Consider the following 144,179-nt stretch of genomic DNA (forward strand, 5'->3'; position numbering starts at 1 on the left):
GCTTTGATGAAGCTTGGCCTAAGAAATGGAAGTTAATATCAGAGCCATGATTGGAACCCAGATATCTTGACTGTCCATTCAGGGTTCTGTTTTCATTACTTGCATTACTTCTACTGAATCAGGCTTCAAGTTAGCATATGTGTCAAAGTTTAAATTTAACCATATAAGTAGCAGCAGAATTTTACAGTGGCCATGGAGAGGAGAGGCTTGTAGCTTTCATCAGTTCCAGAGGGATCTAGGATTGATTAAAAAGTGCAAAACTATGTATACATGGTCTCTACTGAGGAAATTGGCATTTTACTTAATTCTTGTGAGTGTTAGGGAAGAATTGGTCAGGATATCAATTTGGAGAATTATATTAGGTAGGATTTTTCTAATCCTTGGGTATAGGTCACTGTCTTGCTTGCCAGTTGGAATTAGGCATTTCTGGACCCTAATGAGTTACAGTGGTAATGAATTTGGAACTCCTTGTGTAACAATAACCACCATTTCCCATCGCACCAAAGCTTTCAGTTAGTGTAGAAAAATGGTTCACTTCTTAGAAACTGCAAATACTTTTTTTTTTAAATGAGGGTAGTTTAAACATTTTTTTGATTATTTTTTTAAGTAAACTCTACACCCAACATCAGGCTTGCCCTCCCAACCTTGAGATCATGTCTCATGCTCTACTGACTGAGCCAGCCAGGCACCCCGGAAACTGCAAATACTTTTAGGACATCTATTTTTGCTCTTCATAATGGAATAACAGTCTATATCATTTTATGAAAATACTTGACAAGTTTTGTTGTTGTTATCAGCCTGGCAGAAATTGGGGTAAATAGGGTCTTTTGAGCAATTTTCATTTTTCACAAAGCTGAATGAAAATTGCATACTTATCTATGACTTAAAGCCAAACAGTTGAACTCAAATACGTGTCTATAATTAAACTGATGAGACTCTCAATTAACTGTATGACACAAACCCAAATATATATTCACTTTTTATTTGTACAGATTGAGAACACATGAGCTGTACAAGCTCGATAGGTGCAGTACCTTGAAACAATGGGGATCTTGTAGGAAAAGAGATAATGAAAGATCTTTAGTTGAGGAAAATTGGGGAAGTACTTTTTAAACATTTTTATTTTTTTAATGTAAACTCTACTCCCAATGTGGGGCTTGACCTTATCACCTCGAGATCAAGTACCCCCGGAGGTGGAGTCCCATGCTCTACTGACTGAGCCAGCCGGGGCACCCCCAGGGAAGTACTTTTTAAACCATTACCCCAGACTCTTTCCTAAGCAATTGTGATGAGGAAAGCAAGACCAAAGACTGTCTTTGTATTTGAAGGCCAAATTATTCTGGCCAGGATGGCCATTGTGGGGTTAAAAGTGGTAATATTTTGAGGTGTCCTAGATTTCGATTGAATTTAGCGAATGTTTACAATATTTTATTATCTAATAGAAAAGAAAAAAACTTTTTCACTGTTAATTTTCTTAAAAAAACTGAAAGCTTTAGAAAATGAAATTGTTTACAGGTTAAAAAAAAACAACTTCATTTGGTTACAAAGTAAAACAAAACAAAAGCCATCACTTAAGTCCTTTTAGCAGATGCTGGTTCAGATTTGTACTGGGCATAATACATAGCCTGTTTTGCAAAGTATTTGATAAATGTTAAATATTTTCTTTAACTGTTTTCTCCAGTGAGTATTTTCCCAGTCTTGTTATTCTCTTTGCTTCATGCTGCCACATACACGAAAAAGGTCCTTGATGTAAGTAGAGCTATGCTGTTGTTTTGACTCCTGAATTGCAGATTGTTGGCATGAATTTGAGTTCTAAGACATTTTGGTATTTGTCACAAAAGTTTTCTTTAATCCCTGCAAACTTGTAAATTATTAGTGATTTGAAAGTTTTAAGTTTGAATTTTTTTACTTAAGTTTCACAAAATACATTTTATCAGCTGTATTGCAAAATATCCCCCGGTTCCCAGAGAATTTCTGAAGTTTGAAATAGATCTCTTTGTTTTTTAAAAAAATCATTTAGGTTTGGTAAGTTGTCAGAGATCTCTTGTTCTGTCACCGTTTAATTTTAACATACCAGGTAAGTAGAGTGTACTGGATTTCTTTTACATTAGTGTTCAGAACTGCTACTTTCCAAAAATATTTTCTCATTCCTAGGTTGGAACATAAAGCCTCACTTAAGTGTGCCAGGAGGATTGGCTGCATATGCACTGATATGTGAATTAAAGTATCCAAATGTTTGCCTTGCATTGGCCTGTTTCTTTATCCTTACAGTTCTTTGGTCACAGCAGTAATTGGACTCTGTAATTGATTTAGTGAAGGATTCACAAATACCTTAACTGTATTACTAGGTAGTCTGATTTTGTTACGGTTAGATAGAAATAACCACCGTTTTTTTTGGGTGAAATAATCTAGTCTTTTTTTTTTTTTTTTTTTTTTACAAAAAAATAAAGCATGAAAATGACTTACTAAAGCTGTCTTTTTATTTTTCAAATACACAAAATACAACAAAGCAGGAAAATACACTAAATTTTATATTATTTTAAAAACGTTTACATTACCATTTCCAAAGTAATTATCTTTTGTTATATTACCTGTTGGATATGCTGTTTATCTAAAGAAAGAAAATAATTGAGTAATCAAAAATGCTTCATTATTTCTAATACTTGTTTTCTTATGTTTTAGGCAAAGGGTTCAAATAGTTTACCTCTGCTGAGATCTGTCTTGGATAAATTAAGCACTAATCAACAGAATATTCTGAAATTCATTGCTTGTAATGAAATCTTCTTGATGCCTGCTACAGTTTTTATGCTTTTTAGGTAAGAATAAGAATACGTTTGTTTTGAGAGGCAGATAACTAAGTGAATATAATAAATGTATTAACTCATTTTATCTTGCTTAAATCCGTTAAAGTAGATACTGATGTGCAGAGCTGGATTGATCTTAGCAACCATTTTTCATTTTATCATAGAGAACCTGAGATGTTATGGTAAACCTAGGAACTTGTCTTATTTATCATTCCTTGTGATTTACCATTTAACATTTTGAAAATTAATTTTAGAACTGCTGCCTTTGAAGGAATCTTGGGAAGCCTAGTTTAGTGTATCTGCCATTATTTAGATGATTTTTCTTTTATAAAAATTTCAGAAAAATTATGGTCTGATATTAATAGCTGCCTACTATCACCTCCATGTTTTGTTTGTATCTTTTTTTTTTTTTTTTAAGATTTTGTTTGTTTATTTGAGAAGAGACACAGATAGCAATACAGAGCATTAGAAGGGAGGAGAGCATGAGCTGGGAGGAGAGGGAGAAGCAGGCTCCTCGCTGAGCAGGTAGCCTGACTCGGGGCTTGATCCCAGGACCCTAGGATCATGACCTGAGCTGAAGGTAGACGCTTAACCAACTGAGCCACCCAGGCGTCCCTTGTTTGTATCTTCATTATAGAAGTAATGCATGAGTAAAGAAAGCTATCCTGTTAAAAATTAGAGCATCAGGTTAGTATTGACCCTCCCCATTAAGATTCTTGCATTTACGTTTTAAAACTACATTTCTGGGGAGATGGGTGGGAGAATGGGTGAAACAGACGATGGGAATTAAGGAGTGCACTTGTGATGAGCACTGGGTGATTAAAATGAAAACTTACCAAAAAAAAGAAGGAAAGGGGAATAGCATAAGTTTTGGTTACCAAGTCAAAAGTTTTTCTCTGTCTCTGTTAATGTGTTTATTTTCTTTGTTGGGGTGGGGGAGGAAATTACTAGGTTCAAAGCTAAATTGGAAAAAATAAATAAATAATTCAGATTAGGAGGAAAAAATAAAACTACATTTCTGCTTGGATTATTGCTTTTTTTAGTTTTTCCAATAAGAGGATATTGCAGATAAAAGCTTAATATCATTTGACTCTGAATCTTTGCAATTCTGTCCTCTCCTACATGTATGTGCATGTAGTACTTTAAAAATATTTATACAGATACATAGAAAATACATATTATGGGTGTGGGGGTTTTTTTGTTTGTTTTTAGTTTTTTATTTTGCATCAGAAGTACCATAATGCATCAGTTATCTGCATCTTGCTTTTTTCCACTCCTACAATATGTTTTCATGACCTATTTATATTGATAGAATTGTGGTTTGTTCCATTTAATGGCCATGTAGTGTTTGGTCATATTCATATGCTGCATTTTACTACCTGTTCCCCTGTTGGTGGAGAAACATTTGTTTCCAAAGTTTTGCTTTTCCAAATATTGATGGAGCAAACATCTTTTTACCTTTTTTTTTTTTTTTAATTTATTTATTTTAAGTAATCTTTCCTCCCAGAGTGGAGTTCAGACTCAGGACCCTGAGATCAAGAGTCGCATGCTCCCCTGACTGAGCCAGCCAGGCGCTCCTCTTCTCACCTTTCTGCTTATACTCTTGTGCCTGTGTTTACTCTAAACCAGAACTAATTTTGCTGAGTCTAAGCTAAGTGGGTTTTATATTTAATAGACCATGTCAGATTGTCCTCTAAGATGTCTGTATTAGCTGTTTTCCATAATCTCATTAACTTGTTAAAACTTATTTTTGTTTGTGAAATATTTCATTTTAATGTGCATTGCCTTAATTTGTGAGATTTTTGCATGTCTGACTCTTTAGCAGTCTATAAGCTAGTAACAGTTTCATAGATTTCCTCATAAATGCATTCGTTCCATTCTTTTAAGTAATGTTTTTCTCTGGAAATTCTAGGATCACTGCATGTTGCTCAGGTTGTAGGATCATAAGTTAGATGATACAATCTAAATAAAGTCCGGAGTGGCACAGTGGAAAGACTTCTCATTGGGTGTTAGGGACGTGGATTCTAGTTGATGTGATCATTAGCCTTTTGAGCATTGGTTTTTCACGTTTAAGAAACTTAAACCTTAAACTGATTTTAATTTTCAAGATTATTGTAAAAGAGATGAGAATTTACCAGAAATGTTTAAATAGAGAAATCACTTTGTTATTCTAAAACACTAAAATAAGATTATAAGATTTTATTCAGTCCCTAGTAGGAAAGGCTGATACTTTAATATGTCACTCACATATACGCAAGCTATATAAATTAAAAATAACTTAAAATCGTTATTCCTTAGATGCTCCCTCCATGATAGAGGCACAGTCTAATATTAGAAGGCTTCATTAAATTATATTTTTCTGAGTAATGCTCCAAGCTTTGTATTTAAAAATGAAGGTAAAGTCTGTGAGTTTATCTTATATATACATGAACATGAGTATAAAAAAAAATAAAAGGATGAGATATTTGTAGCTTTATTCATTAGTAGAGAGCTTGTTACATAATAGTAATGCATAAGATGAACTGGTTGAAGCTATAAAAAGAATGAGGTAAATTTATGTGTTGTGATGGGGATAAATTTCAAGATATAATAAAAAATTTGTTAAGAACTGTGTAGGGTGAACCCTTTTATATTTTGGGGTGTTTTTGTGTATTTAAGGGCATAAAGATATTTTTTTCTGCTTCAGTTTCTTCATCTTTGAAATGGGAGTGATACTGCCACTTTCCTCTTAGAATTGTTTAAGTGGATTCAGTGAATTGTAAAATGAGCACTGTATCAGTGTTAGTCATTATATACACTCGTGCATGTGAATTTTTGGAGGGATATATTAGAGACTGAGCTTCAATTCTGAGGAAGGAGCTAACTTGGATGATGGAAAATTTGTTTTTCATCGAATATTCCTTATAGTATGTGTATTTTTCAGTTTGAAGAGTTAAAGATTTGTCACAGGAGTTATTGGTGAAAGTGGTTGTAACATTTAGTTTAGTGATTAGTTTGTAATCACAAATTTTTATTATGAAAGTAAAATCACAATTTAGAAGGAACGGTAAAAATTAACTTTAAAAACCACGTTAGCCATCTTTAATGCTCTTTAAAAAGTTTTAAAATACAATTATAAAATATGCATAGTTTTATACTCTGCATTCTTCAAAGTTGCTGTATGGTTTTCATAATCAAGATTTGGGGTAGTTGCATATTAACTCTATCAAGTAAAGATAATATACTTAGCCTTGCTACCTAACTGTCCAAATAGTGATGCATTTATTTATTTATTATTATTTTTTAAGATTTTATCTGTTTATTTGACAGAGAGAGAGAGAGAACACCAGCAGGGGGAGTGGGAGAGTAAGAAGCAGGCTTCCGGCAGAGCAGGGAGCCTGATGTGGGGCTCAGTCCCAGGATCCTGGGATCACGCCCTGAGCTGAAGGCAGATGCTTAATGACTGAGCCACCCAGGCGCCCCCAAATAGTGATGCATTTAATTTGTAGTTATTGGTAGTGAATGTCTTAATCCAGATAATCTTTCGTAGGAACGAATTCTTGACTTAGAATTTCATAAATATGTGTCTCTTGGGTATTATAATTGTGCTTTTTAACCAAGCAAAATAGTAGAGTAAGCTATGTAAGTTTACTAGGGAGCCTTTGTGATTTTACTAGGTTTTTTTTTGTTGTTGTTGTTGTTTTATATAAAATAAACCGCTTTTCATTTACTATGTTACAAAGTTTCAAAATTTGATGATCAGTTATTAGTGGTAATTATGGAAGCATTTATACATTTTCTTTTTTTCTTTTGAAGATTTTATTTATTTGAGAGACAGAGAGAGCATGAATGGGGGTGGAGGGCAGAGGGAGAGGGACAAGCAGACTCCCTGACCATTCGCAGGACCCTGAGATCATGACCTGAGCTGAAGTTAGAAGCTTAACCAACTGAGCCACCCAGGCACCCGTATACATTTTCTGGTTCATTTTATAGCTTTTACACTTTTTAAAAGTAATACATACATGAATATATGTTTATAAAAATTTAAGCAATAACATTTTACTCCTTAACAATCATATATATTCTTTTATTTCATTTTTTTTAAGTAAGCTCTGTGTCCAACTTGGGGCTTGAATTTACAACTCCAAGATCAAGAATCACATGCTCTACCAACTGAGCTTGCCAGGGGCCACTCTTTTATTGCCTTTTTAAAAGGATAACTTTGATTTGGGGGTGCCTGGGTGGCTCAGTTGGTTAAGTGTCCAACTCTTGATTTCTGCTCAGTTTATGATCTCAGAGTCATGAGATCAAAGCCCTGTGTTGGGGGTCCACAGGCAACGGGGGTCTGCTTTTCTCTCTCTCTGCTCTTTCCCCTACTCGCACTCTCTCTCTCTAAAGTAAATAAATAAATCTTAAAGAAAAAAGAATAGCTTTGATTTAGTCATGATAGGTATTACCATGACCATTTCTTATTTTATTTATTTTTAGAGAGAGTGCACACATGTGCGCCAAGGGGGTGGGGAGGGGCAGAGGGAGAGGGAGATAGAGAATCTTAAGCGGGCTCAGTGCCCAGCACTGAACTGGACACAGGGCTCAATCTCATGATCCTGATCTCATGAACTGAGCCGAAATCAAGGATCAGACGCTTAACCGACTGAGCACCCAGGCGCCGCTACCATGACCATTTAATGAATGAAGACACACACATTTTCCAATTAAATTGCTCTAAGTTTTGAGAGTATACATATGAATTGATAATGTATATTTCTTATCCTTGTATTTGTTTATTTCAGTGGTCAAGGAAGTTTGCTCCAGCCTTTTATATACTATAGATTTCTTACTCTTCGATACTCCTCTCGAAGAAATCCATATTGTCGGTAAGCTGGTGATTAGTTTAAATGTTTTATTTGTTAAGAGTATTGTGAAATATAGTATTTATAACTTGTAAGAGTTGTTTAGCTTTTATGTTAAAATTGCGAAGCAAGTGATATTTTTGTAAATCTAAATTCCAGGCCTTAGGAGGGTTGGTGAGGAGGTGGTTGTATTTCTTTTTAGAAATGGAGACCAGATTTACCTTGGTCTCCAGTAAAATAGTACTCAAATAAAATAGTATTCAAGTTTAAGGAATTTAAAGATGTCTAAGACATTAGTCCCAAACTCAAGGCACTTTCCTAATTGAAGAAACAAAACCGTATGTCACGTAATAAGGAAACAGTAGTTCAGAATACAGTGTTCACAAACCAACATATGATGCATTTTTATGTTTGCTTTATCATATCAGTACTGTAGTCCACAGGAAGGAGAGATCATTGAGCCAGAAAATAAAAAGAGCCCATGAAAGTTTCACAAAGCAGAGATTTTAATTTGTCCGAGAAAGATTAAGCCTTTGAATAGACAGAATAGGTAAAAGTATTTTAGGTAGGAAGATAGTAGGAACACAAGTTCAGAGGCAAGAAGGAACAAGCCATGTTTAAGTGGCATTGAATAGACCTGTTTGACTATACCAGGGTTGCAGCTAAGATTAAAAAGGTATATTGGAGCCAAATCATAAAATTTCTTGAATTTCAGGATAAGAAGTTTGGAATTTATCTTAAATGTGTGAGAATGGTGGTTTGGACATGATCATATTTTGATAGCCTTGTGCAGAATAGTTTGGAGTGGAAAAATGAGGAAGCAGAAATATTTTAATGAGTTACTGTAATGTTCAGGAATGGAGGCTTCCGTGATACAGTAAGTTATGCATACGGATCTTGGAAGTTAGAGTAAAACTGAAATGGATAGCTGTTTTTATTTATTTATTTATTTATTTATTTATTTATTTATTTTTAAAGATTTTATTTATGTATTCAACAGAGATAGAGACAGCCAGCGAGAGAGGGAACACAAGCAGGGGGAGTGGGAGAGGAAGAAGCAGGCTCATAGCGGAAGAGCCTGATGTGGGGCTCGATCCCGTAACGCCGGGATCATGCCCTGAGCCGAAGGCAATTGCTTAACCACTGTGCCACCCAGGCGCCCCGGATATCTGTTTTTAATAGCTTCTTGGTTATGTTATTGAGAATACTAATGTTAACATAGTTTTTGTTTACAAATTTAAAATAAATTCATTGTATAGTAGAATTCAGGCAGAAATCCAGTGAGTAAAGTTTTAGCATGATCTTTATTTTCACGAGCTAAGTAAAAAGAGCTGAAATTGAATGTTGGTCCATCATTTGCCAGGTGTGTAACTTTAGGCAAGTTATTTAAATTTTAATTTGTTCATTGGTAGAGGAGAAAATCTCCTCCTGGGGATGAAATGAAGTAATGTTTTAAAAGTGCTTAGATTCTGTTATGTTTTTAATACATACTTTCTTTTCCTTTTTCTGTGATTCTGAATGTCCTTGGAGGGGCTTTTATGCTCTGTTAGACAATGTCTTTCTCACAGTACTTCCTAAAACAGAGCTGACTTCAGATGTAGGTGCTTAATGAGTCCCTAGTCAGAAATAAACCTTTAGTTTTACTTGATTCCGTGAGTTTTTACCCTTTTTTTTTTTCTGGTTCATGTATTCATTTCAGACAGTATCTTCTGGGTCCCTGCCTTAATATCCATTTTTTTTTCACCAGCAGATTTGTTTTTCTCTGCTTCTTTATATCCTTTTTATCTCTACTCCCATTTTTTCCACATGCCCTTAAATCAGATTAGCACACAGAGAAATTTAGAAGTGTCCAGTGGGATAAAAAAGGAAAGGACAGCAGTGGACCCGGGTAATATAAATATATGCTAATAAGCATTTTCAAAGATCTGTGAGCACACAAAACAAATCAAAACAGTGGAAAGATAATGGGAAATATTTGAGCTTATAAATATTGATAAACAGCCTTTAAAACTACATTTTTTATGCTACACTTTTTTGTTAGGGATTTTGCCAGTTTGTAACATTTTCACTTATCATGATATCCATTCTCAAGTTAGTGGTATCAATCCTTTGTAGATGTCTAGTGTAGATTGGTCAGAGCTGTGCTGTCTAACATGGCAACCACCAGCCACATTTGACCTTTTTTTTTCTTTTAAAGTAGGCTCCGTGCTCAGTGTGGAGTCTAACGTGGGGCTTGAACTCACAACTATGAGATCGAGAGTCAGATGCTTAAGTGATTGAGCCACCGACGTGCTTGCCCCACATTTGATCATTATAATAAAAAGTTAATTAAAATTCATAAACTTTAAAACTCAGTTCCTGAGTCACATTAACCACTTTCACGCACTCAGAAGCCATGTGTGGCTGATGGTCACCCTATTAGCGCAGAGAAACATTTTCATCATCAGTGACCATTTGTTGTAAGCGCTGCTCCAAAGCAACTCAGCGACTTGGTCTAGGTTATGCCAGGGATAGAGCCAGGAATGAAAGAACCAGCCCTGTGACTTTAGGCAAGCCATCGACCTCTTTGGGCCTTATCTGTAACCTGAGGGGTTTGACTAGAGTATTTTCGAGGTGCTGTCTAGTTTTATTCATTGGAGTCATTTATTCAGAAGATAGTGATTGTGTGTTGGTGATAACAAGTTTATGTAGGATTGAAGTATTTGCTTTCTAGAGACTTAGAGCTGAGTGAGTTAGAAAGCTGTGTAAGTCTGTGATGGTGACAGTTCCGTGAAAGCACAGAAAACTGAGGGAGGCAGCTGAGAATTCACTGAGGAGGTGGTAATAGAAGCCAAGTCTTTTGAAGTCGAGTTCTGGCACATGGGTGCCTGAAAGTGCATGTTGCTGGAGTTAAGGAAAGTATATAGGGAAGTAATGAAGATCTGTGCCTGGAAGGTAAGACAGGGACTAGATCGTGAAAGGGTTTGGAATTTATTTCAAGACAGGAAGAGCATTTGAAGTTCATAATACGGAGGGGTTGAGAACATGATGAGATCTGATTTAGAAATATTCCAGAAGATGCATTACAGGCTCAGCAAGAGGAAGAAAGGACCACTTTGGAGACTGAGAGTAGTCCAGAGCCTGAACTAATTCGTGTAAAATAAAAAGGGGATAAATTTGAAAGATTTAGCAGGTCGGAGTTTAGGGTTTGGGGAAGACTAAGGTGAAGAAGCCCAAGACAGGATACCGAAAAGTAGAACAGGAATTGTCTTTATGCAGGAGGAGTCAGCACATAAAGTGAAAACTCAGAAGTGAATAATCAAAATTATTTTGGGTGATCTTTCCAAATCTCTTGTAAATTACAGTTCAACCAGCATACATGATTTTGTGTCTGCTAGCCTATACAGTGTATATGTGATGTGTACAGGATGTAATAAAGAGTCCTTCGGAGGCAGCAAGCACAGTTAAAGTCGACAACCTGTTTTCGGCACAGATGTACAACATAACTGGAATATAGGAGTCATGGCAGAGAGCGGGAGAGGAGGAGGTGAAGCAGAAAATTCGATCAAGACCAGATTCTGGAGGGCATTAACGTTAAGGAGATGGACTTTAGTCTGGAGGTAGACAAGAGCTGGTTTGATCAGTGGGATGATCCCAGTGGGAAGTGGCATTTATTGAGCACCTTCTATGCTGTCTCACTTAAATTACCGTATGACTGATTCCATGAAGTACATAGTCCTATTTTATAGATGAGGAAAGCTCTGAGAGGCATTATGTTTAAGGCAATAGTTTAAGGAATATAGTAGGTGGGATTGCCCATAGTATATAATTTTCACTTCCTTGCTGTCTTTTTTAGAGCTAGTTGAATTTACCAAAGTTAAATGTGAAAATGAGGTGACTCTACTCTAAAGAAGATATAAATCACCCCTTATCTCAGCCCTTGGAGATAACCATTTATTTTAGATGCTTTTGTTAAATGAACCCCTCCCCCCCCAAAAAAACCCCACACAAATGTTGATTTTGAGAATTTTATTTTGTGCATTTCCTACAGTGCATTCTAGTATTTTTACTTCAAAATCTTTAGTGACTGGGAAATTCCTTCATCAGCATTTGTTTTGTATTCTTTTTCCTTTTGTGTCTGAATGAAACTGTTTTATCTTGCAGGACCTTGTTTAATGAACTGAGAATCGTTGTTGAACATGTAATAATGAAACCTGCTTGCCCACTGTTTGTGAGAAGACTTTGTCTCCAGAGTATTGCTTTTATAAGCAGACTGGCACCAACAGTTGCGTAGTGTAACATCCAGCTAAGTTATATATAGTAGAAATAAGCATTTTTAGCAGTTGGTACTTCTGCTATGGGTTGTTAATTCCAGGTGTAAAACTGACCTCAATCCAATTTACATAAATGCATCTCAATGGAAAGATTATCGTTTTCCTGGCATGTTAAATCAAGCCTTTGAAAAAGGTCCCAAGAAAATTTTACTGTGCTGTCTTGTTAATGGTTAAGGAAGTTTCTATCTCGTGACAAATGTATCAAATTTTTTTAAATGCTGCTGTGCCTTTATCATGAAGTACATTTATTTCTCTTGTAAAAGTAGCTCTAAAATTTCTTTCAACCTAATTGGTACCCTAATTTTATATCTGGCATGATTTCATTATGGTAATATTAACATACATGAATTCATTATATTTTGAGACAGTATTCTTTTGCCATTCAGTAATTTTGGTTGATGATTTTAAAAGAAACATTTACCACTGTATTTAATTTCAAATTGTTATTAAATTGATCTTCTCCTTTGTTAGGATTTATTTTGGATATACCATTATAAGAGGAATTCTGCATGCTTCTTGCATCTTATGCTATGATCTTCCAAAATTTTATTCCCGTAACTACTTAATGTGGCTTTGAATATTTTTTAAAAAGGCTGAACTGTAAGCGTGTTAGCCAATTGGGTAAATATCTGGGGTCACAGCTGTTTTACATCAGAAAGCCTTAGTAGTTATACAGTTTTCCTTTCAGAGACCCATTAAGTAACCTTTCTCAAATAGGAAACCTTTTTACAAATGTGGACACATAGATGATTAGTATTATTATAGTTGATAGAATTGCTTAGATTCTTGACTGCCAGTTTCCTCGGTTTCTTAGGCTTGAATTTTCATAGACAGTTGGCAGCAGTTCAGATGTCTTTTGAAAGGAATGTAACTGAAGATTGAGCATATGCCATGCTTGGTGTCTGTTCTGAAGTAATAATGAAGATGATCCTGTAGATTACATACTTACCCATCAAATCTGATTTAAAAGGTTAAATGGAAATGTTTATAGGTAAGATAATTGATTGGGAATGGGACTGGAAGAGGAATTGTGGGGGAATAGTGTGCATTTTAATTTCGTAATGTATAAGTAAATTTGGGAGTCTTGGGTGTATTATGCAGCTGTGATTTGAGTTGTATAATATATTAAATCCTGTTTGTTGAGCTGCCATCAGCTTCTTTATAATATTCATTCTGATCTTTATTATTGTTGCATGATTGGAAATGTTTAAAACACTGCAAACATTTTAGTACACATTAATGTAATGGTTTTTGTAACCAGTTTTCTTCTGTCTGCATGTAATTGGATTTCTCAGATAGTAACTTGTCAGTAACATCAGTTTTCTTTTTGTTCAACTTTCCCATCTCTGGAAATGTGATATCTACTTGATAGCTCAATTGTAGCCAACTGTTTTTGTATTTTTGCAATATTTATCTACTAAGTTAGAAACGCAGCCTCATGCAATACAGTTGATTGGGCTGGGTGGGTGTGTGGCTAGCCTCATTATCAGCATATATGTAATCTGATGGTGTTAAGAACTCATTTTCTAGAGCAATAAAGTGACTATAATGTTAAGTAAATAGTATATTATTGATTCCTAATGATGTCTTTAAAAATTAAGTCTTGAATTATATCAAGAAATTTTGGCAGCTGAAGTCATATTTATTTTTAAGTTACTAGTTTTTTTGTTTTCTACAAGTTTTTTAAATCTTGAGATAATTTTAGATTTATAGAAGAGTTGCAAAAATAGCACAGAGTTCTTGTATACCTTTTACTCAGTTTCCCCTTATATTAATATGTTATATAACTATACAGCATTTATCAAAACTAAGAAATTAACCTTGGAACAATACTATTAAAGTATAGAACTTTCTCAAATTCCACCATTTTTTCTGTTAGTTAATTTTCTTCTTGTAAGCTGTTTTTATTGATTGTCTTCTAATGAAGTGTGAGTTTTTCCTCTTTAGTTTGGAAATTCCTGTTGGTCAAATAGATTTCCCTAAAGGAAATAATTTCACGTTGGTTCTGACAAAAATAATTTTAATATTAAAACTTAACAATGTGAATACCCTATGCTTTAAAAGTTGAGGCTTTTTATCACATAGCAGGATTATATTTCTGATATGCTGATGTTGGACTGTTCTTTAATGGAAGGCTTGATTTTTAAATAAAATGCTCCTCAACTCATGAAAAAGTAAATTTTGCAATTTGAGCATTACTAGATGTTTAGTTTGCATGAGATGGTAGCTAGGAATTCCACAATATGTATATGTACAACTGGCTGATTTGGCATTTGGAATTATAGTTTTAATACGTACATCTATCAAATTAAAATTAAGGAAATACAGTAGCAGTATATGGAATGAATGAAGTAGGAGAAACTATAGTATATAGCTGAACTTAATTTTACTTCCAGGTTTAAAAAAGTTAACACTCAGAATATCTAATTCTTGAGAAGCGGTGTAATGCTATTGTTCTTCTAGTACTTTTAGATATTAAACCCTCTTGGACAGGTGGAAGCCTAATATAAAACCCACTTTTATTATAACAAGAATTCTGTATTCTTTTTGTATACTTGATTCCTCATGAATTTAAACTCTATTTTAATATCAGTCCAAAGAAATTTCTTTTTTTTTTTTTTTTTTTTAAGATTTTATTTATTTATTCGACAGAGAGAGAGACAGCCAGCGAGAGAGGGAACACAAGCAGGGGGAGTGGGAGAGGAAGAAGCAGGCTCATAGCGGAAGAGCCTGACGTGGGGCTCGATCCCAGAACTCCGGGATCACACCCTGAGCCGAAGGCAGACGCTTAACCGCTGTGCCACCCAGGCGCCCCTCAGTCCAAAGAAATTTCTTAAATAATAATTTGTATTTAAATTTTCTTGGAGTAGAATTAACCAAGGTCGATGCTCTTGGAAGTAAGCGAGTAATTAAATTTAGGTACTTAGGAACCTCCCTAACAGGAAAAATCAAGGCATGCTGATATTGAACCAGAAGTTATGAAAGACTTAGGAGGTCTGTTTTATAACTATGAATTGTAAAGCTGTCAGGATACTTTTTCTAAAAGTCAAGATCAAAAATTCTGATTAGGTTTGTAAGTTTAGGACGTGAATATTATTCAACATGGAAAGGAAAATGAGTGTATATGTAGTAAGATAAGTGGAACCGAGAGACTTTGTTTTTTTTTTAAAGTTTGAGATCAGAGTGAATGAAATTAATTTTGAGGGATTGTGGTTAAAGACTCTTATCTAATCCTAAGGGGTTTATTTTGATTAATGTAGTTATTCTGAAACTCTTCCCCCACTCATGCCCGCCCAAATTCCCCTAGGAGCTGCTAGCCTCAAAGCTAACACCCAAATTTTAGACCAATTTTGATTCTTACTCTACTGTAATGAAAACCTCAAGGGAGAAAGTAACCACAGACAGTTACGGATGTGATCAGTAGGTGGCACTCTTTCCTCAGGTCACAGGCCCTGTTGCAAGGTTAAATGCCACCAAAAGTGTGGAGTCAGCTATAAAACTAAGGATCTGATTTCATCCTTTTTAATATGTAATTACTCAAAATTCAACAAAAATTTAGTAAGCGTTTACAATGTGTACATAGTAATGTATTGAAACTACGTTACTCTGTATTCAATTATAGTGAAATCGTAGTAAAATATTGAAATGTTGAAAAGCTGGAAGAGTACCCTGTTAATGTTTACTTTCTAGTCAAATGGTAAAACAGGCCACAATTAGGAGTGGCATTATTCAGACCATGGGCTCTGTGTTGTTGTTTTTTTCTTTATAAATAGTGCCTAAATCACCTAAATATACATCCTTTGTAAAATTGTTCTTCTTAATTTTCAGATGTGTAGAAAAATGGTACTTAAAATTTTTTCATGGTCATTTTGTAGGTGCACAAGGTATAGCCAGTTCAACCTCTTAAAATTGAGACTTTTCATGGTAATATAAAAGCATATTGAGAGTTTTGGTTATTATATCAAGAATGATACCTGGACTTGTAAATTCAGTTTGAGTTGCAGAGACAACTGATTTCTCTTTTACACCTCATTGGGATTTCTCTAGGATTAGGGGAATTCTGCAGAGGCTGTATGATAATGTCGTTCAGTAGGTAGTGTGCCAAAGGTATGTGTTTGTAAATCCAGGAGTCTTTTCCAGAGTTTGTTTTAATGAGCAGACCTCTTCTAATATTCAGAGTGGAAAGGTGTTACTGCATCCGTATTAAGGATAAGAAAGGAACTGCTAAAAGTTTGGAAGGATTCCTGGTAGTAATTATTCTAGGACATGTGTATCTTCTAAGGTGGTATTCAAGTGGGTTCTTAGAAGGAACCTGTTTTTTTCTGTGAGAGGGATAAACTGTAGAGTGCTCCAGTGCAGTACAAATAGGAAATCTGCATTGAATTTGAGGTGATGTGATAGGAGATAAAGTACAGTATTTTTAAAAATCTAAAGCAGATTCTTTTTCTTAGAAAAGTGATAAAAAATTGGTAGATGCCTTTGCTGAAATCTAAAAATTAATTCCTATTAAAGGAGAAGGAAAGTCTCAAGAGTCGTTTCACCTTTTCCTTCATAACATTCTTAAAGCTAACTTTTTCATATATTCACTCCTTTTAAGCTAATTTTTTTTTCTTGGTTCATGACAGTTGAATTCCAGATTTTCTTTTGTACCTTTAAAGCAGAACAATTGCTTTTGACATGAATTTTTGCTTACATATATATTTGTAAGTTGAGGCCAAATGGGCAAAGTCTTGGACAGGTAACATTTGTGATGTGTCTATATTGGAACAAATGTAAAAGGGTCACAAAGATTAGAAAGAGTCCTAAAAAACTGCTTGATTTATAAATGCATTAGTTCTGGTGCTCCATATAATGGGATATATTGAACTAAAAAATTTGTATATATAGTATGTCAGCATTTCTTAGTAACTTCTCTTGAATCCATTTTTAATATCTAATATTGTACAGGTTGGGGAGTTATACTCTTCAGGCCAATACTATCCAGACTGTATAAATTTATAAAATAAATTGAAAAATTCATCATTCTCCTGTATTCAAGACCAACACACATAAATGCTAATGTAGGGCTCAGAGGGGAAATATATTTCTCCTGAATATTTGAGAAAATGTGAAGTCCTTTCAAGAAAATCTAATAAACATAATAATCATAGCCTGCTGACACTAAGGAAAAAGGACCTCATTCGCTCTTTCTTTTATGCAGCGATTTACTGGTCCCTCCTGATTTCCAAATTGGATCACTGTAGTAAATTATCTATGCTGGTACCTGTGAAAGTAAGCCCTGGGATCCATATTTGTTTGTGTTCTGCTTAAATCAGCAAGAATGATAAATTTGATGGTGTGAAATTGAAAGTGTCAAGGGCTTTCTTTGGTGATTGAACGAAATGATGTCTCCACTTTAATTTCTTGTGACCCTTTTTCACTCTATGTGCTTTGTATATCTAATATTTATTTCAATACAAATTAAATTCTTGTTCCTTCATCTGTATTGTTATATATCTGAGATTTTATTGATGTAAAAATTGAATTGTGTAATAAAAATCTCTCTGGATTTAAGCAGATTTGAAAATGTTATGTTGCAAAAAAACATTTACAGTTAGAATTCAGCTTTCCATTGTGCTTCATTGCCTTCTTGTTAGAGTAAGGTGAATTTGAACACTTCTATTGTCCTCAGCCCATCACAAATAATAGAAATGGTGTAATTTTGTGGTCTAAGTTGAAACTGGAAAAAAAAAAGAAAAATTATAGTGGATCTCTCAGCTGTTTGAGTGCTTACTTCTGTACTTTTTTGTTTAGTGAGATTTATAGCCTAGTGGGTAAGTTATTTATAACCCTCAGATTATTTACAATATAGCCAGAGTACTAAATCAACACAGGGTAACATAGAGGAATATATTTTCCTTCTAGGTTTTAGAATTGGCAGATATTTTCTGTGGCAATTTTAACGACTTATACTAAACAAAATGCTGTACAAGTCAGTAGTTTATAGTATTTTTTTGGTTGAATTCTTCAACTTTGGACCTCTGCAACCAAAATGACCAAGCGTTCCAAGAGTAACAGACCATTTCATTTAAATAACCCAAAACTCTCAAGACAAAGAATTGAAACTTGGCAGTGATCCAGAATAAAATGGATGTATTTTTTTTGTCATTAACTCCTAAAAGATACAGTTGTATGTGCAGGTTTCTCTGATCCGAAATAATGATCCTTGATGCAGTGAACGATCAGATTCATGTTTTACAGTTCATTTTAGTAATATCCAAAGCATATAGTTCATCTTATGAAGTGTTTAGAAAATACCCTTTTTATTCTTTTATCTAAAAAGCTAAATTTCTTTTTGGGGCTTATAGGCTTATTGTGCTTATTTTGAATTAATATTTTATATATGAACTTCATATTTCTCTTTCCCAGGGACAGTCCTCAATTAAAAAAAAAAGCAGAAGAACATTTCTTTAAAAATACTGGAAGAGGGGCACCTGGCTGGCTCAGTTGGTAGAGCATCCGACTCTTGATCTCAGGGTTGTAAGTTCAAGTCCCACATTGGCTGTAGAGATTACTTAAAAAAAAAAAAAAAAGTCTTAAAAAAAATTGGAACAGCTTTTAGGAAACTATTTTATATGGGCATATTGCTGGGAATAAAATATGTTTTTGAAGTGAGTAAACATTTACCCTAATTAGAACCTACCAGAGGGTTGGCTTGTTTTTGACTTTTAATATTATAAAGTCAAAGGATCCGTAAGGCTTATTACTATTTGTTTTTTTTGTGTTCATTATAGTTGCTCTAACATGGTTTTGTGGCAGCTATAGTTTTTTGTTTGTTTGTTTGTTTTTTAAAGATTTTATTTATTTGACAGAGAGACAGCCAGGGAGAGAGGGAACACAGGCAGGGGGAGTGGGAGAGGAAGAAGCAGGCTCCCAGCGGAGGAGCCTGATGTGGGGCTTGATCCCAGGACCCTGGGATCAGGCCCTGAGCTGAAGGCAGACACTTAATGACTGAGCCACCCAGGCACCGCTGTGGCAGCTATAGTTAAGATATTTATGTAGCACTAATAGCTTTCATTAACATCAGTATTTTTAACCATTTGACATTAAAATGCCCGAATAACTTTGAAGCAGATTTGTAAAATCATTCTTATTCTATTGTCTGTATACTGGGAGTTATCAGATTCTCAAACTTTAAACATTAGAATCTTACTTTAATTACAAACACACTGTCCCCTACTGGCAAATTTTCTGAAAAATTCTAATGGCTCAGTTTGCATGTAATAAAAATCATGGTGGGGGAAAACATAGCTTGACTCCTGATTTTTATTTCCAGTTGGTTTTTATATTAAATGCTAATTAAGGTCATGAAGGGATTCTTATGATTTCAACCTTTAATGTTATGAAGAGTTTTTTAGACCATTATCATTGGTTAATAATCACTATTTCAAGATGCCTAAGTGAGCTAATGAATTTTTTCATTATGAGACAAGTAGACTTTTTGTCTTTGTTTTAAGACTGAAAAACCAGGGGTGCCTGGATAGCGCAGTCGTTAAGCGTCTGTCTTCGGCTCAGGGTGTGATCCTGGCGTTCCAGGATCAAGTCCCACATCGGGCTCTTCCGCTGGGAGCCTCCTTCTTCCTCTCCCACTCCCGGTGCTGTGTTCCCTCTCGCTGGCTGTCTGTCTGTCAAATAAATAAATAAAATCTTAAAAAAAAAAAAGACTGAAAAACCAGAATTCCAGACAAGCCCATGGGAATTCCTGACTGATAATTTGTGAAGGAAATTGGAGTACAACCCTCATTCAGACCATGCTCACTGAATGCACATTTTTATTGTCTAAGTGATGCTCTTAGGAAACAGCAGCCCACGGCTGTTCTTTGTGATACCATCATAATTTGGGTATTCATATAATTGTTTTTCAAAGTTTGTAGAATAAATCATTCAATACTTAGGAGATGCTTTCATGCATTTGCTGTTTGCCCCTCCTCAGAAGATCATCTTAGACACCTCACATGTCTTCAGAGTTTTGAGCAAGGATAAGAGGAGATAACCTCTCTAGTAAATGAACATTTTTTTTTTTTTTGGTTATTAATACTGATTCTCCTGTACATGGATCTCCTAATTATCATGCCAAGAAAAAAGTATTACATAACCATTTAAACCAAATATTCAACATTTTTTCCTTTGAAATAATATGTTATCACTCTCAAGACATCAGTAGAACTTAACCACTGGTTAAATATTTTAGTGTCATTTTGTGTAATCTTATTGATAAGGGCGATTTAGCCCGTCCCCTGTATTTTCACATTTTGTTATCACCATATATGGAATATACAAAAAGCCCTTTGAAAATACAAAGCAATGGGGCGCCTGGGTGGCACAGCGGTTGGGCGTCTGCCTTCGGCTCAGGGCGTGATCCCGGCGTTCTGGGATCAAGCCCCACATCAGGCTCCTCTGCTATGAGCCTGCTTCTTCCTCTCCCGCTCCCCCTGCTTGTGTTCCCTCTCTCGCTGGCTGTCTCTATCTCTGTCAAATAAATAAAATCTTAAAAAAAAAAAAAGAGAAAGAAAATACAAAGCAAGTTTAGGTTGCAATTAGCCACTAGTAAATCTGGTTGTAAATCATGGTGCTAAGGCATATAGAATCTTTGAGGTTTTTTTTCCCCTGACTGTTGATCAGGGCTCTTAAAAAGAAACACATATCCAGGATCCCAAGTTTTCAGCTATTTACTGTTACCCAAAGAAAATAAACTGAAAGGATAATGTCACACATGCCAACATCCATAGGAGTTCTAATAATAGATGAAGTTGTCGGTGAAGGACTGCTTTGAGCAATGGGAAGACTGAAGCGAGCAGGAGGGTACATGGGCATTGACATTCAAATTAAAACATTTTGACACTCCCAGTCTCTCACTGTGGACCCCATTCAGCAACAGGCTACCAGCTTGTGGTCTTCCTGGGCCAGTATACACTTTAATGGTGAATAGCTCTGGCCCAGACTGTCTTTGGTTTACTGCTGTGGGAAACAGGGCTGGATTACATTAACCTCAAGAACTCATTCCTTTTGCTGAGATCCGTCCCCATCTCTTTGCCCTGTGCTCCATCCTTGTTACCCTGTCCCTGACCCACATTCCTTTTGGTAGAGAAAATACTGAAGTTCAAACCCTGCACGGCTCCAATCTTATTCATTACTCCTTTGCCAACAATTTTCAATATTGGCCAGAGATAGAAGAGAAGGGAAAGGAGAATGGGCATCTCTCAAGTCGGGGGAGAACCTCAGGCCCCTGTGGCCTAAGGCTTAGTACTTTCCCACTTCTCTGAAGTAACTGAAAGACAAACCCAGGAGAAAGAACTCGCTGAGGCCTAGAGCTGAGCTAGAGTGAAAAGCCCCCAGCACTCGGAAGATCTATTGAAGACCTATTGATGAAGCATCATTCCACAAATGCTCCCATTGTTTCCTTTTTTCTGAACTTAACCCTGCCTCTATTTCCATTTTCTCTACCTCCGGACATCTCATGAACCTTTCTTTTGGCAGTGCCCGTAACACTTGCCCCATTGTTCTGTTGCATTTACCCTGCAAAACCTCAATCTCTAAAGTAATACCTCCCTGCACCTTCTCTCTCACAGTATTCTCTGTCTTACACTTGTTAGTGTTACTCACATCTTGTATACCTTTCTTATTCCTTGTCTGCTGTTACTATTAAATCTCAGAAAGGTATGTCAAAGTCTGTTACTGTGATAACAGATTTGTCAGTTTCTCTTGTAATCTCAATTGCCTTGTGTATTATTTTAAGGCTATATTATTAGATGTAGGCACTTTAAGAAGTTTATTTTTTAGTTGAACACTTTCTATAATGACCCTCTAACTCTTGAAAATAATTTTTGCTTTAAATTTTATTGTTGATTTTAATATAGGTATACACAAGTTTCATTTGCCTAGTTTCTTGCCTGACATGTCTTCCTATTCTTTATGCTTCAGGTGTGTCTTGTTTTTTTTTAGAGAGGGAGAGGGGAAGAAGGAGAAAGACTCTTAAGCAGGCTCCATGCCCAGCGCGGAGCCCGACGTGGGGGGCTCCCATCTCACAGTCCTGAGGTCATGACCTGAGCTCAAATTAAGAGTCAGATGCTTAACCGATTGAGCCACCCAGACACCCCTAGGTGTGTCTTTTATGAAGAGCTGCTCTGGATTATTCTATGATCAGCTTGGTCAAGCTGAGAACTACATTTTCCCAGAATTCCCATTCCTGGGTTAGAGTGGGCCCAAAGACGAATTTGTGTGAGAATTGACAGGCCGAAGTGTTAAAACTTGCGTTATCATGTTTTAAGTCAACACCTTTCTGTGCAAAAAAAGAAACTGGACCTATTAAGAGAATCCCTGCCCTGGCCTTAAAATACAAAGCCTTACGTTGGCAGTTGGATTTTTCCAGGGATATAAAGGCTTATGGAAGGGACAAAGCAAAATTGCTATTACTTGGCAAACATCACATCAGCTTCTGGAATTGTGAGAGCTCTCTCCCGAAGTACATCTTCAAAATCAGTAAATGATTAAAAGTCCTCTCTAAAACATGCTCTTTCTGAACTATCCCAAATGAGTGCATAAGAAGGATGCAAAAATAGTCTAAGAAATGCTCGAAACTAAATTTATCTGTAATATGCAGAGAATGAGGCCCAGAATTACAATCCTTTCGTCTTTAGGGAATTTGCCAGAAATTGGGAGCGACTTCATTCTTTTATCCCAAGTGAGACACCTAGAAGTAGTGGAGATAAGACCATTATCACTGGAGGGCAGTGGAGCATGGCCCAGCTCTAGGGCTCTGAAATCTGACAGGCTTGGTTTCAGTCAGTTCTTAGCCCTGTGATCGGTTTCTCCTATCAAATGGGGTTACTAGGACCCCAGGCTCTGTGAGATGATAAAATGAGCTAAAGCACAGAGTGTCAGCACGGTGCTTCACATGTAAGGGCATACAACATTTTGGCTGTCATCATCGTCCTCATCATCTGTAATTTAGAACAATTCTGTGGAGTGCTTTATTGAATAACTTGAGTAGTTAACATAATTTCCCACTTATCTATATTCCAAACAGAAAATAACTGTAATTATTTTCCAGGTAGTGTTTAGTAATAATTGATGTTTGTATCAATGACCACCTCCCATTTTCTCCCTTACCCAGGTTCTGTAAAATGTTGAATTGTCAGAAGTTTGAATTTTGGAAATTACATGATATTGTGATATAATGGTAAGAGCACAGAATCTGGTTAGAACCCAGAATACAGTAGTAACTACTTCATACAGATCTATGACCTTGGGTAATGCATTTAATCACTCTTGACATCTTTTCTCTTTTGAAAAATAGGGAGTAATATAGGATCAAAATCATTTATGTATGATAGGATAGAGTTTTCTTCCCTGCCACTCCCTTCCATTTTCTGGAATGTTGTATTCTAAAGGCTACATTATTAGAAGGCTGTTTTAAAAGTAATGTTACCTAAAATAGTGAAGGAGAAAAAGTATCAGTGCAATGAGGAAAGACCTAATTGCATTAAATATTTTATCTGGGGGAGTGGGGGTTAGACTCCATAAAGTCTTCCCCCTTTTGCCTCATGCATATTCAAGTTCTAAAATCTGCCCACAACAAAAGTAGAACTAGTTGGAGCAGAGAAAGACTGGCAACACCCTTTGGAGGCAAGACCCAAGAAGAGCTGGAGTTGAGATTCTGAGGAAAGTGTAAGTATATCAAAACAACTAAGAGACTCTGTGTGTGTGTGTGTGTGTGTGTGTGTGTGTGTGTGTGTGGAGAAGCAACAGAAATATAATGCAAAGCACAAATGCAAGCCACATATGTAATTTTAAATTTTCTAGGAGCACATAAAAAAACAGTAAAAAGAAACACGTGAAATAAATTTTTGTAATGTTTAACCTACTGTATCCAAAATATTCAGCAGTTATTATAATTTATATATTTTATATTCTTTTTTTAATATTGTTTTTGAAATCCAGTATATACTTTATTCTTATAGCACATCTCAATTCACACTAGCCATATATCAATCACATGCTTATTCTGCACATATAACTAGTGGTTAATTTATTGGACAACATAGGTACTGAAGGTATGAAGGCAGGTAAGAGAGTCTCTGGTGAACTTGGCCTTAGCAATGTTGCTCCCCCAGGGGCTAGGAGTAAGACTCCATGGCTGCGAATGGCGCTTAGGGGCTAGCCGGATGGAGTAAAACAATGACTCTAATCTCCACTGGCTTGTGGGCTTTGTGTGGTTTGGATTACGTGGCCTGAAAAATGAAGTTGGGATTGAACGGTTCTTTGGGGTTTTGTGTATATGTTAAATTGGCCAAATTAAGACTGTTAGAGATTAAACCACCTTTCTTTTCCGTAATGATGGTGTATTAGTCTACTTGGGCTACTACAGCAAGATACCATAGACTGAGTGACTTAAACAACAAAATTTATTTTCTCAGAGTTCTGGAGGCTGGGAAGTCCAAGGTCAAGATGCCAGCAAGGTAGATTTCATTCTGAGGCCTTTTCTCTTGGCCTATAAATAGCTACCATCTCACTGTATGTTCAGATGTGTGTATGTGGAGAAGGAGAAAGATCTCTTTCTCTTCCTCTTACAAGCCCGCCTGGCCTATTGGCTTAGGGCTTGCCCCTATAATTTAACCTTAATTACCTCCTAAAGGCTCTGTCTTCTAATACAGGCACACTGGGGGTTAGGACTGCAATATAAGAATTTAGGGGTTGAGGGGGGAACCCAATCTCTCCACAATATATGGGCTTAGTGTTTAAGATACATATGTAGAAAGTATCTTATAACTAAGAAATAAAAGTGAAACCTGAGAGATGGTAGAATGACACTTTAGAGTGTAGCTGTGATAATAGCACTTTAATCTGTGAGTAAAGGATCTGTGGCCATGTTCAAGGCTGGCTCTGCCAGGAGGTGACCTGAGGCAAGTCACTTATGTTTTTAGGGCTCAGTTTCCATATCTGTAAAACAGGTAATACTTATCTCTTGAAATGTTTGTGAGCTTAATAATGGATTTAAAGTGCTTTGTGAACTTTAGTGCTATTTAAGTTTTTGGTGATGTTATCAAATTATCACATCCTGCACATAATAAGCAATGAAGTTGTTTTTTTTTTTAAGATATTATTTTTAAGTAATCTCTACACCCAAAGCAGGCCTTGAACTTACAACCCTGAGATCAATAGTTGCATGCTCTACTGACTGAGCCAGCCAGGCACCCCCACTGAAAATACTGTCTAGATGACTTCAGCAGAGTAAGGATGATTGATATCCATCATTCTATGTATCAGGTAGTGTTAATGCTAAAGCTCTCTAGTAATGTAAGAGGGTTTATACTAATGTTGAGAATACATATATTTCTGCCTTTTGATTCTTAGAAAACACATTAAATCATAAATGCTAATCCTGTATGTCCGAAGCATGAAGTCATCAGAATGTTCCCAAACCAACCGTCAATAAATGGTGTCAGTTGTACCTTCAAAATATATTCAGAATCAGTCTACTTCTCTTCACTCGCCCCAATCACCACCATGGACCAAACTGTCTTCATCTCTCACCTCGTTTGTTACAGTAGTTTTTCACTTTTCTCTTCCTTCTGCTTTTGTCCAGTGCCTTTCCCTATGTCTTTTTTCAATGCAGCAATCATAGTGATCCTGTTAAATCATACATGTCTCCTCTGCTCAAAGCCCTTCAGTGTTTCCACTCTCAAAGCCCCTGCAGTAACCCACCGGTACCTACTGGCTCACTCTCCTCTCGGTCCTCATCGCCTACTACATTTCCCCTTGTTCACTGTGTTCCAGTCACACTGGTTTCCTTGCTGTTCCTTGAATGTGCCGAGTACACGTCTGCTCATGCACACAAGTACTCCTTGTTTCCCTTCTACTTAGAATGTTGCCCTAGATATCCATTTAACTCATTCCTTTACATCCTTCAGGTCTTCATTCAAATGTCATCTTGGTCAGACCTGTCCTTTTTCTTTTTTTAAATTAATTTGTTTTTTTAAAAATTATTTATTTGGGGGAGGGAGAGGGAGAAGCACACTCCCCACTGAGTGTGGAGGCCTATGTGGGGCTTGATCTCACAACCCCGAGATCATGACCCAAGCCAAAAATCAAGAGTTGGACGCTCAACCAACTAAGCCACCCAGGTGCCCCCCCTTTTTTTTAAACTTAAATTCAAAATTAACATATAGTGTATTAGTTTCAGAGGTAGACTTAAGTGATTTTATCAGTCTATATAATACCCACTGCTCATCACATTACATGCTCTCCTTAATGTCCATCACTCAGTTACCCCATCACCCCACCCCACTCCCCTCCAGCAACCCTGTTTGTTTCTTATGATGAAGAACCTCTTATGGTCTGTCTCCCTCTCTGATATTGTTTTATTTTTCCCTCCCTTCCCCTATGATCCTCTGTTTGTTTCTTAAATTCCACATAAGAATGAGATCAGATAATTGTTTTTCTCTGACTGACTTATTTCACTTAGCATAATACCCTGTAGTCCCATCCACGTCGTTGCAAATGGGAAGATTTTGGTTTCTTTTGATGGCTGGGTAGTATTCTATTGTATATACATACTACATCTTCATTATCCATCTGTGGATGGACATCTGGTCTCTTTCCAGTTAGGCTGCTGTGGACATAGCTGCTGTAAACTGCTGCTATAAAGGTGCGTGTGCCCCTTCGGATCACTGCATCTGTACCTTTGGGGTAAATACCTAGTAGTGCAATTTTTGGGTCATAGGGTAGCTCTATATTCAATTTTTTGAGGAACCTCCATAGTGTTTTCCAGAGTGGTTGCACCAGCTTGCATTCCCATCAACAGTGTAAGACGGTTCCCCCTTCTCTGCATCCTTGCCAACATCTGTCGTTTCCTGACTTGTTAATTTTAGCCATTTTTGGTCAGACCTTTCCTGACCACCCTATTTAAATGTGCCACACTCCATCCCTGGCATTTTCTTTTCCTTAGCTGCTTTATTTTTCTCTACAATGCTTACAGTCTTATAGTGCTTATCATATGGCATGTAGCATTATCATATATTTACTTTATCATCTGTCTCCCCTGCCAGAGTGTAAGCTTTATTAGGACAAGAATCTGTTCCTGTTTTTTCATTGCTAAAAGCCAGTTCCTAGAACATATATTGGATTCAGTAAATATACACTGAATGTTTGAAACAACCCCCCCCCCCAATATGGGTGTAGAGATTACTAAAAAAAAAAAAAAAAAAAAAAAAGAACAAAGAAAATTGCAAAAGAATTTCATTAAAAAAAATTCCATGTCAGGAGACCTGGATTTAGATAGAAATGTTATGTTTAATCTGGAATTAATTTGTTGTTTTTTATTTTAGAAATAATTCATAAGGGGCGCCTGGGTGGCACAGCGGTTAAGCGTCTGCCTTCGGCTCAGGGCGTGATCCCGGCATTATGGGATTGAGCCCCACATCAGGCTCCTCCGCTATGAGCCTGCTTCTTCCTCTCCCACTCCCCCTGCTTGTGTTCCCTCTCTCGCTGGCTGTCTCTCTCTCTGTCAAATAAATAAATAAAATCTTCAAAAAAAAAATTAAAAAAAAAAAGAAATAATTCATAAAACTCCAACATGGTTAGTCTAACTGTTCTATACAATCAAATGCATATGCTTGAAAGGAACAACCCAGCAAAGAGATATGCTCTTAGCAAGAAAGATCAGGACCACCGTAGCCAGCCCCTTGGCAGCCCAGCGACCTGTGGGCAGAGCAGGCCAGTAGGTGTGGAGGAAGCCAGGGGTGGGCTCAACCAGTAGCTTTGGGGTACCAGAATTTGTTTCTAATAGCAACTGTTAAACAGTCAGTTTTCAGATTTATTTTTCTTCATTCCTGATTTTGTTTCTAAGCTTTGTCAGTTGCATGTTTTCTCATTTCACATCCTGATAAATAATAGCCAAAACCCATTGCCTAGAATATGATTTCCATCATGAACTTGTACTTCTTGGCCAGAGGGTGGAATGAGTAAACAGTCTGATGCTTTACTTATGGAAAAGGAATGAGTGTGAGCCCATTATCAGAAAAAGCAGCAGGGGTGTAAAATATTGGGCTGCCTCAGAGCTTTTCCTCTGCTACCCTAAAAACTATCCAGCAGCTAGGTCAGTGAGCAGCCTGCTGCGGAGCCCGTTCAAAGACATTAGAATCCAGGACTAGGCTCGATTCCATTTAACCACTTTTTCCCATAAACATTTTTTTTTTCATTCTTTTTTCCAAGTGTGGGACAGGAATGACTCTGCCACATTATTAGAGATTTAAGTTTAGAATTCATTGTCATTACTGCACAATTTAGTTGCTGAAATAACATGTAGCAGAGGCTTCCCTGCAAGTTAATGAATAATTATTTTTTGTACTCTGGCCTCTGATTGCAATTCGTTTGTCCCAGCCATATGTGGTTAGTAATTATTTTTTTGACACTTTCTAAAATGTTTTTAGCTTTTTAAAAAATATTTTCCTGCTTATTTTTTATTTCCTCATTTTAGTTCCTTTCTGTTTATTAAATTCTTCCATTTGCCCCAATTCTTTGAAAAGTCTCCTGGCTCTTTATGGTCTCTTTCTGTTTAGGTATGAAGAAGAATGTGAAATGCTTTAATTGATTTATTCCTTATTGTAAATAAGCCAAAGCCACAGACAAGCTTGTTTACCATTTTACAGACACAGTTTAGGCTTCAGCCTACAAGGGCATATTTTCAGCTTGTTACAAAACATGCTTTGGCTTCCCTTCTCCAAAGTCTGCTCCTTCCTAACCAGGAAACAGGGTGGGGACAGTTTTTACACTCCTGCCGCCCCCCCCACCCCCGCTGTGCTCTCTTTAAAATAAATAAATAAATAAATCTTAAAAACAACAACAAAACACTAATCTCATATTTAATTTAAAAACACTCATGCCCCTCTAGGGTAGAGTATACAAGACCTGTGGTTCCAACACACTTTACACACACCTCTTTCTCTTCCATGTGCTTGCTCTTTGGATGGTGCGGTCAGGAGCTCAACAAGGGAAGCAGGTGATCTCTCAAATGCATGAGTGTGGTAAAGTTGTTGTCCCCTTTCTGGAAGTCATTGTGGCTTAATCTAGCTACTTGTCAGTGAGGACACATGGGGTTCCCCGACAGGCCTCACTGAGGAGAAATTCAATCCCAAGCAGCTCCCTATGCTTTGATAGTTCTTTGCAAGACTTGCTGTGTCCATCAGCTGACTACTGGCTAGCAGTGGTGAAGTACATTGACCTGATACACACATACCTGTTGCCCCATGTTAATCTTGAATAGGATATGAAAAGGATATCCAAATGGCTAATAGAGATTTGAAAAGGTATCCAGTTTCATTTATCATCACGGAAATGCAAATTAAAACTATAACGCCATGCCGCTCCATACCTACCATGAGGTTAAAAAAAAAGATAGTAGCAAATGTTGGTGCAGTCATGAGGAAACAACTTTCACATACTGCTATTGGGAGTGTGTATTGGTACAACTACTTTGGAAAACTGCTAGTAACTACGAAAGCTGGAAGTTTGCATACCGTATGACCCACTAATTTCAGTCATAGGAATATATCCATCGGAAACACATGCACATGTCCATGATAATTTGTATTAGCCCCAAACTGAAACTACCCAAATCCTAATCAGCAGTAAAATGGGTAAATTGTGGGATATTCATACAATGGGATCTTATATAGCAGCGAGAATGGACACAACAATATGAATCCCACAAATATAATACTGAGGTTAAAGAAACTAGACTCTTTCATATGTACTATGAAAGAATACACAGTGTATAATTCATGCATATAAAGTCCCCAAACAAGGAAGATCAATCTATGTTGTTAGAAGCAGGATCTGTGTTACCTTGAGGGTTGGGAGAGTAGTGACTGGAAGGGGAGATTCTGGGAAGCTGGTAATGCTGTGTACAGGTAACAGTTTTGTTCCTTAAAATCTTTAGAGGTGCGCCCTCAAGATTTGTGCTTTCTTCTGTGTATTAAACTTCAATAAAAAGTTAAATTTTTAAAAACCCACGAGAATTTCTTTTGGTGCCCCCACCTGTGGCTTTGTGGAAGAAATTTACTCTCTTCACAAATGCTGCCCTCCCCAAAAGCACCGAATCTACTTCCTCTGAGTCTCCAGCTTATTTTTCTCAAGGATAAAGGTTATCAAACACTTCAGTCTCCTTTGTCCCCAGGAGTATTTAGTAACTTGATTTTCCCAAATGTAATACCTGTAATTCCCTGATGACTAACCTCTGAGGAAAGGAGCCAGGGGCACATGGTTATATATATAAAATTCATATATATAAATATAAATTTACATATAATACTTCCTTCCCAACTTATGAAGTGAATTGCAGAAGGGGTTATTATTGGAGAAGCTAAGATGGATAAGAGAGCTAGGACCCAGGAATATGGTCATCATTGGAAAGTCATACTTTTTATTCCTGGATGTAAGTGGCAAAGAGTGAACCTATTGAATGCAAGTGGAGTTAATATATAGTTATTTCACATAATTGTGCTTAAGAAACAGTTACTTCACAGAATAATGTGGGGAGAAAACCCATCAGAACAACCACTCTCTGCCTCTCCCCCGTGCACCCGATGCTCACACACCTATAGATTTGGAGTCAGAGGACCTGTGTTTGATTCCATGTTCTAGCCCACCTTGCTGAGTGGTGTTGGGAAAATCACTCAACAGCTCAAAAATGGAGAGGAGGATTAGCAGCCTGGGCAGACACCATATCAACTTCACATTTCACTTTCTTATGCAGATGTTTGTCTCTACATACAAACTGTGTGCAGACCCACACCACTTCTGACCATGCCTGTGCAGTGGGCACTGACACTCTTGGCCGTGGCCAGGTAGTCTCCCTTTTATCTGCACGTAAGCTCTTTTCTTTTTGAAGTGTTTAGGTGGGCAAGCTCCCTCTGCCCCCAGTCCTGAACGCAAAAAACAACATGATGCCCACGAATATACGCATTCAAAATGAGATTTGTGTTCTTAGCATACCTCATGATAGAACCACTCACTTTATTTTGCAATGGATTATCTAAGTCAATTTTCCAAATAAATGGCCAAGTTTGTCTCATGATCAGAATCACTATTTTCCCAAAGCAATAGACAAGGTGAAACCAAGGAAGAGCCGGCTCAATTACAGAAGCAAGTTCCTGAAAGATGTAGGAACATCTTCAGAGTGCATAGAAAACCCTGCGGGTGTTGTGGTGTATGCTAATAATCAAATGACACTTCACTCCTTTCCTACTTCTATTTCCATCTCTCTGACTTAACAGTTATCTTATATTTAGTCATCTATTTATATCACAAATCCTCTGAAACTTTATTTTTTGAAACTCAGTATCATGTTGATCATACGTAAAAAAAACCTAGGGACATACTCTCTTGACCTACATTTCAGGAAACAAAAGACATGTTGTCATTCAAATCTTTTGAAAGACTTCGTATTTTCCTCCAAAGGATAAAACCCACTGACTTAAAAAGTAACCTGTGGTGGTTAAAAGCAAGATCTCTGCCTTATTTTCCTCATCTATAACTTGCGTAAGTGTTATGAATGAGATAATGCACACGGAGAGTGTGGTAATTAGTAAATGATCAATATTATTACTAATAATATTATTTTTAAGTAAACTGTGCCCCAAACGTGGGGCTCAAACTCACAACCCCAAGATCGAGCGTCACATGCTCTACTGACTGAACCAGCCAGGCACCCCTAATAATGTTACTATGTGAAATTATGTGTTTAAATTTTCTGTCTCCTCTGATAGAAAATAAGCTCCGTGATACTGGAATCTTACCCATTTAGTACATACAGGCAGCTGCCGAATGTGTCTGAAGTGGAGCAGTAAGGCAAAGTCTCTTGGTAAGGATGGGATTTCTCAAAGAATTTAGGGTCACAGGAAATTATCCCAAGGAACTCTAAAACTGACGTTGCCTCAATTTTCAGCACTTGGGGAAATTTTGAGGACTGTCCAGCAGGACAAGTATATAATGACAATATAGGTGTAAACACCAGCACAGCTGCAGAAGTATTTTTTTTTTTTAAGATTATATTTATTTATTTATGTGACAGAGAGACAGCCGGTGAGAGAGGGAACACAAGCAGGGGGAGTGGGAGAGGAAGAAGCAGGCGCCCAGCGGAGGAGCCAGATGTGGGACTCGATCCCGGAACACCAGGATCACGCCCTGAGCCGAAGGCAGGCGCTTAACGACTGCGCTACCCAGGCGCCCCTGCAGAAGTATTTTAATTCAAGTCCATGGAGACCTTATTATTTGATAGAGCAACGCGAGGCTTAAACAAGATAACCCAGCATGATTTACTTTATTCTTCAAATTTATTTGGCAAGTCAAGGCTTCTGGAGGTTTATCAAAATTAATACAGTATCCAAGTTAAGAAACCAGGGAGTATTTCAAGAAGCCAAAGCAGGCAAGCATTATAGTGAAGGTCAATGGATATTTACATAAAATTAGAGCTAAGCCTTTATGTATTTTATATTATAGAGTTGGATTTCTGTGAAAATCTATTTACAAGGAAGAGATAGGAACTTTCCAGTAATAGATATTTGGGTAATCTTGAGGTTATGGATATTTATGGCACAATATTTTTAAATGTCCACTTAATTTTTTTCTTAAGAGAAGGAAGGGAATCAAGTAAGTGGTGAAATTATTATTATTTTTAAAGATTTGTATTTATTTGAGCAGAGGGGGAGAGAGTGCTGCACCACAGGGGTAAGGGGGAGGGGGGTAAGGCTTCCCGTGGGGCTCCATCCCACCATCCAGAGATCATGACCTGAGCTGAAATCGAGAGTGGGACACTTAGGTGCACCTGCGTGGCTCAGTAGGTTGGGCGTCTGCCTTCAGCTCAGGTCATGATCCCAGTGTCCTGGGATGGAGCCCCATCCAGCTCCCTGCTCAGCAGGGAGCCTGCTTCTTCCTCTCCCTCTGCCACTCCCCTAGTTTGTGCTCTGTCGCGCCGTCTCTGTGTCAAATAAATAAAAAAATCTTAAAAAAAAAAAAAAAGCGGGACGCTTAACCAACTAAGCCACTGAGATGCCCTTACCAATTAACGTTTGTCATAGTAGTTAACTTTGTTTACCATTCTTGTGATAACTTCATCACTATGATTTCACTAATCTGGTTATCTCAATTAGCATAAAAGACTGTTTATTCTCTCAAAATTAGGAACATGCTAATTTATTTCCCTTTGAAATAGCTATTGTGTAGTAACATAGTTAAGCTACTCAGATTGATTTCAAAACAAACCACCATGCATTCCACTCTATTTGTTGTGCCAGCTATTGTTTTACCCCCTTGGAAAAAGCAATGTACAAAACCTAAGATTCCAGCATCCTGATGCTTATTTTCTATTCTGAGAGAAAGTTAAAAAAAAATACAGATAATTTCAAATAGCGATAAGCATTTTGAAGAAAATATACAATGCAACCCGGCAGAGAATAACCAGACCTACTACATAGAGCCAGGGTTAAGGAAAGCCTGTCCCGAGTTTGCGCTGAGACCTGAACGAGCTGTCAGGGGTAAACACCACGGTGAATATTGTTCTGGTTTCTTTCTGTCTAGAACCAGACTGACTCCTTTTCCTATGTCTGCACATCTCCGTTTACTCAGGCAAATCTTGAACATATGAAAGTCTTACTTTACTACATTACACACGAGAATCAGGTTCAGAGGTTAGCAAGGCATGTACTGATGCCAAAGTGAGTACTTGCTACACAAAGGTGTGTTACAAAGAGAACGACGTACTGTTGCAAGGTTCGGAGACCGTTGAGTTCGGTATGTTAGCCGCCGCTTAGGCTCATCCAAGAAGGCTCCTCAAAGAGGTTAAGAAAGCCAGCATCCTTCCTTTCCACCTTTCTTCCCATTTCCAACACCTTCGCCCAGGTTTCGAGCTCAGAAAATAGAAAGGAGCAGGCAAATGCCGGAAAAGGCCCTGTCACTTCTCCCAAAGCCTTCCTAGCTGTTCAGATGAAAAGAATTTACGCGATGATTTCTAACTACAGCGAAAAGATACAGATGCGGGCGAAAAAAGGGGCTGACACCAATTGCCGACTGCAGCCACGCCCTGCCCGCGCAGCCAGTCACGGTCTGCGGAGACAAGGCCCCCCCCCCATTTGCGCTCCTCGGCTACGTCACTTCCGCCTCCTGCGCTACCGGCGCAGATAAATGACGTTGCCATTTCCGGGTCAACGAGGCCGCCTGGGGCGGTGCAGATGTGAGCGTTAGCGGGTGTCCAGTCTATGGAGTCAGTTGTTACCCGCGACGTAGCGGAGGCAGGAGGTGGTGTCCGAGTGGGGGCCTTTGCCCCGCCAGGATGTTACCGGGCTTGGCCGCCGCCGCTGCGGCACACAGATGTAGCTGGTCCTCCTTGTACCGGCTCCGTCTGCGCTGCAGGGCGGCGGCCCACAGCTCCAGCGAGCGCCAGGGTGAGTGTCCCGCCTCGGCCGCAGACTCCGCGGCAGCCGGCCTGGAGGAGCAGGCCGGGCTCGGCGCCTCGCCTCGGGCAGTTCGCCCGCTTGCCCTTCCCCAACCCAGAACCTTCCTTTCGGGTCTCTGTCTTTGCAGTTCAGCCCGCCCAGCTGGCGGGGACTTCTGACAGCTTTCCCAGACCTTGGTTTTGCCTAAGGCCCTAGCACGATTCCTACGGAAACTTGGCGGGTCGTTCCCGGGCCGGGTCGCAGACAGGAAGCCAGTCACCTTGTACCAGATAAGATGATACGTGCGCATCGCGGTGTCCCCCAGTGACAACCCCTGTCCCCTAGGCAATGAGAAATTGCGGAATCCTGTAAGTGCCAGGATTTTTGGATTTCACCGACTCCCCTTCATTGAGCGCCTTTGGCTTAGTAGATTTTCTTGCCCTGCCTCCTTTTCCCATATTCCCAACTTTCCCCTCTAAATTTCCTAAAAGGAGGGAGGGACGGATGGGGGTGCTACTCATCATTTACGAATCATTCTGAAGTATGAGGGGGTGACGGTGCCACAGTCATTGAATGAGCCCAGTTTTGGATCGTAATGCAAAAGAATGAACTCTTCAGTTGCGTTGAACAATCTTTTTGGTGAAAATGTGTTTACTGGAGCTGTAACCCAGAAAAAGGAGGTTGAAGAGAATTTTTATCCCTCTCCTTCAACATTCTTTTTTGACTCAAATTTAAGTTGTTCCACAGTTTCCAAAATAGCATTGAACTTGTGAGTTTTAGGCTTACCTACGTTTTTGCCATAGATTGGCATGCTGTAGCTTGACCCCTCGAGAACAGAGGGAAAAACACAGAACTAAATCCACTCCTAGTCTAATTCTTTAGATTCTTGAAGTTACAGAGTATTTACAGAAACATTTCCCAAAAATTCATGTTTGAAAAAATTTGTAGCATGTTTGTGGCCTGGCAATAGAAGTTAGAACTTGTAGTCGAGTCATTCAAGTTTACAAGTAACATAGTGATGCCAGGGCTGTGCAGAATTAGATAAATTAGAATATATTAATATCTTTTATTTGCAATAAATGTAAAAAGTGGCTCTTAAAATTTCAGAAGGGTTAATTTTAAAGTCATGTTCTGAGGCTTTTTGGTGGGGATAGAAAAGTTGAGTTTTTCTTTATTGGCAATATAGCTCGTTCTCTTATGAACAGAATGAATCTTCTGATTATACCGTACTCCAGAATCCCCAAGTAAACTTTCTAGCATAGTTGATTCTATTGACCAAGCAATTTTGACCTTTTACACTTAAATTAGGTATATTGGCTAAACTGCCTTCTAAGTTGTTAGAAAGGACTTGAAATAGTGTAATTTATAATTTCTATTCTCTGTAGCTGTCATCATGCCGAAAATTATGTACGCTTTGTCTCATCCGCCTGTGAACCACAGATAATAAGTACCTATTTCTTCAGTCAGAATGACTTTGCAGAGTTCTTTGGAATGGTTATCACCAGAAAATTAAAATGTGTTTTCACACTTAACATATAGTAGGTTTTAAAAATAACCTTCTTTGTGAAAATTTAGTTCCAATAATAACTGAAACAATTTTTAAAAGGGCAGCCATTATGGTAAAATTTAAAAAACATTTAGAAAAAGGTTACTATTTAAGTCAGATGCATGTAAGAAGGAAAGGATATTTGAAGAACTGTTGGGAAAAAAATCTAAGCACAGATGTTTTGGTTTGTCAAGAAATAAAGTTTATGCTTCTAAAATTCCTGTATGGCAGAGGGGGTAAACTTACAAAGAGTAAGGAGAGAAGGAAACCTTAAGGGAAACAGTTGCTTTATCTGCATACTTAAAAATGAGAAATGCCTATACCCTGAAGCTCAGTTTAAAGGTGAAAAGGAAAATAGTATTGTAGAGCCTCACTATCCAAAAGAAAGATAATGTGAGCCATGTATGTAATCTTGGGTTGTCTGATAGCCATATGTGAAACAGTAAAAACAGATAGTTAATTTTAATAATATTTTATCCAGTATATTAAAAATATTTCAATATGTAATCAAGATAAAAATTGAGATATTTTACATCTTCTTTTTGTACTAAATCTTCGAAGTCCAGTGTGTATTTTACATTTAGCACATTTTAGTTCAGAATAGCCACATTTCAAGTGCTCAGTGAACAGTGACTACTGTATCGGACAGGGCAGTTATAAAATTAGTATCCCTAATTTATTAAGAATTCTTACAAACCAATGTATCTTCCGGGGGGGGGGGGAAGGGTGAAGGAAATGAATGAGTTCATAAAGGAGTTCAAGTGGCCAATAAAAATGTGAAAACGTACCATACTTACCAATAAGCATAGAAATGTAAGTTTAAGGATTTGCTATTCATCGCCTGTCTCATATTGGCTAAGTTTTTCATAATGATACCTCATAGTGAGGGTGCAGGAAAGCAGGAACTCTCTTTTTCTATTGATTGGGACATATAGTTGAACAGTGTTTTGGAGGTCATTTATTCTTTTATGAAAAGAACTTTAGGGGCGCTTGGGTGGCTCAGTCGGTTGGGCATCTGCCTTCAGTTCAGGTCATGATTCCAGGGTCCTGAGATGGAGGAGCCCTGCGTCCAGCTCCTTGCTCAGCGGGGAGTCAGCTTCTCCCTCCCCCTGTGCCTGCTGTTCCCCCTACTTGAGCGTGCTCTCTCTCTGTCAAATGAGTGAATAAAATCGTAAAAAAAAAAAAAAAAGAACTTTATGCTAAGTGAAATAAGTCAAGCAGAGAAAGACGATTATCATATGGTTTCACTTATTTGTGGAAAATAAAGAATAGCAGGGAGATCATTAGAAGAAGGAAGGGAAAAATAAAGGGGGGAAAACAAAGGGGGAGGCGAACCATGAGAGACTATGGACTCCAGGAAACAAACAGGGTTTCAGAGGGATGGGGTGGGGGGTTGGGCTAACCTGGTGATGGGTATTAAGGAGGGCACGTATTGCATGGAGCACTGGGTATTACATGCAAACAGTGACTCATGGAACATTACATCAAAAGCTAATGATGTACTGTGTGGTGACTAACATATCATAATTTAAAACAAAAATAACTTCAAAGGTTTATACTTTCTGACTCAGTGATTCTATTTTTTTTTTTAAAGGTTTAACCCGGGGATTGGGGAGGGGTGGGAGCAGAGACAAGCGGACTCTGCACAGAGCCTGACGTGGGGCTTGATCCCAGAACCCTGAGATCATGACCTGAGGCAAAGGCAGACACTTAATAATGACTGAGTCACCCAGGTGCTGCCACTGCCCCCTCCCCCCCGGGATTCTGTTTAAAGTTATATAAAGAAATAATCAGACAGGTATTACAGTGTGTATACAAGTTCATTATTCATAGTGACAAATTGATAAGATTTATAGAGTTGGAAACTGAAATATGGTGCCTTTATTATGGGCTGGTGATATATGCAACATTAAAAAAATCAGTTTAGAAGAATAGTGACTTGGAAAAATGCTATTATACTATTAGGTAAAACTAGAAAAAAGTACAGTTAATAATATATACTGTGATATTAACAGTGAATTTCTCTAGAAAATTTTTTTTATTAACTTTGTGTTTTTCAATCTATAATGAACATAATCCTCTTAAATGATAAAAATGTGACTTAATTTCTGTAGTAAATATTTCCTTTTTAAGTTTCTCTGATTTTGCATAGAGCACTTATTTTATTTTTCATGTAATTATACCTTGCTTCATTTGGCAAAAATTTGAGGTGGGAGGGTGCTCCTTTAAGAACAGCGTACCAAATTAACAGTAACCTGTTTTTGTTTAAATCTGAGGTTAATGGAAGTGTAGTTTTAAATAAGAAGATAAAGTTCTGTGTTTTATTTTTGTCTTAATCTGACAAGAATTTTGTTTTGTTGTGCCTGCCACCCCAGCCCCCCCCCCCCCACTTTGAATAACTAGCAATAAAAGACCGTTTTGGCAGGCTGACACCATGATCCTATGTAGTTCAAGTTAATGATAAGATTTTTAACTGTAAAATGATGCTAACTATACCATGTGCCTCATAACTTTCAGTGAGTGAGGTTCAGTTCAGCAAAGAGGTCCAAGGCATTGTTATTCCTGATGCTGTGGTGCTGAACAAGACAAGCATAGTATCCACCTTTATTTGGCAGACACCAGGAGTGAGAAAACATGTCTAAATGCTGTAAAACAGGTAAATTGGGTGATGGGCTAGAAAGTAGCTAGCAGAGGCCATTTCATTAGATACACAGAGAGAGCGGTGACTGAGTCAAGTCTTGAAAAATGAAAATGAGCAAGCCCGGTGAACAGCAATCCAGGTAGAGCAAACAGGAACCCTAAAGACCAGACTAATAGTATTCAGGAGCAGAAAAACAAACTGCTGTGGCGTAGGTAAGGGGGTAGGGTGTGAAATGAAGTTTGAGAGGCATTGGAGCCTTTTAGGCCATACGTTTAAAAGGCAATATTTAAAAAATCCCAGTCTGACTATGTGGAAAATGGATTGGAAAGGAGAGTGTGAATTGAAGAGATCATTTGGGAGTTATGTAGGCAGAGAAGGCTGTGGCTAGGCCATGGTAGTTAGCAGTGAAGATGGAGAGATGTAGATGGTTTTTAGGTATGTTTTGGCATATAAATTATACAGTGTGATAATACAGGTAAAGTATTTTGGACAATGGCACTTCGTATACCCTCAATATATTAGATATTGTTGTTTTTACTTTTTTAAAGCATATATTAACAAGAATTAAGTGCAGTAGAGATGTATACCAAGAGGAAGTGCAGGAAGCTGCCAGTATCTCATATGCTTTGCTTAAAAAACCCCAAAAACCAAAACCAGAACTTCCCTGTTGCTGCATAGAAATCACATCAGTGGTAGTCCTCTAGGCCGAGCTGCTTGAGCTAGGTCACACTTTTGCTTGGTAGATGATTAGGCACAGAAGGGTTTCTGCATTTTTGGCTAGCCGAAAGCATTAAAGTAAACTAGATAGTGTTAATAGTAGTAGTAATAATAATAGAAGTCATTTGGCAATGACTACATTCTTAGTTTTTAAAAATGTAGGCATTTTTGAAAATACAGAAAAGTGTAAGTTATGGAGTAAAAATTATGCATAATCTAGATATTTCACCAGTCACATTTTTTTAAAGTAGGCTCTGCACCCAGCGTGGGACTCGAACTCACAAACAAACCTGAGATCAGGGGTCACATGCTCTACTGACTGAGACAGCCAGGTACCCAGGCTAGTCACATTTTTCATAGTTGAAATCCCACTGTTATTTTTTCTCATGCTTTTTTTTTAGCAACATTATGAATATTTTCCCGCATTCTTAAAAGATTTAAATGTATATACAATGAAAATATAGGGACCTCTCATAACTTATTTTTCTGTTAGGAAACGTGTAAGTTGTTTCCAGTTTTTGCCATGATAAATATTACCATGAAGAACAGTTTTTGCATTTTATACTATTGTGTATTTAATGGGCCCAGCGAGCTTTTGCTGTGCTTCTCTGCTTATTATTGTGTATTTTATGTTCACACTAACCTCTTACATAACTAAGTGTACCAGTGATTTAGTTTTTGATATGTCAGTGCTGTAGGAATTTGGGGGAGAAACTACTGAAATAGTCTCTTATCTTTAGAAGACTTAGGCTACCAGTTTGACTCTAGTCCTTAAATTAGCCAGTAAGAAAACAGTACAAACTGCAAGAAATCTGTTTGTTTGTTTTTGGTTATGGTTATTGCAGAAGCAACATATGCAGTAGACAGAATTGTCAGTTTGCATGAGACAAAAAGTTCTTGTGTTGTTTGTTGTCTGAAAAAGAAGGCCACATTTCCTCTGAAAGCCAGAGTAGGTGGTAGGTGACAAACTAGATAGGAGAGAGAGGGCAGGTGCTTATCAGCAGTGATTGTTAGGAGCTACAGAGGCAGTAACAGTAAAATAAAAGCAAGAGAAGATCGTTGTAACTAGACGGACAGGGTAAGAGTCTCTCCGCAGTCTTGGTGAAGAAATAGCTTGTATATATACAGCAATGAGAAGTCCTTGTCCAAGCCCATAGAATAGTGAGCACCAAACTCTCAAAGATTAATCTTCTGTATGCAGCTTGTTTTAGATGTCACCTTGAGGAAAGGGTATATTAGTGGTGGGTAATATATTTTTTTTTTACTATTTTTCTGCCTCCTAGAATTAACTAATGAATTCAATAATTGATTAAAAAGTGTTTTTTTTTTAAGATTTTATTTATTTATTAGAGAGAGCAAGCACAAGCAGGGGAAGCAGCAGAGGGAGAGGGAGAAGCAGGCTCCTCGCTGAGCAGGGAGCCCAATGCTGGGCTTGATCCCAAGACCCTAGGATCACGACCTGAGTCGAAGGCAGTCGCTTAACTGACTGAGTTACCCAAGTGCCCGTGCATTTCTTTTTTTTGAATGGTTGTGTTTCTGTTACTATGTGTTAGATATTATATTTGTTTTATTGAATCAAATGTAGTCCTGTATAATTTTAGAGTATAAAATGTTAAAGAAGGTAATGTATTCTTCAAGTTTTGTGCAATTTTTGATCTTGCATTAATGCTAAATGTGTACTTTTAAAGTTGCTGATACCTGAAATTCTACTGAAGTTAAAAATTAAGGACTTTTCAAAACAGCTAGCAAGGAAGATAGTGTCAAGAAAATGCAGGAGTTAATTTGAAGAGACCCTTCTGGCCAAAAATAGGACAGTTTGATCATTAAGCAGAATGACTAAGTGGATTGAAATATATCAAATAATGTTTAAATGTATGAAATAATGATACATACACAAATTAATGTGTCACTACTTCAGGATGGTAGGTAGTGAACTCAGTATTTTGAGAACTGATAAATAAGGAGAGAATTTAGCCTGATTTTCCTATATGAACTATACTGCTAGGTAACCAAGTAAATGTAGGGAATTTTCTTTTTTTGAAGTAATCTGACAAATGAAGAAGTGGTAAAATCTGAATATCACCATTTTTTTAAAAGATTTTATTTATTTATTTGACAGAGAGACAGGCATTGAGAGAGGGAACACAAGCAGGGGTAGTGGGAGAGGAAGAAGCAGGCTCCCAGTGGAGGAGCCTGATGCGGGGCCCGATCCCATAACGCCAGGATCACACCCTGAGCCGAAGGCAGACGCTTAACGACTGAGCCACCCAGGCGCTCCTGAATATCGCCATTTTATAACCACCTAATGGATAAATGGTTCTGGGCATTGAACAACAGCAGACACTACACAAATAATGAGACAACCAAATATTATGTGGTTCCTGATGAAACAACTTATCACTGCCTTTTTTTTTTTTTTTTTTTTTTTTTAAGTAGGATCTGTGTCCAACATGGGGCTTGAACTCATGACCGTGAGATCAAGAGTTGCTAGCTCTACCAACTGAGCCAGCTGGTCACCCCAGAACTCATCACTGCTTAATAAGTAGTGTTGTTCTAAAAAAAGGAATCAGAATTTAGATAAAACCTTTACATCCATTGATTTATAGAACATATAGAAGAACAGGTTAAACAGCACCATGGGAATTAAGTCAGCAAAATTCAGACTGGAAAACTACCAGGACAAAAATTTAGGGCAAACAACTTGGTTTCTTCAATTTAAAAATGGCTCTTAAAAAAAGACAGCCTGGGGGCACTTGGATGGGTGGCTTAGTCTGTGAAGTGTGTGACTCTTTTTTTTTTTTTTTTTTTAAAGATTTTATTTATTTATTTGACAGAGATAGAGACAGCCAGCGAGAGAGGGAACACAAGCAGGAAGAGCGGGAGAGGAAGAAGCAGGCTCATAGCGGAGGAGCCTGATGTGGGGCTCGATCCCAGAACGCCAGGATCACGCCCTGAGCCAAAGGCAGACGCTTAACCGCTGTGCCACCCAGGCGCCCCTGTGACTCTTGATCTTAGCTCACGTCTTGATCTCAGGGTTGTGGGTTCAGGCCCTGTGTTGAGCTCTGTGCTAGTTGTGGAGTCAACTTAAAAAAAAAAAAATCCTGTGGCGTACAGGTAATTTAAAAGACATCCCAGTCAACAATAGTGTGTGGATCTTACTAGGATCTGTTCACACAAAGAATTCTAACACTTCTAACAGTTGGAAATTGAGGATATAATGATATAAGGCATTGTTTATTTTGTTGTAATCGTAGTTTGGCTGTATTTTAAAAAGTTCTTGTCTCTTAGAATGCATACTGAAAAATTTATGAATTAAATTATTTTATGTCTCAGGGGTGCCTGGGTGGCTCAGTCAGTGAAGCATCTGCCTTCTGCTCAGGTCATGATCCCAGGGTCTTGGGATTGAGTTCTGCGTTGGGCTCCTTGCTCAGCAGGAAACCTGCTCCTCCCTCTGCCTGCTGCTCCCCCTGCTTGTGCGCTCGCTCTCTCTGACAAAAAAATAAAAACTTAAAAAAAAAATACCGTGGAGTAGTTTCTCTTTAAACACTTCAGCACAGTCTCCATAAAAGCATTTGATCAGCGGGTGAAAAAAAAGCATGGGTGGCATATTGCCTTTGTTAGTGATAGTCACAAAAGATACTTTGAATAGGACTGACAAGTCAGAACACCAGTGGCCATGGTAAACAAGATGCTTTTCTGGAGGGTGAGTTTCTTAGGAAAATTTGCTTTAGCCCTTGCTTTACAGATTTGTCTAGTAGGCTACAGATTTTAATGTGCAAGGAGGTATATTGTTATATTTGCTTTACTTTAGAGTAAGCCTTTAAAAAATAGAGGCAAATGACCAGAAACATACTGGGCCTTCAACAATTACTTGCCAAGTAAGTGAAACAGTCAGTTGACATCAGGAAGTTTTTCAAAAAAAGTTCCAAGCCTGAAGCTTGAGTGAATATTTATACTGCTTTATGTTCCTCATGCTTTTCGATTTATCTTTGACGTTCATGATAACTTATGTTCCTGATGAATTCTCTGAGTCATTAAGACAAGTTTTATTTTCCTGATTTCGGAAGGCATATATCTGTACATGCACATACATGAGTTAACATTTTTGGAAGATCATTATTAAGCAGTTACAAAGTTTCACCCTTGGGGCGCCTGGATGGCTCAGTAGGTAAAGCACGTGACTCTTGATCTCTGGGTTGTGAGTTCAATCCCCAAGTTGGGTATAGAGATTCCTTAGAGGACAAAAGAAAGAAAAAGTTTCAGTCCTTAAATGCTTAACTCTCTATTCTCAGGAAAAACTTGACTATCTCTAATGATGTAACTTCATTATTTCACCTAACACTTGAAAAAATATGTAGATTATTCACAAGGTATTCAAGGTCTAGTACTCATAGTAAAAAAAAAAAAAAAGGTCACAGGAGAGTAGAGACAGATTTAGTTTTCTGCCACTTCAGTGCAAGTGTGGAATATATTTTTCTTTGGTATTGCAGCCCTCCAAAGCCCACAGTCAGCCAGATGCAGCCGCTGAAGTGCTTTGTAATTAGTCTTCTATTCTTCCCTCAATTAGAATTCCTATATACTGAGGAATCTCACCAAATGTTGATCTAATTATCTGATTAAAAAAAATCAGTGACAGTATGAATGACTGATTAATATAATTCACTTATTGATTGTGAAATGAAAGGAATAAATCTCTAACTAGCAGAAGAAGGACATAGGGTAATTTTGAGTAGGAAGTCCTCCTTACCTCCCCCCTCTCAGAGTTCTCTATTCTGAAAAGCACATTATGCCAACATTTTTTTAACATGCAACAAGCATACAAAATAAAAAGTATTCTATGTCAGAGATGTTTCAGAAGAGGTGAATAATAAGAATGTCTTACCTGATTTTACATATTTTAAGTTTCCAGGGGCTCCTAGGTGGGCTCAGTGGGTTAAACATCGCACTTTGGCCCAGGTCATGGTCTCGGGGTGCTGGTATCGAGCCCCGTGTCAGGCTGCACGAGGAATCTGCTTGTCCGTCTGCCCCTCTGTCTGCTCTTGCTCACGTGCGCTGTCTCTCTCTCTCTCTCTTTCCCTCTCAAATAAATTAATAAAATCTTTAAAAAAAGACATTTAAAAAATAAAAGTTTCCCATATAAGTAAATTTACAAATTAGAGAATAGGAATGTTATCATTATTTTTTCTTTACAAAATGTAGCCCCCATACACCTAGGGATCAGTGAAACACCTCTATAGAAAGGGTGGGTTGGCATGTGCATTTGGGTATTTAGCAGAATGAAAGTTTTCTTGTTATTCTGTAAAATTACTCTCTAATAGTGGGTATGCTTTGGGTATAAAATCTTTGTTGTGAGTTTGTTTGAAATTAATTTTTTTTTCTTGTAGAATGGCAGAATTTAGTGACATTGGGAAGTTTTTCAGACATGGTTCGCTGTAGTCACCCATATATTTGTACACTGGGTCAAGTGAAGTCATACTCCACAAATGTTCAAAAAGAAGGACAGGGATCACAGACTCTCAGAGTGGAAAAAATACCATCGTTTGATGAAACAGGTATGTATAAATCTTTTAAAATAATTTTTTTTTCTGTATACTCAAATAGCTTCTGTAAGATTATTTGTCCCTAGAATGTTTGATAGAGCTTATGTACAAAACTATCTGAATTAGTGTTTACTTTGTGGAAAGCTATTAAACTGCTAATTTACTTTCTTCTAATTTTTCTGCTTTTGACTCAGTTTTGGTAAGTTCTGTTTTTTTCTGGAAGTTTGTCCACTTAATCTAAATTTTTAATTTATTGGCATTAAGTTCATAATAGTCTTTGTATACTCTTAGCAGCATATATAGTTACAGCCTTTTTCCCCCCCATTCTTAATAGTGTTTGTCATTTTCTTGATTAATCTTGCCAGAGCTCTTCATTTTTTTATTTTTTCAAGTAATATCTTTTTGCTTTGAACATTTATATTGTATGTTAGTTTCCTGTTTCGTTAATTTTTATTCTTACCTTAATTATATCCTCCTGCTTTCTTTGTGTTTATTCTGTCATTCATTTTTAAATTATTAGGTAGCTGTTTTGTTCATTAATTCTGAACCTTCCTTCTCTTCTAAAATAGGCATTTAAGCCATGATAACCTTGATGGATTTGACAGTCTTTTCTTTAACAGTTCTCCCTAAAATTTTGCTTTATATATTTTGAAGCTTTGTTATTAGGTACATAAACATTTAGAATCATTACATTACACTGATGAATTACACCCTTTCTTTTTATGTAACAACTCTTTTTTTTTTTTTGGTAATATCTCTACCAGATTTTATTACTATTTGCCTGGTATACATTTTCCAATCCTTTGACTTTAACCTTTTTTGTCCTGATTTGATAATCTTTGTCTTATAATTGGAAATTCAGTCTGTTTACATTTACCGTTATCACTGATATGTTTGGGCATATTTCTGCCATTGTATCATGAGTTTCCTTGAGGGTTTTGTTTTGTTTTTTTAATTTATTTTTTGCCTTTAAAAATTTTTTTTCTTTTTTCTTTTTCTTTTTTCTAATTGCATTATCTCTCTCCCCCATATGCACACACATACATGCACTTGTTTGGGAGTTACATACTCTATGTACTTCCAAGTCTAAAGGTAATTAAAAAGTTTACATTTTTTTTCTGAAAAATATAAAGAACTTAGAATGCTTTAATTCTGATCACTTGCTCCCAACTTACATGCTTTATTGGCTAGTATTTTGTGTCTGTTCTGCTCTTTCCCTTCTATACAATATACATTGTTATTTGTTCAAATTTCTCTAAAATCTTTGTTAACCATCTTTTCTTATTTCTCTGGTTTTTCTGTCTGATGTGCATCCTATACAAGTTCCTTTAGGTGAGGATCTTTATGGTAAAGGTTCATTTAAGATGTTATTCCAGTGTCTTTTGGCTTCTCTTGCTGTTGAGAAGTCACATGTCATGCTTTTGTTCTCATGTCTTTTCTATTTTATTGCTTTTTAAATTTGATTAATTTTATTTTGAGAGTCTTTTTCTTTGGTGTAAACTGCAATTTTACTAGGTATGTATTTCTATGTATTTATCCTGCTGAGATTTGTTGGGCTTCTAGGATCTAGTCTACAATCTCTGTCACTCTCTATTACCTTTTCTCAGTTCTCTCTCTCTCTCTTTCTCTCTTTTTTTTTTTTTTAAGATTTTATTTATTCATTTGAGAGAGAACATAAGCAGAGGGAGAGGCAGAAGCAGACTCCCTGCTGAGCTGGGAGCCCAACCTGGGGCTCGATCCCAGGACCTGGAGATCATGACCTGAGCCAAAGGCAGATGCTTAACTGTCTGAGCCACCCAGACACCCCTCTCTCTCTCTCTCTTTTTTTTTATTTCCTTATTTATTTGAAGATTTATTTATTTGAGAGAGAGAGAGTGAGCAAGTGCAGTGGGGAGAGTCAGAGGGAGAGGGAGAGAGAAACTCTAAGTAGATGCGGAGCCCGATATAGGGCTTGATCTCATGACCCTGAGATCACGACCTGAGCTGAAACCAAGAGTCGGACACTTAACCGACTCTGCCACCCAGGTGCCCCTTTGCTCATTTATTTTTAAGTAATCTATACACCCAGCATGGGGCTCGAACTCTCAACCCTGAGATCAAGAGTCACATGCTCCACTGACTGAGCCAGTTCTCAGTTCTTTTATCTCTTTTTGGAACTCTAATTAGAATTATGTTAGATTTTCTTGCTTTATTTTCCATGTTTCTAAACCTCTCTGTCATATTTTGTATTTCTTTATCTTTCTGGCCTGAATTCTGGATTATTTTCTTAGGTCTGCCTAGTTTGCTAATTCCTTTGTTAGTTTGCCTCTGATCTACTGGTTGATATGTGTGTTGGGTTTTTAATTTCAGTGATTATATTTTTCATTTCTAGAAATTGTTTCTTTTTCACCTTGCTTATTTGTTCTCTTGTTCCTTATGTTTTCAAACTCCTGTTTTATTACATACCATATTAAACATGTCTATTATATATATATATATTTTTTAAAGATTTTATTTATTTATTTGACAGAGACAGTGAGAGAGGGAACACAAGCAAGGGGACTGTGAGAGGGAGAAGCAGGCTTTCTGCCGAGCAGGTAGCCCAATGCGGGGCTCGATCCCAGGACCCTGGGATTATGACCTGAGCTGAAGGCAGATGCTTAACAACTGAGCCACCCAGGCGCCCCTGTTTTATATTCTATAAATGAAAATTCTGTCTGAAATTTTTTGGTTCTTACTATATTATCTTTTCCTCTGTGCACTCATTCATGATGCCACATCTGTGTTTTTTAATTGAGAGTTGTTCATTTCCCATGTAGTTTTATATTTTGGAACTATTTGAAGTCTCTCTGGATTGAAGATGCACTCCTGCATAGAGTTTGTTTCTGCCTCTGTTAGCTGCTAGAAATACAGCTTGGGACGAAATTAACTTAAATTCTTTGCTCTAGACTTTTTAGGCCACTTTGGTAGCATGAATTCAGACTGCAAACTTGTGTGAGGGCTGACTTAGCCCTATGTTTTTCATCCCCACTATTTAACACCAAAGGAGAGGTTGGCATGCTTTCCTGCTGTTCCCTTCTGTGTGTATTTTTTAATTTTTTTTTAGTTCACAGCTATACTGTCTGTCTAGCTTTTTTTCTGGGTGTCCCTGTTAGATGTTCCATCTTGAATAGAATGTAGTCTTGTTCTCTGGTCTCTCATGCCCCTTGCAGCAATGGAAGTAGAAGCTCAAAGACTGTAAATGTCAACAGAAATCTCAGGGGAAAGGTTGGCTTTGGTGTTCTTACTTACTCTGTAGAGGTTCTGCTTTCCTTTTGTTTTTGCCCTCTTTGCATCATTTTTTGAAAAGATTTTGTTCAGGGTATCTAGTCTGCTGTGCAGCATTAAAATGAAGGCCTTTATTCACTAATTTATTCAAGAAGTATTTATTTTTAAGGATTTTATTTATTCATTTGGAGATGGAACAGGGGGAGGAGCAGAGGGAGAGGGATAAGCAGACTCTGCCTTGAGCGCAGATCTGGACTTGGGGCTCAATCCCACGTCCCTGAGATCATGACATGAGTCGAAATCAAGAGTCGAATGCTCAACTGACTTAGTCATGCAGGCACCCCAAGATGTATTTATTGAACACTTTTTATATGGCAGCAAAATAGAATGACTCTGAGTTTATTACTAAAACAGAGAATTACTAAAACAAAGTTAAGCAAACAAATGTAATACTGTATAGTAAATACCATGATGGAGGAAATACTCTATGCTGCAGGAGCACTTAGAGGGGTATTGACTGAGTCTTGAGTGGTTGAGAAAGTTTTCCATGAGGAAATGTTATCTAACTGGGGACCTAAAAGAAAATTAGGTATTGGTGTGATGAATGGTAGAGAAAGAAGGTAAAACTGCAAGTAATTTAGTGTGATTAGATTAGTGAATATAGGACCTGGTGGTGATGTTCGTAGTTTTGAGAGCACAAGGGATATCAGGAGGTAAACAAAATCAGATCAAATTTTTGTTGAGGAGTTTGGACTTTTTTTTCCTAGGCAGTGGGAATCTGTTAGAGTATTTTAAGTAGAGAAGTGCTTGATCAGATTTAAAATTTTAGAAAGATAATTAGTTGCTGACTGGAAAACCGATTAGAAAGGAAGGAGACTGAGAGCAGTAACACAAGTGAGGGTCTAGACTAGGTTGGTTAATGGCAATGCTTTTTTTAAGTGAGTAGTTGAACTGGAGATTTAGGAGCTGAATAATTAGGACTTGGTGATTGAATTTAGGGAAAAGAGAAGAGGATCAAGTAAAGCATGGTGCCTGGTTACTGACTGGATTGGATGATTGTGTAGATGATTCACTGATTTCTAAAATTGGGAATACCAAAGCGAGAGTGTATTTTAATGAGAAGATGGTGATTTAGTTTGGACATCTGAATTGTAGGTGCCTCTGTGACATCTTAACAGATGACTGGTAGGCAGTTGGGTATGCTACTTTTCTGCTGTGAGACATCATCATCTCTTGGCTGTATTACTGCCTTCTCCCTGGGATCCTTGCTTCCGCTCTCTTTCATGCTCATTATGTTTCAGCCAAACCAGTCTTCTTTTGGTTCCTAGTAAATATAAACCTTGTTCTCATTATAGGGCCTTTGTTCTAGGTGCTTTCTCTTTCCAAGGTGTCCTTCTACACATGGCTAACCCCTTCCGGTCATTTACATCTTTGTTAGAATGTCACCTCTGCACAAAGTCATTCTTTAATCACTTCATCTAAAGTAGCCAACCACTCAGTCGGTAAGCGTCTGCCTTTGGTTCAGGTCATGATCCCAGGGTCCTGGGATCGAGCCCCATATGGGGCTCCCTGCTTAGCAGGGAATCTGCTTTTTCCACTCCCTCTGCCTGCTTGTGTACGCACATGCACGTGCTCTCTCTTTCTCTCTCTCTCTCTCAAATAAATAAAACCTTTAAAAAAATAAAGCAGCCACCCAGTCAGTCTTTAATATTAGCCTAATTTTAATTCCCTGTGTAAGTAGCAGTTAATACTGATTGATATTTTCAATATTTCTTTTACTTATTTCTCATCTACTACTTGTTTCCAAAGCCCCATGGAGAGCAGGAGCCTTAGTGCCTAGGGCAGTGGTTTACCTATAGTAGGGGTTCAATAAATATTTGTAAATGAGTGAATTCAGAGTTTTAACTTGGGGAGAGATTCGGGAGTAGTTATTAGCTATACCCAGGAGACAACTGAAGTCATGAGTGTGTTTGAGACAGTACAGGAAGGGAGTTCAGAGTGAGGAGATAAGATCTTCTAGTACAAAAATGCCCAATGAATAAGGGTCAGATGGAAGAGGAGAAACCTGCAAAGACTACTTGAGGAGCAGCCTGGAGACATAGGAGAAAAACCAAGGAGAATATGGTGTCAGAAGTAGAGAATGTTTAAGGAATAATAAACATTTTAAGACTACCTTTTCTTTAGCTGGATGTCTTTCACAGGGGACTATTTCAGAGATTCCTGGAGAAACCTGTGCTTGTTTTCACTGTGTTTTCATCCTTTTCCCTAAGCCCCATCCTCCCTTTGGGCTTAGTGTGCAGTTTTAGCCAATTTGGTGTCTTTCCCTTGTGATGATGGAGAACTGCAGGAACGAATATTGATTGAGAGTTTGATGTTAGAAGATGAAGGGATGGAGAGGTAATGAGTCCCTCAGTTCCAGAAATAAGCGTATTTATTGGAACATAGAAACAGGAAGAGAAACAAGTGAAGAAATAATATAATTAAAGGTAAACTATGTTATAATACACTTCTGAGGTGAACATAGACTCAGGCAAAAGTACTTAATGTTGGTTCTGCTATAGGAAATGCTTGAAATTGAAGTCCATGACCAGGTTTCTTTTTTCTCTGCTGACTGCAATCAAAATGTTCATTTATTCTCTTATATTAGAAATACATTGTTTATTGATGGTTTTATTTTGGGCTCAATTTTTCAGAATTTGCTTAGGCCAAATTAGAACTTGTTAGCCATTAGATAGACAGCAAGTAATTGCTTGATTGAAAGATAATTTGTATATTTAAGGATTTGAGATTGACTTTTGAATAATTCAAATCACATGGTAAAGTCAGGAACAGCTCATTAAGAGGCAGAGACTTGCTAAGGAATCCTTAAATTTTTAAGGAGCATTCAGATGTTTTAAATTTTAGTAAAATTAGTTTTAATTTTGCTAATGACAGCAGATGTGTGGCAAACAGCCAGGAGTTGAGCTTTTAACAAGTGTCTAGAGATATTCATGGATAGACTGTCTAGTTATTTATTGAAATCATAAGGATTCTACTCCAGTGACACAGTATAAGTTAAGATGTTGGTGTGCAAAATAAGTATTCATACATGTGTTTGAACCATTTACTAGCATTTCTTGTTTATGATTCTTAGCACTATATTATTAGTAGCATCTTGAGAAAAATATCCAGAAATACCATTCTTAGAACAACTCATTTCATGTGATGTGGTTGAATTACTTTGATCATTGTGGAAAAGAGCTTTTGACAATAGTTTTAGTTTTTCAGATACTAGGTGAGTTTTAAAAGCTTTTCCTTCAGTTTTGTCTGCCCTACTCTACTCTCCCCCAAAACAAAATTTTAAGAAATTGATATATAGATTTTATAAAGATGTTTTAGAATTTGCAAATAAAGATAAACAAAATATTATTGAACTGTTCAATGTCAAATGTTACAAGTTGTAGTTATTAATTAGTGTATCTTAAATTCATTTATTATTATTTTTTAAATATTTTTTATCTATTTATTAAAGAGAGAGCACAAGTGGGCAGAGGGGCAGATGGAGAGGGAGAAACAGACTCCCTGCTGAGCAGGGAGCCAGATGCGGGGCTCAATCCCCGGACCCTGGGATCATGACCTGAGCCGAAGGCAGACGTTCAAGTGACTGAGCCACCCAGGCACCCCTTAAATTTATTTTTTTATTTTTTAAGTAATCACTATACCCAACGTGGAGCTTAAACTCAAAACCCTGACATCAAGGGGTTCATGCTCTACTGACTGAGACAGCCAGGCACACCTAAGTAGGAGTGTTTTTAAGGTTATCTTTAATTTACCAATATATTATCATAACCTACTTAGGATTTGATGGATAGTTTTGGATTCTGGGTATATGTTTTAGTTATCAAAACATAATATACCCTGTTAAGTCATTTCTCCAGTGGCTTTCACTAAAAAAACCCTAGGAATATACTAAAAATTAGATGTAAGATTTTTGGTTTCATTTTTTTTTATTTTTGAAGATTTTATTTATTTTGGTGCATGTGCGTGCGAGAGAGAGAGAGAGAGAGAGAGAGAGGAGCAGAGGGAGGAGAAGCAGAGTCTCTACTGAGCAGGGAGCCCAGTGCTGGGATCATGACCTGAGCGGAAGGCAGGTGCTTAACCAGCTGAGGCTCCCAGGCGCCCTTTGCTTTTATTTCAAAGAGAGTTTTGCCTTTGTTAGTGCCTAGTCTGTTGGCATTTAATTTATCCTTAAAAGCTTTGAAGAAAGGTAAATCAGTGGCTAAGGCAGAAATTCTGATCAAGATGGCATTGTGAATAGATGCTTTGAGGTATCTGTTCTACTTCCCCTCGAGTAATAAATAAAATATAGGAAGAGAAAACTGAAGAAACAACTGGACTCAAAAAAAGATGTGCTATGTCCAAGGAGTGTAACAGAAGGTGCTGGATTCTGGTCTGTAATCAGGCATTAGCAAACAGTGGTTTGGTTTGGTTAGGGTAATGGATCTACAGGTGCTACATGCATAGCCAGGTGCTGGAGTCAGACTCATTGTTTGAACTTAGCCAAACTGGAAGGAGCCGAGATGCCCTGTAACAGATGCATGGATAAAGAAGATGTGGTCCATACATACAATGGAATATTACTCAGCCATCAGAAAAGATGAATACCCACCATCTGCATTGACATGGATGGAACTGGAGGGGATTATGCTAAGTGAAATAAGTCAAGCAGAGAAAGACAATTATCATATGGTTTCACTTATATGTGGAACATAAGGAATAGCATGGAGGACGTTAGGAGAAGGAAGGGAAAAATGAAGGGGGGAATCAGAGGAGTAGACGAACCATGAGAGATGGTGGACTCCGGGAAACAAACTGAGGGTTTCAGAGGGGAGAGGAGTAGGGGAATGGGTTAGCCCAGTGATGGGTATTAAGGAGGGCACATATTGCAATGAGCACTGGTTGTTATACACAAACAATGAATCATGGAACACTACATTAAAAACTAATGAAGTACTGTATGGTGACTAACATAACAATAAAAAAATAAAAAATAAATTGTAAAAAAATGAACTTACCCAAACACTGTCATATAGGAGGCTGAACTAGTCTCTTCCATTTGTTATGTGAGGCTTTGTCTTGTAGGAGGCTGTAGGGTAGGGAGGCGAGGGAAAAACAGGAGGTGGAACCTACTGTTTGCTGGTTTGGAGACTGGATAGAAGGGTAGGAATTTCAGACTGGCAGTAGGAAATCTAATTTAAGACAGAAGGATCAGATTGAGTTTTGAGCACTAAAGCATGAGAAGGAGAGTGAAAGGATATATCCTATTCAGAATAAGATTGTAAATTCCAAAATTTAAAAGTACACAAAGGATCATATTGAAATATAAATTTCAAATCAACGCATTATACACCTTAAACTTATAAACTCTTTTTTTTCTTTTTAAAGATTTTATTTATTTGTCAGAGAGAGACACAGCGAGAGAGGGAACAAAAGCAGGGGGAGTGGGAGAGGGAGAAGCAGGCTTCCCACTGAGCAGGGAGCCTGACGTGGGGCTCAATCCCAGGACCCCGGGATCATGACCTGAGCCGAAGGCAGACACTTAACGACTGAGCCACCCACGCACCCCTAAACTTATAAAATCTTATATGTCAATTATATCAATAAAAAAATAAAAATACAGGAAAAATCGTAGTTGTAAGAAAGCCAACAAAATCGAATGTGTATTAACTGTAGGTGATTCTAAAATAAGTTTAATATCCTCAAAAAAATAAATGAAGTATTCATATTTTGAAATAAACTGGCAGAGTAAAACCAGAACAAATAAATCTGGAAAAGAGCCAACTAGAAATCTTAGAAATGAAAGTGTATGTAGTCACTAAAATAAAAATTTAATAGATTAGGGGCACCTGGGTGGTGCAGTTGGTTAAGTGTCTGACTCTTGGTTTTGGCTCAGGTTATGATCTTCGGGTCCTGGGATCGACCCCTGCATTGGGCTCAGTGTGGGGTCTGCTTTAGTTTCTCTCTCCCTCTCCCCCTACCCCTCCCGCTCATTCTCACTCTCTAAAATAAACAAATAAATAAGTGAATCTTTTTTAAAAAGTTTAAGAGATTAAATAGTCATCATCGAGTAGAGGATTAGTACATTGAAGTTGACCCTCAGTGTGCATAGAAAAGCAAAAAGATTTTCAAAAAAAAATGAAAAGGCATTTAAGAGGCATGAAGCTCTAGCCTACATTTAATAGGCTGTTTCAGAGAGAATAGAGAAATGGTGGAGAAGTATATAATGTGACGATAAGAATTTTTGAGATTTTGGCAAAATAAGAATCTTCATATCAAAAGTACACTTTGAATACTAAGCAGGTTAAGTAAAAAGAAATTCACAGATTTAAAAACGAAAGCAAAAACAAGAAACAGCCCAACTTAAAAGCTTCCAAAGAGAAAACTGAAAATGCTGTCAGTCCAGTTGTTGCTCTTTTGAGGTAGACTTTTTATCTGTCATAATATGCAGAAAACACAGGGAGGAGTGATTTGGAGTAACATCTATGAAAGGGTAAAAGGAAAAATGAATGTTACTCTAGAATTTTACACTGGTCTAAATAACCAGTCTAGAGTGAAGGTAAAATAAAAATATTTCACATCTAGAAAGATGAATGTCATTTACTATTAACCCACCCACATTAAAAAAAAGAAACTTAAAGTATGTATTTGTGTAAGATACAGAGTAAACCAGAGGGAAAAAAGCATTGGAGGGGCGCCTGTGTGGCTCAGTAGTTTAAATGTCTGTCTTCGGCTCAGGTCATGATCCCAGAGTGCTGGGATCGAGCCCTGTGTCGGCCTCCCTGCTCAGCTGGGGGGCCTGCTTCTTCTCCCCCTGCCACTCCCCCTGCTTGTGTGTGCGCACGCGCTCTCTCTCTCTCAGATAAATCTTTGAAAAAAAAAGAAAAAAGCATTGGGATGTAAAAGAGACCATGAAGAGCAAGAAAGGGATAAAATGTGTGGGTAAAATTAACTATTGATGATAAAAACAAGAACAGCCTTTTAAAATATTAAATGCTAAAATTTTAGTCAAGAGTAATAAGATCAAAGAAGCTTTCCGTGATTAAACGTTTTCTTTCTTGTTTAGAGGAAAGTTGAGATACTGAATAACTTTACAGATTAGAAAGATTTACAGGAAAGTGTATTAAATTTTTAAGTGGAATCTTAAAAGAAATATAACAAATTTCAGACCATCATAGGGGATGGGGCGGGAAGAAGATGTAGATAACATCAATCTAACAGATGGCAAGAAAGGCAAAATAAAAATAAAAGCAAAAAAAAGAAAAAGGGATGGTAAACTGAAAACAGTAAAATGGCAGAAGTTCAAATGTACCACTACTCGAGTCGTCAGATTTCATGGTGCTGCGTATCATTTAAGTACACCGATACATCTAAATATGTGGAAACACATTTTATTACATGTTTTCAAAGACGTGTTCTGGATCCTCTACTATCTCAGCTGCTCAAGTTCTTTGCTCTTAGGATTATCCTCTTGATCTGCTACACCAGCATTTTCTTCCTCCTCCTCATTCTTATCTCTATGTAAAATACAACTTTGGTAATGCAGAGTTTGACTGCCATTTCCTCCGTGAAGGCTTTACTGCCAAGGACATTCTGGACCAAAAATTAACGAAGTTTTGTCTTCTGATAATAAGGATGCCTTCTACATTGAAGACCTGCGAGACATTCTAAAGAAACATCTGAGATGGTTAAAAGCTCTTCCTTGGGTCACCCCCTTTCATGCATTCAAATGCAATGATAGAACTATAGTGAAGACCCAAGCTGCCTTTGGGACAGGATTTGACTGTGCCAGGAAGACTGAAATACAATTGGTGCAGAGTCTAAGGGTGCCTCCAGAGAGGATTATCTGTGCAGATCCTTGTAAACAAGTGTCTCAGATTAAGTACGTTGCCAATAATGGAGTCCAGATGATGACTTTTGGATAGTGAAGTTGAATTGATGAAAGCTGCCAAGGCACATTCAAAGGCAAAGTTGGTTTTGTGAATTGCCACTGATGATTCCAAAGCAGTCTGTCTCAGTGCTAAATTTGGTGCCACACTCAAAACCAGCAGGATTCTTTTGGAGTGGGTGAGAGAGCTAAATATTGATGTCATCAGTGTCAGCTCCCATGTGGGAAGTGGCTGTCTGAGCCTGAGACCTTCGTGCAGACCATCTCTGATGCCTTCTGTGTCTTTGACATTGGGAACTGAGATTGGCTGCAACGTGTATCTCCTTGATATCAGTGGTGGCTTTCCTGGATCTGAGGACGTAAAGCTTAAATTTGAAGAGATCAGCAGCGTCATCAATCCAACACTGGACAAGTATTTCCTGTCAAAGTCAGACTCGGGATTGAGAATCATAGCTGAGCCCGGCAGATATTATGTTGCAGCAGCTTTCATGCTCAGTTAACGTCATTGCCAAAATACTCGTATTAAAGGAACAGACAGGCTCTGATGACGAGGATGAGTTGAGTGAACAAGCCTTTATGTATTACGTGAGTGATGGAGTATATGGATCATTTAATTGGATCCTTTATGATCATGCACATGTGAAGCCCCTTCTGCAGAAGAGACTGAAACCAGAGGCGAGGTACTGTTCAACTAGTGTATTGGGACCAACATGTGACGCCCTTCATCACATTGTTGAGAGCTGTGATTTGTCCAAGATGCATGTGGGTAGTTGGATGCCCTTTGAAAACGTGGGTGCTCACACTGTTGCTGCTGCTTCTGGTTGGGTACCAGAGGCCCCCTATGTACTATAAGATGTCGGGGCCAGCATGGCAACTGATGCAGCAAATCCAGAACCACGACTTCCCGCCCGAAGCGGAGGAGTAGGACGTCAGCCTTCTGCCTGTGTCCTGTGCTCGGGAGAGTGGATGAAGCATCTCCTGTTGCCAGGGGGATGCTTCAGCCAGAATTCACGCGGAGGTGCCCCTCCTGTAGCTGTTAACTTCGAGTTTAGCTTGAATGGTGGGATGTGGGGGGACCATTTAACTTAATTACTGCTAGTTTTGAAATGTCTTTGTATGTAGGGTTGGCACAGATGCAGCAATATGGAAGGCTAGGAGATGGGGTCAGCTATCTGTGTTCCTGTGGAAACTATTTGAATATTTGTTTTTATAGGATTTTCATTCACTTCTCAAACATGCCACTGAAGAGTGCCTCAGCTGCTGAGCAGTCGTTTATAGCTTACACATTGGCAGAATGGGCCAAAAGCTTAGTGTTATGACCTGTTTTAAAAATAAAGTATCTTGGAGTGATTGGTTGCCTCAGTCAGTTGGGCGTCCTACTCTTGGTTTTGGCTAAGTCATGGTCTCAGGGTTCTGGGGTCAAGCCCCGAGTTGGGCTCTGCACTCAGTGTGGAGTCGTCTTAGGATTCTATCCCTCTTCCTCTCCCTCCCCCTCTGCCCCTCTTCCTCCTAAATCTTTAAAAAAAAAAAAAAGTGTTTTGAGGGGTACCTGGCTGGCTGAGTTGGTGGAGCCTGCAACTCTTGATCTCTTAAGATAGAGAAATCTGTATTTAAAAAAAACACAGGAAAAACCAAAGTGTCCTGAATTTTCTGTTGATTTCTAAGAAAGAGAATAGATTGAGATATTTGTATGTATCTCTAATTGTTTAGCTTGTTTTTATACTTTATTGTGTGATAACTTATTGGGTGTATGCTTTTGTGGTTTACTTTTTTCATTAAATTTTACTAAGCTTTATCCTAAAAGTGTATGTGTCTGGTTCATTAATTTTTGTGTAGATAATTAGAGTAGGTACTTTAGACGGTTGTGTGAATTAAATGAGTTGATAAATGTGAAGTGCTTAGAATAAATAGTGGTTGTCACATAGTAAAGGCTCAAAGAAAGATAACCATTATATTTATTATATTCACTACTGTATAAAATCTGTGACTAAAACATGGTCTGTCTTTTCTCATGCTTATGGACATTTGGGTTTCCAGTTTGAAGCAACAGAACAGTGCTGCTCTGAAACACTCATACACTTTTCTCCTTGTACTCTTGTGCAAGTTTCTATTAAGTCAAATATATTGGCTTAGAAGTTGAATTTGCTAGGTCATAAGCTATGCTTATGTTCATCTGTATCAGATAATGGCAACTTGCTTAGCAAGATAATTGTGCCTGTTTATATTTCCACCGCAGTGTATGAATTCCCATTGCTCCGTATCCTTGCCAACATTAGATATTGATACATTTTTTCATTTTTTCTAATCTGATGGTTGTAAAATGGCTTCTTGTGGTTTCGTTTGAATTTTGTCCATAATGAGGCAGCCATTTCTTCATATGTTTATTGGTTAATTGTATTTCCTTTCCTTCTTATTCTTGTCTTCTGCTCTGTTTTTCTAACGAGTTGTCTTTTTCTTGTTGATGTGGAAGAATTCTTAAATATGATAGTTATCCTCTGTTTATCCTATTTGTTAGAAGTATCTTCTCCCAATTTGAGGCTTTTCTTTTTCTTTTTTTTTTTTTAAAGGATCTTTTGATGGACAGAAGTTTTGAATTTTAATTTCATTTTTTCTTGTTTAAGAAATCTGTCTCTAGCTAAAAATATTCTCTGTTGTTGTCTGTTAGGCCTGTAAATGCCTTAACATGTAAGTCCTTAATCCACCTGAAATTGGCTGTTTATGGGGTGAGATAGGTTTAATTTTTGATTTTTATCTAATTATTCATTTATTTTGTGGGGGAGGGAATTGTACAGTTGTTGCAGTAACCACTTGGTAGTCATCCTTTCCTCATTGAATAATATCTCTAGAATTGGGTTGTTTTTTTTTTTTTTTTTAAGATTTTATTTATTTGAGAGAGAGAGAAAAAGCAGGGAGCGGAGGGAGAGGAACAAGCAGCCTCCCGGTGAGCAGGGAGCCCGACACGGGTCTCAATCCCAGGACCCTGAGATCATGACCTGTGCCAAAGTCAGTTGCTTAACCGACTGAGCCACTCAGGCACTCCTCTAGTGTAGTTTTGAGTAAAAGGATTTGTAGTGTGTGTCCTCGTTTTATTCCTTATTTTAAAGAAATGCATCTAAATTTTCACCATTGCGTTTGTTAGAGGTTTATTTTCTAAGGAAATTCCTTTTTGTGATAATTTTCAAAAAAGTTTGGAACTTGCATGGGTGTTGAATTTTAGTGAATGCTTTTTCTTTAGCTTCTGAAATGATTTTATAGCTTTTGTCCTTTAGTATGTTAATGAGGGGCATTAATAGTTTTACTAATGTTTGACTATTCTTGAATTCCTAGGATAAATCCAACTTGGTCTGTCATATATTATCTTTTTTATATATTGCCAGATTGTTAGCTAATATTAAGTTTATAGGTTTGTATGAAAGCAACTACTTATTGTTACTTTTTAAATAAACTTTATAGCAGAAAATATAGGTGCTGAACTGAAAGCTCCACTTATTAAGCAAGAATCTCTCCAAGTAAGAGGTAAATATATTTTATTCTATTTTTTATTATAATGGTGTTTTGATTTAAATGTACAAAATTAGTTTATATAGAGCTCTGTATATTTATATTATTCTGAGTGTACAGTCCATTTTTACTTTTCTTTATACCTACCATAAAGATTTATTCTCCTGCTTATAAGCTAATTTTCTACTGAAGTTCACTTTGCATTCTGGTTATAAATTTTGTGGTAATTGTTTTTTCGAAAGCCCAAAGAAGGGAGTAATGGCAAATAAAAGTCATCAATTGCTTTATCATTTTTAGAAAAGTAATGTGATTAAAGAAAAAGAGACCAATACCTTTCAGTTACAGCATGTTCAAATCCAGATAGATTTTGGACATTCTTGTCCAACTTTCTCTTTTAGGAATAACTGAATGACGAAGGCATTCTTCTTTGCAGCTCTGCTCTTTGTAATGATAGGCTCCTGTCTCCAAGCAGCATGTTGTACAGAGCCAGTAACTGTGACTAGAAGCACCATGGCTTTGGCATCAGACAAAAGTGGACTCAGTTTGTGGCTCCAGCATGTACTAGCTGTATGGCCTTGGGCACTTACCTTGGGCCAAAGTTTTCTCCCTGTAAGATTGTGCTAAAAATGGGATTTCTTTTCTAGGATAATCTTAAAGATGATCCGTAGTATACAGTTACAGTTAAGAATAATTAACATAATTGCCGTCATCATCGTCAGTAATCTGGGCTGGGACAGGCCAATAGGGATTTCTATATACTTTGAAGAAATCTTTAAAAAGTAATTTAAAAAAACTCATCTTTTAAAAGGAAGAAGTAGTTCTTTGCTCCAGAGGAGCTCATCTGGATATAGAATTTTAGGATCATTAGAGTAGGGCAGTTTAGAGACTTGAAACTCATGGAAAAAGAAACCTGAACTTCCTTGGATGTAGTTTTTTCAAATAAAGTTTTTATTTTTATATTGAACTTTATGTTTGGAATGTTCTTATTATTTGTGCATTTGATTTTAATTGTTAATATATTATTTTGAGTCTTTTTTACCTACTGTAGTGATGAATCATTTTAGTCTTAATTTGTTCTTTCCACTTCAAAGTACAGTGGAAAACTCATTAATTAATGTATGAGAATAGAAAAGAAGTAACAGGGTGACAGTTTGAAACGGAACATATGACTTTCTGTTGTTTTGCCCTTGCTCTTCAGTTATTTGCCTATTTTATTTATCTATGTCATATGACCAAAAGCCTCACTTTATAATGATTTATAAATATAGACCTATATTGAGTGTAATTTTTAATTCACAAACTATAATTGATACCAAATTAGTATTTTGTTATTGATACCTCTGGGATTTTTAATGAACAATTTGATCTTGGTAAAAGGGAAACGATTTACTAGAAGGCAATATTTTACCTATAATCTGTAATACACTTTCTGTAATTTTTAACTGTTAAAATATTTCTTATGTTCACTTCAGCTTTCTTATGGACTATGTGAAAAGTCTAGCAGCCTTCTTGCTCTTTTGACTGCAACTCACATAAATACTAAGGACCTACTATATATATATATACATATATATATACATACATATATATATACACACACACATGTATACACACACACACACACACATATATATATACATGTTATTGTATGTAACTGAAACAAAAGTTTTCACAAAAAGTACTTATTCATTGTATGTGGTACTCTTTGATCACTTTCTATTTTCATTTTTAAATGAAGCATTTTTAAAATGCTGGTTTCACCTACAGTTTGAAAAACATTGAACAAGCATGTAATTTTCTTATTGAAACTTCATTTTCATTTGACCCCAGACAATTTATTATTATTATTTTTAGACCCTAGACAATTTATATTGTATTAGTACAATTTAAACAGACCAGGAATACCTATACAGGGTTTCCGTTAGACAAAGGATTGACATTTTGGCGTCAGTGGCAGGTGACTATGGAGATAAAATCTAGATGGCTACAAATGGAACTCTGTCCTATTCTGCACTTGGGAGATTGTCTTCTGATGCATTCATTGCATCAGGAGAAACATCAGTTTTCTATGAAATTCATTAGTGAACCCACTTAAGTATCAGCATATGTTCATCTTCGAATGTCATTTCTAATGTGCATATTGGTTATGTTTTTTTGTATTTTTGAATTTAGTCAAAGCAGTCCTTAAGAAGAGGGAATATGGACCGAAGTACACTCAGAATAATTTCATCACTGGAGTCAGAGCAATAAACGAGTTCTGCCTTAAATCCAGGTACAGCAGCTGTTGTTTTTAAATGTTGTAGTTCTGTCTAATCTAAGTAACCATTTATTTCTTAGGATGTGGTACTTGCTACTCTCCATGTGGAAACTTTCCCATGACTCCTTCCTAAACTGAAGACCCATTTTGTTCAGTTAAAAAAATGTTAAAATTGTTAGCTTATTAAACTGAACTCTGCTTCAGTGTGAGCAATTAGTCTTTCATGGTATCTTAAAAAAGCAGGTTTTTCAAAATGTCTATATCACACAAGAACCGTAGGAGTTTTATTATTATGTTAATATGTGGCAGATAAGATATTATCTTATCAATAAGATATTGGTGTAATTTTATGTTTAACTTTTTAAAGTTTCTGGTTTATTTGGCTAGCAGAGTTGAGTAATTTAGTTACATTTATGTTCACACTCCAACTCTGTTGAGCATAAAGTTCTTCTGATATCTTTTTGATATTAATTTCTTGTAATCATAGAGATTTGTTGAGATATTTGTCACAAATTAAAAATTTCCCCCTCCTTTCTGTGTCTGCCTAAAAAAGCCATAATACATGGAAAATTTCTTGGCAATTTAGTCATCAGATTTAGCCTTTTTTTCCCTCTCCCTCCTGGTCACATCCTCTATGATATATTATCAAGAAATAAGAATTCTTATAATCAGTTTTATAACCCCCATAACTATTAACAGCCATTTGGGACATTGATGTAAAACAGTGTCCTGTTTCACATGAAGTATTTCATTTAGTTTTCACAAAAATTTTGTCAATTAAGTAGATTAGGTATTGCTGTCTCCACATTGTAGGCCAGGAAACATAGTAAAGATGTCAGTGATGACCCAGCTCATTTACTGAGTCAGCATCAGGGGGTTAGAATACATATCTTTGATACCTTGTCCAAGCTTTTTACTAATATGTGATGGTTGGTTGTTGACTTATTGTACTGTACTATATTTATTTTAAAGATTTTATTTTTAAGTAATCTTTATACCCAGCGTGGGGCTGAAAACCACAATCCGAAGATCAAGAGTCGCACGCGCCACTTACTGAGCCAGCCAAGTACCCAATAAACTCCCAAGTTTAATTTCTTGGAACTTATACCAGCTTTTTATTTATAGGCCTTTTCATAACTCTTATAAAATTTCTGTAGGAAGTACAGTGATCAAATTTAGAATGACTATTTAGCAGTGACTTGATGAATACATAAACCTTTCAGAATTCAAGAGAATGGAAAATAAATAACAGAATTGACAGATACTCTTTATGACTTTATACCTATAAATAGTATTACCATTTAGTATCACCACTTAGTATTAATCTGGATATAAACAAGTATGACTATAAATTTTGAATTTAAATTCCTAAGTAGAGGATGGTACTCTAAGCCATGTATTTTCCACTTTTTTTTCATACATCAGACATTGCATTGGGGTGTCCATAGCAGATAAAGTGCAAACACCAATGAAAGAGTTGAATCTCTGCATATTATGTTATGGTATTTTTAGTGAGCATCAAGAATAATTTTAATTTTTTCACTGTCTCTAGACCAATTTTTGTGTACAAAATGCCATCTTTAAACTGATCTGTATAGCCTTTAAAGATCAGGATCTAGGTAGTGGCTTTTATCCACCCCTAATAATGCTTCTAAGAACAAAAATTATATGAACCTTTTCTGAATAAATTCAGCATGTTTCTTTCTTCAGTGATCTAGAACAACTTCGGAAAATCAGACGACGAAGTCCTCATGAAGATACCGAGTCCTTTACTGTATACTTGAGATCAGATGTGGAGGCAAAGTAAGAACATACTTCTTTTAGAATAAATGTACAAGCCAAATTTTGTATTAATAAAAACCCATATTAGATAGACTCAGAGGTTTTTAAATGATGTATTTTAAAAGCAAAGTATTTTCATCTTTGCAAACTTGTTTGCGAATTACTAGTATGTACTAGTTAACTAAAAGTATGTGATAATTTAGAAGAAAATTTGCTGTTGAATTTACTCTTACTGTTTAGATTTAATTTAGAAAAATTTCTTAAGTGCTTTATATTTTTCCTAAAGGACCTTATGCTTTATTGTAAGATCCTCATGTAGTTATAGTTCATCTTAATTTAATTATGATTACAATAAAGTCATTAAAATGGTCTATTATTGATGGCTATGTGTGTATGCACAGATCTTTGGAAGTTTGGGGAAGCCCGGAAGCTCTTGCCAGAGAGAAAAAACTGCGTAAGGAAGCAGAAATAGAGTACAGAGAAAGTAAGTATATCCAATTTCAAATGGAGTTAATTGAAAGGAAACTTGTAGGTAATAATTGCACTCCCTAGTAGTTGTATGCCTCTTGGCTTTGGCTCTGTTGGTTCTAGCAAATACCAGTTGCCACTTTTTTTAAAACAGTATTGGGACACCTGGGTGGCTCACTTGGTTTAGTGTCTGCCTTCAGGTCATGATCTCAGGATCCTGGGATTGAGTCCCGCATCGGGCTCCCTGCTCAATGGGGATCCTGCTTCTCCTCCCCCTGCTTGTGTGCATGCGTGCTTGCTCTCTCTCACAAATAAAATCTTAAAAAAATAAAATAAAAACAGTTTCTTATTTTTCTGGTTTTCTCCTCTATAGCTCTTTAAAGATGATGAGAGGAAACAAAGCTGGTTGGTGGTTTATTATAAGATATATGAATATTACAATTTATGGTCTGATTTGAAGATTATACTTGTTCTAAAAGAGGTAGTGCTTTCTTATGGAAAAGTCTGTTAATTCAGTTTCTCCATTTCTACTTTACTTTTTAAATTTTTTTAAAGACTTATTTCAGAGAGAGAGAGAGTCGCATGAGTTGGGGGAGGGGTAGAGGGAAGGGGAGAGAGAGAGAAGCAGACTCCCCACTAAATGCAGAACCTGATGCCAGGCTGATCTCATGACCCATGAGATCATGACTTGAGCTGAAACCAAAAGTCGATGCTTAACTGACTGAGCCACCCAGGTGCTCCCTGCCCCCATTTCTGCTTTAATTCATTCAGCAAATATTTGTCAAACATTTACTGTGAACCAGACGCTGTGCTTGATGCTTCAGATTTAGTTGCAAATAAAACTCTCAGAGCATTTAACAATCCAGTAGTTGAGTGACAAAGCCACCTTTATAGAATTAGAATTCAGGATTATGTGAAATGTAATTTAGATAATTCTTTGATTTATATATATATTTATATATATGTATGCATTAATGACAAAGGTGATGCACACTTGTGATTTAAAAAAGAATACAAAAATATAAAGAATAAAAAGTCTCCTTTCATTCTCTCTAGTTACCATCTCATTTTACTTCCTGTAGATAACTGTTGCTGGCAGTTCGGGATATATCTACCCAGAATATTTTTGATGCATTTTCAAATTTATATACATACATTTTTTTCACTTAAACATTAATTGGGTGACACTGTACCTATTGTTTTGCATCTTGTTCTTTATACTTACCAGTCTAACCATAAACATCTTCCCATGTCTACATACAGAAATCTACCTCTCTCTCATTCTTTTTAATAGCTGAGTAGTATTCCATTGTATGGATGTAATTAGCTTTAGGTTCTCCAATTTTTTTTTTTACCATTACAAAGAACACATTAGTGAATGTCATATTTGTTAAATATGTAATAATATATTATGCTCTTATTACAAATACACGGGGTAAAGTGTTAGTAGTATTTCAGGGTCAAAGGACATGGGCATTTTAAAATTTGTTAAAATATTCTCTGAAGGAATATGGTGCCAGTTTACATTTACACTTAGAGTGTATGAGGGTGACTATTTCCTCATACCCTTGACAACGCTGCATGTTACCATTGTTTTAACTTTGTTGTGTATTTGATGGGCAACAGATGGTATCTTTAATTTTGAGTTTCTCTGGTGACTACTGGTTATCTTTTAATATGTTTATTTTTTTTAATTCTGTGATAATTTTTATATCCTTTACTCCTATTGTGTGTCTTCTTAAATTGATTTTTGTAATTTTTTGATAGATTTTAACTCTTAATTTTGTATGTTCTGAATATTTTCTTTCTTTTTTTGGAGTTACCTACTTTTTATTTTTAAAATTTTATTTTGTTTCAAGTTTTTATTTAAATTCCAGTTAGTTAACGTATAGCGTAATACTGGTTTCAAGAGTAGAATTTAGTGACTCATCACTTAACATATAACACCCAGTGCTCATCACAAGTGCCCTCCTTAATACCCATCACCCATTTAGCCCATCCTGTCCCTACCTCCCCTTCATCAACCCTCAATTTGTGCTCTGTAGTTAAGAGTCTCTTATAGTTTGCCTCCCTTTCCTTTTTTTTTTGTTCCCTTCCCCTATGTTCATCTGTTTTTTTTTTGTTTTTTTTTTAAGGTTTTATTTATTTGACAGGGACAGCCAGCGAGAGAGGGAACACAAGCAGGGGGAGTGGGAGAGGAAGAAGTAGGCTCCTAGCAGAGGAGCCTGATGTGGGGCTCGATCCCAGAATGCTGGGATAATGCCCTGAGCCGAAGGCAGACGCTTAACGACTGCGCCACCCAGGCGCCCCTCATCTGTTTTGTTTTTTAAATTCCACATATGAGTGAAATCATAGAGTATTTGTTTTTCTCTGACTGACTTATTTTGCTTAGCATAATATCCTAGCTCCATCCACACTGTTGCAAATGGCAAGGTTTCATTCTTTTTGATGGCTGAGTAATATTCCATCGTATATATACACCACACTTTCTTTTTCCATTCATCAGTCAATGGACATTTGGGCTCTTTCTATAATTTGGCTGTTGTTAATAGTGCTACTGCAAACAACAGGGTGCACGTACTTCTTTGAATCAGTATTTTTGTACCCTTTGGGTAGATACCTGGTAGCACAATTGCTGGGTGATAGGGTAGTTCTATTTTTAACTTTTTGAGAATCTCTGCTGTTTCCCAGAGTGGCTATACCAGTTTGGATTCCCACCAGTAGTGTAAGAGGGTTCCCCTCTCTCTGCATTCTCATCATCTGTTGTTTCTCTGAGTTGTTAATTTTAGCCATTAGTGTGAGGTATATCTCATGGTGGTTTTGGTTTGTATTTCCCTGATGATGAGTGATGTTGAGCATCTTTTCATGGATCTGTTAGCCATCTGAATGTCTTCTTTGGGAAAATGCCTCTTCCTCTCCTCTGCCCATTTTTTTAACTGGATTATTTGTTTGTTGGGGTGTTGAGTTTGATAAGTTCTTTATAGATTTTGGATACTAACCCTTTATCAGATATGTCGTTTGCAAATATCTTCTCCCATTCCATAGGCTGCCTTTTAGTTTTGTTGATTGTTTCCTTCGCTGTGCAGAAGCTTTTTATCTCGATGAAGTCCCAGTAGTTCATTTTTGCTTTTGTTTACCTTGCCTCTGGAGACACGTCTAGTAAGAAGTTGCTATGGCTGAGGTCAAAGAGTTGCTGCCTGTATTCTCTCTAGGATTTTTATGGTTTCCTGCCTCACATTTAGGTCTTTCATCCATTTTGAATTTATTTTTGTGTGTGGTGTAAAAAAGCGGTCCCGTTTCATTCTGCATGTTGCTGTCCAGTTTTCCCAACAGCAGTGGGTTGAAGAGACTCTCTTGTTTGACGTTCTTTCCTGCTTTGTCGAAGATTAGTTGACCATAGAGTTGAGGGTCCATTTCTGAGTTCTCTATTCTGTTCCATTGATCTATGCATCTGTTTTTGTGCCAGTACCATATACTGTCTTGATGACTACAGCTTCGTAATATAGCTTCAAGTCCAGAATCATGATGCCTCCAGCTTTGCTTTTATTTTTCAAGATTCCTTTGGCTATTTGGGGTGTTTTGTGGTTCTATACAAATTTTAGGATTGCTTGTTTTAGCTCTGTGAAAAATGCTGGTGGTATTTTGAAAGGGATTGCATTAAATATGTAGATTACTTTGGGTAGTATAGACATTTTAACAACGTTTGTTCTTCCAATCCGTGAGCATAGACTGTTTTTCCATTTCTCTGTGTCCTCTTCAGTTTCCTTCATAAGTTCTATAGTTTTCAGAGTACAGACCTTTTACCTCTTTGGTTAGGTTTATTCTTAGGTATCTTATGGTTCTTGGTGCAGTTGTAAATGGAATCAATTCCTTGATTTCTCTTTTTGCTGTTTCATTTTTGGTGTATAGAAATGCAACAGATTTCTGTATGTTGATTTTGTATCCTGTGACTTTGCTGAGTTTGCACATCAGTTCTAGCAATATTTTGGTGGAGTCTTTTGGGTTTTCTACATAGAGTATCATGTTATCTGTGATTTGTGAAAATTTGACTTCTTCCTTGCTGATTTGGATGCCTATTTCCTTTTTTTTTTTTTTTTTTTTTCCTAGTGAGGGAGAGAGTGGGGCAGGGCAGGGGGTGGGGGGAGAGAGAGAGAGAGAGAGATTCCTAAGCAGACTTCACACCCATTGTGGAATCCAGTGTGGGGCTCAGCATCACAACCCTGAGAGAGAGAGAGAGATTCCTAAGCAGACTTCACACCCATTGTGGAATCCAGTGTGGGGCTCAGCATCACAACCCTGAGCCAAAACCAAGAGTCAGACGCTTAACCAACTGAGCCATCCAGGCGCCCCAGGATGCCTTTTATTTCTTTTTGTTGTCTGATTGCTGAGGCTAGGACTTCTAGTACTATATTTAACAATGGTGAGAGTGGACATCCCTGTCTTGTTCCTCACCTTAGAGGAAAAGCTCTCAGTTTTTCCCCGTTGAGGATGATATTAGCTGTGGGTCTTTCATACATGACCTTTATGATGTTGAGATATGTTCCCTCTATCCCTGCTTTGTTGCGGGTTTTTGTTCTGAATATTTCCTAATGTTCCTTCTTCACATTTTGTTTCATTCCCCCCATCAGTGGGGAGATTTCAAACATAGAAGTACAGAGGAAAGTGTAACAACCCCTCAAGAATCCATCACCCAGCTTTACAATTATCAACACATGGCCAACCTTGTTTTATCTATATTCCCCTTACCCTCACTCTACTAAATCACTTTGAAACCAGTCCATTTCATCTTTAAATATTTCAGTATATATCTTTAAAAAACAGGTATTTGTTTTAGTTAGTTTATATGATAGTGATAGTTGAACTATTCTAGAAAGTTCACTAAGCACTGCCTGCAGTAATCTGTCAGTAGGTCCGAATATCTTCTCAGTTGCACCTTGGTTGAAGATCGAGGGTGGTTTTGGATAGTTTGAATTCAGGCAAAGAAAATGAGTGATCTTTTGCTGATTATTCCTTTTCTTGACAAAATTGAAAACATTTTGTCTCTTTCCATCTAATCCAGTCAGGAGGAATAAAGAATATATTTGAGGTTCTCTTAGGCCTGCAATATATAATATTAAGTCATCTGCATGTTGAGCAAGTGTAGTTTTTTTTTTTTTTTTTTTTTTTTTTTTTTTTTTTAGAATCCTTTAAATCATTAGTTTAGTATTTTGAAAAGTAATAAGGAGAATCAGTGAATCCTAGTATCTGTGGGGTTTTGGCTTCTCAGAAGCAAACAGTTGTTGATTATTTTTATATTCACAGATATGCTAAAGAGAGCTGCAGGTAAATCCACAGGGGTGAAATATTTCAGTAAAAGAAATATATATTGGGGTCAGGGAGCTTCAGAATTTTGGTATCACTATTCAGTTAAAAGGCTTCCATTGGGTTCTTTTAGGTAATAGAGATGCTGATACAGGATATGATCCAGTGTTATTCCAACAGGGCAGATTGCCTTGGGGAATTAGATGCTTGCGCCGCAGTTCAGTTCTGGTTACTCTGGGGAACTGATATGATATGGCAGGATTAAAATAGAGGTAGAGGTGCTAGTATCTGAGAAAAATGTACACATATTTTTGTTTGACAGTCAGGCTTTATTTAGGAGAATCTGAATTCTTTAACTGTATTTCTAAATTCTGTACATTTCTAAAGCTTAAAGGTGACAGTATTACCTTCCCTTGATGAGTTGATGAAATTTCTAAGTGGAAATTGAGAGACAATTATAGTCAGTAATATAGGAAGAAAAGGGGCAGAGAGAGTTTCTTGAGAGCATGGGAATTCAGTATCAAGAAGGGGAGTGGTGGGAAAGGAAGGAGATCAAGGAGAAGGGAAAGAGGGTGGAGGAGACATGCTAGGAAGGAAAGAACAAAGTAGGCAAAGTAGTGGTGCTCAAATTGTCCCATATTTGGCCAATGGAAGCACCTCAAGTTGGTTCTGAAGTCCCTTTGTCATAACCTTAGTATTGTAGTGTCCTTGCTCTTAGGTACAATAAGATGTTTCAGGTTTATCTTTTTTTTTCTTTTTAAAGATTTTATTTATTTATTTGACAGAGAGACAGCCAGCGAGAGAGGGAACACAAGCAGGGGGAGTGGTAGAGGAAGAAGCAGGCTTCCAGCAGAGGAGCCTGATGCGGGGCTAGATCCCAGAACGCGGGGATCACGCCCTGAGCTAAAGGCAGACGCTTAACGACTGCGCTACCCAGGCGCCCCTGTTTCAGGTTTATCTTGTACATGTCCTGCCCCAGACTGGGCATTACCCATCTCTGAAAGGAGCCCTGTTTCTTTTTAGTGGTAAAAAAATTGAGAGATTGTACTTGGGGAATTAGGGGTACTCTTTTTTTATTTTTATTTTTTGAGATTGAGAGAGAGAGAGAGAGGTGTGGAGGGGCAAAGGGAGAGGGAGAAGGAGAATCCCAAAGAGCCTATATGCCCAGCATGGAGCCTGATGCAGGGCTGGATCTTATGACCTCAAGATCATGACCTGAGCTGAAATCAAGAGTTGGATGCTTAACTGACTGAGCCATCCAGGTGCCCCAGGGGTCCTCATTTTTAATAGGTTGGCATATTTTTAAGGTCTTTGCAGTGGACAGTAATAGGAAATACTTCATTTTTCTTAATAGAGAAGATATATAGCCGATTCTGAAAAACTTAATGTTTTCTTTTTCTCTGTTGTGTTTTGTAACTCTTTTCTTACACTGAAAATCTTATTTCTTAATCCATTAATATAATTAATTATATTTTTGGTTTATTCTTACATGTGTGTACACACATATAGAAAGAATACAGTGTAGTTTCAAAATAGTAATACCAATAGTATTGCCATCAGGATGATTTAAGTTTTCTTGACTTTTCTTTTTGTCTTAGTATATATTCCACTAGGGATGTGTGGTTACATAATCTTTGTTTTAAATTCACTTGAAATTTCTGTCTGCATGGATAAACCATCAAATAGATGTAAAATTAGGTTCATTTGTTTCACTTCGTTTTTGATTTTTAGAAATAATTTTGATTTTTATTTTATAATTTTCGAAAACATTTGCATGATTCCAAAGTCACATCTACCAGACATAACCTTTAGAGAAATTTAGTTTCCATCCTTATCTCTTCCACCCTATTCTTCCTTCTCGCATTGGTAACCATTTAAAAAATTAGTTTTGGAGTTATTTTTTCCATTAAAAAATATATTATGAAATAGCATATATACAGGTATCAACCCCCCACCCCCTTTCATAAATAAAGTGTACTTTCTGTCCTTGCTTTTTTTTTTTGTTTGTTTTTCTTTTTGACATTATGTCCTGAGGACCATTCTATAGCAGTAAATAGAGACATTTCTTCATTCCTTTTATAATACTCCATTTTGGGGGGGTACACCATAGTTTACTCAGTCATTCCCCCATAGGTTGTTTCCAGTCTTCTGCTACTAAAATAATGATACCATGAATAGGCTGTACATACGTTAAAAGAAATATTCAAACACAATTTGAGAAAATAAAGTAATAGAAATTTGTTTTTCTTGGGGCGCCTGGGTAGCGCAGTCGTTAAGCGTCTGCCTTCGGCTCAAGGCATGATCCCGGCATTCCGGAATCAAGTCCCACATCGGGCTCCTCTGCTGGGAGCCTGCTTCTTCCTCTCCCACTCCCCCTGCTTGTGTTCCCTCTCTCACTGGCTGTCTCTCTGTCACATAAATAAATAAAATCTTTAAAAAAAAAAAGAAATTTGTTTTTCTTGTATTTTTAAACCTTGAGCTAAAAAATGAAAAATTGGTTCTTCTATCAAGATTAAGTAGCTCCTATGTTTAGATAATATTGAGAAGAGAATCTTATATCAAAGTGCCTTGCTGGGGCGCCTGGGTGGCTCAGTTGGTTAAGTGTCCAACTCTTGATTTCAGCTCAGGTCATGATCTCTGGGTTGTTAGATCAAGCCTCCCGCTCAGGTTCTGCACGAGGCATGGAGCCTGCTTAAGATTCTTTCTCTCCCTCTCCTGCCCCTTCCTACCCCCCCAATACATACATACATACATACATACCCTTGTTTCATTGCAAATCTAGATTTCTCCCTGCCTTTTTTTATTGTGTTAAAAAACACAACACAATTTATCATTTTAACAGAGTTAAGTATATTCACATTGTTATGAAACAAATCTTTAGAAATTTTTTTCCCAGAACTTTTTCATAAAACAAACTCTGTTAACCAGTGGTTCCCCTTTCCCCCCACCTGTTGCCCTTGGTAACCACTGTTCTACTTTGTTTCTATGAATTCGACTGCTATAGCTATCTCATAAATAGAATCATACAATGTTTGTCTTTTTAACTGAGTTATTTCACATAGCTTAATGTCCTCAAGGTTCATCTGTGTGCCAGAATTTCCTTGCTTTTTAAGTCTGAATAATATTTCATTGTATGCATATACCGCATTTTGTTTATCCATGGACATTTTGGTTGCTTTCACTTCTTGGCTATTCTGAATAGTAGTGCTCTGAATATGGGTATGTAAATATTTCTTTGAGACCCTCCTTGCTTGCTTGCTTGCTTTTTTTTTTTAAATGTATACCAGCAAGTGGGACTGCTAGATCATGTGGTAGTTTTTAATTTTTTGAGGAACTGTCCATGTTTCTTTCCATGGCAGTTGCACCATTTTATAGTCCCACCAGCATACAGAAGGTTTTCAGTTTCTGCACATCCTCACCAACGCTTGTTATTTTCTGGGTTTTGTTTTGTTTTGTTTTTGGATAATGGCCGTTCTGATGGGTGTGAGGTGATACCTCATTGTAGTTGTTTTTTTTTTTTTTTTTTTTTTAAGATTTTATTTGACAGAGAGAGAAACACAGCCAGCGAGAGAGGGAACACAAGCAGGCGGGGTGGGAGAGGAAAAAGCAGGCTCCCAGCAGAGCAGGGAACCTGATTCAGGGCTCGATCCCAGACCCTGGGATCACGCCCTGGGCCAAAGGCAGATGCTTTATGACTGAGCCACCCAGGCGCCCCCCTCATTGTAGTTTTAATTTGCATTTTTCCAATAATGAGTTTGATATGAGCATCCTTTAATGTGCTTGTTGGCCGTTTGTATATCATCTTTGGAGAAAGGTCTGTTCTAGTCCTTTGCCCATTTTTTATTCAGGTTGCAGATCCAGATTTTTTATAATAATATTTTTGCGGATTGCCAGTAGAACATATTTAACATACTCTTAAAGAGAATAATTGTGTTAACCTAAAATGTGACTGACAGAATACGAATGAGCTAAATGTACTTTGTAATTCTTTTTTTATAAAGGGCTATTTAGAAACCAAAAAATATTAAGAGAATATAGAGACTTCCTGGGAAACACCAAGGTAAGATTATCTTTCTGATAATGTTATGTATGTATATTTTGCACAGTGAAATTTTAGCATGTCTGATCAAATTTCAAGATTTTCTTGAGTACATTGTAATTTACTGAATTATATAGTCTGTCTCTGGTTTTCTTGAAATTAAAAAAACTGGGACATAACTTCTCTTTAAATTCATAACAGTGTTATAAATGTATAAATATAGGTAAGGGAGAAGACTTTATTTTCTTAGGTTTTCAGCAAAATTTAACTCTCTCATATACTTTGTCCTCTCTCCTACTTGTAACCCTGATTAAATATTCAAACTGCTACTTTTTTGGTTGTGCTCAAAAAGTTTAGCCCTTGGAGGAGAAAATCACACAGCCATTCTGATTGTTCTTTCTCATTATGTGAGTATATATGAAATCGGTGGGCACAGTACTATTTGACCGTCTTACTGAACTTACATGGTGCAGTCTCTCACTCTGAGATAGCTCTTGCAGATTTTTCCTCTCTTCCCAAACTTCCTACAGCCTTCCTCTTCAGCTGATGACCTTTCTTCATCTTTCACTGAAAAAAATAGATGTAATCGGATAAAAGTACCTCACTTTGCAGCACCAGATTTACTAACTTACCTACTTGTGTGCCAGAATACTTCCTATTAGAGGGAAATTAATATTGGGACCAGTATAGGAAGTTTACTTTTATTATCCTACCCCTTATTCTCTTTTGAATCATCTTCATTTGGGCTTTCATCCCCACCACTCCACTGAAATGGCTCTTATCAAAGTCACCAGTTCCTCCAAAATACCAAATAGTCATGTCCAGAGTCAGCGTTGCTCTTAAACCTAATTGGGAGGTATCTCGTGTCACGAAGTGAATGTCCCATGTGGAGAAAAGGCTAGCTTTCTTCTGAGTTACATTTGAGACATTGCTCCCTTTTGGCAAAACTTAGGTTGGCAATGATGACAACTCTAGTCGTATTGTATTTGATATTCTTTTCTTTTCCATTTATTATATTCAAAACTCCTTAATTTCCATTTCCCCTTGGAGTTTTGTGTTTCTGGCATCTCATTGGTGGGATCTTTGTCCGCCTTATTAGCCAGCCTTGTCACTTGTGCCATGGCAGTTGCTGCCGCTGCCTTTGGCTGTGGAATAATTTAGACTCGTGGGACCTGCCTCCTGGGAAGATCTGTTCCTAGGTCTTAATCTGTTTTATGTGGAGGATCATTGTCACCAGATTTTTGAGAGTAGCTGCTGACTTCTGAAAACAGTGTTACTAGAGGCCTTTTGAGGATTCATACTTGTCAACCTTGAAATGTTCCAGGGTTTGAATGGAATATCTTTTTTTTTTTTAAGATTTATTTATTCATTTATTAGAGTGAGCAAGAGAGAGAGACCACGATTAGGGGCAAGGGGAGAGGGAGAAGCAGACCCCCTGCTGAGCAGGGAGCCTGACACAGGGCTTGATCCTAGGACTCTGAGATCATGACCTGAGCTGAAGACAGACACTTACCCAACTGAGCCCCCCAGGCACCCCTAGAATTTGTTTCTATTACACTCTTTTTTTGGTAGTAATAGGATAACACTTTAATTTCCCTCTACTGTTCCCATATTTCTGTAAGGAACATTCACTCTCCTACTGAAGATGGCTGCTTTCCTTCTCTAAAATGTATGGGGCTAGTCCTGTTAAATATTTTAAAATTAAATATTCTTTACTTTTTTTTTTTTCTCCTGATCCAGACACTTGTTTTTCTATGGTATTTTTCTTTGTATTAGGGGAACTCTTTTTTTTTTTTTAATGATTTTTTTATTATATTATGTTAGTCACCATACAGTAGATCCCCGGTTTCCGATGTAAGGCTCGATGATTCATTAGTTGTGTATAACACCCAGTGCACCATGCAATACGTGCCCTCCTTACTACCCACCACCGGTCTATCCCATCCCCCACCCCCCTCCCCTCTGAGGCCCTCAGTTTGTTTCTCATAGTCCATGGTCTCTCATGCTTCATTCCTGTATTAGGGGAACTCTTGTAATGATATGTGCGAACTCACTGTGTCCTGGGTCTGCCAAAGCATTCTCTCGTCAGAATAGTATCTAACTGTTTCATATCTAATTTCTCCATGTCCTTTTAATACATTTCTCCTTTAATATGTTTCTACTTTCTTGTGCCTTTCCTTAGAATTCTAATTCTGTGAATTTGTTTGTGATAGTCCTTTAGAGTATCAGAAGTACCTTTATCTCTACTTGCAATTATAACCTTGAAATGCCAGGAGTGTTTTAAGTATTTTATGCTGATTTTGCTGGTAGTCCTTTTTGAAATATTGCCAGATTTTCTAATTTTGTTCCAGTGTTTTAAAAAAATTTGTTTATTATGAAAAATTTCAAGTATATCCAGAAGTAGAAAAAATAAATATTTGATATACCCATCTTCCAGTTTCAGTTATTCCCAGCATGTTGGCCATTCTGATCGCTAAGGGGCAGTTCTCCAGTTGCTTTTATTATGGAATTTAGGGGTGGGTTTAATAGGATGCTTCCCAAGGGGGTTGTGAATCCTGGCTCCTCGTAGATCTCTTGCTTTTCCTTGGACTTTGTCACCATTTCTGATCTAATGACTACCAACGTGTTTTCACCTTTTCTGTAATCGTTTTTTATCAGCAATTTGAGCTCCATGAATCTCTTTTTCTTTATAACATTCTATTCTAAAGATCTCATTTTCCTTCCTTATTTGTCTTATTTATCCCAAAAGTTCTCATACCTTTCTTCTATAGAAATATTTCTCATCTTCCAGTTTAAACAGCATCTTTTCATTTATCTCTCTGCATTTTTTTTTACTGTTCCTAAAATAATTTTTTGGAGTTTTGTTTTTCTCTGTTCAGCCAAAGGATGCAGCACGTTCTCATTGTAATAAAACAGACATACTCTGGTTTTTATTTATCGATGAACAATAGAACTCAGAAATCTAGAGCCATGGTCAGAGTTTGTAGTTTGCGAATCTAAGTTCAAGTAAAATCATGGATAAGGTTTCTTCCTGTCGAATTCCTTGTGTTAGCTCTGAAGGCAGTTCAAAACAGTTTCGGGGCATCTAATTGCATATTGTTTGTCAAGAGCTAGCCTTAACACTTAAAATCTAGAAGCTCTCTCTTGTGTTCTGTTGTCCACAGGGAACGTAGAAAATGCCATTTAAATCTGGTCTGGGCACCTGACTGCAAAACACTATAAAAGTGAGAAAAAATTTAAATAGGCATTTTTCTCCCCTAATTCCTGATATAGAATCTCACCTCAGCTTTCTTGGCAATACCCAGCCAGGGTGCATCTATAGCATTCAAGTGTAAGCTTCAGCAGCGTATCTTACAGGACCTGCACCCTCAGTGAGGGCTGTTTCTACTTCTTCAAGGCCCTTGTAGTCTGTATGCAAGGGGACAAAATTGCCAGAAGCTGTGGTGACTTACTATGGCATGACCCCAGTAACAACCTAAAATTTTAGTCCTTATTTGTTTTCCTCATCTGTTTTTCAGAGTTCCAAGCCAGTACATTAGAGCTTAAAGATTCTTCTGGTTTAGACTTACCCAGTAAATTGTAGACAACTCTACCTGTCTTGCCCAAATATGGAGCCAATGAAGAAGAGAATGTGTACCAACTCCCAAAATAAAGGAGGGAGCTAATAAGCATGACCAGCATTCTCTCCTAAATTTACCTCACTAAACTTAGTCAACCTCCAGAGTGCCACTGGGGAGGAGGGGAGGCCACCAGTATTGCGGTGGGGGGGGGGGGATCTCTTCTCATGGAAATCCAAGAAGGAAGAAATATTGAAGTGCCTGCCACCAGTAGCGAGTATTCCTTTTCCTTGGAACACCTTGTTCTCTAGGAGCCCAAGACAGTCTTTCTCCTGGTTTTCCTTGTACTTCATTAATACCTCCACTTCCTTCATCTCTTCTGCAAAAAAAAAAAAAAAAAAAAAGCCTGCTTATTTATTCAATCTCAAAAGATTCGTTTATAGACCCTTTTATATTTAAATCCCACTAGCAGGTCCAACTGGCATTTTCTCCAAGATGGATACCTAGTGTAACTGCTTCTCACCATGCCTCTTACTGAAACCTTAGTCTAAACCTCACCATCCTTTACCTGGAGTCCTCTCCTAATTGTTCTCTCCACCTCTGCTTTTGTCCCCTTAATTTATTCTCTACATTTTACGGAAAGATTTTATTTATTTATTTGTCAGACTCAGAGGGAGAGCACAGAAGCGGGGGGAGCAGCAGGCAGAGGGAGAAGCAGTCTCCCCGCTGAGCAAGGAACCCAATGAGGGGCTCAGTCCCGGGACCCTGGGATCATGACCTGAGCCGAAGGCACACACTTAACTGACTGAGCCACCTAGGCATCCCTATTCTCTACATTTTAAGCTATGTCTTTGTAAAACCTAAATTAGACTATATCAAATATCTGCATAAAATCATCTGGCGCCACCTTTTTGCCAGTAGAATAAGAGTTATACTCCTTACCATAGTTTCCAAAATCCTATGGAATATGGTCCCTGTCTCCTTCTCTGTCCTCAACCCCTACCATTTTCCTTGCTTTCTTAGCTCTTAGCCACACTAACCTTATTTTGTCCTTTCCACATACCAAACTTATTTCTGTTCCACAGTCTTTAAATGTGCTGTATGTATACTCTGCCTGAAACCATTCTTCCAAATTTTTTTCATGGTTACTGCCTTCTCCTCTTTGAACCTCTTTCCTACTCTAGCTAAAATAACCCTACCCACATACGTCCTCCCCCGACCCCATACATGATCCTCTCCATTCTATTTTCTTTGTTATGGTCATTATTATCTGATGTTATATATTTGTTTATGGACTTATTCTCTATCTTCCTGAACTAAATTGTGAAATCAGTGAAGGCAGGACTCTTATTTACTGTCAGGTCCCAGCATCTAGAATTGTGCCGGCATATAGTAGTTGCACAATAAATATTTCTTGAATAAATGATATAAGGCAGAATATATGAGGTGCTCTAATAGAAATGTTAAATTCAATAATAAATGTGCAGCAGAGTGAGTATTTATTCTCTGTGATGGACCAAGAAAGGCTTTACACAGAAAAGTGCCAGTCGGCCTAACATGGAATAGGATGAGTAAAAGCTGCACAAATGGAAGATGATGATGGCATTCCAGGGAGAGGAAAGAGCAGGAGAAACAACATAGAAAGTGTACATGGAAGGAACAGCAAAACTACATGTAACTCAAGAAAAAATAGTTTACTTGGTTTGTTTCTTTTGTTTTGGTCTGTTTTGAAATTAAACATCATCACTTGAGGTTTTTGGTATTTAGAGAGCAGTAAGGAGTTAAATTAGAGAAGCAAACTTGGCTTTGGCTGTTCTTGTTTAAAAGTTAAGTTGCTCAAGAAATAGAAAAATTTTAGAGTATATTGATCTTAGTTCAATACAGTTTTATCACTTTATCCCTAGTTTCTATGTAACCAACTCAGATCTTTTCTGGCAATAGGCAGGAAATTACTTAAAAGAAAACAAATAATTAAGGTTTTGGAAAAGGACTCACATGTATACTCTCAATTTCTATCTTCTCACTTTTTAAAGTGGAGATTCTGGAGAAAAAGAAGCAAATAACTAAATCTAGTTCAGAGGGTTTGATAGAGGGCATATTTTCTGGTGTGTCAGATAACTTATAAGCATTAAACTGTTTCTCTGGGAAATTTTAAAGATTTTTTTGGTGTTTTTGTTTGTTTGTTTGTTTGTTTTTATAGCCACGGTCCAGAACAACATCAGTTTTTTTTAAAGGGCCAGGAAAAGTGGTGATGGTTGCCATTTGCATGTAAGTACCATTTAAAATAGAAATAGATTATTTTTAGTGTGTACATCTATGAATGTAAAAATTTATTACTTGGTATTTATGTAAAGAGTTAGAAGTTCATGTTATTATATAAGGAAGTTGAATGAGCCTTTGTTAATTATTGTCAGTAAAGTGATGAGGGAAGAGTCCGTATAGATATCCATGCTTGTGCTGGGTCTGTTTTTGGAGTAGTCAGGATCTAAGAATAGTTGCTCTCTGAAAATTCTTTTATTTTCCTTGGAGTTGATAGAAGTCTTCTTTAAAAAGGTGAAGTGGCTGAGATCATTTTTTGAGTAACTAAACCAACATAGGTCATAACTACTGAAGAATATTTACAGTCTTGTTTTTCCCCACTTAACTTGGAAGAACATAATTGATGTTTGTACCTCTTCTTTTCTCTTCTGTCTTCTTGATTCCTATTGTTTTGTTATCTTTTTTCTCTTTTACTGATTAATCTATTTTAGGATATTTACAAGTATTAATTCCATAATTCATTAGTTTCTTTATTTCTAAAATATATACATAGACATGTCAGGAATTGTGATAGTGTCTTGAAATACAAAGATAAATTCATAATTCTCATCTTTAAGGATTGGAGGGGCACTAGACTGGAGGACGTCCTGTACAGTAATGCAGAGAAGAAGTGATGATGCCCTAAACTGAGATAGTGAAGGTAGGGATGGAAAGACATGTTTAGGTCCAAGAAGTATTTAGGAGGTATGGTCAAGGAGGGTGCCCAGGTTTCTGGTTTGGACAGTTGGATAGATACGGCATCATCACTCAGGGAAGGAGCACTTGAAGGAGAGGCAGGGTAGCAGCAAAGGAAATGATGAGTTTATTTTTGAGTTTGAGTGATCTGCTTGTGGGGCACCCAAGTGGAGTTGGTCAACAGCATTAATTCTTCTCGTCAGTAAAGTGAGGTTAGCAATTAAAACTTTCTTCATTGGAAGAATGTATGTAATATATGTAAACTGCTTAGTGTAATACCCAGTACATAATAGGTACTTAATAATTATTAATATTTTGGTCTGAAGTTCACAAAGGAAAGGTCGATTAGGGATTTATAGTTGAGAGTTATTAATATATCGATGATAATTAAAGCCATAGGAGTAGTTAATATCGCCTGGAGAATGTGTATGAAGTGTGAGGAAGAAAAATCCCTCAGGAGGAAACCTTGAAGAATGCTAACATCTGCGGAATGGGTAGAGGAAAAGAGCCTGCAGTGGAGACTGAGGAAGATAAAGGAGCAAGAAAGAAAGGAAAGCAAACCGGGACCTAGGAAGAAAACCAGGGATATTATGGACGCCAAGGAACACAGTCTTTTAAGAAGATAGTGGTATATGCTTCTGTGAGCTTAAGGAAAATACTAAAATGTTTTCAGGAATTTAGTAGCAAGAAACAGTTGTGGTATTGATAAGAATAACCTGTTGAGGTATCTGAGGCATAAGCGATTGTTAAATGGACTGAAGACTTGGTGCAAAATGTGGAAAACGGAGACAGCAAGAGATACAATTTTTTCAAGAAATTATCTGAAGTGGAAAAGAGGGGAAAGAGTAGCTGGAAGGGGATGTACAGTTTCGGTATTTATACAATGAGGATATTCATATTTATGTAATAATAGCAATATAATGAAACATGGTCAGTGACTAAGTGTAGTGCCCGAGGTAAACCGTATCAGTCATTACTGTTGGAATCTGAACAGTGAGCTTCCTCAGAGCTAACCATGTCTACTTTCCGCATCTGTTATCTTCTAGTATGACTCTGCAACTGCTTGGTCTAGATTTGTCTTCACCTCTGGCATCTGGCACCTTCACATCTGGCCTGCTTAAATAAACAGACTTTCACTGAAGTCTTGGTTTTGACACTAGTGTGTTGGACAATATCAAGTGCAGATCCTCTTTACCTAAGACACTTAATTTCCTTTCTGACTTTACTTTGTCCAAATATAAAACACTCTTCCTCATCAGTTCTCAAAATACCCTTAAGTAATTTGTTTACACAAATCATGTTTCTTCACTTGAATATTTAATGATATCATAATCTGTATTTTTCAAACTTATACTCTTGTTACCTAAAATATAATAAATTCTTTTTAAAATATTTTATTTATTTTTATTATATTTGGTTAGCCACTGTATAGTTCATCATTAGTTTTTGATGTAGTGTTCAATGATTCATTAGTTATGTATAAAATATAATAAATTCTTAAAGGCTAGAGATTCTTTTTAATTTACTTTAAGCAGAATCTAGTATAGAGATTTATATACTCAAATAAGCTTTTGGTGGAAATTTTTATCAAAACCTATGCTAAATTGTTTTATCTTTCTCTCCTAGCAATGGATTAAACTGCTTCTTTAAATTTCTTGCCTGGATTTATACGGGTTCAGCAAGTATGTTCTCTGAAGCTATACACTCTTTATCTGATACTTGTAATCAGGTAAGGTGTAAAAGTTTTTTTCTTATTAATTTTAAAATAAATTTTTTAAGGCTTTAGTCTAAAAGTTGTAAAAACAGAATGATTCCTATAGTTGGCTTGAGGAATAAAATGAAAGTTTTTTTTTTTTTACTTTTGATGATGAAGTACATAGAAATTTGATCATAGTATTTTATTCATTATTATTTTTTATTTTTTATTTTTGTATTTTTTATTTTTTTTTTTAAAGATTTTATTTATTTATTCGACAGAGATAGAGACAGCCAGCGAGAGAGGGAACACAAGCAGGGGGAGTGGGAGAGGAAGAAGCAGGCTCACAGCAGAAGAGCCTGATGTGGGGCTCGATCCCAGATCGCCGGGATCACGCCCTGAGCCGAAGGCAGACGCTTAACCGCTGTGCCACCCAGGCGCCCCCATTATTATTTTTTAAATCAAGGATCTTTATTACTTTTTTTTTTTTAAGAGAGAGAGAAAATGAGGTGAGAGGGTAGGGAGGGGGCCAGAGGGAGAGAGAGAAATTCAAGCAGGCTCCACACCCAGTATGGAGCCCAGTGAAGGGCTTGATCTCATAACCCTGAGATCATGACCTGAGCTGAAATCAAGAGTCAGATGCCTAACTGACTGAACCACCCAGGTGCCCTGGTCATAGTATTTTAAAGCAGATTGTTATGCTTTAAGAACTTAACAACAATGGAATGCGAAGTATAAGATTATCAGTACTAAGTGTTGGGCAAAGGCTTTTGTATAAGAGATTCTTATCATTAGGTAGAAATTTGGTCTCTGAATATGAATTCTTATGAGTATAAGGGCCAGTTAAGTTTTTTGAATAAAGCTATAAAATAATCGGGGTGCCTGGGTGACTCAGTGGGTTAAGCATCTGACTCTTGATTTTGGCTCAGGTTGTGATCTCAGGGTTGTGGGATCAAGCCCCACATTGGGCTCCAGGCTCCATGTGGAGTTTGCCGGTCCCTCTCCCTCTGCTCCTCCTCAATGCACACGCCCTCAAGTGCATGTGCGCTCTCTCCCTCTTTCCCCCAAAGAAAGAAAGAAAGAAAATCTTAAAAAACTAAGGCTGTAAAATAATCACAGGTGATTAATGAACTAAAATGATTTGACATTAGACTTTTTTTTTTCTTTAGATTTTATTTATTAGAGAGAGAGCATGAGCTGGGGGAGGGCCGGAGGGAGAAGGTGAGAGAGACTCTCAAACAGACTCTCTGCTGAGCATGGAGCCTGATGTGGGGCTTGATCTCACCACTTAACCAACTGGCACCCCGGCACCCATAAACTGGGATATTTAATTCCTTTCCTTGAATGTGCAAATAAAGAAATATTTTTATAAAATTAAGAGCAACAAACAAATCCCAAAGCCAGCAGAAGGAAGGAAATAAAGATTAGAGCAGAAATAAATGATATAGAAACTAGAAAAACAATAGATTAATGAAACCAGGAGCTGGTTCTTTTTTTTTTTTTTAACAAGAGAGAACACACATGCCATGTGGAAGCAGTGGGTGGAGAGGCAGAGGGTGAGAGAATTTTAAGTAGACTCCACTGTTACCATGGAGCCCCACATGGAACTCGATTTCACAACTCTGAGATCATGACCTGAATCGAAATCAAGAGTCAGATGCTTTACCAACTGAGCCACCCAGGCACCCCTAGGAGTTGGTTCTTTGGAAAAAAGTCAGCAAAATTGATAAGCCTCTAGCTAGATTCATCAAGAAAAAAAAAAAGTCTCAAAAATCACAAATGAGAGAGAAATAACCAATATCACAGAAATGCAAAAAACTGTAAGAGAATATTACGAAAAATTATATGCCAACAAATTGGATAACCTAGAAGAAAATGGATAAATTAACCTACCAAAACTAAAGCAGGAAGAAATAGAAAATTTGAACAGCCTGATGACTAATAAAGAAATTGAATCAGTAATCAAAAACTCCAGGGGCACCTGGGTGGCTCAGATGCTTAAGCGTCTGCCTTTGGCTTAGGTCATAATCTCGGTCCTGGGATTCAGCCCCTCATCTGGCTCCCTGCTTAGGGGGAAGTCTGCCTCTCCCTCTGCCTCTCCTGCCTGCTCGTGCCCTCTCTCTCTCTCCCTCTTCTCTCTCAAATGAATAAATAAAATCTTCAAAAGAAAAAAAAGCCTCCCAGCAAACAAAAGTGCAGGACCAGACGGTTTCGCAGGTAAATTCTACCAAACATATAAAGAAGAGTTAGTACTTATTCTTCTGAAACTATCCCAAAAAATAGAAGAAGGAAAACTTCCAAATCCATTCTGTGAGGCCAGCATTACTCTGATCCCAAAACTAGATAAAGATACCACTAAAATACAGGCCAAACCTTTGATGAACATAGATGCAAAAATCCTCAACAAAATACTAGCAAACCAAATCCAACAATACATTAAAATAATCATTCACCACAATCAAGTGGGCCTTATTCCTGGGTTGCCAAGGTGGTTCAGTATTCCCAAATCAATCAGTGTGATACATCACATCAATAAGAGAAAGGATAAGAACTGTATGATCCTTTCAATAGATGGGAAAAAGCACTTGATAAAGTACAATATCCATTCATAATAAAAACCCTCAACAAAGTAGGTTTAGAGGGAATATACATCAACAAATAAAGGACCTATATGAAAAACCCACAGGGAACATCATAGTCAATGGGCAAAAACTGAGAGCTTTCCCCCTAAGGTGAGAAACAAGACAAGGATATCCACTCTCACCACATTTATTCAACATAGTACTGGAAGTTCTAGCCACAGCAATCAGACAACAGAAAGAAATAAAGGGTATCCAAACTGATAAGGAGGAAGTAAAACTTCCACTGTTTGCAGATGACATGGTATATATAGAAAATCCCAAGACTCCACAAAGGAACTATTAGACTGATAAGTGAATTAAGTCAAATCTCAGGATACAAAATCACCATACAGAAATCCTTTACATTTCTATATACTAATAATGAAGCAGCAGAAAAAGAAATTAAGAAAACAATCACATTTTGCAATTGTACCAAAAATAATAAAGTCTATAGGAATAAACTTAACCAAAAAGGTGAAAGACCTGTACTCTGAAAACTATAAAACACTGATGAAAGAAATTTAAGAAGACACAAAGAAATGGAAAGACATTCCATGCTCATGGATCGGAAGAAAAAATTTTGTTAAAATGTCTATTTTACCAGGGCGCCTGGGTGGCTCAGTTGTTAAGCGTCTGCCTTCGGCTCGGGGCGTGATCCCGGGGTGCTGGGATCAAGCCCCACATGGGGCTCCCTGCTGGGAGCCTGCTTCTTCCTCTCCCACTCCCCCTGCTTGTGTTCTGTCTGTCGCTGGCTGTGTCTCTCTTTGTCAAATAAATAAATAAAATCTTAAAAAAAAAAGTCTATATTACCCAAAGCAATCTACAGATTTCGTGTAATCGCTGTCAAAATACCAACATTTTTCACCAAGTTAGAGCAAACCTAAAATTTGTATGGAACTACAAAAGACCCTGAATAGCCAAACAGTCTTGAAAAACAAAAGCTAAGCTGGAGGCATCACAATTCCAGGCTTCAAGTTATATTACAAAGCTGCATTAATCAAAACAGTACGGAATTGGCACAAAGTAGACACATAGATCAATGGAACAGAATAGAAAACCCAGAAATAGACCCACAATTATACAATTAACCTTCGACAAAGCAGGAAAGAATATCCACTGGAAAAAAGGCAGTATCTCATAAATGGTGTTGGGAAAACTGGACAGCTACATGCAAAGGAATGAAACCAGACAACTTTCTTACATTGTACACAAAAGTAAATGCAAAGTGCATTAAAGGCCTAAATGTGGGGCCTGAAACCATAAAAATCCAGAAGAGAGTAGAGGCAGTAATTTCTCTGACAAAGTATTGGGACCACATCAAAATAAAAAGCTTTTGTGCAGTGAAGGAAACAGTCAACAAGACTAAAAGGCAACCTGTTAGTGGGAGAAGATATTTACAAATGACATATCTGATAAAGGGTTAGTAGCCAAAATATATAGAGAACTGATAGAACACCCCCTAAACAAATAATCCAATTAAAAAATGGGCAGAAGACATAAACAGATATTTCTCCAGAGAAGATACGCAGATGGCCAACAGGCACATGAAAAGATGCTCAGCATTACAAACTACCCTATAATCCAGTAGTCAAACTACTGGGTGCTATCCAAAAAATACAAGAATACAGGGACACCTGGGTGGCTCCGTCTGTTAGGCATCTGCCTTCGGCTCAGGTCATGATCCTAGGACCTTGGGATTGAGCCCTGCATGGGGCTGCCTGCTCAGCGGGGAGCCTTCTTCTCCCTCTCCTGCTCCCCATGCTTGTGCTCTCTCTTTCTGTCAAATAAATAAATAAAATCTTAAAAAAAAATACAAGAATACTAATTCAAAGGGATACATGCACCCTGTGTTTATAGCAGCATTATTTATAATAGCCAAGATACGGAAGTAGCCCAAGTGTCCATCAGTAGATGAATGGTTAAGAAGTTGTGGGGGATATATATATGTGTGTATATATACATATATTTATATAAATGGAATATTATTTGCCATAAAAATTGAAATCTTGCATTTGCAACAACATGATTGTAGCTAGAGAGTATAAAGTCAGTAAGAAAAAGACAAATACCACATGATTTCATTCATATGTAGAATTTAAGAAACAAATGAGCAAAGGGGAAAAAAAAGAGGCACAAACCAAGAAACAGACTCTTAACTATAGAGAACAAACTAACGGTTACCAGAAGGAAGGTGGGGGGGGATGGGTGAAATAGGTGATGGGGATTAAGAAAGGCACATATGATGAACACTGGGTGATGCATGGGAGTATTGAAGCACTATGTTGTACACCTGAAATTAATATAACCCTGTCTATTAACTATACTAGAAGTAAAATAAAAACAATTTAAAAAATTCAACAAATGGTTGCCTCTGATGTTGGAAGAGATTGACTGAAAAGAGGTACAGGAGAATTTTCTGAGGTGATTGAAAAGTTCTGTGTCTTGATGGGAATATATGTTACAAGGGTGTTGATTGTCAAGGCTTAGGGGTGCCTGGGTGGCACAGTCGTTAAGGGTCTTCCTTCGGCTCAGGGCGTGATCCCAGAGTCCAGGGATCGAGCCCCACATCAGGCTTCTCCGCTGGGAGCCTGCTTCTTCCTCTCCCACTCCCCCTGCTTGTGTTCCCTCTCTCGCTGGCTGTCTCTTTCTCTCTGCCAAATAAATAAATAAAATCTTAAAAAAATAATAATAAAAATGATTTGTCAAAGCTTAAAGAGCTGTATATTCAGGATTCTTGCATTTCATTGCGTGTGAATTTTACTTCAAATTTAAAATTTCCATATGTGGAAATGTGATTACTGACTATATATTTTAAAATGTTAAGGAATTAGTATTAATATTTAAAAATATGGTAATGGTCTTGTGTCTGAATTTTCTAAAACTCTGTAGAGTTTTAGTCATTCAGATAAAATATTTAAAGATGAAATGGCGTGAAGCTTAGAATTTACTTCAAACTGTTCATGGGAGGAGTGGGTATGGATTAGAGAAAACAGATGTGGTTATGTATTTATAATTACTGAAGCTGAGTAACGGATGAGTTGGATTTATTGAAATGTTCTATAGGGTTTTTAAAAAATGTTTTATCCATCTCTCTGTATGTTGACAATTCCCATAATAGAAAGTGCAAAAATAAATGATGTAGATTGTGATCATCTTTTTTTTTTTTTTTTAAGATTATATTTAGTTATTTGACAGAGAGCACAAGCAGGGGGAGTGGGAGAGGGAGAAGCAGGCTTCCCTCTGATCAGGGAGCCCGATGTGGGGCTCAATCCCAGGACCCTGAGATCATGACCTGAGCTGAAGGCAGATGCCTAACCAACTGAGCCACCCAGGCCCCGATTGTGATCATCTTTTTAAGCGCACACACACACGCACACAACCCCTCCCTGAAATCTGGCACAAATATATTCACAAAAGCAATATTAACAACAATATACAAGTGTATATAAAGATAGTCTGAAATATCCGTCAGACTCTTAAATGATTCCCTCTCCTGTCCTATTTAATTTCTTTACAATGAGAATGTGTTAGTGTTCTAACTAGAAAAACAAATTAATTTCTGTAATAGATTGAGTGGCAACAGAGGTAAATAAAAGCTGAGATCATGTGGTATTGGTGTTTTGAGAATCCTTGGTGAAGAGTTTGTCTTGATTAGAGTGGTCAGAAAGGCTTTGATGAAAAAGATTTCAACTGGGCCTTACTGAGTAGATGGCAATTGTATTTCTTATGTTCTTTAAAACTATTTTAGGGGTGCTTTGGTGGCTCAGTTGGTTAAGTGTCCGACTCTTGATTTTGGCTCAGGTCATGATCTCAGGGTTGTGAGATTGAGCCCCATGTTGGGTTCTGCACTATGTGTGGAGCCTGCGTGAAGTTCTCATTCTCCCTCTCTGGCTGCCCCTCCCTGACCCCACTCCTGCACCCTCTCTCCCTCTTCTAAAAAAAATACACACAAAACTATTTTAGAAGTATAATAATATTTTTAAAAATTAATTCTAAAGAACTCCTAAACTCAATAGCAAAAAACCTATCTGATTAAAAAATGGGAAGAGGACCCGAATAGATATTTTTCCAACTAAGACATACAAATGGCCAAAAAGTACTTGACAAGGTGCTCAGCATCACTAATCATCAAGGAAATGCAAATCAGAACCACAATGAGCTCACCTCACAGCAGTCAGAAGGGTTACTATCAGAAAGACAAGAAATAACAAGTGTTGGCGGGCACGTAGAGAGAAAGATACCCTTGTGCGCTGTTGATGGGGATGTAAATTGGTACAGGTGCTATGAAAAATAGTATGGAGGTTCATAAAAAAAAAAATAGAACTGCCACATGATCCAGCAGTTCCACTTCTGGGGTTCTTATCTAAAGGAAACAAAACACTATGAAAAGATATGTGCACCCTCATGTTCACTGCAGCATTATTTACAGTAGCCAAGACTTGGAAACCACCTAAATGTCCATTTCAGTAGATGAATAGATAAAAAAGAACTAGTGTATATGTGTGTACACACAGACACACGCACACACACACCTAAATACTATTCTGCCATTAGAAAAAAAAAGAAATCCTGCCCTTTATGACAACATGGATGGACTTTGAGGGCGTTATGCCAAGTGAAATAAAGTCAGAGAGAGATACGGAATGATCTCACTTACATGCGGAATAAAATTAAAACACCCCAAACTTATGGATATAGAAAACAGATCGGTGGTTGCCAGAGACAAGGAGTAAGTGGGGGTGGGTGAAATGGGTGAAGGTGGTCAAAAGGTACAAACCTCCAGTTATTAAAAAATTAATTTGTTGTCATATTTTTATAACCGTAGTATTATTTCTTTCTTTACCTTTTGAGAGACTAAAATACCTTAAGTTTTAAATTTAGACCTGTGCTTCTAGTGATATCTAGGTTTACAATTTCTGTAACAGTTCATTTTTTTAGAACTTTCCTGCTAAATAATATACAGTACCTCATTAATATTAATTGATATGAATGTATCGAGCACCTGCGTTTATAGTGTAGTGTTTAGAAGAAGTCAATCTTTGCTCTGTCTTCCGTAAGGAGGTCAAAGGGGGAAGCATGTATAATGCTTCTTAGACAGTTGTTACTAACATTATGTTGCAAACCAAACAGATGTAGGTTATATTTATTAACTGATTTTATATATATACACACACACAACACACACACACATCAGTGTGTATATATGTGTATACACACAGACACATTGTAATTGTGCAGAGAGGGGTCTGAAAAGACACATATCAAACCTATCTCATGCTACCCTACCTCTGGGAGGAGTGAGGGGGACAGGATTAGGGATGGTCTGTGATATCTTACTTTTATAGGAAAAACTAATAAAGTGGTCCACATTCAGTTTATAAAAATCTTGATATCCTACACTTCGTTGCATGGCCAACCTGAATATTAAGGATTTTAAAAATAACTGAATACGCATCGGCTATTTTGTAAACAGTATAAACACATATATATATATATATACACACACACACACACATAATGTATATATACACACATAGTGTGAATTAATGAATATTTCAATTTAATTTACAAGTTTAAAAGAATTCTGTGTTCTGTCTTAATTTGCTTTCATTTTCTTGGTTTGATTCACTGAAAAGCTATCATCTGTGTTTTAGGTAGTTTTAACCCTCTTTTTCTTTGGAATCCAGTAGAAAAAAAAACTTGTAATACTCCGTGTATTTAGGGTGGGATTTTCAATATCAAAACTTAAAAGTCCAGTCATATATTTGTTTCAGCCATTTTCAAGGTGGTATAATCTCTATATATTTTACTAGAGAAAATGTTTCTATCAGGTTCTTTGTAACCTACAGGGAAACTTCATCTATGAAGAATTTTGTTATCTTGAAGCTTTCTGATTATTTGATACCATGCTGAGAAAATGGAAAAGCCCCAGATTAGGCAAATAATACCACGTGGGATATTCACTCAGAGGCCTTGTATTTTTAGTAAATAAGTAATTCTAATAAGGTAATCTTTTTAAGATATCTAAATTCACATCAAATTAGAATAGAAAGGACTTACTAGGGGCAAGCGTACTAATATTAGGAGTTTCAGTGGATAACTCTTTTTAACAAAAGATACAGTTGAAAAACCAAATAAATGAAAGAAAGAAACAGTTGAAAAACCAAATAAATGAAAGAAAGAAAGGAAGATCAAGTCCTCGGAGGAAGGAAGGAAGGAGAGAAAGGTGGTAACTAGGATTAAAGACATGGTCGTAGTTTTGCCATATTTATGTTTTTGTTTTTTTAAAGAAATAAAATCTTAGTTGTAACCCTACATCTTTATTCCCATACCCCACATCTTTCCACACCCCAGATAATCACTGCTCTGTATATATTGATAAGTATACTTCCTGTGCATGACTTTGAAGTTTTAGTAGAAATGTATGTGTCTGTATACAATGTATACTGTTTAAAATTTTTACTGTCTTTGTATAGCAATACGTTACTTTTCCTGTAAAAATACCAGATACTACAGACTATCCTAATCCTACTTCTCTCCTCAAAGGTATAAACAGGTATAGACCTTTTCCTGTGCTTTCCATTATATGTTGTCTACAAAAATGACATGTTTTTTTGTACTTTACACACTGTTCCTAAACTTGATTTTTTTTTTCTTCTACTTTAATAGTATGTGTACGAGCTTTTGCCATGTCAGTACAGAAAGCTCTGTTCAACTCCATTCTTTTAAACTGTTGTAGAAGTAACTATGGTTTGGCAATACCATCATTTATTTTGCCATTCCTTATTGATGGATGTTTAGGTTGGCTTTCACATATTTCGTCTTTATAAGCAATGGTGTTTTGGACCCCTTAGGGTTCATCTTTATTTCTCTAAGGTAGAGACTGTAAACCAGAATTGCTGGGCTGTGGTGTATATGCATGTGAAGTGGTTCTTTGCCATTGTCACATTGCACACTCCAGATTGGTATTACCACACTGTACTCTCCATCTTGCTAATAATTATTTACCCTTTTTCCTTCTTCTCCATAGGGTTTACTAGCAGTGGGCATCAGTAAGTCTGTACAAACACCAGATCCAACTCATCCGTAAGGACATTGCCTTTATTTTCTTTTCTTTTTTCTTTTCTTTTCTTTTCTTTTTTCTTTTCTTTTCTTTTCTTTTTTCTGTTCTGTTCTGTTTTGTTCTTTTTGGCAGCAAGTCATTGAAATAAAAGCAGTTGAATTTTAGAAGTCTCATGCAGTTTATATACCTGCATTTTTGTGTTAAAGATTAGGTCATTTCAGGGCGCCTGGGTGGCTCAGTTGTTAAGCAGCTGCCTTCGGCTCAGGGCGTGATCCTGGCATTCTGGGATCGAGCCCCGCCTCGGGCTCCTCCGCTGGGAGCTTACTTCTCCCTCTCTGCTTGTGTTCCCTCTCTCGCTGGCTGTCTCTCTCTCTCTCTGTCAAATAAATAAATAAAATCTTAAAAAAAAAAATTAGGTCATTTCTTTCACTATAGTATTTAAATGTAGGACTCAACCACAGTGTCAAAATAAATTCAAGATATAATTTGAAACTTGCGTTTAAATTATTTTTATGATTTGTAATAGAGATCTTGTCCTCTTCATATTTGATAATGACAAAGCACATATTTTGATCTTTGAGTTCTATTTTATTTGGCTAAAAGAAACATATTCCACATTTAGACTAATAGGCACTGAATCTAAAATTTTAGTGGTAACTTTTATTAAATCCTATTGAATGTATTTTAATCCTGTTGTGACTTTGAAATAGTATTCTGCTAACATTTCAAAATTATTTATTTGTAAAATGAGTATTCTTTTATAGTATTTTGAGTCACATCAGTTATTTGATAGAGATTTTTTTTAAAATAACATAACCAGCTAATACTTTTGAATTCCACATGTATCATTTATTTAACAAGTTTCAGTAATAAAATTTGATCAACCTTAGGGTAAAAAAAAATGTACTTTTATTTCTGTAAAGGAGTATATCTCTGTGCCTTATATAAATACCTTTTTTTTTACTCAAAAGCAAGACACCATTGTTTTCTTATAAATAGTAGTATATTTTGAATATCCTAGAACTATCAATAAGCAATTATAGAGAACACCTGGCTTTCTTATCTACTAATTACATTATAGTTTTTTACTATGTCAAGAAAATTTTTTTCCTGATTAGTTTTATACAACAAAATTTTAAAAACAGGATAAAATTTTGCAGTTTTAGATTGTGAACGTGATTTCTTTTTAAGGTATTTTCGACAGTCTACTTTAGTGCTGCTCAATAGAATTTTCTACAGTGATAGAAATATTTTGTGAAATCTGTCCAGAATGATAGTCAGTAGCAACACATGGCTGTTGAGCATTTGAAATGTGGCTAGTGTAAAGACTACATTTAAATTTTTATTGTTTTAATTAATTTAAATTTAAATAGCATTATGTGGCTCATGACTAATATGGGACAGTGAAGATCTACATAGTTTAAATTTTCAGTAAGTCCCTATAATTTCTTGAAAACACATAGAAGGAAAGTAGTAGCACTTAATTTAGATCTTAATTTACTTTAACTGAAATAAATATATACATATCCTATATTACTTCGGAGGGTACATTGAGAAAAAGTAAATTTTTCTAAATCAAGCAGGTAGAATATTGTCACATCTATAAACAGAATTCCGTCTGGCAAGATTACTACATATTTGCAAAAATAATTACAAAGCAGTTTTAATTAAGATCTATTGTTTAAATTTGCATCTGCCAGAAGGGTGCCATAGAGTTTGGTTTGGGGAGTAAATTTCCCAGGAAATATTTTTATTAATGAGTGATTCCTTTCCTCATATAGTATGTCATGTTTTTGAGCTTCTAAAACTCAGTATTTTTTAATACATACAATAGTACAAAATAATACACATATTGACCAAAGTTTATTAAAAAATAAATGAGATTAAAAAAAAAAAGAACTTGCCATAAAAACATCTAGAAAACTGAAGCTCATAGTCCTAATAATAGTAGTTAGTTGCTGTGTGCTGAAGTATTCAGAACCAGCCCCAAGTAGCCAACGTCAGATTATAGGCAAGAAGACCAAAGGTTCAGTTAGAAGCTGCATTACAGAGCAATTTTAATGTCATCATCTCCATTAAACATCTGAATGCATTTTAAAAAGATTAATTTTATTGGTATTTGTGGTATGTAATAGTAAATTGCCTCTATTTAATCAAAACACTGTATGGAAAAGGGGTTAGAAAATACCTGAATTCAGTCATATTCTCTGTTATCATATATTTTCAAAGATCTTGCAGTTTTTTCTTATTATATGTTATTATCTGATTAGGTTTAAGTTATGGCATTTACATTTTACTTAAATACAAAACCACAAACATCTTTAAATTGTAAGAAGTTTTTGGTTTTCTTTTTCATTGACTTAATCAACATGTATTTTAAAACAATTTGTATTTCTTGTAAACTGAAATAATTACAGTTGTAATAATGATAAACTGTCTTTTTTATTTTTCAGGTATGGCTTTTCAAATATGCGCTATATTGCTTCACTAATTAGTGGTGTTGGTATTTTCATGATGGGTGCAGGATTATCTTGGTACCACGGAATCATGGGATTGCTTAATCCTCAACCAATGGAATCCCTGCTATGGGTAATCTTTTCTTCCCCTCAGTTTTCAAGTAATATGAGAGTGATTAAGTATGGTAGAATGCCTTTGTCATATTGATGTTAAAGGGACTATCACATGCCTTTTTGACTGTAATATAGGGTTATGTGTTTGTAGTTGTGTTTTTTAGAACACGACTACATATGACCTCTCAATTCATATGATTCAATGATGTTGAACAAGAGTATCTCTGTAGGTACAGGGGCGCCTGGCTGGCTCAGTTGGTGGACCGTGCGACTCTTGAGCTCAGGGTTGTGAGTTCAAGCCCCACGCTGGGTATAGAGATTACTTAAAAATAAAATCTTAAAAAAGAAGAAAAAAGAAAAGAGTATCTCTGTAGGTGCAGTCATAAAGTACTGATTCCTGGGTTAAAATCTTGGGCAGTTCCATTAATTTCTTCAGTTATATTGAAGAACAAGAAGATCTCTATTCATTTTAGTCCCAAGAATAATCTGTCATTAATAGAAATATCCAGTGCCACAAGATAGTCATAAGTTGGAATTGTTGCATTTAAAGACTTTTTTTTTCATTCATGTAGGTAGGAAGCCTATAGTGGGAGAATGGGAGTATGGGAGCATGGTCACCTTCTGTATTTTCCTAGCTAAGGCTTCTGTCCTTCTCTCCTCCTGAGCTCGCCTCTGGCAGCATCAAAGGTAGGGAGAAAGGACAGAAAAGTACTGCTTTACTGGCACCAGCATCATTTTGCATTGGTTTCCTCTGGCCTTCATAGATACTTAAAGCTGCCTTTTTCTCTCATGGAAACTTCTTGGAGATTACCCTGTGTGGCCACTCTGACTCTAGCTCCCTTGACAAGTACAGATTGGTCATGTGGTACCCCCTCCTAACTTCTGCTTCTTACGGTGTAGTTCCAGACTCTTTCTGCTGAGGTTGCCTTGCATTTTCGAGAGGGCTCTTTGGGCAGTTGATCTCTTTTTAAAAGACTCTCAGAATTCTGTGTGGGCTCTGTGTGTTAAAACAGACATCTTTAATACCCTCTCAGTGAGAGTGCAGTTGTTTTTTTTTCCAAACATAATCATCTAGTCTGTTGGCACAATCAATATCAGTAGACTTGCCAATAAATTTATTTTTGTATGTGCATTAGACAGAGTTAACTGTAATCTCTAAATACCTGGGATGCACATCCAGCTTTCTGAGCAATCTTAACAGCTTAACTTTTGGCCCTGACCATAGCTCTTCTGCATGGTTAGTGGGTTTGGAGCTGGGAGTTGTAAAACCAGGCTTGGGCGTTCTCTTGCAAAGCCTGAAGAGATGGTACAGCATCTCATTTTGGAATGCGGGAGTACTTATAACCTAATTTGTTGTCAGTTGGAATGAATCTCATTTAACGTATTTTCTTCCATTCTGAAAAGGTTCAGCCACTTTATAGATACCTCATTCTTTTAGCATTCATCTGAATTGTATAGTATGACTTTACAGAGACTAAGTGGTTAATGAAAATTAGTTAAATTTTAAATTGTGTGTAAGTTTTAAAGCTACTAGGAGCTTGGGGTGCCGGGGTGGCTTAGTCTGTTAAGCATCTGGCTCTTGATCTCAGCTCAGGTCTTGATCTCAGGGTCCTAGTTCAAGCTCCATGTTGGGGTCCATGCTGGGTATGGAGCCTTAAAAAAAAAAAAAAAAAAAAAAAAAACCTCCTGGAAGCTCTTTTGTCTTCTTGCAACTAAATGAGGTTACATCAGACTATGACTCTTAGTTAATAAATAATAGAGTCAACGTACCGCAGACCAATTTATGGTTATTAGGTATTGGAATCTTTTGCTGAGATATGCTGTTTCCCTTTATTGGGTGTTGTGTATCTTAAATCCTTTCAGGAAGGAGATAGAAGGATTTAAAAAATTATTGGGCAGTTTAGCTACTGTTTTAATTATATTGTAAGTTGGCAGTAAGTTTCAGTGGAGATATAGCCTAAAATTGAGACTGGAAAACCTATATTCTAGTTCTTACCCTGGTATCATTTCTATGTACTCAAGCAAATCGATAGCCTTGGGACATCTCAGTTTCCTTAACAGAATTATAAGAGACTAGGTTCAGAATTTTCCAAACTTCTATTTCAGGGAAGCCCAGGGTTCCAAAAAGATAATGCTGAAAATTCTACATATATTTCGTTTGAATTTCATTTAAATTTTTAAAAATTTGTGTTGCTAGGTTATCTCTTGGATTAAAGTTTTTTTCAAATCTTTCTTTAATTCAAGTGTGTCCTGGTACTGTGAGGAAGGTGGTGTAATCCCCCTCCCCCACATTGATCACTATTTGTAACTGCTTATCTTTCTGAATCAGGATTGGTACTGGGCATCCAAACAAAATCCAGAAGTTGCATGGGTCAGGGTATGAATCTTACTGTATCCTGGTATCTGCACTCCAGATTTCAAATGTTTGTGTTCATTTTGAACTTCAGAAAATTTTTTATACTAATTTTTTCATCTCTTATATCATGAATTTAACTTAGGTGACGGTGTAACATTCTGTAGACGGATAAATTACTCTTCTAAGTATTAAAAAAATGAGATGACCATCAAATTTTTAACTTTTATTTTTTCCTTGTATAGGATACACTATCTATCTCATTGCCCTCATTTGAGCTGTCTCCCATCAAGATTCTTACCTAGCTAGAATTTGAATTTATGTTTCCATTTTAAACTTTATAAACTTTATGCATGAATCATTGTGATTCTCTAATGAAATACTAACGCTATATTTTAATACTTATTTTCTAGGCATATTGTATTTTAGCGGGATCATTAGTATCTGAAGGAGGTATGTACTGTTATGGTATCTCTTTTTTCTTAATTTAGTAATATATATTCAGCAGTCCATTTTTATAAATTGTTAAATTCCACTGATTAAAGAAAAACTATGGAACTAGGAACCTACTTTGAGGGAGTAAATTCTTTGTATAATGTATTATGGTTATTCCTCTAAAGGATGGGGACAAGGGAAAAGCTGGTTTTTTTGTTGTTATTCTTGAGTGTCTTAATCATAACACTCGGAACATCTGGAATGGAGTCTAAAAACATAACTATATATTGAATTTTTAAAAACCACGTTTTAGTGGGGCACCTGGGTGGCTCAGTTGGTTAAGTGGCTGCCTTCGGCTCAGGTCATGATCTCAGGGTCCTGGGATTGAGCTCCGCATTGGAGTCCCTGCTCTGTGGGGAGTCTGCTTCTCCCTCTTCCTCTGCCTCTACCCCGGCTTGTACGCTCTTTCCCTCTCTCTCAAATCAATAAATAAAATCTTTAAAAATAAATAAATAAAAATCAGGTTTTCGTGTTAATCATGGAAGGCTGACTCTTTGCAATAAAATATTTCCAAGTTTCTGCAGGTTTCAGCTGTAGCAGTTTTATTTTTTTTTTCTTTTTTAAGATTTTATTTATTTATTTGACAGACAGCCAGTGAGAGAGGGAACACAGCAGGGGGAGTGTGAGAGGAAGAAGCAGGCTCCCAGCAGAGGAGCCTGATGTGGGGCTCGATCCCAGAACGCCGGAATCACGCCCTGAGCCGAAGGCAGACGCTTAACGACTGCGCCACCCAGGCGCCCCTCAGCTGTAGCAGTTTTATGACAGAAAAGTGCTACATCATGTAGGAAACTGCCTAACTCATTGGTGTATTCACATTATGCTTACGTCTAATACATTGTCACTTGCTGTGCATAGTGTTCCCTTCATCTTTGCCAGTCTGTAAAACGGTGATAACACCACCTGCCTCAAAAGCTTGGGAGGATCAAAAGTGATTGTGCTTAGTGTGGTGCCTGCCCACTAGTTGCTGTCCAGTAATTAAGGTCATTAGGTGGTGGTAACGGTATTTAAATTACTGTGGTTTAGAAATAGGGGATTCCTTGTATTATGATGATAATTAAGAGTCTTGATAATGACTAGTTAATATAGAACTTTTTTTATTGACAACCCTGGCATTAAAAGTGTTGTACCTATTTATTTTGAGATGCTGTCTTTAAAATTTGGAGGCATGAAGTTTTTTTCTTGCTGATATGAATGCTTTTCTTTCAGCAACACTTCTTGTTGCTGTAAATGAACTTCGTAGGAGTGCTCGGGCCAAAGGAATGTCATTTTATAAATATGGTAAGTATGTTAGAAACCACGTGTCTTACTTCACCTCCTTTATTTTCTAAAATTGCCCAGTACTATTGCTTTTTCCTTATAGGTGTGTACGAGATATATCTCGATGTCTTCTCTGTGTGGCTCTTACATTATGTATCATCTCTTTTAAAAAGAGAAATGTAGTGTGATACGAACATGAATACTTTATATTTGGATTTTAACTTAAGTGAACTACAGTTTTTCTATATATGTTTATATAACTAGAGAAAGTAATTTGACTTTAAATTTTAGTTACTTCAACATTTAAACCAATAAATTATGTTTACATTGGATAGAATTTCTAGAATCAGGATCTTGCACATTTTTATCTTAATTTATATCTTAATTTTAAATGGATACTTACTAAAATGTTACATGAGAGTATCAAATTAGAATTTCAGAAAGTTTCTTTTCTTGTCTCTACCCCAATGATTAAGTAATGGAAAGTCGTGATCCTAGTACAAATGTTATATTACTGGAAGATACTGCAGCAGTCTTGGGAGTGACAATAGCAGCTACATGTATGGGCCTTACTTCTATAACAGGTAAATATTTCTTCAGTTAGATGTGACTTATTTGTACTACTTAAATAATTCTCTAATATGTGGGTATTTTCTTTTATATCATTGAATTATTTTATTTTATTTTATTTTATTTTTTTTAAAAGATTTTATTTATTTATTTGACAGAGATAGAGATAGCCAGCGAGAGAGGGAACACAAGCAGGGGAGTGGGAGAGGAAGAAGCAGGCTCATAGTGGAGGAGCCTGATGTGGGGCTCAATCCCATAACGCTGAGATCACGCCCTGAGCCGAAGGCAGATGCTTAACCGCTGTGCCACCCAGGCGCCCCTCATTGAATAATTTTAAACCAGTCAATTGTTAAATGCTAATTCCATACTAACCAGTTATTTTTATAAGACAAATAACACAGTAAAAGTCTTTAGAGTTGTCTCTCAGAAATTTTCTCCTGGTTTGAAGTAAAGAAGGCTGTTGTTAGAGCATTTCTGTAATGTGCTCTAAGCCTTTCTAGCTGTGCCTTAATAAATTATGCAACTATTCTGAACTTAGTATTGATAATATTTGGCCTAGTGACCTCGAAGGTTTATTGAGATAATATATGGAAGAGAACTTTAATACACTCTAAAATTGTGAATAAATATATATTGTAGCTTTTGTTCATTTGTCTTCCACTGTTACTGCCAGTAATAACGCTGTTGCTTTCCTGTTTCCTGGACTCTCTAGTTGGCGTTTATCCTCATTTTGGTAGCTAGTTAAATGTTTAGAAGAGCAGTTAAATACAGGTGAATGAGAAGACAGAGAAATCATTTTTATTTTCTAAAACAAAACCATGTAGTATGAAAAGACTCCATTTCTGAGGTTGGAACTCTCTTGGAATGGAACTTCTTCCATGCTTACCTGTTTGTCCCTGCGTATTTGAAATAATTTTAGGTGATGAGCTCCCACAGTTCTACAGTGTTTCTTAAAATATCTGAAATATGAATGGGTCTTTCTCATTTTTAATGTACATCTTAAGACTAAACCAGCATTCTCTGATATTCATTGTGATCCAAAATATTTCTAAAAGTTCTGATTGTTTTTTTGGTTGACCTTACCATTTTAGACATTTCTTAGACTTATTACTTAGCAAGATTTTAGGCTTAAGGAAAGTGTCACTTGATGAATAAGTCAACTTTTAATAGATTATTTTCCTTTCCATAATAATAAAAATAGTCAAATCAAACTTACATAAATTTTTGTTTTGAGAGTTTCACATTGTTTTATTTAATTAGCTAAATTAATTCATTTAAATTAAATAACATGCCAAGAAATATTTTGCAACTAATATTTCTGTGTTTTCTGTAGGATTATTTATACATGTATATTTTTAAGTAACAATTAGGCAAATTTGGATCTTTAAAGAACAGTATTTGATTTTGAACTCTGTAATTACAAACCTCCTAGTGCCTTATATTTTACAAATGAATCTTTTTTTAAAAATGATTATCATTATGTTCAGTTAGCCAACATATAGTACATACAAATGGGTCATTTTTAATACTTTGGTACAGATTAGTCATTTTACTTTTTTAGTGTTATATTCTGACTAAATGTTAGTAAAATTAGTATGTAAATTGACTTTTTTTTTTTTTTTTAGTAAAATGAATGTTTTACAAGCATTAAGAGAGTTAAATTTAACATTGACATTTGATCGTTGGGATAAAAAAATTAATTATAAAAGCCTTGTGTGTAAAATTTATTATAAAAATTTAAAATATATTTGTTGATGTCTATTTTATAAATATTAACCTACACATTCGTAGATAATAAATCAACTCTTCTCAGTGGTTCTGGGAGAGAATTAATACCTAACAACCAAAGGCAAACTTTAGAATCAGAATCACCTGGAGGGCTTAGGAAGACAAAGAATGCTGGTCCCAACTCCAGACTTTCTGATTCAGAAAATCTTAGGTGAGGCCTGAGAACTTGCATTTTTACCAAGTTCTCAAGCGATGCTGATGCTCCTGGTTAAGGAACTGTACTTTGAGAACCACTGCTCTAACGTACCTGTAACATGCAATGAATTAACTCCTCCCCTTTGTATCTACTATGGTACGAGCTATGCATCATCCTTGGTTGAATGAGAAGAGTGATCCATATCATTTTTTGTATGGCTTAATTCTCTCACAGAACCTTGATAAGAAGAGACAAAAAGTGGTTATTTTTTTCAGCTGTTGAATTCGTGGTGTTGTCAGCATGGGACAGGAAAAGTGCTACTGATATATCAAAAAGAAATGGATTTTATTATATTATTAGTATGTATATGATGTCTCTAATCCAAAATGCTCTGAACCCTCAGTCATATAATGACCATATGCAAGAAATAGATCTTAAATAATTAAACGACATAATACTCCTATGTCATATGAAGCATACTGTAGCAACCCCATTTTGTAGTATGGTCAGCTTACTAGGAGAAAGTCATTAAAGGAATTAGGAATGAATTTCAGGTCCTTTGTTTTGCTAATTTTGGTTCTTTACTTACTAAAGCTGATTGAAATAATAGAAAATGTTAATTTACTGACTTCTTCTGTGCTTTATTTAGGTAATCCACTGTATGACAGCCTAGGTTCTTTGGGTGTGGGCACGTTATTAGGCATGGTCTCAGCATTCCTCATCTACACTAACACAGAAGCACTCTTAGGGCGATCCATCCAGCCAGAGCAAGTACAACGGCTTACTGAACTCCTGGAGAACGACCCATCAGTAAGGTCAGCTTATTCTGGTGATGCTGCTAAGGTTTACAAAAATATATTAAGAAATAGAAATGCTTGGTTTGTAAATACTTCCAGAAGAGTGTGTGGTTCCCTAGGCTTTAGCCTTTTAATCTAGGACTTTGTGCAACCTTACAAGAAAAAAAGTGAAAGCATTTAGGAAACTCCCTGTTTTCTTTTAAATTCTGTATATCTTTAATTTTTAGAATAAGGAACAGTTAGATGATGTAATGGGAACAGAAGTTTGCAAGTGGTTATCTCCATAATGTAGAACCACTTATGTGGAACCTTCATATTTATTTTTGCCTTATATTTGTACTATAATTACAAATTGCTATGTTAAATTTAAGAAGATTTCTATTCAGTGGGGAAGTGGTTACCAAATTGAATATAATTTATACTCCTTTTGAAAATAGACTTCTTGTTTTAGATAATTTTAAAAGTTTTTCCTTATAATCTTTATCTTTTAAATGATATAAAAGTGAAGAACTGAAGGGGCACCTTGCTGGCTTAGTCAGTAGAGCATGCAACTCTTGATCTCAGAGTCATGAGGTCAAGCCCCACGTCAGGGGTAGAGTTTACTTAAAAGAAAAAAAAAATGAAGAGTGGAGCACCTGGGTGGCTCAGGTGGTTAAGCATCTGCTTTCAGCTTAGGTCATGATATCAGGGTCCTGGGATCGAGCCCCATGTTGGGCTCTCCGCTTGGCGGGGAGTCTACTTCTCCCTCTTACTCTCCCTCTGTGCTCTCTCTCTCTCTCTCTCTCTCTCAAAAAAAAAAAAAAAAAAAGAACTGAAGACTTAAGAGATAATCAGAAGAGATAACAGTGTTCTAATTAGTACTTGTTAGTGAAATTCAAGTTTCAGAGTAATATGGGAGGAATAAACCTTTAAAATCACAATTTTCTGCTAGCTACATACATACGTTAAACTTTAAAAGAGTGTATTTTTCTTCTGTGTTATAACCAGATCTTTTTTTTTTTTTTTTAAGATTATTTGAGAGAGAAAACACAAATTGGGGAGGTGCAGAGGGAAAGAATCTCAAGCAGACTCCCCACTGAGCATAGAGCCCAACACGGGACTTGATCCCACAGCCCTGAGATCATGACTTGAACCAAAATCGAGAGTCGGACACTTAATAGACTTGAGCCACCCAGATTCCCCTTATAACCAGAATCTTTAAGTTTAATCTTTCAAGAACGACCTGTATATCTGAATCAGTAAAACAAATGAGTAAATTATTACTAGATTTATATTCTAAGCCCTGCATTTTTAATCTGGAAAAGTAGTTACCTAGCTAGATCTAGATTAGAAATTGAGTATTCTTAGAATCAGTATTAGGCTTAGCACTTGAGTATTCTTAGAATCAGTATTAGGCTTAGGACTTCCTCAGTAAAAGGAAATATCCTTTTCCTTGTAATATCTTTGTCTGATTTTGGTATCAAGGTAATACATTATAGAATGAGTTGGGAAGTGTTCTTTCCTCTCTGTTTTTTAGAAAAGTTTATGAAGAGTTGGTATTATTTCTTCTTTTAATGTTTGGTAGAATTCACCAGTGATGCCATCTGGGCATGGGCTTTTCTATGTGGGTAGTTTTTTGATTACTTACTCTACCTGTTTACTTGTTAACAGGTCCGTTCAGATTGTCTGTTTCTTCTCAAGTCAGTTTCAGTAGTTTGTGTCTTTCTAGGAATTTGTGCATTAGTTCTAAGTTATCTAATTTGTTGGCATACAACCATTCATAATTTTCCTTTGTAATCCTTTTTATTTCTTTAGGGTTGGTAGTAATGTCTCCTCTTTCATTTCTGACCTACTAATAATCTGAGTCTTCCTTTTTTTCTTGGCCAGTCTAGCTAAAGATTTGTCAGTTCTGTTGATCTTTTCAAAAAGCCAGGTTTTAGTTTGATTTTCCGTTGTTTTCTGTATTTCATGAATTTCTCTTCTGATCTATATTATTTCCTTTCTTCCGCTTGGGTTTAGTTTGCTCTTCTTTCCAATGTCTTAAGACGGTAGTTTGTTTTTCATTTGATATCTATCTTTAAAAATATAGGCTTTTACAGTTACAAATTTCCCTCTAAGCATTACTTTCACTGTATTAGTCAAATAATGAAATTTATAATATTTTGTTAGGACTGAGGTAGATATGCTTTTTTAAAATGAAAAAATTATATAGCTTCTTGCCAATCTGGACAAGTTTTGTGTCATTTTAGTCATATATAACTTTATAAATATTAAATCATTCTTATTTTTATCTTAGTTGATGAATATGCTTATTTCTATGGCTAAAGAATTTTAGACTCAGTATTTGGTAACTTGCTCAGGATCACTCAGAAATTAGGGTCAAATGTTTTGAGTATTTGGAGTCTCATTTAGGCTTGTTTTCCTAAAGCTCTCTATATCCCCAAGATTCGGAGTGTTTTTTATTTTATATATCCCATAAAGAAAAGGTGTTAATAGTGGTTATCATAGAAGGAAAAGAATTTCTCAGCAGTTTTCTAAGGAAGATTGATTCCTGAGGGTTAGGGCAGAAGGGATGAAAAGCAGTTATAACACTAGAACATCTTCCTTTTCTGGGAGGCAGAATGGTATAATGGAGAGACCACTGGTGTCTGAAGATTGGAGGTGAGTCCTGCCTCTGCTGTTGACTCGCTGAATTACCTTAGGCAAGTCACCTAGGTCCCTCTGGGACTGTTTTATAGTCTGTAAAGTAAAGATGCCAACTTAACTACTTTCTGAATTCTATTCATTAAATGCCTGCCGTGTAGTTGCTACCATATTAAACATTGTATGTATGTGTTGGCTCATTATTTCCCATATCAAATCCCCTTAGGTAGTTATTATTAACCTCATTCCAATAGAGTATTTCACAACTGTATGAAGATTTTTAAAGAAGCTTTTAAAAAAAGGATTATGAGACAGAATGACAACATTGTAGAAAAGCAATTTAGAGTTGATTTTTTTTTTTTTTGAAGATTTTATTTATTTATTCGACAGACATAGAGACAGCCAGCGAGAGAGGGAACACAAGCAGGGGGAGTGGGAGAGGAAGAAGCAGGCTCATAGCAGAGGAGCCTGATGTGGGGCTCGATCCCACAACGCCGGGATCACGCCCTGAGCCGAAGGCAGACGCCTAACCGCTGTGCCACCCAGGTGCCCCTAGAGTTGATTTTTTAATCCACAAACTGTATAATTCATGAATATACAAACCATAAAATAATATTTATTAAGTTTGCATCTTTGTGTGGCATTATGCAAAAATAGCTAAATGGACATTTGTTTGGAAATGTATAGGTGGCACTTAATGGTGAACACTCTGAAGGCCATCTTGGTCCATTTTCCTCACTGATGGAAAAAAACAAAAATTCTGTATTTTGTGCCATTAAAATGTGTATGTGTGCGTATAAATTTGTATGCATTGTTATTGATTGCAGGGCAATTCATGATGTTAAAGCCACAGATCTGGGATTAGGGAAAGTAAGATTTAAGGCAGAAGTAGATTTTGATGGACGAGTTGTTACAAGATCATATTTGGAAAAACAAGATTTTGACCAAATGCTACAGGTAAGTTTATGTATTTGCTGTTTTCTTATATAGTCAAATGTTAGAGAAATTACTTTTTCAGTAAATAAAATGAAACTTTCACAGATCTTAAAATCACTTCAGCTTTCAACTTCCTAGGGTTCCAAAACTTGACAGAGACCATTTTATTTGCTGCAGAGTGGGTTGGGGGAGACAGCAGCAGAGCAAACTACTGTTCAGGTGCTTGTCACATGCTAGGCGTTTTATATTTGTTCTCTGATACAGTCTCAAAAGCGCTGTGAGGTAAAGAAATAATATTTTCAGTTTTATACGTAGGCAGATTAAGACACAGAAGGATTAAATAACTTGTCTAAAATTGCAGAGCCACAATATGGAGTCAGATGTGAATTTAGATCTCTGTGATTCTACAACCCATGCTTTTATATTAAGAATTACATTTAAAAGAGAACTTAGAGGATAAGTAACGAACAGTGCAAAGGTTACCACTTGCCTTTGTCAGATCTTTACATTTTACTGTATTTGCTTAGGATCTTAAAAAGAGAAATAAATTGTTACAAAAATGGGTGAAGCCCTTGTTTTCTCCTTCTAGATCCCATTCTTCTTCCTTCATCCCTAGAACTAAAAATTGTTTTGAATTTAGTACTGTCATTTCCATTTAGTTTTTATACTTTTCAACAGATTTTTCTTAGCACAGTATATAGTGTAGCATTTTTGGATATTTCAAAATTGATACAAATGGTATCATACCATCTGATTTCCTCTATAGTTAGCTTAACAGCATGATTTTGAGATTCCTTCATATTAATATATATGTGTAAACACACATACACTTCTAATTAATTTAATTGCTATATAATATTCTCCTATGAATATACTGCAACTTATTTATCCAGTCTCCATTTGATGGACATTTATGTCCACAATGGCATTCTCATGTGTTTTCTTGTTCAAATGTGTAAGAATTTCTTTAGGGCACTATACAGCTAGATTTAAAATAGTTGGGCTATTGAGTAAACTTGGGGCTCCTGGGTGGCTCAGTCGGGTGAGTGTCCACCTCTTGATTTTGGGGTGAGTGTCCACCTCTTGATTTTGGCTCAGGTCTTCATCTCAGGGGTCGTGGGTCGTGAGTTCAGGCTCTGTGTTGGGCTCCACGCTGGGTGTGGAGCCTACTTCAAAACAAAACAAAACAAACTTACCTTCAACTTCCCTAGGTATTGGCAAATTGTTCTCCAAAGTGTGTCAATTTAACATCCACCGTCAGTACATCAAAGTTTCTGTTGCTTCACATTCTTACTAGATGGTATTGTATTGACAGTTTTGAATTTTTGTCATTATGATAGATGTGAAAATTACAATTTATATTTAATTATAATTTCTATTCCCCCCGGTAGTAGTAGTGAGGTTAGTAAGCATTGAAATTTATTGACTATTGGGACTTCCTCTACTGCTTGCTTATTTAGTTAATTTCTGTTATTCTGACAAATTAATAAACATTTTATTTTTAGTGTGCTGGACACTAATCCTTCCTCAGTTGTGTATATGCAAATATCTTTTACTAGTTTGTGATTTACCATTTCACTTTGTTATTGTACAGAAGGTTTAATGTGTTTTTTAACTTTATGCCCAATTTATAATCTTTTTCTCCAGGCTTTTTATTATCTTGCTTGAGAAATACTTCCTTATTCCGGTATCATAAAGATATTTTTTATTCTAAATGTTTTGTAGTTTGTTTTCTGCCCTTAGTTCTTAAATTCACTTAGAATTATTTTTTTCTTTAATGATTTAAGGTAGGGGTTAAATCTTTTTTTCCTGTAGAAAAATAATTGCCCTGACACTGTTTATTGAATAGTCTGTTCTTTTCCCACTGATTTAGTAATGCTATCTCCGTGAAATATTATACTTAATTTTTTGTTGAATTAAATTTTTTTTAGAACTAGGTGATCCATCACCTTTAGCATGAAAGTTTTTCATTAAACTTAATGGTGTTTGTTATAATTTTTTAAAGAAATCATCAGTGTACTACTACGATTTTTTAAAAAGTTATTTTGTTTTCTTGCTATTGCTTTCTTTGTAGGAAATTCAAGAAGTGAAAACTCCTGAAGAACTAGAGACCTTTATGCTTAAACATGGAGAAAATATTATTGATACTTTAGGAGCTGAAGTAGATAGACTGGAGAAAGAACTGAAAGTAAGATGTATTCATAATAAGCATAATGCCGACTATTTCTGAAGTACTTACTCTGTGTCAGAACACTATGCGGATTGTATCACGTGTATACGTTTATCTTCTCAGTAACCTCATGGTGTATGACTAGTAATTGTGAATGAGAAAAATCATTGGGTTAGAGAAGTTGGGTAATTTACTCAAGGAAGCAGGAGATTGGGATTCGAACCTTCGTTGGTCAATTCAAAATACTGTGCTTTCAACCACTATCCTATAGTGCTTGCTTAGTTTCTAAAGTAGCTAAAGGTTTTTTGTTTGTTTTGAAGTAAAAAGCATTTTGAAAGTTTCTAGAGAAAGGTGAAAGGGAAAGTAGATTCTCTTCAAAAGTTTGAAAAACAGACTGTGACCTTGAACATACACACATCTTCCTTTTACTCCGTCATCATTTTATATTTTCTTTTTGCTTCTGTTCAGTTGGGGATCATTACAACCTGTTGGTTTTTTACTGAAATATTACTTGATAAGATTATTTTAAAAAATCTCAGTCTTCTCAAATTGTCATTTATTGACTCTTGAGTTCAGGTTATCGCAGTAAATAAAACTTAAATGATCTTTAACATACATAGCTTCTTGAAGGCAATGCATTTTCTTCAGCTGATATTGACCATTCTTTAGTTTTGTTAAAAATTGAAGGGAAATAAAAATTTCAGGGAGACATTTCTGTCACTACTATTTTTTCTTTCAGACTCTAGGTGCCAGAGTAATAGAAGCACTTCAAATAATATTATTATGTTTATGTTAATACTATAGTTCACAACATGATTTTCAAGTTTGTAGATGAGCAGTTCTCAAATATTTTCATTTTAAGATTCTTTATATTCTTCTTCTTTTTTTTTTTAATGATTTTTTATTATATTATCTTAGTCACCATACAGTACATCCCCGGTTCTTTATATTCTTAAAAATTATTCAGGAGCCAAAGAGCTTTTATTTATTTGAATTAATATTTATTAATATTTACTAAATTATATATTAAAACTGAGAGTTCAAAAAATACTCATTTAAAAAGCTATAACAATAAACTATTACATGTTAATATAAATAACATTTTAATGAAAAGTAACTATATTTTCCAAAATGAAAAAAACAGTGAAAAGAGTGGTATTGTTTCACATTTTTGCAAAAATCTAAGACAGCTAGATTCCCGTATCTGCTTCTGCATTCATCCTGTTGACATATATTGTTTTGGTTGAAGGATATGAAGAAAAGGGAAAAGGGAGGAAGTATTTAAAAGTATTCTTATAGCATTTTCAGATAATTATGATGTTCTTTTTGGATATTACACCAGTACCTGACAGCTGTAGCCTCTTAAAGCTTTGTTGCAATGTGGAATCTGAAACTATATCAGAGAATTTTTCATAAACTGTTTGTGAAGTTAGGGGCACAGTCCACAAGGTCACCCCTCATTTCTGACACCAATTGCAAATTTCAAGGGGTTCCTCATATCACCCTCAGGTTTGATAATTCACAAAAAGGACTCACAAAACTCACTGAATGCTCTTACTTATTTATCTTTAAAAGATTATTTATTTTAGAGAGGGAAAGAAAGAGCACGAGTGGGAGAGGGAGAGAGAATCCCAAGCCGACTCTACACTAAGTGTGGAGCCCAATTTGAGGCTTGATCTCAAGACCCTCAGGTCATGACCTGAGCTGAAACCAAGAGTCAGGAGCTTAACTGACTGCTCCACCCAGGCGCCCCTCCACTGAATGCTTTTATACTCATGGTTATGATTTATTATAATGAAAGGATACAGATTAAAACTAGCCAAGGGAAGGAGGTGCATAGGACAGAGTCCCAAACACAGAGTTTCAGTTGTTCCCTTCCCATGGAGTCAAAGACACTGTTATTTTCTGGCAGTGATGTGCAGAGATTTTATTGGGGCTCCGTAGTTGACTGCTTGAGTGGCCAACCTTTCATATGCAGCCACTCCAAGGAAAAGACCACACTTTTAGTCCCCAGTCCCTTGTGGATATACAGCAGCTACTGTGTGGCCAAAGATAAAGACAAATTATCAATCAGGACATTCCAAGTGCCTAGAGATCACCTCCCATAGCCAAGGGCCAAGGCCAGACCTCTCTCTAGGTATGATTAATTTTCTGCTATACACTGTTACTTGAAAATCCATTGGTCTATCTTTGTACTTTGAATGGATCTTTTAACTCATGCATGATTCTGGAATGTTATGAATTGGCCATTTGGAAAATACTAATTCCCTGAATTTATGCATATCTTTCAAATGATGATACATTTCTAAGTATTCGGAAGCTGTCGGGGTCATGGTGGTAGATACAAGTTTTTCAGCATTCTGATTTTCATTTGAAACCTTGCATTTTAGCATTAGCAACAAATATTGTTGTTTTCCTTGAAGTAACAGATTTATTTTGTTCATTTTTTAAAAAGATCCCTGCCCAGGTGCCTGGGTGGCTCAGTTGGTTAAGTGACTGCTTTCGGCTCAGGTCATGATCCTTGGTCCTGGGATCAGGTTCCACACCGGGCTCCCCCTGCTCTGTGGGAAGCTTGCTTCTCCCTCTCCTTCTGCCTGCCACTACCCCTGCTTGTGCTCGCACTCTCTCTCTCTCTCTCTGTCAAATAAATAAATAAAATCTTAAAAAAAGAAAAAAGATCCCTGCCAAATGCCCAAATTTGAATAACCATAGTTTGTTAGTTTTTCTTTCAAGTAAAACTGGGGTTTAGATAAGCTCACCTTTTTTTTTTTTTTTTTTTTTTTTTTTAAAGTAGGCTCCGTGTTCAGTGTAGGGCTTGAACTCACAAACCCTGAAATCAAGAGTCCATATGCTCAACCAACTGAGCCAGCCAGGAGCCCTAAATGGTGTTTAGATAAAAAAGTGTCAGATTCAACCCATAATTCAAACAATCTCAGAGGTGTTTTTCCTTGTGACATCAGACTTCAGAAGGGCTTTGGAAATATTTCCCACTTTGTCACAGAATATTTTATTTATTTTTTGAAGATTGTATTTATTTATTTGAGAGAGAGTGTGCATGCGTGAGTGCAAGTGGGGGAGGAGCAGAAGGGGAAGACTCTCAGACTCTGCTGAGTGCAGAGCCTGTGGAAGGCAGATTCCTGGATCCCGAAATCACCACCTGAGCCTCACCACCCAAGCTGAAGCCAAGTTGGTGGCTCAACCAACTGAGCCACCCAGGTGCACTTTCACACACTATTTAAAAAAATGTACTGAAGGGGATGCCTGGGTGGCTCGGTCATTAAGTGTCTGCCTTTAGCTCAGGGCGTGATCCCAGGGTCCTGGGATCGAGCCCCCATCGGGCTCCCTGCTCTGCTGGGAGCCTGCTTCTTCCTCTCCCACTCCCCCTGCATGTGTTCCCCCTCTCGCTGGCTCTCTCTCTCTCTGTCAAATAAATAAATAAAATCTTTAAAAAAAAATGTACTCAAGGATTGAGGTTTAATAAACTGATGTTTTCACTACTCCATTAAGGACATTTTATTTTATTTATTTTTTCATTAAGGACATTTTGTTTTTTAGATCTATTTTAGAAAGAGAGCGTGAGTGGGGGGAGGGGCAGAGGGAGGTGGGCAGAGAATCCCAAGCAGACTCTGCACTGAGTGCTGAGTGGGGAGCCCAACTAGGACCCTGAGATCATGACCTGAGCCAAAATCAAGACTCGGATGCTTAACCAACTGAGCTGCCCAGGCACCCTGATCATGAAGGACATTTTAAAGTGAAACTGGCTTTTTATTTATTTATTTATTTATTTATTTTTAAAGATTTTATTTATTTATTCGACAGAGAGACAGCCCGCGAGAGAGGGAACACAAGCAGGGGGAGTGGGAGAGGAAGAAGCAGGCTCATAGCAGAGGAGCCTGATGTGGGGCTCGATCCCATAACGCCGGGATCACGCCCTGAGCCGAAGGCAGATGCTTAACAGCTGTGCCACCCAGGCGCCCCAGGCTTTTAAAAAAAAATTATGTGTCTGACAATAAAGGAACACAGTGACTATGAGTACAGTTTGGTGTCAGTTACCTTGAATTGTACAAAGATGCCATTATTTTTATCTAGCATTGCTTTTGTATGTCATCAGAGGAAATAGCAGCATTACTAGTAAAGGCAAATAACATCAGTGTTAGTATGAAAATAGTTTTGACCTTGGACTATCCCTTGAAAAGGTTTCAGGGGGAGCCTGGGTGGCTCAGTTGGTTAAGCGACCAACTCGTGATTTCTGCTCAGGGTGGTGAGATTGAGCCTGGCATCCGCATCAGCATCCAGGCTCTGCACTCCGCACGGAGTCTGCCTGAGATTCTTTCTCCCTCTCCCTTTGCCCCTCCCCCTGCTCGTGCATGTTCTCACATGTGCGCGCACATGAGTGCGCGCTCCCGTGCTCACTCTCTCAATCAGTCAATCAATCAGTCAATATCTTGAAAGAAAAGGAAGAAAAGGTTTCAGGATCTTTTGACCACACTTTGAAAAATCACTGTTCTAAATATAATGCAAGATGATTGTTTTTGTGCAGGGTGACATGAGAATAAATAAACTTTGATTTTCCATTCTATTTGTTTTTATTTCCCTGACATGGATAAAATAATGGACTTTTAGACTAAATCTTTATTTTAGCTTTACTCTTCAGTAGAAACAGTAAGTCAGAAGCCAGATCTAAGTTAACAAATCGGTTATTCTTATATTTACTCTCATCATAATCAGATAAATTTATTGTTTTTATTTAGCTAACTTTGTGCTTTGATTAGAAGCTATTAAATCTTCAGTAGACTGAACTAATTCATACGTGTTTTTGAATTATAAGTCTTTCAAACCAAGAAACAAAGTTTAACCCATAATTTCAGTTTAAAAGCCTCTCTAAGTTCATAAGATATAATTTATCTTAAAGTTCTTCATAGTTGAGTCAAACCAAGAGAGTGCATGAATGTAATTCTTGTTTCTTGTTATGAAAATCAGCTGATTTTCTTTTGAAAACTACAACTTTAGCATATTCCTTTCTTTTTAGTATCTAAAAATGTTTGCCCTCTAAGTTTAAATTTAATAATTATTGAATTATTTTGAAAGATCACACTCAGTGATAAAATTTAGCTGTATAGCCATCTCTGTTGAGTAATGCCATTGATCTAATTATTAGAATAGATGGTATTTTTGGCATAAAATCTATAGCTTGGATAGTTCTGTGTAAAAACATGAAAAATAATAGAAGCTAATTTATAAAGTCCCATATTATAAATGTGAAATATATTTTGTTCTTACTTTGAAGTTTTTTTTTTTTTAAAGATTTTATTTATTTATTAGACAGAGATAGAGACAGCCAGCGAGAGAGGGAACACAAGCAGGGGGAGTGGGAGAGGAAGAAGCAGGCTCATAGCGGAGGAGCCTGACGTGGGGCTTGATCCCACAACGCCGGGATCACGCCCTGAGCCGAAGGCAGACGCTTAACCGCTGTGCCACCCAGGCGCCCCATTACTTTGAAGTTCTTTGAACTGCTAATTAAAATTTTTTTTGTTCTATCTCTATATTTCAGTCTGTGGATAGACCCTTCTATCCCTCTATGAAGTTTTTTGTGTTTGGGAGGCAATAATTGTGTTGGGAATTAATGCAGTGGGAAGATGCCATAGTATTTGTAAATTCCTAATAAGTAGTATTCCAGTTAAATGTTCTGCTCTTTAGTCTGTCTTTGACTTCTCGAATTGCATGCTCCTATAGCATTTTCTTGAGTCTGCAGCATTGCAAAATAAATTGCACAGTGTGCTTTTTATCTCTCCATAGTGAGTTTTGGAATAAATTTGTGGTATGTGAAGTGTTTGAGTTGGATAGTGCCTGGAACATAATAAATCATAAGTATTTGTTGAGGGACGCCTAGGTGGCATAGTCAGTTGGGCATCTGACTCTTGGTGGCTTAGATCATGATCTCAGGGTCGTGGGATCTGCTTGAGATTCTCTCTCCTTCTCCCTGTGCTCGCTCGCTCTCTCTCTCAAATAAATAAATCTTTTTTAAAAAATGAGTATTGAACAAATGAATGAAAATTATAAGTTGAGCACCACTTATTTTCATTTCTATTTAACAATATTTATTCAGTTTCTACTATGCACATGATCTCTTTTTAGGCACTAAACATTAACATTTAAAATTTTTCAACAACTTGGTTTCTGCCTGCCTTTCCAGCCTCCTCACTAATCCTGCCCTTTTTGCAGCTTCTGTGGCTAACTACACAGTACTGCCAGTACATACTTCTCGAGCTCCCTGACTTTGCTCATGCTTTTTCTTCTGTCTACGTCCTCTTCATCATCTCTCTGGAAAACTCACTACTTTCAAGACTTGTTTAGATAATATATCCTTAGTGAAGTCTTGCTGGATCTCATGAGTTAAAGTAATAGATCTGACATTTTTGTTCCCAGAGTTAGCATTATAGTACATCGTAATGGTCAGGAGCTTGGGGTCTGGAATTTATCCTGGCTTCATCACTTCTAGCTACGAAACTTTGGGCAGGCTAGTTAATTTCTTCAGACTTCAGTTTTCCCATATGTAAAATGGAAATGATTGAGTTATTCGAGGATTTTAAAACATACACATGCACGTGAAACCCCTTACTTAGCACAGTACTTGACACAAGAGTAACTGCTCCTTAAATGTTAACTCTTATTATTATTAGCTCTAATGCTATAACTCATAGATGGGTATTGATATACTTGGCTCCCTAGCTAAACTGAGTCCCTCAAGGTCAGGAACAGACTTATTTAATAATCCTAGCTCCACTTTCTAGCACAGTGCCTGGCCCAAAACTATATGTGTTGTTGCTAACATATATGAAACAAGTGAATATCAGTTTATTTCTTCTGCTTATTCTTGTCTTCCAGTGATTTTCTTTTTACCCCAAATGCGTATATTTCCAAAAGCTTTGCAATGTTTGGCACATATGAGATTCTTAATACATTATTGTATTAACGAACATATGAACAAACTCAGGGAGGTGGGGCTGCTTACCATGCTGTTCATAGTGTGTAATATTCCTCTGTTGATTTTTATCTTGCTAACATGCTACCATGAAATTGTTTGACCATATGTTTTCCGTGGCTTTAGTGATCTAAAGGAATAAAAGGAAACAAAATTCTGTCTTGCAATGAATAATGTGGCGGTGATTTTTCCTTCCAGAAACGAAATCCTGAAGTTCGACATGTAGATTTGGAGATATTATAGATTTGATGGGGTGAATCACCTTGGAGGAAGCCTTGGAAACAAGTCTGGCGAGCCTGCTCTCCCACACCAAAGGAGTCCATGCCATTCAGAAGCTGTTTTTTTAAGATGGAGGAAATATTCAGTGTGAAGGGCAATTCAGCAGTCTATAGACCTAATACTACTTCATACTTCTAAGAGACATATTACAAGTTGAATCAATTTGGAAATCACGTCTTTATGTTTCAGTAGGGAACATTTTAGTTATTTAAATTGTTCATAATTTTTCATGTTACCCTGTCAGTGTGTATTGTACCTTGCAATCATGTTTCCTTTCTTCACATCGGTAAAAATAAGCAGCATCCATAGGACTATGATTTTTAATTTTGTGACCACTGAAGATTTCACTCCATCAACACCTGCCAATCTTGAACATTCTGGCTAAATCTTGGTTTTTGAACAGTCACTCTGTTTTTTTCCTTGTAGAATGTGGAAACTATTTCTACATAATTCTGCCCTGGGTACTAAGAGGAGCACTCTCCTAACCTAGTTATCCATAAATGTTCATTCCAGAAATGGCTTAGTTACTGAATTGAAGGGAGACATGTCAGTCCACTCTTTTAGGTTATAGTAGTTGCCATTTTGTAAAATTTCTGTCTCTTCCCTAGCCTTTTTTGTTTAGTTTAATTTTTCCAGTGTAGGAGATACAAAAAACTCTAGATGTTTCCATAGGCCAGTTTGATGGCTGGTTTTTTTGTTTTTGTTTAACTGGCTTCGGTGCCATAATGTGTATTTACTAGGAGGTAATGCATTTATAAGCGTTTTAACATTCTGTAAAATGAACTAGAAGTATTTATAATTTTACAGACAGGACAGCATTTTATTTTTAATTTATTTAAAAAGGCACTACTCATGTAAATCTGAACTGTGGGGTATTTCTTGCTTTAAAAGAGAAGTAAATCTCTTCTTTATGCGGAAACTTGTGGCCATGATTTTGTATAATATCATAGTCAGTAGTGTGTCTGTAACGTGAGTTTCTTGCAGTTATAAATGGGCATTTAACATAATATATGGTTAAAACATGATGTAAGTAGCTTTCTAGTGATCATAAGGTATCATGGTGAAAAAACATACAATTCAATAATGAAAAATTTAGTGCAAAACTACAGCTGTGTCTCCATTCATCAAAACAACTCATATGCACTTTAAATTGGTCAGGTAGTAGTGAGCGTTGTCCAGGCAGCAGTGAGCGTTGTCCAGGCAAGAGCGGTGGCTGGGTGATTTCTTGGCTGGATAAGTGAGTGTTTGACCTAAGGACCTAACTAATTGTATGAGGTCAGCGTCTAAAAACTTACTTAGATTGAAGTTTATGAATCACAGCAAATTGTAATGCTGGAAACAAGAAATAAACATTTGAGTAAAGGGTTTGTAATGGTAATTTTTTTATCTAGAAATGTCATTTATTGGAAAATTATGAAAATTTATATCAGTGTACATTTTTTTACCATTACAGAGCATTTTGCATCTTGTACATTTTAAGTGAAATAACATTCCAGTTTTATTTTTGAAGGTACAAAATTGTTACATACACACACACACACACACACACACACACAGAATTTGATTCTCTTCTTATAGTTTCAAATTCTTTACGCCCCCTTTTTAAACCTTTTTTGACCCATTATACTTCACTCTATACTTCTAATGTCTTCTTCCCTCCCCTTCCCTCTTCTCATTTGTTAGTCCATGTCACTGCCATATGGGGAAGGTACCAAATTATATCCAATTTCCTCCCAGTAAAATTACTCTGAAAAATTTCATATAGCTACATGAGAGTAATTAACTCATTTAGAAAAAAACATCAAAGTTGGTGTGTACAAGTTATTCTAAGTGGTAGATTTTTTAAGGACTCCCTAAAAGAAACCAATTCCTGGTACTTCTTTGACAAAGTTTTCTAATCTGATTTTGATTGAGGTCATACCTATTCTTAATAATAGAAGGCTTATGTTACTGTCTTTTCTTTCCATTTCTGTTCTGCACTGCTTTTGTAAAGTTTAACAAAATTTGACATAAAGATGTTCGGCATTATCTAAGAATTTGAGTATTTCTGTGGAATCAGGAAATGTATGCTATCACTGCTCTGTTTTTTTTCTCCTTTGAAACTAGAGTCCAATTTGAATTTTTAAAACCAGAGAATTTGAGCCTCTTTTTTTTAAAAATAAGAGAATATCTAGTTCAGGTTCTTGTTTTTGTGTTTTTCCAAATTAATCTACTTTAAGGCTTGACCTGATGATGCATAGCATTTGAACATGTAAGCATATAAATCTTAATATTTTCAAGGGAAATAGCTTCTGTGATAGAATACTTGCAAAAGCAATGTTGGACAGTGAAAAGAGCAGTCAAGGGCCCATGACTCTGACTTGTACTAAGCTGACCTCAGGAACTCAAAGGTGAAATATGTTTGTTTCAGCCCTGGCTGAGAATGGATCTCCAATCAGCTGTAAGTAGTAGGCCCCAGACTGTGTCAGGTGGCACAGTTTTTAGACTGTGGCAGTTGGGAGGATGAGGGAGACCTATTTTTAAGTGGACCGTCTTGGTGGCCAGTAATATCCAGTGCCAAAGAGGGAGATTCCTGAACATGTACTGAGGAAACTGAGATAGGATTAGACTGGGAAGTTTTCAGATTTTTTTCAGAAACAAAGTTAATCTCTGCGTACATCCTCCTACCCACACACCAAATAACAAATACCCAGAATAACAGAATGGCAGAAGACTTGAATTTTGGGTATATGATTTTAGTGTTACCTTAATTATCCCATAATTTGGAAAATGCTTTTTGCTAAAATTACACCATCTAAAGGAAATGACTTAAGTTTTAAATCTGATAACTTTTTGAGGTAGAATGCTGGAAACTACAGAAAATTGCACAGGCATTTAGAATTTATACTCTCTTTCTTAGATTGCATTTGTCAAGCTTTGGCATTTCTTTTAAATGTGATGACCCCCAATTTGCCAAACTGTCAGAAGTCAGTGAAGCAAAGAATTGAAGGTAAAATGTTGATTCAAAGATTCTCTCCCCTAAATCCCTCATCCCTGTGTCTGAAATGGAAATTTGGAAGGCATTATGTAGAAGATTGGTCTGGCAGCCTTTATGTTTGCATTAAGTTTACTAGTATCCCTAGACTTTGGCTTTATGGAAAAGAAAATTTTTGTGTCTATTATATTGTATTTCATCTCTCTGATTTTGCTGGCAGATTAAGATAGTCCTGGTCCCTCAGGATGCTTTTTCCTTAATAAATATCATTGTAAGTAAGAGCAGTTCACTTATTAGTTTGTTTGTTTTTTCCTCCTCCTGATAAATGTTTCGTCAACTTAAATCCTCCTTTATTTCATGTACTAATAAGAACTAAACTGTAAACTGTAGATTGATATATTTTATCTTAAAAATGCCTGTATTTTTGAACAGAATTTATTTTTCATTAAGTATGCTTGATTAGTTTGTAAGTTTCCTGGTTTTACAAAACCAAAATATAACAACTCTTAATCATTTTATAATCAGTTTTCAGGATAAGGAGAACGGTTATGAACATACCGTTAGGATATCATGTGTTTGGTAAAAGCACGAACCCAAGATGTTATATCCCTTATTGGTATATATTATTACATTTTGACAAAATTAGATTATTTAAACATGTTAATTAGGTTATTTCTTCTGAGATGTGTTTATGTAGCATATTTAGAGAAAAAACAAAACACAAAAACACTAAAAGCTGCAACCTAGAGCCAGCTTATTGCACTGGGGCCCACGTTGAATTCTCTACTAATCCTAATATAGGAATTCCAACTGTATTTTCTTTTTTACAGGAAACTAAACCAAAGTAATTACCTAAAGTAATTTAGTATTTTGAGAGCACATATTTCCCTCCCCCAAGTCAAAATTTATTGAAAATAGAAGCACGGGGGTGCCTGGGTGGCTCAGTTGGTTAAGCATCTGCGTTTGGCTCAGGTCATGATCTCAGGGTCCTGGGACTGAGCCCAGCATCCAGCTCCCTGCTCAGTGGGGAGCCTGCTTCTCCCTTTCCCTCTGCTGCTCCCCCTGCTTGTGCTCACTCTCTGTGTCAAATAAATAAAATCTTTAAAAAGAAATGAAAACAGAAGCACAATTGTTTAGAATTTGCATAGCAAAATACAGAATTATATCTGTATCTTTAATGGCTTGTAGAGGCTTAAAAATAGACTTAAAACATACCTCTTGGTATTATAGCTATCAACAGGATAATTTGAGTTTTTTATGTCAGGTACCATCTTACATATATTAACCCATTTAATCCTTACAAAGAATCAGTGGAGTAGAGATGATTATTTACTTTTTTCTGCAGGTGAGGGAACTGAGATACTGATCTATAATGTCTGAGGATATGCACCTGGTAAACGGCAGGGTCTGAATTTGAACTCACATAAATTTGGCTCTCTGCAAGTCACTCTGCTGAGCACGAGAGCCCAAGAAGAGTAACACTTAATAGAAGCTGGAAGCAAAATAATCATTTTTTTAAAAAGATTTTATTTATTTGACAGAGACAGCCAGCGAGAGAGGGAACACAAGCAGAGGGAGTGGGAGAGGAAGAAGCAGGCTCCTAGCGGAGGAGCCCGATGTGGGACTCGATCCCGGAACGCTGGGATCACGCCCTGAGCCGAAGGCAGATGCTTAACGACTGCGCCACCCAGGCACCCCCAAAATAATCATTTTATTGTAAAATAAGCCAGTGAATTCAGTAGACAGAATACCAAGCCACATCTGATTTAGACTGCTTCAAATAGGGGGATTGGTGAGGCGGGGTTGGGGTGGGACATTGACGTTTTATAGAAGCTGAGGAATTGGCTGTCACTTCTAAGATTTATTTTCAAACATTACTTACAGACCACCTTAGAGACATACCCAGAAGATAATACTTAGTTCAACTGTCAGTCATTGATTTGAACCACGTAGGAAAGATACTTAGGGAAAGGTGTGTAGGTTAGCGTTAACCAAAAAATTATAAAATAGCCTGAAGTTATATTTGAATAGATGAAACATTATGTGATCCAAAACTAAGGATGTTCAAACAGATACATTGGGAATATTCTCTCTTCCAACTGTGACCCCTAGTTACCCATTTTCTTCTCCCAGAGAAAACTAGTATTACAAGCTTATGATGTATGCTTGTAGATCTTTGGTGTATATATGCACACCCACATACAAATTTATAGCATATATTTCCTCTGTTCTACACAGATGGGAAAATACTTATACATTAAGGAATCTTCTTATAATTTAAAAAGTACACAGCCAATTTCCAGAGTTTTGTGTTCACTGAAAATTGTTACATCAAGAGGATGTTAACAGTATAGTGCTGTGCTTTACCGTATGGTAGCCGCTTGTGACATGGGCTATTTACATGTAAATAAGTAAAATTGAAAAATCAGTTCCCCAGTTGCATTAGCCACATTTTCATGTGCTCAATAGCTAATATGTGGCTAGTGGCTACCATGTTATACAGTGTAGATATAGAACATTTCTATTTCACCATTCTTTTTGGACAGTGCTAATATGATAAAGTAATTAGAATTACTTGAATTCTAAGAAGAATTCTAGGAATTAAAGAATTAGAATCTCTTGAATATTTGAGAGTACATTTCTAGTGTACAACAAAGTACAGATCTTCCTTAACCTACAATGATGTTATATCCCCATAAACCCATTGTAGGTTGAAACAATCATAAGTTGAAAATACATTTAATACACCTAACCTGCCAAACATCACAGCTTAGCCTAACCTACCTTAAACTTGCTCAGAACACTTACATTAGCCTACGTTTGGGTAAAATCATCTAACACGAAGACTAAGTTTTGAATGTCTCATGTACTTCATTGAATACTGGAAGTGAAAAACAGAATGCTTGTATGGGTACAGAATGGGTTAAGTGTATCCGTTTACTTTAGTGTTTACATGGCTAAGTAGGATTTGCTGCTCACTGCTGCTACCCAGTATCACAGGAGAGTGTCCTACCACATATCGCTAGCTTGGAGAAAGTATCAAGATTCAAAATTTGAAGTATGGTTTCTACTGAATGTGTATTTCTTTTGCACCATGGTAAAGTCAAACATCGTAAGTTGGACCATTGTAAGTCGGGGACCATCTATAGTATCTAGTTTTTGTTGTTGGAGGAAGGGGAAAGAAATTCTAGCTTAGTTCTTAAAAATGTATTGATGTATAATTAGGTCTTGGGCAGTAACTGAAGGCTACAACTTTTTAATGTTACCTTGAATATGTGTATTTCTCGTTTTAAAAATAGTTTGAACTGGACTTCATTTCTTATTCAAATGCACAATCAACATTCTGAACACTAGGGAACAAGTCAACCCTAAAAAAGTGTTCTTGAACCATCAAAAATTCTTACCCAGGTTGATAAATTATGTGATTCTGAGGGTCAGTGTTAGTTTAACATGGTGGCCCAGCGAACAGCTAAGTCGGTATCACAGTATTCATCATCTGAAGGCCTTAGAGATGAAAACTTGGGATCAAAACTCCCAATTTCTTCACCTTGCCTTCAAAAGTCTCTTGTAATCTTTTCCTTTTCAGTAAATGGCATCTTCGTTTCTTCAGTTGGCCCAAATCTTGACTTTAAGTCTGGCTTCTCTGCATTTCTCATACAAGGGACAATTCAACACCTTAGTAAGATCCACTGACTCTACATTCGGAATACATTTACAATCTGTTTCTCAGAATCTCAATTATTACTTTGATGTCGGCCATCATTATATCAATTGAATTTCCAAATTATGGGGGAAACTGGTTCCCCCATAATCCTAGCCCACACATTCTATTTCGACACAGCAGCTTGTGATTTTTTGAAAATCTGTCCAATTGTGTCATTTTTTTATAATATTTTTTTATTATATTATGTTAGTCACCATACAGTACATCCCTGGTTTTTGATGTAAAGTTCCATGATTCAATTGTGTCATTTTTCAAAGCCTTCTTAATGGCTACTCATCTCATACAGAATAACAGACAAAGTCCTGACCAGGCCTACAAGTCCTCCATGGTGAGTTTCCCCACTGTCTCTCTGACCCCATTTTCTACTATTCTCTTGCTCACTCTTCCAGCCAGACTGATGTTTCTGCTTTTCATACATCCTAAGATTGCTCTCTGGGCCTTTGCACTGCCTAGAATACTCTTCCTGCCACAAACCCGCACAGCATGCTGCTGCTTCAAATATCTGCTCAAATGCCATGTTATCAGTGAGGCCTTTTCTCACTGCTCTATATAAAACAGGGAAAACCCTCTCCATCTTCCCCTCCACTCCCCTAATTTTTCCCTGATTTGTTTTTGACCATAGAAGATATTATTTGGCATACTATAATTTTACCTTTGGTTATTTTTTATGTATCTCCACTAGGATGTAACATCCATTGGAGCTGTGTCTCCAGAAACTAGAATGGCATCTGACACCTGGCAGACATTTGATAAGTATTTATTAAGTAAGTGAATGTTTCGTGTATGATGCCAGTCTGAAGTATAAAGATAAAAAAGACATAAACTTGGTCTTCTGGCTCAGTCTAGTTAAGTTGACAAGCAGCAGCCCATACAAATGATTTCAATTCAGTGTAATAATGTGCTTATCAAATATCATTTAACTGGATTGATATTAATCTTCATCAAAACTAGGTTTGTAAGATCGGCACACTGATAATGCTGTTGAGGGGAGTGTGAATTAGGGCCACCTATCTGAAGGTACCAAGAATCAAAAATGTCCATACCTGGGCGCCTGGGTAGCGCAGTCGTTAAGCGTCTGCCTTCGGCTCAGGGCGTGATCCCGGCGTTCCGGGATCGAGTCCCACATCGGGCTCCTCCGCTGGGAGCCTGCTTCTTCCTCTCCCACTCCCCTGCTGTGTTCCCTCTCTTGTTGGCTGTCTCTATCTCTGTCGAATAAATAAACAAAAATCTTTAAAAAAAAAAAATGTCCATACCTTTTGACCTTGTCATTCCACTTCTAGCAATACAATCTAAGGAAATAGAGTTGCTTCCGTATGACAAAAAATTTTTTTAAATTTGGGAAAACGAATAGAGCATGGCATATTTATAAGGTAGAATACAATGCAATCTTTGGAAGCATTTTTTGCAGAACAATGACATGGCAAAATGCTTATGGTAGAGAAATATGTAAGAATACACACCCAGGATTTCCAAGTTGTTACAGCTAAGATTTGGGGTTGGGGTGGGAGCTGTTCCTTATTTTTTGTTATGCACACTAAAGATATTTTTATGAGCAAATATTTTGTGAATTTTAGAAAGTGCTTAAGATTCATGTTTTTAGTGAAAAAATAAAAACAGGATACATGACTCTATTCAGAATAGTTCCAATTTTGTGTACATAGAGGACTGAAAGGAAATTCACTAAGACAGTGCTCATACATGGTTAATTTTTCTTTTCTTCTTTGTCATTTACAGATTTCCTACAATGAAAGGCGTCTACAATGAGCCTGTCTTTTATAATAAAAGTATAATTAAAAAGGACAAACAGTTCTTCAATCTTCTTGAGATAATCGATAATGTTAGTGTCTCCTATGTATAATGGAATATTACTCAGTCAAAAAAGGATGAAATCTTGCCATTTGGAACAACATGTATGGAGCTGGAGAATATAATGCTAAGTGAAACAAATCAGAGAAAGACAAATACCACATGGTTTCACTTGTGGAATTTAAGAAACAGAACAAATGAACAAACGAGATGAAAAACTGTTAAATACAGAGAATGAACTGGTGGTTGCCAGAGGGGAGGTAGGTGGGGGGGATGGGGAAAACAGAAAAAGGGGATTGAGAATACACTTATCTTGACGAGCACTGGAAAATGTCTGGAATTGTTGAAGCATTATATTGTACACCTGAAGCAAATATAACACGGTGTGTTAATTACACCTGAGTAATGATAAAACAACCCTAAAGTGTGAGGGGCACCTCGGTGGCACAGTCGGTTAAGCTTCCGACTCTTGGATTTGGCTCAGGTTGTGATCTCATGGGTTGTGAGATCGAGCCCCACATCAGGCTCCACACTCAGCTTGGAGTCGGCAGTCTGCTTGAGCTTCTCTCTCTCGCCCTCTGCCCCTCCCTCTACTCATGCTTGCTCTCTCTCTCTCTCTCTCTCAAATAAGTAAATCTTAAAAAAAAAAAAACACAAAAAACCTAAGGTGTGAGAATCCTTGAATTAGAATTTTAATTTTAACACCTCCTTTCAAAAGGAGGTGAGAACCAACACTTTTAAAGGGAAAAGACTTAAGCTCATTTCTTTTGATTAGTTTTTAGCTTGGGTTTAATACCAGTGGACTTCAAAGTTTCCCGTAGGGATTTCCACCCCTAGCAATAGGGGCATATACTGTTGGGAGTCAATATGGTGGTGTGCTTGATTCTTTGTTTATATAACCTGAAATACTCTTGAGATCTCACTGTGGGTCACTGTAAAGACAGTATGTTTGTCAGAGAAGCCTAGGGCAGTTGTTCTATTGGAAAACTGAAAATGAAATGTTAATAACAGCCTTCTTGGGCGCCTGGGTGCCTCAGTCGGTTAAGCGTCTGCCTTCGGCTTAGGTCATGATCCCAGGTCCTGGGATTGAGTCCTGCATTGGGCTCCCTGCTCAGTGGGATGTCTGCTTCTCCCTCTCCTTCTGCCTGCTGCTCTCCCTACTTGTGCCCTCTCTCTCTCTGTCAAATAAATAAAATCTTAAAAAAAAAAAAAAACCCAAACAGCCTTCAATTACCATATATACTCAATAACTACTCTTTTCTTTTGGGGTATATAATTGAAAGATAACATTACAGTTGACCCTTGAACAATGCAGGGATTTGGGTCCCTGATCCCCTAAGCAGTCGAAAATTCACGTGTAACTTTTGACTCCTCCAAAACTTAACTGCTAATAGCCTGCTGTTGACCGAAACCTTACTGAAAACTGTTGATTAACACGTATTTTGTATCTTATATGTATTATATACTGTATGCTGTATTCTTACAATGAAGTAAGCTAGAGAAAAAAAAACATTAAGATCATAAGGAAAATACATTTATCGTACTGTACTGTAAAAAAAATCCATTATAAGTGGACCTTCACAGTTCAAATCCATGGTTTTGGAGGGTCAACTGCATAATAGTTTCGAGTGTATAACATAAAGATTTGATATTTGTATACACTGCAAAATGATCGCCACAATAAGTTTCCTTAATATCCGTCACCTTACATAGTTGCAAAAGAAAATGTTTTCTTGTCATAACTTTTAAGATCTGTTCTCTCGGCAACTTTCAAATAAGCAAAACATTATTATTAACTGTAGTCTCTAGGCTATAATTTTGCCATAACTTATCAATTTTATAACTGAAAGTTTGTACCTTTTGACCCCCTTCACTCTTTTCTTCCACCCTTCCTCCCCTGCTTCTGGTAACCACCAATCTGTTCTCTGTACTTATTTATTATTTTTAAAGGTTTACATATTTCAGAAAGAGAGACAGCGTGTGCACCAGTCAGGGGAAGGGCGGAGGGAGAGAATCTCAAGCAGACTCCATGCTGAGCATGGAGCCTGACGTGGGGCTCCATCCCATGACCCCTGAGATCATGACCTGAGCCGAAACCAAGAGTCAGACACTCAACTGACTGAGCCACCCAGGCTCCCTCTGTTCTCTATATTTATGAGCCTGGCTTATTTCTTTGTTTTTGTTTTTCAGCAGCTGTTTTTTGAGTGCCCTGTGTCACTAGGCCCTGTACCACCTCACAACTACCTAGGCTGTGGGGATAAGAACGCCTCCTTGAGGAAGCGCCCTGCAAGGCCAGGCACCGCGAGCAGGTAAGGGATAGAATGTGCACAAAAACACGGCTATTGTCTTCAGTTGATAGCTATGTCTAATCAGGGTAACACATCTATACAAACAGGAACATCAGAGTGCATTTTCATTCCTGAGAACCCTTCCCCTGAATGCTAGAGCAGATTGTCTTCAGCCTTAAATATTGAGTGAATTCCACTTTGCAACATTTCTGCCGGATCTAGAGAATCATAATTGATAAGAGTCTCATGCCTATTTTGAAATGATATGTATGGTGTCTCTGGTGGTTCCGAATATTTAACTTGCTTCCTCATAAGTGTAGCTTCAAGGTATTGTTTCTTGCTGGAGTTCTGAATTGTGATTTATCTGTTCTCAGTAGAAATATTAAATAAATCTGAGAAAACTCTAAAACCCATTTTTATTGTAATTTTTCTTTTTGAATTCTAGATGTAATCTTAAGATGATTTAGGAAGACGTGAAAGGAGAGGTGGCTGTTAAACTCAGATTGAAGCAATTTAAAATTTTTATAGAAAGTTCTATTTGATACGGAATTTCTCAGTTTATTCCGAATGTGAAAAAGTTCGGACCTCCTGAAGGAAAGAAATAGATGTTACAGCTGTTTCCACCTCATTTGTTCCAGTGGGACTCCTATTCTGCCCAAGCCTTGCAAGGTTCCTCCCCGGCTCTCTGAGCTACCTTCACTTCATTGAGGCCAGGGACCTTTCTGTGTCCTGAACACAGGCCTAGTTTTGCAATAGGACTACCTCTCAAAGCCTGGCGGTGTTTTCAGATTAAAGGGGTTCGATTTTCTTATAAGTTATTTACTTAATTTTTTTACTTTATTGAAGTATAATTGACATTAGTTTCAGGTGTATAGAATAATGAGTTGATATTTGTATACATTGCAAAATGATTACCACAATAAATCTACTTAACATCCATCACCTTACGTAGTTCTTCCTGTGATGAGAATTTTTGAGATCTGATCTCTTAGCAACTCTCAAATATACAAAACCATATTATTAACTGTAGTCACTATGCTATACGTTACTTCCCCGTGACTTATTTATTTCATAACTGAAAGTCTATACCTTTTGACCTCCTTCACTCATTTCTCCCAGCCTTACTCCTGCCTCTGGCAATCACCAATCTGTTCTCTGTATCTATGAGCTCTTTTGTCCTTTTTTTTTTTTTTTTTTTAAGATTCCACATATAAGTGAGATTATAACAGTATTTGTGTTTCTCTGTCTGACTTAATTTCACATCTCATAATGCCCTCAAGATCTATCCATGTCATTGCAAATGGCAAGATTTCATTCTTTTTATGGTTGAACAATATTCCATTTGTGTGTGTGTGTGTGTGTGTGTGTGTGTGTGTGTGTGGTGTGTATCTTTATATATCACATCTTTATCCATTCATCATTCGATGGATACTTGGGCTGTTCCCATAATTTGGCTACTGTAGATAATGCTGCTATAAACATTGGATTGCATATATTCCTTTGAATTAGTATTTTTGTATTCTTTGGGTAAATACCTAGTAGTGCAATTAATGATCATAGGGTAGTTCTATTTTTGATTTTTGGGGGAACCTCCATACTGTTCTCCAGAGGGGCTGCACTAGTTTGCATTCCCACCAACAGTGCAAGAGGGTTCCCCTTTCTCCACATCCTCGCCATCCCCTATTGCTTCTTGTGTTGTTGATTTTAGCCATTCTGACAGGTGTGGGGTAATATCTAATTGTAGTTGTGATTTGCATTTCCCTGGTGATATTGTGCATCTTTTCGTGTGTCTGTCGGCCATCTGGATGTCTTCTTTGGAAAAACGTCTATTCGCGTCTTCTGCCCATTTTTTAATTGGATTATGATAATAGCCTTCTAACAGATATGAACTGTTACCTTGTGATTTTTGATTTGTATTTCCCTAAGGATTAGTGATGTTGAGCACCTTTTTATGTACCTGTTGGCAATTTATTTTTTTAAAGATTTATTTATTAGAGAGAGAGAGCATGTTTGAGCAGGGGGATGGGCAGAGGGAGAGAATCTCCAGCAGAATCCCAAACCCAGCACAATGAGCCTGGTGCAAGGTGGGCTTAAGATTGACGGAGGCGGGGCTTGATCTCCAGATCATGACTTGAGCAGAAATGAGTCCCACGCTCAACCGCTCAACCAACTGAGCCACCCAGGCACCACCTATTGGCAATTTATATGTCTCCTTTGGAAAAATTTCTGTTCAGGTCCCCTGTCCATTTTTAAATGGGATTGTTTGGGGTTTTTTTGCTATTGCATTTTATGAGTTCTTCAGATAATTTGAATATTAGCCCCTTACCAGATATGTGATTTGCAAATATTTTCTTCCATTCAGTAGGTTGCCTTTTCATTTCATTAAAGGTTTCTGTTGATGTGCAGAAGCTTTTTAGTTTGTAGCCTCCCTTGTTTGTTTTTGCTTTTGTTGCCTTTGCTTTTGGAGTTTGATCCAAAAAGTTATCACCAAGATTGATGTCAAGGAGCTTACCACCTATGTTTTCTTCTAGGAGTTTTATGGCTTAGTTATTTAATTTTTTTGATACTCATCTCTGGTCCAACTAAATTTGGCTGAAGTTCTCTTAAAAGATTTACATTTCTAAAACTTTACTGTAGAATGAACTTTCTCCTTAATTAAGATAGTCATCACTGACTATTCTATCCAAAAAACATTTCCTTATCTTCATTAGTTGTTTCATTGGCATTATAACTTAGGTTGTTTCTTCATAGAATCAGCTGGAACTGTTTCTTAAATTTTAACCTGCAAACAAATCACCTGAAAATCTTGTTAATGCAGATTTTCTGATTCAGGAGGTTTGAAGTGGGACTGAGATTCTCTGTTCCTAACAAGCTTCTAGGTAATTAATTTTAAAGGCGCTGACTCATGGACCGCAGTTTGATTATCAAGGACTAAGATTATTTTCTGATGTTTGGATATGCAGCCTACTGGCATAGAAGTATCCAATCTTTTCCAATAGATATATCTCCAAAGAAATATAGGTAGTTATTGTGGTTGTAAAACTGAAACACTTTTAAAAGAAAGATCACTATGAATTCTCTCATAAAGGAGTGCATTTCCTACCTCGTCGATTTCTTGGAGTAAATCTGGAATGGGTGGGAGGATGGGCTAAAAGCATGGTGGGTGTTAAGGAGGGCACTTGTGATGAGCACTGGGTGTTAAATGTAAGTGATGAATCACTAAATTCTACTTCTGAAACTATTACATTATATGTTAACTAACTAGAATTTAAATAAAAATGTGAAACATTAAGAAAAAGAAGTATGATGGGGCGTCTGGGTGGCTCAGTCCTTAAGCATCTGCCTTCAACCCAGGGTGTGATCCCAGAGTCCTGGGATCCAGCCCCGCATTGGGCTCCCTGCTGGGAGCCTGCTTCTTCCTCTCCCACTCCCCCTGCTTGTGTTCCCTCTCTCGCTGGCTGTCTCTGTCAAATAAATAAAATCTAAAAAAAAAAAAAAAAAAAAAGTATGGCCATAAAATAATGTCAATAGTATTTTAAATAAATATAAAGGATCAACTGAGTGTTCCTTTAAAAACAATCCCTTGTGAGGCTATAGCAGTATTCTAACAATGCTGCCATGTTTAGTATATGTTTGCAACACTTGCTTGGGAGTTAACTAGAGAATTTGTCACCCATCTTTTAAAATAGGCTTGATAAAACAGTGGCTATCTTCATCTTTTGAGGATAATTTTGATTTTTTTTTTTTTTGGAAGCAGTTGAAACTAGTTGGATATCACTGATGGTTGTGGATGAGTGGATGAATGGATGAGTAAGCTGGTTATTTTTTCAGGTGAAAAATAACACTATTTGGGTTAAAAATTTTTGTTGTGTTTGTGGCTCATCAACTCATTTTGTAAGAGAAGCCCTAATTGTGCTATGAACATTGTTAAAATAAGTTTGTGTCCTTTCAAGGTAGTTAGTAATTTGAAGAATAATGCTCACCTGAAGATAAAAATTCTGGTTTGTTGGTTAAAGAAATCAGTCTCATTATTTTTACCATTTCAACTCATTCTAAGTATTCTTACACAAGATAAGATACTTGAAGTCATATAGCCGGTGCTTTGAAAGTATATTAGGGTTCAGATTCTGACTCTGCTACTTACTATATACTTGACCTTAGGCAAGTTGCTTTACTCACTTTGCTCCAGTTTTCTTATCTATTAAATGGTGATAATAGTATTATCCAACTGCATAGGGATTAAATAAGATAATGTGTAAAATACTATATTGTTTCAGACCTAGTAAGAGCCTGATTAAACCCAGCAGATATTATTGTCATTATTGAAGGCAATTAAAATAATTCATTGATTAATCATTTATTGAGTGCCTTCTTGCTAGGCATTTTTACATATTATTTAATTCTTTAAATATACCTTCACTTCTGTCCATGATGAATTAACAGCTATGGGAATTATCTTCTGCTGAAAGCAACTAGAAAACCTAGTTTTCTAGGTTTCTAGTTCTGCTGAAAGAAACTAGACAAAATATGTGAGGCAAGCACTGTTTTAGGACATTGGACGGCAGGTTTCTAAGCTGCAGCACAGAAATGGATACGCCAAACAGTGCCTGGAGAGCTTGTTGAGTTGAGATGAAACTGGAGTTCAAGGAAGGGAGAGCCTGTCAAGCACACTATAATAGACGATGGAGGTACAGAGAGAAAGCCATACGTATCTGTCATGAGATTCCCTCATGTCTTTGGTTAAGTACTTACCTCTGCACACATGTGGGAAAACTCCTCAAAACAGGGGAAATAATTATGGGAAATCAGTAGACCTAGCAATTCCCATCAAGCTGGAAGAGTTTGTTTTTCTATCAGTCAGAAGTGAGAAAACTTACCATATTCAGGAAATTTGGTGGAGCCCTGGAAGGATCACACCTCTGTGAGGTTAAGTTAACCCTAAAGGCTTCTCTGGATCTACCAGAGCGAAGCCCAAACGAGCCTCAGAAGAATCCCCCTGGGAGCGCCTGGGTGACTTAGATGGTTAAGTGTCCAACTCTTGGTTTTGGCTCAAGTCGTGATCTCGTGGGTCGTGAGATTGAGCCCCTCGTTGGGCTCCACACTCAGCGGGGAGTCTGCTTGAGAGTCTCTCCCTCTGCCCCTCCCCCACTCTCTTTCAAATAAATAAATAAATAATTTAAAAAAAAGAAGAATCAAACTGATCTGCAAATAACTTAATTGTGTGAGAACAAAAGCCAACACTTTATAAAAGAGTACGACACGATTCAGCAAGTCAACACAAGATTCACAACGTTTAGCGTTCAGTCAATAATTCGTAGCAGGAGGAGATGACCCACAACTAGGAGAAAAATCAGTCAATAGGAACAGCCCTGGAAATGACAGAGATGAAGACATTGGCAGACAAGGACCTAGGACAGCTATCTAAATACAGATTTGCTCAAGAATATAAATGAAAATGTGAACATATGAGGGCAGATGTGAATGAATATATGTATTCAAGAAATGAAGTGTGTGGAAGAGAAAAGAATGTGTGTGTATGTGTGTGTATATATATTCAAGAAATTAAAAAAAATACCATATCTGAAGAGAAAAATACACAGGATGGGAATAATAGAAGACTTGGCACTGCAGAAGACAAGATCAGTGAATTTGATGTGATGTACACACTCCAAAATAAAGCACAGACAGAAAAAAATAAACAGAGTCCATGTGACCTGTGGGACAATATCAAGAGCCTACCCTACGTTTGTATTAGTTTGCTAGGGCTGCTGTAAAGCAACACACATTTATTATCTTGCGGTTCTGTAGGTTAGAAGTCCAGCTAAGGTCTCACTGGCGTTGACAGGGCCGCATTTCTTTCTGGGGACTCTAGAGAGAGTTCTTTTCTTTCTCTTTCCCAGATTCTAGAGGCCACCTGTAGTGCTTGGCTCACGGTCTCCTTCCTCCGTCTTCAAAACCAGCAACAGTGAGTCAGATCTTTACATTGCACCACCCTGACTTTCTCTAATGCTCCCATTTCCACTTTTTATTTTTATTTTTTGGTTTTCCCTTTTCCACTTCTAAAGATCCTTGTGAGTACATTGGACCCACCAAAATAATCCAGGGTCATCTCCCTTTTTAAGGTCCCCATGCCATGTAAACCTAGCATAGTCACAGACTCTGGGGTTTGGATGTAGACATCTTCAGGGAACCATTAGTTTGCCTCCACGACATGTAATTGGAGTGCCAGAAGGACAGAGGAGAAAGGAGGGAGGATAGAAAGGACACACAAACAGGGCAGACAGAAAGGGAAAAAAAATAAGGGATGAAACAGAAAACCCAATAGCAATATGTAGATTTAAACTGAACTATATCAATAATCACAGTAAGTGTAAAATGGTCTAAATACTTCCAGTAAAGGCAGAGGTTGTCTCATTAGATAAAAAAGTTAAGACCCAGCTATCTGATGCCTATAAGAAATCCACTGTAATTATAAAGACTCAGAGAGGTGAAGTGGAACAGGACGGAATGAGCTCTACCACATTAACACCAACCAAAAGAAAGCTGGAATAGGCATATTAATATCAGACAAAATAGATTTCAGAATAAAAATTATTAGCAGGGATAATGAAAGTTATTTCTTAATGGTAAAGGGGTTAATTCTTCAAGAGGTCAAAATAATCCATGCGTTTATGTATGTAAAAGCAGAGCTTCAAAACACATGAAGCAAAAACTGATAGAACTGCAAGGAGAAACAGATAAACCCACACAGCACCCCTCACACAGTAATCAATAGGAGACCGAAAACCAGTAAGTATATAGAAGATGTGAACAACACTATCAAGTAACTTGATCTATTTGACATTTACAGAACCTTCCACCCCAAAACAAAAATGCTCACATTCTTTTCAAGGGCACTTGGAATATTTACCAATAAAGACCATATGCTTGGCCATAAATCACATGTCAACGAGGATAAAAGATTTATATCATACAAAATTATGTTCTTTGACCAAAATGGAATTGAATTAAAAACCCATAAAAGGTAGGATTAAAATATACGTCAGCAATAGCAAAAAGGACAGCAAGAGAGAAATGGAGGGTATTGTTGTAAGACCCTTACACTATTCATAAAGGGGTCTGACTTTATTTTAAGGCAGACTGTGGTAAGTTAAAGATGCCGATGGTCAGTCCACGAGCAACCACTGACACACACTTGCACACGCACCAAGAGGTACCGCTAATAGCAAGCCAAGAGTGAAGATAAAATGGAATCACAATACATAATCCTAAACAAGGCAGTAAACGAGGAACAAAGAAGAGACAAAACACAAAGAGGATGTCAGCTTTAATTCTTATTTTAACTCGAAAAGGTAGATATCATTTTACAAATAAGGAAACGAAAGTTCTGAGAGCGTTAAATGACTCGCCCAAAGTGACACACCCGGTCTGTCCTGGGGCTGGGATTTCAATCCGGGTTCCATGTCTTCCAAGCATTAGGCGTTTTCTCGAATGCCAAGGCGCTGCACTACTCTGTGTGTGTGTGTGTGTGTGTGTGTGTGTGTGCACGTCCTAGCTACGGGCGTGTGTAGAGTGATTTGGAGAACTAAACCTACGTCTTCACCATTCGTGCATACGATTGACATTTAAATTTCTGCATGCCTATGTAACTGCAATGCATTCTCACTTTCCAAATGACAGGAAAGCTACACAGCATTATTTCTTGCGTTGAGTGTTTGCCTGTCTGCACTCTCCGTCACAGGTGCGGACATGGCTAGATTCTAATTGAGGGCGTGGGACGAGAGGACGTGAGCAGCCAACACCACGGCTGCACGGCATCGTCTCACTGGCCACAGTTAGGACGACTGAAGTTGTTTCCCACAGATCTCTGCAAATCTTGACAAGCGTCCTGCTGTGCTCATCATCTATGTATGTACGGACACATAAGCACAGTACGCTAACATGTTAAAAATATTTTGGAGCTCCCCGCAATATGCCAGCTACTGTGCTAGGTAAAAAATACAAAAGGCAGAAAAAATTAATTATGTCCCCTGACATCATAGAGCTCAAAGTCTCCTGAGGCATACAACTGATACAAAGAGTCCCACAAATATGCGATTACAGTGTTGTCATACGTGCTACGGGGGCAAGGGAATGCCATGAGAGATAACAGGATGACCCATTTGCTACCCCACCTCACCCCGAGTATTATTACCATGGTAATGCTGCTTGTCTTCCTTTCACATTTCCAGGATATTCCTGTGGCTATTCACTGTTATCCATAAATTCAATGGGAATAGCCATTTTTTCTTTTACCCAGCATACTGAAGACTTTGAAACTATCACAAAACCACCAAGCCAGAAGTTGACAATAAGTAATACAGTTTAGTAATAAAACAATTCTTTCAACTTGAGCATGCTTGGACCCAAAGCGATTTCTTTTTCACAAGGTATTTCTAGTGTAGTCTCTTGAGTAGGAAGGGCTGTCGCCTGCAATTATTTTGAAAGTTATTCATCCTTTCCTTTCCCCTCTGCAAAAAGAACAATATATTTTTTAAAGATTTTATTTATTTATGTGACAGAGAGACAGCCAGCGAGAGAGGGAAGACAGCAGGGGAGTGGGAGAGAAAGAAGCAGACTCCCAGCGGAGGAGCCTGATGTGGGACTCGATCCCAGAACGCCGGGATCACGCCCTGAGCCGAAGGCAGACGCTTAACGACTGCGCTACCCAGGCGCCCCAAGAACAATATTTTTTAAGAGTAAAGATTCAACTAGGAGTTTTTCATTATAACACAGACTTTAACCATAGGATTTCAGAAGAAAACACTCAGGCACGGCATTAACAAATGGATGGGATGACTTTATTTTTATTTATTTATTTTAGAGAGAGAGAGAGAGGACAGCATGAGCAGGGAGAGGGTCAGAGAGAGAACCCCAAGCAGACTCTGAGCTGAGCACAATGCCTGAGGCGGGCTCAATCCCAGGACCCTGAGATCATGACCTGAGCCAAAATCAAGAACCAGATGCTCAACCAACTGACCCATGCAGGTGCCCGGGTGTAGACAACCGTATGCTGTAATCAGTGTAACCCACAGCATGTAAGGGACATACCCAGATCCTACTGCATTCATTGTGAGCTGTGTCCTGGAGAAACTGAGTCAGGCTTGGCTCCTGGGGAAGCCCACTTTCCTGTCTCACAAGACCAGATCTTGCAGGGGCTATTTCCAATTCTCTCCAATCACAGCCCACTGGCTAGAGCCCAGTGACCAGCGGTAGCTGGTGGGAAAGCCGCCGTCATGTGGTTCTGAAAAGATCACAGTTCTCCTGCTCCGTCTCCTATGTCTTCTCGGGTTAGAGGGAACTGGAGACCCCAGGGCAGAGCCTAGGACTGACCGCTCACATAGGGCCTAGCCCGCACTACACAATACATGCTTAAAAAAAGAAAACAGGAGAGAGAAAAATAAAAGGAAACATAAAACAAAATGGGCGTTTGGCTTCAGAGAGCTCAAAAGGGACCTGGAACTAAAGCTAGTTTTTGTTAGTTGTGAGCAGGAAGAGACAAAAAGCAATGATTTTAAAAAGCATTGGATCATTATCTGGTTACTTGTTTGTAAAAGTAGCTTTATTTTAGGAATGGATTTGAGTGGCCAGATTTTAAATATTCTCCCCAAGTATTTTCCTGGTGAGGCACTTAGTACCTACGCCATGGCCACATCTGCTCACTGAACAGACATGACTGCGGGGAGCAGAAGCCCTCTAACGGCTCCATTTGCCTTTCTGATTAGAGCAAAGGGGAGGAGGGGGAGCAGGGAACGCAGGGGATGACGTGGGTGGCCGAGTCTGCAGCGTGAGCCCGCCTGCAATGTCAATGGGCAGGTTCGTCTGGCTAACAAAATGGGAAGGACTGTTTCCTGCACAGAATAATTGTCCTCCAAAAATGTTCCTTTATAAATATTTTTATTAGTACATTATAAAGTTTTTAATATTAAAGAACCCACCAGATTGAAGCTTGGCAAAATTTTGCGAAGGTACATGCATTCATTTGTAGGGTATCGTGGGGGAACAAAGCTGTTTTGTTTCAATAATGATATAGCACAATGCTTTTTTAATAGTGGAATTTTCATTTTGAAAATGGCTCATCCATTTGTCTTTCTAATACCCTCCTTCCAGACTAATAATTTGGCCATTTCATTTTAATATTTTAGAGCAGTATATTTTACTCTGAAGTCTTTCCTATGTAGCCAACAAGTGCTCTCAGAAGGAATGAAGAACTGTAAGATAAGCTATCCAGGAAAAGGTGGTTCTGAGCAGAGGAGAAGGTGGTTCTCGATTAAGAGTTCTTAACATGGAGACCACGGATAAGCTTTAGGAAATTCAAGGATCCCTGGGAATGTCCTAGAAAATCCTGAGTGTCTGTTCATCTAGGGAGAGAGTCCCTAGTTTTTATAGGATTCTCAGAGTGGTCCTGACCCAAAAGGATTAGAATCACTCTAGTAATATGAGTCAACAGTAGACTGAGTTACACTGCAGTTGTGAACTAAACCTGATATCTTGGTAGCTTAAAAACACAGCTGGTTCTCACTCCTTAAGTTACTTCATCTAGCTTCTGTCAGACAACAGACACTTGTTCGAGAGCTTGCTCTCTCCAAGGCTCGCAGGTAGGATCCCAGAAAGGGAAGGAGTCAGGTCCCCGGACATCACATGTCAGTACCTCTGGGCAAGTGCCTCACTTTTCTTCCTCCATCAGATTCTTACCCTCATTGCAGGCAAAGAGGGGACAGAACCCTGGTGGGGAAGTGACAGTAAGGTTGAGAAGACATATTCTGTGGATAAGTTGGAACAGAGAGTTTGGAAACGTTTTTGTGAGTGTGGGACCGGTGCAGGGGCAATGATGACAGGAAGGGGTGGGGGAGGTGTCTTATATCGGAAGTTCGATTTTGAACACTACTCTTTATACTCCAGGAAGCATTCTAATATACTTACTGTCTGTAATTCACCTATTTTCAGATAGAAATAGCTTTTAATAATAAAGCACTGTTAAACTTTCAAAGATAAATGCAAAGGGAAGAACAGAAAAGATGGCTGACAGTGGTAGAGAATTAGCATACAAGAAACGCTGAGCTACGGGAAGATACAATGGAGAAACGTCTAACACTCGGCTCCCTGGCAGCCAAGGCAAACAGGGAGACACCCCTAAGAAATTTGCACAAGTGGTTGTAAAACCACTGTTCTAGGGCACTGCATTATTCTGATATTCATTTAGGCACTGCTAGTAAATAGGTCCATGACCTTGAGCAGGTTACTGGAATTTTCTGGGCCTTACTTTTCCTTAAGTGATGGTAACTGCCTGTTCGATCAGAAGATCTTTAAATTCCTTCTATCTGTAACTTCTCGATTATTGATGACATTTCAAGGTAAAGGCTTGTTTTATACTTTTCACCAGGATTAGACGCTTCTCCATTAAAATACATGTTTATAGCTCCTTGGAGATTCATGAGAATTTTCCTCATTAAATATCCCTAAAGAGAAATGTGACAGAGGTCCCCAATCTTTACCAATCCCAGAGCTATCATATATTTCATATATCACGTGCCTAGTTTTGGCTTTGACCTTCTTCTGCAGTCACAGAAAAACAGTCTATCCAAAAATACACCAGAAACCGAAAGGGTAATTATTTAGCACAAAATGCTAATAGAAAACACAATACAACCCACAATCAAACACATTATTATGTTTTTTTTCAATTGAATTGAAAATGCTTCTGTGTTGCCAGGAAGGAGAATGAATCATTGTCACTGGTACAAAAAAAGAGACAGAGTAGAAGACATTTCATATACCTCTGTTCCTCCTATCTCCCCAGGGCCTGGATTTCTCCTTAGAATCTGGCAGAGGCTGAAGAGTCTCTATTTTTCGTCTCTTATTGTTGGAAAGTGGACCCTCGCTTTTTAAAAATGCCGGCATTTAGAATTCCGTGTTCTTGTCCCTGTGCCGCTCTTCAACCGCACAGTCTACTGTTTGTTATATTTCGTTTTCATTAGTGGTATTCTGAAATATTTTTGTGCTTTGATGAATTTTGATTTTTATGATTAAAGAAAGTAAAAAAGATCAGGATCAATCTGGTCTATAACATTTTTGGGAAATGGGAACGAACGTCTATTTTAAAGCTCGATTTCAAAACCATTGCATAAGCCAATTTATTAAAACTTGACATTTGAGAAGTACAAAGACTCGGGTTCTATTTTAGTTGTCCCTCATTCCGCCTTACTGATGACTGACTGACTGAAGCACTGTTTCTTAGACATCAAGACCAAGGCATCCAGAGGGCTGTTAGCAGAGGCACTGAGACTGTGTCTCTGATGAGCTAGGACCGCAGCAGGACCAAGCCTCAGCCGGAACCCAGAAGTTGCACCAGTGTTCACCTGTGCCCCCCCTTCGGGGCCTCGTGTGGCAGGCTTCTCAGACAAATCGAGAGAGAGATTATGGTTTGACCAGCCAGGGCCGGAAGAGGTTAAGACGGAGCTGCTGCTTAGCCTCAGCGTTGCAACTTTTCCCCCCGGTCTCGAAAGCCTTACAGGTATTACCTTCAAAGGTGAGTTTTACCTCTGCTGCTCACCTGCAGGCGGACCGCCCGGATGGCTGCTTGGCTTCACCCCTGGGCCACGACTGGCTCTGTAATCTTGGGAACTTCTGTCAGTTGACTCATCCAGAGAGTGGGGACAGTATTACCTTACCTCATAGACTCACGAAGAGGATTCAGCGTGATCATGTTAGTGAAACACTTAACCTGCTCACTAAATAACGATTCCAATTTACTAAGAATTACAAGGTCGTTTATGGAAAGACGTCCACTCTCAGGATTCCAACGAGGTGGAACCCAAGAGCTCTTAGGACCATTGGACTAGTGTCCGTGACCGTGTCAGTTGCGCCTCACATCGTCCCGCTCTCCTTTCTCCACCGGCTCGGTGTCCCAGGATGCTGACTTGTATGGATACAAATGGGTTCCCCGCCTTCTGGTTTCCAGATGCTTTCAGCTAGAAGGGAGCCGCGGCAGGAGATGGAAAAGAGCGGGAGATCAGAGTGCTGATTCCGCGCTTCCTCCCCGCAGGCTCTGCCGAGTCTAACATGGAGACCTCGCCTCCCCGTGAGGAGCCTTCCCCACACAGCCCTCTGTAATCCCGGTGCCACCAACCACTCGCTCGGCCTGCCCCTCCAGGCTACTGACAATCCCCGGCTGGCGCTGGGTCCGGACACGGCCCTCTCGCTCGGAGCGGCAGTCCGTCCTGCCCACACCTTCTCACCAAAGTCTTTATTAAACGCTCCTCCGATGGATGGGGCCCTCTGTCTGCTGACAGACTGCCTGGAACACCCCGTGGGTACCCCCAGGACCGTGTCTGTGGGAGGTCTGAAGAGCAGCTGTAAAGGCGGGGTGGGGGGGAGAGAAAACAGGAGAGTTCAACGAGGACTTGGGAGTAGCTAAGTCACGTAAGAACCGGTCTTCCCGAACTGGCATGTACTTTGGCAGACAGTCGGTCGAGCTGTCTGGGGGGACAGAGGCACAGGCTCGGTGGCACCGTCTCTCGTCTTGTGCCCGAGTCAGCTTTTTGAGTAAAGCTTTATTCGCAGGAACAAGTTGCTCCGTGGAACTTGGGGTTTTCTCACAATTCATTTTCCTCCACATAGGGATCCAGCCATGGGCGGTCCTACTTCGGTTCTTGGGACGTGATGCTTGATACAGTGCCAGGCACATCGGGCTCTCCGTAAATCTACTGTGTGAATGATAACCAACTTTAAAGGGATTCTATCATAATACATGTGGCTCCTTCATTATGTAAACCATGTACTGAGCAGCGTACTCTAAAATTGACCTACCTGGTATTTTGACTATTCAGAAGAGTTCATATCAATGGAGCCCTAGAAATGTAGCCTTCTGTCTGGCTTCTTTCATTTAGCATCATGCTTCCCGGGTCCATTCATGTTGTAGGAGGTGTTGCTGTTTTTTTCCTTCCTTATGGCTGAATAATATTCCATTTTGTGGCTACGCATTTTTTTTTAAACACCACATTTTGTTTACCCATTCATCAATGGACAGACATTTGAGTTGTTTCCACTTTTTGGCCATTATCAAGAATGGTCCTGTGAACATCTGTATACGTTTTTAGTTCTCTTAAGTATATACCTCTGAGTAGAACTGCTGGGTCACATGTTAACTCTTTAACTTCTAGCAACTGCCAAGCTGTTTTTGAGAATGCCTGCACCATTTTACATCCCTACCAGCAAGGTATGAAGGTTCAATAGCTCTGTATCCTTGCCGACATTTGTTACTGTGTGTCATTTTCGTTGTAGCTCTCTTAGCGAAGTGGTATTTCATTGTGGTTTGATTCACATTTCCCTAATGACTAATGATGCTGAGCATCTTTTCATGTGCTTATTGGCCATTTATACATCTTCCCTGGAGAATGTGTATTCGTTGTTTGCCCGCTTTTAATTGGGCTCTTTGTTTTTATTGTTGAGTCCTATATCTTCTGACTACAAGTCTCTTACCAGGTACATGATCTGCAAATATTTTCCCCTAGGTTGTGGGCTGTCTTTTCATTCTTCATAGTGTTCTCTGAAGCACAAAAGTAATGAAGTCCCCTTCATCTATTGTTTTCAATGTTGCTTATGCTTTTGGGTTTCACACTGAAGATGCTATGTCCTAATCCAAGATCATGAAGATTTAATACTATGTTTTCTTCTAAAAGTTCTATAATTTCAGCTCTTTCATTTAGGTCTATCATCCATTTTGATTCCTTTTTTTGCATATGGTTTTGAGGTAGCGGTCCAACTGCATTTTTTTTAAGTAATCTCTACCCCCAACATGTGGCTCGAACTCACGACCCCAAGATCAAGAATTGCATACTCTACCAACTGAGCCAGCCAGCCACCCCTCCAGTTGCATTTTTTAAAATATTTGAGAGAGAGTGAGCATGTACTCATGAGTCGGGGGAGGAGCAGAGGGAGAGGGACAAGCAGACTCTGCACTGAGCTCAAACCTTGATGCAGGTCTTGATCTCATGACTCTGAGATCGTGACCTAAACTGAAACTAAGTCAGACACTTAACCGACTGAGCCACCCAGGTGCCCCCAGCTGCTTTCTTTCTGATGAGGAGATCATGTGTTCCCACCACCATTTGTTGAAAAGACTATTCTTTCCCCATTCAACTGTCCTGGCATTTTGTTAAAAACCAATTGGACATAAATGTAAGATGTCTATCTGTTGGCTATCTGGGTTCCCTGCATTTCTATATGAATTTTAGGATCAGCTTGTCAATTTCTGCAAAGAATTCTGCTGAGATCTGGATAGGAACTGCAATGAATCTGTAGATATTTCCAGGAGTATTACCATCTTAATATTGTATTAAGTCTTGCACTCCATTATCATTATTACTTAGATCTTTTAAAATTCTTTCCATTGATGATTCGTAATTTTCAGTGTACAGGTCTGGCACTTATTAAATTTATTCTTAAGTGTAGTATTCTTTCCAATATTATTGTAAATGGAATTGTCCTTAAATTCATTTTCAAGTTGTCTGTTGCTGGTGTCTAGAAATACAATTGATTTTTGAATATTGATCTTATATCTTGTAACCTGAATGAATTTGTTCCTAATACTTTTTCAAGTATTTAAATCTGAAGCTTACCCTATGTGTCTGGGGTAAATATTCAAAATATTTGAGAACATTTGAAAATATTTAAGAACCCAAGTTAGTTAACAATCCTCTTTAATGCTTTAGAATAATAAAATAATTTAAATTCAGTTTTAATTGACACCCCAATTGAAACTCAAATTATTTGGACCAAATTACTGCTTCACCCAAAACACCTTGTTGAAATGTTGCATCTTCTAGTGAAAAAAATCACATCTTTAGATTTTCCCTAAAATGAAACAAGTGTTTTTAGTTTTTAGTCTGATTTATGAAATGACATTTACCCAATTTTATCATTCTACGATGGCTGATATGTCACATTCATATTTTACGTAATAACTAAACGTGGGAAGCCACAATCATGCCACTTTATTTAGCCATGACGACTTCGGTTTTGTACTCAGATCACTGTTGGAAAACCATAAACAATCAACATTTGTTCATTTTTAAAGGTCAGGAGTAGCAGCTGTAGGATTTTTTCCTCCGTGATAGAAGGATGCCGTTGCGTAGGAAACAAGCCGTGTGTGAAGTGTGGACGTACAGAAACACACAGGGCAGAGGTCCCTTTGGCTTCCACGCCACTCTCCGTCATCACTGCTTGTCCTCGGTCACGGGATCAAATGACTTTTTTTTTTTTTTTTAAAGATTTTATTTATTTATTCGACAGAGAGAGACAGCCAGCGAGAGAGGGAACACAAGCAGGGGGAGTGGGAGAGGAAGAAGCAGGCTCATAGCGGAAGAGCCTGATGTGGGGCTCGATCCCGTAACGCCAGGATCACGCCCTGAGCCGAAGGCAGACGCCCAATCGCTATGCCACCCAGGCGCCCCTAAATGACTTTTTTTGGATGATTTTTGATTTGTTCCCTGACATAACTTGAGTACCTTTTATTTGGGTTTTAAGTATATAATATTTTCTTGGCATTCAGAGACAAGCAGAAAAGCCTTAGCTTCAGGGGGCATAAAGTTCTTTAAAAAAAATAAAACAACAAAAACAAAACAGAAAAGCTTCTTCAATGAATTGGAGAAAGATGCAGAAACACTTAACAGAGACTTGACATTTATTGTGCAATTTTATCTCCAACAGAACGTGTGGCATTCTAGAGGTATATGAGGTAATAAAATCAATACTCCAATTAGAACACCTGAAATAATTGGCTCTAGTAACAAATGTTTCTTATAATTAAAAATATTGAATGTTTAAAAAACTCTTATAACATTTTAAGTTCCTAAAAGAAATGTGCCTAACACTTAAAAAACAACTTACTTTTCTATATAAATTGTTCACAAAAAAATCTTGCTGTTCTATATTACACTATGCGTTTATAGTTTTATTAACATATCCCTAGTGGGTATTAATTCTACACAGTACAAATAGAAATTATTCATAGAGAATCAACAAGACTCCAACAATAAAAATATTAGGATCAATGGATTTGTCACAGTTTCTCCACAAGTGTTCATCATAGAAAATAGAGTAAAGGCAAGTTGGCCCCAGTGTTAGGCTGCTACATGAAGTTCCAGAGAGGAGAGACAGAGAGGCGATGCTTACATTGGGCAGGGTCGGGCTGGACCGGTGACCTGGAACGTTTCAGGACCCATCTCACGGTCTGACACGCCCTGTTCTCAAGGAACACAAGCTAGGCCCGCATGGCCTTGGCAGGCTCTCGAACTTAACACAGCCAAAGAGATGTTAAAGCCATCACTACAGGCAAGAATCGACAGATGACTGTATTTTCCTACAAAATCTTCACAACAGTTCTCACAGTGACATCATAAATGAAATCCCTCTCTTCCAAACCAGACTCATCAATTCTAAGGCTACAAATACAACAAATGTGAAAAGTGAATGAAACGTTAGCTAACCGATGCCCAGTGCCATTTCTAACATCTAGGAGTTCCCGAAGATGATCACTTCGCTGACTTCCAATTTTTGCTTTTATATATCCCTGTATTTTTTTTTTTTACAGGAAACCTATGAAACAAATGTGAACAAATTAGCAATTTTAATTTATTCACTACTTTAAAACTTTTTCTAGTCTTCAACACGGGATCTTACGTAAGTCAAGTCTTACGCAGAAACCCGGGCAGTTACCAGAGGAGATACGGTTTATAAGGTCCTATTTAAGCATCAACATACTTTAAAAGTGGTTTTTAGTAACACAAATAACATCTTTTCCTTGATGCCATTAATTAAACAAAATCCATTCCCAAGTGTTGACGGGCTTTGAGAACTTTGCTTTGACTACTGGGGAAACTGAACTAGTCACCCTGCTTACTAAGCCCCCCGTGGCCCCCTTGTGAGCGGAGCACCGCGGGCAGCGTCCTTGCGATCAGCCGGGATAACGGCCGCCACCGCCTGGGAGCGTGGCTCTGAGGATTCAAAGGAGAGAGCGGTTAAAGTGCTTCGCGGGGTACCTGGCCCACGAGAACTCAATGGCACCAGCTCCAGTTAGGACAGCTGCTGCGAGTGCTGTCGGGTGGGCCTGAATCGTTTCCCAACGGGGCCATTTGTACGGGGGCAATTATTCTGAAGGAGTCTTCTTAACAGATGTATTTTCATTCTACTTTGGGGAACTGTGATTCAACCACCACCCAGACGTCAGTCAGCTACGGATGGTCACGAGGAAAACGTCTCTGGCCACTTTACCACAAAGATTTGGTCAATCTGGTGCTTCAGGAGGCAACCTGACCAAGCTGGTCACTGGGGGAAGCAAGCCCAGTCCTCTCAACGTTTCCTGCAACTGAACACACGACGGAGGGCGAGAGCGCGATCGGTCACGGTTTTGAATTTTACACACGAGGAGGCAAGGGCCGGTGGCGTGACAGGCTCGGCCTCCACACTGCCGGCTGTCCATCCCTCACTCTCTCAAAGACACAACTGCCACTGGCTGACGATGCAAGTAACATTGCACAGGGCCATCAGCTGGGGAGCATTTTCCTACATTATTCCAAGGGAAGTGATTACTTTATTCACCACTTATACATAAGATTGAAAGAAGCCATCGCTATGTTTACAAAAATACATCATAATGATACATACCGCTGTTTAGACACATGGACATTAGAGTTCTGACTCAGGCGTTCTAGTTGACACGTATTGCCAAGCAGTTATGGCAAGTGTCGCCACATTAAACATACAGCAGCAAGACTTGCACCATATGTGCAAAATTGTTTTCTATTACATTTCTAGAAATTTGTGTATGAGAGCTGTCAAAATTATAGATCTGTCCTGTGAAATGACATAGCACTGAATGAGAAAAGTTAGGTTTAAATCTTTTCTAAAAATAAAGTTATCCGAGAATGAGATCTTAACAAACTACTGAAATCTAAGAAAAAAATAAGGAGGTAGTCGGTGGGTATTAGGGTTAGAATCTAGAGCACAGGTTGTATGATAAAATCCAAAGGAGGGCAAATGTAGGCTTGCTTTTCTGAAAATTGTGCCTGTTTCATCTCACA

At 37.4% G+C, this 144,179-nt stretch overlaps 1 protein-coding gene, 1 long non-coding RNA gene and 1 pseudogene across 2 annotated transcripts; 2 read left to right on the forward strand and 1 right to left on the reverse strand.

Annotated features, from left to right (window-relative positions):
- Positions 1-11,629: 11,629 nt before the first annotated feature.
- Positions 11,630-34,078, reverse strand: LOC130543198 (uncharacterized). Its single transcript, XR_008958358.1, has 2 exons — positions 33,748-34,078; positions 11,630-19,613 (listed from the first exon to the last, which is right to left on the reverse strand). It is a non-coding gene; the product is annotated as an uncharacterized LOC130543198 (long non-coding RNA).
- Positions 34,079-34,161: 83 nt separating this feature from the next.
- SLC30A9 (solute carrier family 30 member 9) lies at positions 34,162-117,524 on the forward strand. The gene is made up of 18 exons (XM_026508807.4): positions 34,162-34,427; positions 44,707-44,874; positions 59,486-59,548; positions 61,706-61,805; positions 63,501-63,593; positions 63,974-64,056; positions 73,343-73,401; positions 79,138-79,205; positions 81,558-81,660; positions 91,279-91,334; positions 93,765-93,900; positions 96,648-96,687; positions 97,936-98,007; positions 98,463-98,570; positions 101,130-101,295; positions 104,727-104,856; positions 106,910-107,023; positions 114,186-117,524. The coding sequence occupies exons 1-18, from the start codon at positions 34,316-34,318 to the stop codon at positions 114,228-114,230; spliced, it is 1,716 nt and encodes a 571-aa protein (XP_026364592.1). The 5' UTR covers positions 34,162-34,315; the 3' UTR covers positions 114,231-117,524.
- Positions 54,650-58,449, forward strand: LOC113262315 (ornithine decarboxylase-like; annotated as a pseudogene).
- Positions 117,525-144,179: the final 26,655 nt, after the last annotated feature.

The sequence above is a fragment of the Ursus arctos genome, unplaced genomic scaffold (genome assembly GCF_023065955.2).
Source record: "Ursus arctos isolate Adak ecotype North America unplaced genomic scaffold, UrsArc2.0 scaffold_9, whole genome shotgun sequence".
In the NCBI taxonomy this organism is placed as follows: Eukaryota; Metazoa; Chordata; class Mammalia; order Carnivora; family Ursidae; genus Ursus; species Ursus arctos.

Bases quoted from the DNA above. Each gene is read 5' to 3' on its own strand.
- SLC30A9 (XM_026508807.4), top strand. From the start codon at position 34,316: ATGTTACCGGGCTTGGCCGCCGCCGCTGCGGCACACAGATGTAGCTGG. The intron at 34,428-44,706 runs GTGAGTGTCCCG...TTTTTCTTGTAG, and splicing joins CAGCTCCAGCGAGCGCCAGG to AATGGCAGAATTTAGTGACA. The intron at 64,057-73,342 runs GTAAGTATATCC...TTTTTTATAAAG, and splicing joins AGAAATAGAGTACAGAGAAA to GGCTATTTAGAAACCAAAAA.